The 129992-nt window shown below is 39.5% G+C and overlaps 2 protein-coding genes and 1 pseudogene across 5 annotated transcripts; 1 reads left to right on the top strand and 2 right to left on the bottom strand.

The window, feature by feature from the left end:
- Nucleotides 1–14642: 14642 nt before the first annotated feature.
- MIXL1 (Mix paired-like homeobox) lies at nucleotides 14643–16297 on the top strand (the record flags this gene model as incomplete). The annotated part of the gene is made up of 2 exons (XM_082614781.1): nucleotides 14643–15050; nucleotides 15992–16297. The coding sequence occupies 2 exons, from the start codon at nucleotides 14643–14645 to the stop codon at nucleotides 16295–16297; spliced, it is 714 nt and encodes a 237-aa protein (XP_082470907.1).
- Nucleotides 16298–21411: 5114 nt separating this feature from the next.
- On the bottom strand, nucleotides 21412–114878 carry LIN9 (lin-9 DREAM MuvB core complex component). 3 transcript variants are annotated; one of them, XM_082613776.1, is made up of 15 exons: nucleotides 114669–114878; nucleotides 107726–107758; nucleotides 106204–106298; nucleotides 104577–104681; nucleotides 94095–94228; nucleotides 92287–92412; nucleotides 78785–78942; nucleotides 49059–49192; nucleotides 47342–47461; nucleotides 46383–46484; nucleotides 42556–42636; nucleotides 28414–28539; nucleotides 23632–23811; nucleotides 23377–23474; nucleotides 21412–22896 (listed from the first exon to the last, which is right to left on the bottom strand). In XM_082613776.1, the coding sequence occupies exons 1-15, from the start codon at nucleotides 114745–114747 to the stop codon at nucleotides 22791–22793; spliced, it is 1677 nt and encodes a 558-aa protein (XP_082469902.1). In that variant the 5' UTR covers nucleotides 114748–114878; the 3' UTR covers nucleotides 21412–22790. The 3 variants fall into 3 exon arrangements, with proteins under 3 accessions (XP_082469902.1, XP_082469903.1, XP_082469904.1); XM_082613777.1 differs by having other exon boundaries at nucleotides 21412–22447; XM_082613778.1 differs by lacking the exon at nucleotides 114669–114878 and adding an exon at nucleotides 113827–113963.
- Nucleotides 114879–115281: 403 nt separating this feature from the next.
- On the bottom strand, nucleotides 115282–126316 carry LOC309801066 (isopentenyl-diphosphate Delta-isomerase 1-like; annotated as a pseudogene). Its single transcript has 3 exons — nucleotides 125830–126316; nucleotides 124293–124411; nucleotides 115282–115514 (listed from the first exon to the last, which is right to left on the bottom strand). The product of its transcript is annotated as an isopentenyl-diphosphate Delta-isomerase 1-like (transcript).
- Nucleotides 126317–129992: the final 3676 nt, after the last annotated feature.

Below are 129992 nucleotides of genomic sequence, written 5' to 3'. Positions count from 1 at the left end.
CAGCCGTGGGCAGACCCCCGAGGTCCTCTCCTCTCTGAACGGCCTCTGTGTTAAAGAAAAAAAATTATTCACGACACTTGTTAAAGATGGTAATGCCGACTTTATTCAAGACCATCATCTTGATAGAAATAAGGACCACTAGGATCGAATTTTGCAGGGGAGGGAGAGAGATTGGTCTCAACTCCAAATACGGCATGGGCAGGGGGGAAATTATAGCCAAGGAGCAGGGTAGGAGTCAGTGGATGGAAAATTACTAAGAGGTAATTACTAATATTACATCAGGGGAAAGGGGGATTCTGGCTAAACTAAGCTAACAAGATTCTTGCTGAGACAGGCCAGGGTGACCGGACATCACCTGGGGATGGTGAAGGATGAAGAACCTGGTCAGACATTTGAGGGGGGGATTCCTGCTAAACTGACTTAGCAGGGTTCTTGCTAAAACTGGATTCTACGAGGAGGTGCACAGACGAGCCTAGGAGAAGCTTCGGGAGCCTGACTAAAGTTTGGTCAGACAAAGAGTCCTTGTCACCCTCAAGCACTACAGTTTCCCTCTCCACACACAGGGTCCTGGGCCAGGTCCAGAGCCCCCTCATTGGACTTGGTGAGAACCTGAAACCCCCCAAGTCTCTGCTGGGCAGGGATGATGCCTATGGACTCAGAGTTCCCGGGGCAGAGAGAGGGAGAGAAGCTGGCATCGGGCTGGAACCCCTCTTACTTGTGATGATTTGAGAGTCTGTGGGTCATCTTTGCTTCCCCTCTCCTGGCTGCTGGCTTTCGGACCCTATCTCACTGTTCACCAAGGTTTCCACCAAAGAGGGTCAGGAGAAATGGCAGGAGATTGAAAACTCAAATAGTCTGATGCAATTATCTACTTGTAACTCTGGTTTTAAGATTAAATTAATTAATTATTTAAAAAAAAATTAATTGAAGCACAGTTGCTGTACAATATTATGTGTTACAGGATTACAATATAGTGATTCACAATTTTTTAAAGGTTATGCTCCATTTATAGTTATCATAAAATATGGGCTATATCCCCCATATTGTACAATATATCCCTGTAGCTTATTTTATACCTAATAGCTTGTACCTCTTACTCTCTACCCCTATATTGCCTCTCTCCACTTGCAACTCTGTTTTTAAAAAAAGAATTTTTAATTTAATTTAATTTTATTTTTTAAATTTATTTTTTAATTTTTATTTATTTATTTTATTTAATTTAAAAAATTTTTATTTTATACTGAAGTATAGCTGATTTACAATGTTGTGTTAGTTTCAGGTGTACAGCAAAGTGATTCAGTTATACATATACATATGTTTATTCTTTTTCAGATTGTTTTCCCATATAGGTCATTACAGAGTATTGAGTAGAGTTCCCTGTGCTACACAGTAGGTCCTTGTTGATTATCTATTTTATATATAGTAGTGTGGGTATGTTAATCTCAACCTCCTAATTTATCCCTCCCCCCCAACCTTTGATAACCGTAAGTTTGTTTTCTAAGTTTGTGTTTTAGAAAAGAATTTTGAGGAAGAGAATAAAACCTGACCAAAAAGAGTACTAGAGAAATCTTATATCTGAGAAGTGGTTGGAAGTGGGTTCTGCACACAGGGGGGGCTCCAAAAGACTCAGATGTATGGTTGAACTTCTCAGTCCCTCAGAGACTCCTCACTTGGTGGGAAGGTGGGTTATGATTAGTGAACCATAGAATTCTAGGAATCCTTTATTCTAGTGCTCAGACTTGGCTGCACATTGGAATCAACTGGGAGCTTTAATAACTCTGATGCCAGTGTCCCACCACAGAGGCTCAGATTTATTCCATCTGAGGTGCAGTCTGGAGTCAGGATTTTAAAGATTTCCCCAGGAGACGAGAGTGTGAAGCCAGTTTGGGGGTCACATCTCTCCTCAGTTTCCTCCTTTTACACATCAGGAAACTGAGGCCCAGAGAGGGGAGAGCTTGCTCAAGGCTTTGCCTTTCTGGGCTTTGCCCTTGGGCCCAGTCTCCTCAGCATGTAACCCAAAGCCCCCCTCCTCAGGGAAATGACAGATTTTGCCCGATAAGGGCCCTGCTCCCCGCTGCCCTCACGCCCTAGGTGTGGCTGATTGGCATGCTAATTCTCCCCCCCCCCACCATCACCCTCTAGGTGGCTTCACAAGTCCCTGTCAGCTGACCACTTCCTCCAGCCCCTCCTCCGAGGCTTCAAAAACTGGAGAAACTTAATATGGCCCCAAGGTCCTTTCATCCCATCAGTGCCTTTCATCTGAGCCTTTTAAAAGTGAAAAGTTTCAACTATCAAAGAACCCCCGGGAAGAAGGTAGGAGGCAGGTACCACTTTCCCCATTTCACTGCTGGCAAAACTGAGGCTCTGGGAGAAGCTGTCAGTTGCCCCCCTGAGCCCTCCAGTTCCTCTTGAGATAAATCAGTTGACAGAAACCTGCAGGGGCTGAAAGAAACCCCACTGAGTCTTCCAGAAAGAGACAGCCGACCAGACAGTTGCTTCGGCATGGACGGCCTCCCCTGTCCTCTTGTGTCTCAGCACCTTGGGTGGGTGCTATACTCCTTACCTTTGTGCCCTCAAGAGCTCAAGGCCCCGGACTCATACAACCCCAGACACGTCTGAGCTGGCCCCAGAGCTCGGCAGGCACCGGGGGCCCTGCCCACCGGGAGCTCGCAGGCCAGATGGGAGCCGAGATGAGCACACCTGAAACAACACTGACTTTGCAAAGCAGTAGTGAGACGTGATAGACCCGGCAGTGAGGGGCCACGGAGGGCGGGAGGGCGTATGGGCAGAGCCAAGGTGAGTGCACGGTGTCCCTCCACCTCGCTTAACCCGCAGCACCGCCAGGAACGTAGTACGGATCAGCCAGATGCTCCGCGGGCAGTGTTTTGCAGTGTTCATTGCCTCATCAGCCAAGACTCGCACCTGGCCTGGGCTAGCCAGCTTAAAAAGCCCTTTCGGGGGGCTTCCCTGGTGGCGCAGTGCTTGGGAGTCCGCCTGCCGATGCGGGGCACGCGGGTTCGTGCCCCGGTCCGGGAGGATCCTGCATGCTGCGCAGCGGCTGGGCCCGTGAGCCATGGCCGCTGGGCCTGCGCGTCTGGAGCCTGTGCTCCGCGGCGGGAGAGGCCGCAGCGGTGAGAGGCCCGCGTACCGCAAAAAAAAAAAAAAAAAAAGCCCTTTTGGGAGTAAGCACCTCTGCTCTCCACAGGCACATTTTGCAGAGGAGAAAACCAAAGCCTGGAGACATTAAAGCCCTCGCCCAAGGTCCAACAACTAATCGAGGACTCAAGTGAAGACAAATTCAAGAATCTGCACCCTTCTGGGGCTGGAGACTTGAGCCAGAGTGGGCGGGAACCCCGAACTTGTGCAGTGTGCCAGCCACAGAAAACCCCTGACCCCCGCCTGCTTATCTTAATGAAATGTTCACCGAGCCCCTCTTGTGTGCCGGATACGAGGCTGGTGTTGGGTGAATGGAGAACAAGTCAGATCCAGCTTCCGCCAGTCTCCCAGGGAAGGTGGATGATTACCCAGGCGTCCCAAGCAGCGTGTAGACAGGAGGGCTGGGAGCAAGTGCCCTGGTCTTGGGCTCAGGGCTCCTTTTGGGTGTTCATACCACACTTCTACGTGGGCCAGAACCTCAGGCCATCTAGCGCAGGTCAGGAACTTTAGTGACTGCGTGGGAAGAAGGGGGGGTCACCCGGATGGGGCTGTGCGTGGGGATTGTTGCCTGTGTCTGGCCTCAGGCTGTGAAATACACTCAGGCGCAGCGCAGTAATAGACCTGAACAGACTCTTGCTTCGAGGAAAAGCTGGGGCTAAAACAGGGAGAGGCCTTTTAGAGTCTGAGATGGGTGCTCCCCAAACAGCCCAGCCAGCCCCTCGTCATCCAGGCCCCTGCAGACTCCGCCCCTTCAGCCCTCAGCCCTCAAGGTGCCTCGTGGACCCCCAAGTAAGAGATGCACACTCAGCCACGCTCTCCACTCAACCTCATTCCTCTCTGGACGCGCTGGGAGGCAAAGGCTGCTCAAGTTGCTGGACCTCTCCTAACGCAAAGGCTTGTAAAACATCTCTGCATCAAGACAAAAGCTGTGCCCGAGGCCCCGGCTCAGACCAGATCTCACTCAGGCCCTTCCTGGAGTGAGCTAAATCACCTTCCTCTTCCACAGTCAGCATCAGATGCTTCCAAAGTAGCGCTGGCTCCAGGAAAGCGGGGTCTTCCCAGAGCTGGAGCAATCAAGGGATTTCCCCTGGGGCATCCTCGGACATACCCTGAGTCTTTCCAAATGCAGAACACACAGAAGATTACGAGAGTTTGAGAATGATCGCTGTACAGTGAATACAGATACTGTTAAAGCCTGTAAGGAAAAGTGTGAAAGTCTCTCTCCCCCATCCAACGCCACTTCCCACACAGATGGGCACACACACAGATTTTAGATTGTGATTTCTCTCCGGCGTCTGACAGATTTTATAGTGTGCTAGGCACACGGGGGCATAGTGATATCAAACAAAGAAATTACAGTCTGGCCAGGGAAACAAGATTCGACTGCAGAAAAACTATACATGAAATTATATAAATATATGTACAGACACACACACCCATACACAGGTACCTACACAGAAAAGGTTTTACCCGAAAGGGTTGCTAAATGGCTGACCTCAGATAGATTTATTTCTGGGTCTTTTCTTTTTTCTGTGGTTTACATTTGACTTCTGCAGAAACTAGGACTCACATGAATTGACTGGAGAGCCCCACATACATAACCAAGGAATGGTGGCAGCTGGGGCAGACCCGGGGGGAGGACGACTTGAACCCGGACTGGCAGGGGGTGGGGTGGGACTTGGAACAAGTATCAGAAGGTGGAACCAAGTTACTCCCGAGAAGGACAGGGGTTTGAGAGCTGAGGAGGGATGGCCTGAGGGGGAGCAGATGGCACAGGCCCTGGCTTGGCTCAGCCTGGCTCTGATTCCAGCCATCTCAGGCCTCCCGGGCCCGTCCCCTCCCTGAGTCACCCTTCACCCCAGGGAGACTCGGGCAGGAAAGGCTCCATGAGATCACATCTGCGCAGTCTCCACACGGGGAGCTCCAGGCCGGGCCGGGCCTGGCAAGCCCACCATTAGGCCCACGGTGGGGAGAGCAACGTGGAGAACCGGCAACAGGCCGGGGCGGGTCTTCCTGACTCTGGAAAGTTCCCAGGCTGGGCTCCTGAGCTCAGCCTCTCCGGGACAGGTCCCCTGTCGCCCCTGCCCCTGCCCCTCACCTTGGGCCAGGACCAAGCGCTCAGGAAGGGGGAGCTCCCCCAGCCGTGCACACCCCCAAGGCACTCTCAGCCCCAGTGGCAGAGGTCAGAGAGGGGCCGGCCTGTAGGGGGCTGTTTTCTTAAACCCCACTCAGGGACATTTTTAGGGCTGTGGTTGAAACTGGGGAGTCCCCTCCCAGACTTACAATGGAACGGTCCTGAGCTGACCTCTGACTGGCTCTTTGCCACCAGGGTGGGCACGACTGCCAGCAACTCGTCCTCTGGGGAAGACTTTAACAACAGATGAGTCAAAATTCCTGGCAATGCCTCAGAACTCAACCCAGAGTCCCCAGAAACTTGCCCAGGATGATGGGGGAGAAAAAAGATGAAGAGCTGATTGCAGAAGAAAAAAGGGCGTTGAGAGCAGTGGAATGAGAGGCTTGATTTTTCCTCTTCTGGCGTATTAGCTCTTCCCCTGTAGTCCCTGGCCATGGGGGTCCCTGTCCCCAGGCTGATACCTGGTCCTGGGGATCCAGGCTCCCTGACAGGCCTTGCTTATTCCTGCATTTGTACCTGTGTTCATGCCCTCTTCTCCCAAAGTCCTTCTCACAGCCTCCCTAAAGCCTGTCTGCCCGCCTGCAAGGCTCAGCCCGGCCACCCTTCATCCAGGAAGTGTTCCTGCACCTGCCAAGCCCACCCTTGCCTCTCCACCACGTCCTCTCCCTCTCCCCCCAGTACTCCCCTCATTTGATAAAGCAGCATGACCAAGTCTTCTGTGGTTGTGCCATAAACACACTGACTCGGTGGCTGTGCTTTGTGCAGCCTGGCTTGTGGCAGATTCCCCAGAGGGAAGACCCAGCTACAGATCACACTCAGCTCCGGCCCCGCCCCCTTCCTCTGCTTCCAGCTCCAAACGGGGTGACTGCGGCTGGTCTTCTCTCCCCTGGGTTCATAAAGCGAGTGCCACCTCAGGTCAGCAGACCCTGCCTCTCCAAAGTGGTATTTCTGTCCTCAGCCTCAGTATCTATCTTCTGTTTCTTTCAAAAATACTGCCTATTGCTTTTTAAAACGTTTTATTCCGGAAAAATCTCAAGCATTCACAAAAGTAGAGAGAATAGCATTGTGAAAGATCATGACGTAACTTCAACTGTTATCAATTCATACCCAATCTTGTTTCTTTTATATTTCCCTCTCTTCCCCGACCCCCAAAATAGATTATTTTGAGAGCAAAGCCCAAACATCTTATTATTTCATCTGCCAATATTTCCATGTTATCTCTAAAAGACAATCAGTCTTTTAAAAGTATAACACAAAATCACCGTAACTGAAGAAATATTAACAGCAATTCCCTAATATTGTATCCTATCTAATGTTTAAATGTCCCACCTTGTTTTAGAAATGAACTTTTTTTTTTCGGTACGCGGGCCTCTCACTGCTGTGGCCTCTCCCGTTGCGGAGCACAGGCTCTGGACGCGCAGGCTCAGTGGCCATGGCTCACGGGCCCAGCTACTCCGCGGCATGTGGGATCCTCCCGCACCAGGGCACGAACCCGTGTCCCCTGCATCGGCAGGTGGACTCTCAACCACTGCGCCACCAGGGAAGCCCTAGAAACGAATTTTTACAGATGGTTTGTTGGCGTCATTCCCCAAATGTTGCACTGGGTTGATATGTCTCTTTGGTTTCTTTTGGTCTTCAGGTTTTCTCTCTCTCTGCACTTTATCTGATGAAGCAGCTGTTGGTTTGTCCTTAAGAGGTTTCCACACTCTGGGTTTTGTAGAGTGTATCCCTGTGGGTGATGTGGGACCTGCTCCTGTACTTCTTTTGAACTGGTAGGGAGCTCTAACGGCTGAACGAAATTCTGTTTCTAAATTTTGGCAAGAATGATTCATAGGTGGCGATGTGCATTTCTACAAGGATGCAGAGTTAGCAGCCATGACGATCACCGCTTAGGTCCACTATTTCATTAGAAGTTGCAAACGGGGTTATTCTAACTCTATCATTCCTTCTTCATGTATCAGCAAAACACCTCTATAAGGAGAAATTTTTCTTTGTCAAGAGTGTGTTTCCCTTGAGTTTCAGTCATACAGAAAAGGAAGGATAAATACTTCTTTCTTTTTCTTTGTTTACTAGTCTTCAGAAAAAAGGGTTTTTCCAAAGGTGACCAATTTTTGGTTTTTGTGATCATTATGAAATAAAGTTTTTTTAACATACTTGATATGTTTCAACCTACTGCTTTTAGTATTCTTTTTTGACTTTTTGTTTTGTTTTTGTTTTCAGGATTTTTTGATTGATTTATTTATTTTTGGCTGTGTTGGGTCTTCCTTGCTGTGCTGGCGATTTTTCTAGTTGCAGTGAGCGGGGGCTACTCTTCATTGCGGTGGGCGGGCTTCTCTTGTTGTGGAGCATGGGCTCTAGGTGTGCAGGCTTCAGTAGCTGTGGCACGCGGGCTCAGTAGTTGTGGCTCACTGGCTTAGTTGCTCCGCGGCATGTGGGATCTTCCCAGACCAGGGCTCGAACCCATGTTCCCTGCATTGGCAGGCGGATTCTTAACCACTGTGCCACCAGGGAAGTCCACTTTCAAGATTCTTATTTATGCTCAAACTGTCCCCATGTTTGGTCAGTAGGAGCCTATTCAGATGGTTTCTTGGGAGGGCTCCCTCAGTAGTACTTAATAGTTTGTCATTTTCAGATATGACTAAATATTTTAGACTCAAACATTTGCTGTCTCAGGCCTAGAATGAGCCATTTCCCAATGAAGCATTTTTCTCCTTTTAATAGGAAATGGTATGTAGAGACCAAAGTCTCAGTGCTAATGAGTTTAAATAATCCCAGAATAAGCAATCCAAATTAAAAGCCGGGCCCCCTTTGGCACTATGTACAAGTGATAAACCCAAGGCAAAAGCATATTTGGGGCAATAAAAGGGAGTGGGCTGAGTCTGGGTCAATGGCTGGGGTCTCGGAGTGGTGGGTCAGCTGCGTGGGGCGGGCTTCATTCATGCAGAATGGCCACTAGCCCAAGAAGCCAGGTTGCAAAGCCGAAGGCCCAGCAGTAAGGAGATTCTCTTCATGGTACTGCAGCTCGGTGCCTGGAGCACATGAGCACTGTCTGAAAGAAGAGGAGGTCAAGGTTACTTACTGTTCCGTCCAAGGGAGTCCGAGGGCCGGGGCTGTGAAAAGGTAAATGCCCAATTGCTGGAGAGAGTGGATCTGTTTATTTAAAACAACCCTTCCTGGGCTTCCCTGGTGGCGCAGTGGTTGAGAGTCCGCCTGCCAATGCAGGGGACACGGGTTCGTGCCCCGGTCCGGGAAGATCCCACATGCCGTGGAGCAGCTGGGCCCGTGAGCCATGCCGCTGAGCCTGCGCGTCCGGAGCCTGTGCTCCGCAACGGGAGAGGCCACAACAGTGAGAGGCCCATGAACCGCAAAAAAAACACCAAAAAACCCCCCAAAAAAACCCTTCCTGGTGCACACTAAAATGGATTAGAATCCATTTGAAGGTGCCTTATTATATCCTATATCCACCAAGAATCTGTGCTTGATTGCACTAACTTTAGGCGGTATTTTACTTGCACAGATGTTCTCATCTATTATAGGCTTATAATATATCCAGTAAATGACAATACATTGGAAATACAGACCCAATACATGCTGGGTGGGACACAGAGTCCAGAATTGATCTTAGGTTACTTTGGGTATCTGCTAACATGTAATAAATTATTTGGGGGCAGAAAAGACAGGTATTGGCAGATTCTGTGTTCTCCTGACACCTCTCTCTTTACTTCTCCTGGTTCAGTTTAACTTTGTGCAAGACACATGATACGCGCTAATTCAATACCATGCCACACCCCAGAGAGAGTCAGGGAATTCTGAAGCTAAGTTTCATTACCCGCTTAGAAGAGAACAGAATGATCAAAATGAAATGGAGTTTAGTCAACTAACAATGTTGAAGAAACTCATGGTATCATAAGCAGTGTTCTCATATCATCACTTTGGAGAAACACCATTCATGAATGCTACAGGAGTACCTCACACACTGCTCGGCCAAATCTATAGGAAACTGTCCAGTAGGAAAATGAGGTAATCATTTTGATGATCCAGAGTTCTGTTTAAACAATAAAAATGAGATTCTAGAATTCAAATCTAGTGTATGATTTTGTATCAACTGAATATCTCTTTGTATCTACATATAAAAAATTATCATGGGGGAGTTCCTTGGTGGCCTAGTGGTTAGGATTCTGGGCTCTCACTGCCGTGGCCCAGGTTCAATCCCTGGTTGGGGAACTGAGATCCCGCAAGCTGTGCAGCGTGGCCAAAAAAAAAAAAAAAAAAATTATCATGGATCTAGAGATTATCATACTAAGTGAAGTAAGTCAGACAGAGAAAGACAAATATCATATGATGTTGCTTATATGTAGAATCTAAAAAAATGATATAAATGAACTTATTTACAAAACAGAAATAGACCCACAGACACAGAAAACAAACTTATGGTTACCAAAGGGGAAAGAGGGGGGAGGGATAAATTAGGAGTTTGAGATGAACATATATGCACTAATATATATAACATAGTTAACCAACAAGTTCCTTGTAACTATACTCAATATTTTGTAATAACCTATCAGGGAAAAGAATCTGAAAAAGAATATATATATTAATATATACATATATTTATATATATAAAACTGAATCACTTTGCTGTACACCTGAAACTAACACAATGTAAATCAACTATACTTCAATAAAAAATATCCAATCAACTATATATTCAATTAAAAATAAATAAAATCAAAACAAAGAGGAGTATAGACAGACTGGACAATGAAAATACGAAAAATTTCAAAACTTAAGCTACAAAATCTAGCACTTACCAAATAAAAAATATTCAGATGAAAAAAGAAATGATCAAAGAAGAGCGATTTGCTGGATGATGATATAGAGCTTAGCTGTTAAATATGATAGCTACTAGCCATATGTGGCTACTTAAATTTAAATCAATTAAACTGAAATAAAATTTAAAATTCAGTTCCTTGGGGGCACCAGCCCCACTTAAAGTGCTCAGTAGGCACATTGCAGAAAGAAATGTCAGACAAATGCCAGGTGTGAGGACCAAATACTCTACTAGTTGTTTCAGTTTTTCTTTTCAAGTGTGTAGACATAAACTTGGAAAATTTATGGTTTCCTTTTTCTGAGGTTGAAATGTTCTTTTAACTTTATTGCATAGCTATGTGAATCGGGGTCGTGAAAGACATACAGAAGAGTCTTTCCTGCTCAGAGGCTTTTGGGTAAAAATCACTGAAAGAAGAAAAGGAATCATCCTTTTAAAAAACTCAACACACTGGGTTCAAAATCTGTTTCGTGTTTGTTATTTGAATTTATATGACGCTGACTAAACCACAAAAAAAGCTTCTTAACATTTTATCACTTTCTTGGCACATTAATACCTTTTGGGGGTGTTGTCTCTCAATCTCTTGTAACCACTGGTTCTGAAATAAACTTCAGAAACTGAAGAGGCCTGGGCAGAAGAGGAGATGAAATCAAAGCGAGGCCAGGATCAAAGGGGCAAACAGCTCTCGGATCTCAAGGTGAAAGCAGAGCCATCAACTCCCCTCGGCTGCTTTTTCCTGGCTCTCTCTTTAATAAACACCCAGGGCTCCAGAGCCAGGCCTTAGGGCAGCCCAGAGGGGAAGAGAGTACTTAGCACTTGGAGAGGAAAGGCAGGCCTCTGTGATGTTTGGGGGAGTCAGTGACAGGAACCGTGGTGGGAAATGTGGAGGAAGCAGAACAGGATGGTGACCCCAGATGGCTCCATCCTCCCCAGCCTGGGCTGTTACAGAGCCAGTCTTGGCTCCAGAGAATAATGTTTTCTTTATGTGTCGTTTTTCTACTGCGTTTTTACTTGTATTACCAGCTTTCCCCCCATTATACAGGAAGCATCTCTGAAAACTGTCTTCTATTTCACCTTGCCCTTCCTTTGTGTCTATTTCAATAGGCATTACTGACAGACCAAATATAAATAATGGCCAAAAGCGCTCAGCAAATCAAGTGGTGAGGAACAGAGCCCACGTGTTAGTGAGGGGGAATCTGACCCCTGACCTCAGTGATCCTTGTCTTCGGCTAACCCTGAACTTTGGTTTGCTATTCTGTAGCTGGTAAACTGACCTGCTTTGGCAGAAGAAAGTACTTTACAGAGCTTATGTAAAAGGTACTTAAATTTCACAGATTATCTATTTTGGGAAAGAACTTGCAATAGTTATTTTTTAAGATATTGCCAAGGATCGGGCTCTTTCCATGATGCATTTGGAGAAACGCGTATAGAAGAATGAACAAATATGCATTGTGCATTCGCAGCAGGGTAAATGAGTAAGGAATCTAGAACTTGGATTTAGTGAGAACCACTTTAGGTGTTTGTCAAGCAAAAGAGAAGCAGAAAATAACTTCAGAGTGAACGTACTCCCTAGAGACCCTGTAGAGGCTTACAGATTGCTCACCTTGGTCAATGAAAAGTCCAAGAGAACTGGGAAAACTGTTGCTACTGTGCAGTAACACCTCTTTTCAGATATATTACATTGCATTCTTTGCTTCAGTTTTAAAAAATTAGTTTTTTTTTAAATTCAGATTTTACCAGTTTTTCCGCTAATGTTCTTTTTCCTTTTCCAAGGATCCAACTCAGAATACCACATTGCATTTAGTCATCAAAAAACTAGGTTTGAAAAATGAACTTATAATGATAATACAGGCACACAATTAAAAAATAATAAAAATAATAAAGCACACCGAAGGGTATAAAATAAAGTCTCCAACTATAACACTTCACCCCCAATTCCAACCCTGGGTTTCTACTGTCTCCTCAGCGAGGTTATTTTTTTAGGTATATGCAAGCACACACCGTTAAAACTTCATTTTAGAGCAGAAGGAGGAGAGAAGGGGAAAGGCTGAAATCTTATTTCAACATAGAGGATTATAATTCCACACAGACTCTCAGGAAAAGTCATAAGAAGATAACGCTCGTTTAGTCAGTTTGGAGGATTATCAAGTTGCAAATGGAACACTGCAATTTCTTACCACCAGTTTAAAAGACAGAGAAGAGACTGTCTTACATGTTGAGATTCCTTCATCAAATCGTCACCAGGCACTCCATTCGTGTCTGCAGGTCCATTTTCCTGGCAAAACTGCAAAACAGGCCGGTCTGGGGGCCCCTCACGAGTGAGCAGATATAGCAGCAGAGGAACGAGGCTTGGATAAAGGACTTGGGGGGGCGTGATTTCCACACAGGCCGGAGAATGCTGATGACTCTTGACCCCTGGGCAGACTTTCTGGGTTGCTGGGCCATGTGGCTCTTAAACCTCAGCTGGCAGCCAGCAGCCGGCAAACCTCTGCTTTCCTTGCGTGGTTGGCCTCCTGATCTCAGAGCGACAGCAGTGGAACTCGGGGTCTGCGTGGATCTGGCTCCATCACTTCTACCTACGACCGGGAACCCAATGGGCCCAATGTGCCTGGAAGAGAACAACCTCGACACTGGAGAGGGCCAGGGGGCTTCACCCTCCTCTGAGGCTGGCAGGGGAGCTCAGCAGGGGGCCCTGGGGGTCATGTCTGGAGACCAGCTCGGCACAGTGCCTTTGGAGTCATTTGGGCCTCGTCTAGATTGTGGAGTGTTTCTTGATCTGTAAAACTGGGATAGGAATACCTACTTCATAGGTACATAAGCACAGCCCAGCACAGTGACACTACAAAAATGGTTTTTGAATTAATGAAAGAATGAAGGAACATAGTAAAATAAGAGGGTCTGACCTCCCATCCCATACATCCTCTGCCTAAAAACCCCAATGACCTGGCTAAGGAATAAGGGAGGAAGGGAGGAGAAGGGAGAGGGAGAAAGATGGGGTAAGGGGTGGGCGGATGGAGAAGCAGGCTGTGAGAATGGTCAGACTGCCTACAAGAGCCTCAGGGGCTGCGCAAGGGCTCTGGGACACGGTCCCTGACCCTATCCCCTATCCCCACAGGGAGAGAATCAAGCACAGGGCTCCTCTTTGCAGCTGCCCCAAGAATCCTTTTTGCTTTGACACCTGGAAGGTCCATCCAGGACGAAACTATCCAAGCTCTTCCTCAGGCTGTCTTGTAGCATTCTAGAATGGATAGAGACAGGTGGGGACTGTAGCCTAAGAGACCCTCCCAACTCAGGGCCTTCTCTGAGTCAGTGACAATAAATGGTCCTGGTGAAATCAGGACTCAGGTTCTGGGAGCAAGAAGACCCAGGCCTTTGGGCTCCTCTCCTGAGGACGTGCACTCTGGTGGAGCAGTTCCATACTGGATCATGAGCTTCTATAAAGTGAATTCAGTGGCATCCAATTAAACAGATGTTAATTGGTGTCTTATGCATTGCGCCTTATGCATAGTAGATGTACAAACTAGTACAAACTAGTAGATGTACACTCAGACTTGAATGAGAGAAGTGGTTCCTGTTAAGACTTTACAATCTAGGAGCGGAAGCAGATACGTAAACCGTAACCACGGTACAAATCAGGGTAAAACGGGAACCTTAAATGAGGACCAAAGGGCAGAGGCAAGAGAGAGTGGAAACGTGGTGGTGCCCCTTTCATCTCCTCCCTTCCAGCTCAGACGCGTCTTGAGCATTGTTGGCTATCTCCAGAAAGGCCAGATCAGGAGTCAATAAATGAGTCTAGAAAGGCACATTCTCAACCCTGCTGTGCCTAGGGTACCCTTATTCCTAGGCCTACAGGGACATTCCAGACAAAAGGTCTCCTCCCCTCCAAGATGAGTTTACTGCTTCTCTTTGAGGTCTCTTTATCTGCACCCCCTTGTTCTGATTCAGGATTTGTTAGGGAGGCTTGCGGAGGACAGGGGCTGGGCTGTTTGACCAACCTGGTACAGGGTCTAGCACATAGCAGGGGGGGGTAAATAAATACCTTTGATGACGACAGACGGGGCAGCGGGCAAAGGCTCACTGACCTGGCCATGCGAGAGAGAGGCGACCCCCGGCCCTCGCCGCCCTGAGCGGGTGGCCTGACCCCAGAGGAGGGCGGTTCCGCCCGCACTCCGCCCACCCACTCGAGGGGCCCCTCGCCGCCGCGCTCCCGGGTCAGACCTGCTCTGGGGGATGTGGATTGCGGTGGCGGTGGCGGGGCTGGCGGGGCGGATGAATGGGGGAGGGGTCGGAGGGGGCCCCGGCCCAAGTTCACGCCTTCCTCCCTCCATCCCACGGGCAGCGGAAGCGATTATTCCCCACCGGCGTCTGGCGGGGCGGGAGGCGGGCTCGCACCCCGAAGAGACACGGGCCTCCCCGCGTCCACCCCTTTGATCGCGCCGCCACACCGGGACCCCTCCCTCGGCCCCGGGGCCGGTATAACTAGAGGCCGTGCCCCTCCCGGCGACGCACTGGGGTCCGACAGCGATGGCCGCAGCTGAGCCCAGCCAGCTCCAGTTCGGGGAGATCGCCGCGCCCCCCGCCTACCGGCCCGCCCACCCCGGCGGGGCGTTCCTGCCGCCCCCGAACCCCGCCGCTGCTCTGCTCCCCGCGCGTCCCTCGGGCCCCGGTCCGGAGCGCGGCGCCCCGGTGGCCTTCGCCAGCTGTCTCGGGAGGGGTCCCGGGCCCACGGCGCCGCCCTCCGCCGCCCTGGGCCCGCCTGCGCCCCCTAAAGGCGCGGCCGTCCCGTCGGCGTCGCAGCGCCGAAAGCGCACGTCGTTCAGACCCGAGCAGCTGCAGCTGCTGGAGCTCGTCTTCCGCCGGACCATGTACCCCGACATCCACCTGCGTGAGCGCCTGGCCGCGCTCACTTTGCTCCCGGAGTCCAGGATCCAGGTGAGCGGCCGCGGCGGGCCGGCACGTTCGCCGGTGCCACTTGCTTGACGTTGGGCAAGTTCCTTCCTTTGAGCTTCGGTGTCCTAGGCTGTAAAACCAGTACTTGTTGCCTACGGTGATTGTGAGGCTTAAATGAAAAAATTCAGCCGCACGCTCAATGACTTCTGCCTCTCATTGCTGAGGATAATAAGGGCCCCTCCGAGGAGGCTAGCTGGTCTCTTGAAATGGTCAGAAAGTAAATCCTCAGCAGGAAGATAATAGGAAGTATTTTCACACTTTTTCCTTATCCAGGAAGAAGGGATGAGGCACAGTTGGTGTTTCCTCCCGCTGGCTCACCAAGTTGCCCCCTGGGCCCCTAGGCCACTTTCTTGGCAGGTATCGGGTCTGCAATGTGGGTTGTAAAGGATGTAACGTCTTGGGGTAAAGCCTGAAGCATATGGAGCTTCTCGTCAGAGTTTGAAAAATCTAGCGCAAGGTGCGTTTGTTGCCTAAAATAATGACAGGTTCCTCGGTATTTGTGGGGAAATAGTGAGCTGAAAAATTTATTCCTATAAGTGAATGAAGTCCACTGAGCAAAATGCCTCCTTAAATAATTTGACAAGGGAGTACACGTTCAAAAACGAATTTTCCAAATTCTTTTAAGGGCTATCATCTTTAAGCATAGTAGCACTTTTTCCTAAAATTCTTAAGTGCTGCTATTTCTGTGGCCTCATTTTTCATTGCAGATGTCCCTATATAAAGTATAGCTAGAACTAGGTATTATTCCAATTTTGCATCTGGGAATGGTGAGGCGCTCTGATTTGTGAAGTGTTCTGTGAAAACCATAAGATTTGGGAGCAGGGAGCCAGGGCATGTTAAACTGGAACTTATTATGAACTATGAAGGTGTAATCGTAGCATGAGGACTCCAACCAAAAGCAGTTTCTCTCTCCCCCCTTCCAGGTGTGGTTCCAGAACAGGCGCGCCAAGTCGCGTCGTCAGAGCGGGAAATCCTTTCAGCCTTCAGCCAGGCCAGAGCTTTTCCTCCATCACTCTGCTTGTGAAACTGAAGCAGAATATTTGAAGCCCCAGCTGCCTCTGGAGGTAGATGTGAACTGCCTGCCGGATCCCAACAAGGTTGGAGGAGACATCTCCGACCCTAGCTCCCAAGCTCAGAATTTTGAAACCTATTCTCCTCTCTCTGAAGACATTGGTTCAAAGCTGGACTCATGGGAGGAACACATCTTCTCTGCCTTTGGTAACTCTTGAGGCGTCTGGGGGAATTCAGGATAAGTTCAGAGGAGCCATGACTGACAGCCAGGGAGACACACATCAGAACACCATCCTTTCTGGCTTCCACGTTAAGGACTCATCCATGTTAACCTTGGTAATGGTTTTGGGTCATCTCTCACCTGTGAAGCTTCTTCCCCTTTTGCTCATGAACTTTTGCCCATGGCCTGTTCTTTCTTTATAGTACACCCCCTTGGAGTTCTGGCATTTTTTACCAGTGCATCTCCAAACCTGCACTTTCATTCTGGTCTGCATACCTGCTCTTTCCTACCAGTCCTGTTGTTATTTTTTCAAACTAGTTTTTCAGAACTCACCTTCTTCACAAGAACTCCTTGGTTCGACTCAGTTTCCCCTTGTGCGTAACAGGTGCTGTCTTCATATGGCTCCTCCAAGGCTTATACCCTTAGACTCATGTTAACCCAGCTCTTTCAGTCCTCATCCTATCATCAAGATTTACTACGTTTTAAATTTGGCCTGACATCTTTATGCTCATTCGTAGCTCCAGTGATTCTGCATCCAGATTATTCAAGAGCCCCCTGCCTCAAGTTTCTCAGCTTTTAAAAAACTACTCTAGAAATCTGTAGTAGCCTCCAGTTGCTACCAAAGTATAAAAACGTTTTGGTTACCCTTCCAGATAACTGACATTGATAGCCTACAGGACCATTACGCACATCTTCTTAGGGTCACCCATCCACAATATATATATGCCTCTGTCTCAAAGCCGCTCCTTTCAGTTTTAGAACCAAATGAATAACCTCTTTCAGAACACTCTAGACCTCCCTCTTTCTGAAGGCTGTAGCTTTTTCTAATCCTCATCTTGTACCTGTTACTTCAATCACTGCAGCATTACCCTTAGCACTTGTTATTGTACTTCTGTGCGACTTCAGTTTCTTGTTATTAAATGTTTTCCACAACTGTTCCACTGTAATTCGATTGAAATGACTTCTGTCCTTCAGGGAGCACTCAGTGCAGCGCTTCACTCCATGACCGCTCAGTACATGTTTTGTGGTCATGAGCAACATTTCTAAAAGAAAAGTTTCTGCAAATGTGGTTTATAAAGCCAGTAATCATGGTATCAGTAGGCCACTGTGCTGAGAAATTTAACTCGGTTAAAAGTCTATCCAGCTTGCTCAAAGTTTAGTAACATGAGTGTTCTGGTTTCAGGAGATTTCTCTTTCCCAATTTATATGATAAGAATGTATGTAAATTACTAAGTTAGCCCAAGATAAATTATTGCTTCGAGGTTTTGAGGGTTTTCAGACTCCTAAGGACAAAAGGAAACTGTATGTGAGGTAATCATAGGTGAGGTTTCTCTGTAAACTGTGCTTTGGAGGCAGCTCATGAGAAGCCGTGGCTGGGGCCAGGACTCAGGTTTGTCTTTTTTTTTTTTTTTTAATGGAATTTTTTTTCTTTTGGCTATGCCACGTGACTTGCAGGATCTTAGTTCCCCAACCAGGGATTGAACCCGGGCCCTTGGCAGTGAAAGTGCGGAGTCCTAACCACTGGACCACCAGGGAATTCCCCAGGACTCAGGTCTTGATGATTCCTAGAAGAGTCAGAGCTATGCTGAATGTCTCAGAGATCATACATGCCACTTACCCTGATTTTCATAGAGGTGTTAAATGGCTTGCGCTTTTCAGAGTAGCAAATCCACTATTAAAAACAACCAGGACATAGTTCAGGCTTTAGTAGCAGACTTGCCTTCTGAACCTTAGAAGCTGTCTGAAACCAAAAATGAAATGATAAACATTAGCTCTTACCATTTTCAGTGCTTGTTATGTGCCAAACATCGTGCTCGGGGCCTGCCCCCGGGGTGGCCAGGAAGTCTCTCAATCACAGAGCGCTTCCTTTGCATTTAGACTCGTGACAAGGCCAAATGAGATGATACAAATATTCACAACTGAGAGACATACAATAATTAACTTACAGTCCAGTCCCCTGCCGGGGAGAGACGCCCGCTGGGGGAAGCACAGGGCAGGGACCCCGTCCTCCACAAAGCTTGGGTCTGCAGCCAAGTGGGTACGTGTCGCCTCCTGTCCGCGTCTGTTTCCCCACTTGTACCAGAAAATACTACAGTACTGCACCATCTCTGGACGGTTGAATCTGAAGATGTGGAACCACAGACAAGGAGGAACTACTACATATAGGAGGGATGAGTGTGAAGTTACATGGGGATTTCCCACGGCAGGGAGGGTTGGCCCCTAAACGCCCTCCCCACACCATGTTCAAGGGTCAACTGTGTATCAGTCTTTTCCTTTATTGTTAGCACGTTGTGCGTCCAGTTGAAGACATCTTTCCTGCTCCTGGATTATAAAGGTAATTTTCCTGGGTTGTCGTCCTACAGTGGACTTTCCCGTTTAGGCTTTCAGTCCACCGGGACTTGACTTTTGAATATGGTGTGAGGTGGGGGGCAAGTCTCATTTGTCTGTCTGTCAAACTGTCCCAGCACCGGATTAACTTTTCAGTTACATCAGCAACTGCTTTATTTTAAAAAGTAATAGAAAAAAAAAAGTAATAGAAACACTCCTACTAAAGTTAGTGAAGTACAAACCACTTCTTTCTTATCTATAGGCAATCTGAAGATTTTTGTTGTTCTTTGTTGTTGTTACTAGGGAAATAAACCATTATAAAAAACCATTTACACTACTTTATTTCACTTAAACATTCGTGTGTCAGGATATTTTTATTTTATCATAAATGATTACTTAAATCACTGGCATAAACATTCCTGAATTTTGAATCACTTTAATTATAAATACTAAATATAAATTTTAAAAAGCTAGAAAGACAATTTCAACGCATTTTACATGAAAAACTTAAAACATTCGGTCTTTATTTTCTTTCCGTTCTTACTTTTCCTGGATGTTCTCAAATAAAAATAAGCAAATGACTTAAAAAAAAAAAAAACTTGCAGTCCACTAAGGATCACATTTAAAGGAAACTTGGTAATTAGCTTATTAACTTTATCATTGCATTTATATTGTGCTATGTTCTGTTTCCCCAGTGAAGAGTTTAGAAAATCTACAAATATTTAAATATTGCCACAATTTTTAATGTGGGATCCTCTAAGAACAGTGATCTGTACCCCTCTCAAGCTCTTAGGAGACCCTAACTGCTAAATGTATCTATTACAGGCACTATATATTTATTCCTCACAACTGCCATATAAGGTAGGGACTATTATTGTTTTAAAGATTACGAATTTTAAGTAGTGGCTGACAAACCACAGAGCTAATAAATGACGGCCAGGACTCAAATCTAGGACTAACTCAGTCCACCATTTATTCACCACCATATAATGCCTGCTATATTGGCCCGGCCTTTTTAGTTAGGACTAATGATAACGTGACAGGTTTAAAGGCAACTCCTTAAGCAGAATTTGTACACCCAAGTGAGTACTGTCTCATCTTTCAAAGCAATCATCATGGAGGACCATACTTTTACTCCAGTGACACTAATGTTTAGAGCTCTTTTGAGACTCTTATTTGTTCATTTGTTCCACAAATATTTGGTGTCTATAAAAGGTACTTTATCAGGGCCTGGAAATAAAATGGTAAGCAAAACCAGCAACGGTCCCTCCCCTCATGGACCAAAGAGGCCAGTATGGAGACAAAAGAAGAAATATAAAATTGCAAATGTGACAAAGTGCTGGAAGGAGGGGTACACGAAGACCTGGAGATGATGTGCTGAGGTCAGAGAAAGCTTCCCTGAGAAAGTGATGCTGAAGGTAAGATCTGTAGGATGATCAGGAGTTACCAAGGTATAAGAAGAGGGAACACAGGGCCTCCCTGGTGGCGCAGTGGTTGAGAGTCCGCCTGCCGATGCAGGGGATACGGGTTCGTGCCCCGGTCTGGGAGGATCCCATATGCCGCGGAGCGGCTGGGCCCGTGAGCCATGGCCGCTGGGCCTGCGCATCCGGAGCCTGTGCTCCGCAACGGGAGAGGCCACAACAGTGAGAGGCCCGCATACCGCAAAAAGAAAAAAAAAAAAAAAAAAAAAAAAAGAAGAGGGAACACAGAGGTCATTGAGTGTGCAAAGGCCCTGTGGAGTAAGGAACAGGATGGAGAAATTGTAGGGGAGGCTAGATCATGCCTGGCTGTGTAGGTCTTGTAAGAGAGTTCTGAAATTGTCCCGAGAGCTGTAAGACTTCAGATGGGGATAACATGACCAGTCCTGTGTTCTAAGAGTATCGCTCTGGCTGCATCTGAGGAGAGCTGAGTGGATACTGGGAGATAAGTTAGGAAATGACTGCTGTGTTCCAGGCTAGTGATGATGGCAGCTGGGCTAAGAGTACTGGTGATCGTCTAGATGGAGAGAAGTGCATGAATTCAAGGGAAAAAAAATTTTAATTGGCAAGTTGTTTTGTAGATTCTCAACGGTAGCAAGTGAATCTGATTTTTGGAACTAACAGTAATTCAGAACCAAATCTACGTTCACACCTGATGTGCTTGCTTGCTCGCTCCATGTGGCTTTGATAGTTTTCTTTAGAGCTCCAAAAACGTGTTAAGCAGTGGCAGCTTCATTTAAATGAATGTACAGCTGACCCCAAATGACTACCTTGAATTACACAGATTTCTTCTTCCTTACACAAAAGTAAAATTCAAATATATTCTTAGGCACAGTACTTGCCATCAACACATGATGGCACTGAAAGATACGGACAATGCTTAATTAACTATGTGCAAAACCAGGTATAATTTATTTTATTTTATTATTTTTTTAACATCTTTATTGGAGTATAATTGCTTTACAATGACGAGGTATAATTTAAGTGTGACAAGTTAGCCTTAAGAAATGTAAAAGAAAAAATGTAAAAAATGCTTACCTAAGTCTAGGCAGAATATATTAAAAAATAAACCCTTCTCTAGGTCTATAGTAAGCCAAGTAACTTACTTGCTTAGTGTTTTCCACAGTAATTACTCAGTGATGGGAAAAATAAAACCCTAATGATATTTTAATTCAAAATGACTGGTAATTAATCTGTACCGTTTTTCCTAAAAATATAATTTAGTAGAAATGGTAATTTTAAAAAACTTTTTAAATAGAAGGAATACTTATCAACTTGTATTAATTAAATGAAAAGATAGATCATATTAATTTTCATAGATCAATTTATTTAGAATTACAAATATTAAGAATAAAAGATTTATGCATTTAATTAACATAACAGTTTAGCTAAATATAAACTCTGCACTAAAGTTCTGCAGTGGCACAATACCAACAAAGAATATGGAAGCATTTTTAAACTATACAAAAATTTCAAATGGAAAATAATCTTGTTTCAGTTTTATTATACATTAACATATAAAAAGTCTCATTTTATGAGACATCTAAAAGAATCAAAGCCACTTCTACAGCTATATCTTAAACTCCAAATCTGAAAACCATTTATTTTATTTTGACTTTATAATATTCTATATTAAAACAGAGAAAATTCCAAATACACACTTTTTACAAGATTAACATCTTAGGCAGGGTTTTCCTTAAAAAACCAAAAACCAAAAAAGCCCACAACCAAATACAAACCTTTTTCTCCATTTCCTAGCACTGGCTATTATATTTGTTTTCCTTATAAAATCTTTTTACTTTAAAAATTGTGTAACTGTTGGATTTTAACCAGTAATCTGGTTCATGAGTTGTGCAAATAAACAAAAAATATGAAAATAGTGTGTTATCAGTCTTTTTTCTTTAAAAATAAATCCCATAACAATAGCACATCTCCCCCTGAATTGATGGGAAGAGACGTGCAAAATCCATTTGCTGAATTTAAGCATCTTGCAGTAATGTTTCTTTCCTGCTCCTTCATTTTCTTTCAACAGACAAACAACAAAGGTTTCTTTTATAAATTATGATAAATTAAAATATTTATTATTATAAAATGATCTATAGAACCATGTCACATTGCAAGTATATATCATATATACTTGTAAAGTCCATATTTCCCACCTATATTCCAGTGGCTTCCTAAAAATGAGGACTTCCCATATCTCATGATGTTATCTTTTGAAGACTGAGGCGGTGATCAACTAAATGAACTGGAGTTGTAATTTTCTAGATGGAATTTCCACATTGCCATGCAGAATGCACAAAAAGGCCATGTTTCTTCACGTTCTCCACTGCAGTAGTTGTCTGCATGGGTTGGGTTGAATTCATGCACGTTAAAAAGATGGTCAACATATTCCTCCATGAAATTATATTATGTTCAGACATTTTCAGTTTAAAAGTACTTTGCTAATAAACATATGTAACAGAAGCAGTGCTACCGCAGCTGAATAATGAAAGAAAAATAAATATAATGCTGGTCAGCGACGCTGGTTTAAGAAGCAGTACAGTATATTAAAATGCCTTATTTGGAGATTTAAATTTCTCTTCTTTTCCAGCAGTTAGGTTATTTGGTGTTGGAAGCCTATATAAAGGAAGAGAACTTCTCAAAAACAATGTCCTATGCAATTGGAATAATTAAATCTTCTATTCAGTCTCTGTTGGTGTTATTTGCTGCAAAGGCATGTAAGTTTCCCATCTGGCTCAGGCCACTCTGAATATGTGCAACATGAATTTCTACATTATTCTGAAAGCAACTAAAGAAAGAAGAAACATGGTTAACTACATTATCTCACAAAATGAAGAAAAACAATTTTTAAAAAAGGCAGAGCTGAATTGCAGTTAGGAAATAGCTAAGATAATGACCCCAGGTAAGTAAGAAATCTTCCCTTTACATTAGCCATAATTCTACTTCAGTAGTAATTGAAAGAAGCAAAGAAGCCACGGGAGTACTGGAAAGAGAGGACGAATCTCTCTTTGGGGAAGACTTCTAAGTTGAAATCCATGCTAAACCCAAACCTAAATATTATATGTCTTCTGATTCCTTTGTATAAAAAAACCCATCTGAAAATTCTACTCTGTCAATAGACTGGATATAACCAAAAAACTCGTTTACAATTTATTTAAAGGATAAAAATCATATGAATACTTCATAAATATGTAAAAGTCTTAAAGCCTATACTGGAAATCACTATGAATTTAATATAAAAATAATTAGAATACATCTAACAAATTACCTGATATTAGAAGCATCTATTGTACTCTTGATATCATTTAATGAATCTGTAAGTGATTTAAATTCAAAGGAATTCAGGTCTCCTCCTTCTGCCAGACACTAAAGGAAAAAATATTTCAAAATTTAATTGAATTATAGTTCAGATACAGACAAACACCCTGCTCTAATATAGTTTCATTTTTTAGCAACAAATTAGTATAGTTTGTTTAGGTGTCAAAATTAAGAAAATATTCTTAATATTTTCTCCAAAATTTACCTTAATTTGTAATAAAATAGCTGTAAGCCTGGAGATTAAGTCCGTCAGATTTTCATTTTCAACACAGGGCTGTCCTGTTGAGGAATTTGCATGCCGAACAATTTCCTGTGCTTCTTCCTCACACCTTCGTCTCATATCTGTCGGCTGATCTGCAGGCTGGAGCCCTTGGTCTGGAGCAAGCTGAATACAGATGATTAAAACATAAGATGTACATTCATAGGGCCATGATAATTTCTGTATGTTTGTGCCCTGTTTTCAGGTTAGGAGTTTTATAAATCTAGCATTTATAACAAAAATGAGATGCTCACTCTTACCTTAGAAGTTTTTTCTCCTCTAACTGTATTTTTTTTCTGATTTGTTTTATATTTTTGGTAACTTTTTATTTTGAGATACTTTAAAACTTCTAAAAAAGAATAGAACAAAAAACTCTTGATAACCTTTTACCCAGATTCACTAACTGCTTATGGTTTACTGTTTGACTTAACATTTGATCTTTCTCTGTCTGCATATAATTTTTTTTCTCTTAACTATTTGAGAATAAGTTGCAAACACTGTGCCTCTTTACCCCTAAATACTCCAGTTTGTACTTCCTAAGTCCAAGGATATTCTCTTACATAACCACAGTGCAGTGATCACAATCAGGAATTTAGCACTATTTATAATGCCATTTTCTAACCATCTGTATTCAGATTTCATCAACTGTCCCAACACATAGCTAGTTTTCCCCCTGAAAACATTTGGTTGTCCTGTCTCTCTAGACTTCTTTACTCTGGAACAGTTCCTTGGTCTTTCATGACCTTGATATTTCTGAACAGCACCAGCCAATTATTTTGCATAATATCCCTCAATGCGGGTCTGTCTGTTTCCTTTTGATTAGACTAAGGTTATACACCTTTGGCAGGAACGCCACAAAAGTGATGTTGAGTTCTTGTCAGTGCATGGTGATCAGGAGGCGCATGATGTTTACCTGTCCCACTACTGCTGGTGTTATCTTTGGTCACCTTGGTTAAGGTAGCTATGTGCCTCCTAATCATCCCAGAGAGCTTCCTTGATCATTCTTAGAGCAGCACACTGCTCCACCATGGGATGTGCCATAAGTTTACCCAACTCCCTATGTACGGGCATTTAGGATTTTTCTAATATTTTGCGATTATCAGTAACACTGCAGTAAAGAACCTTGTCTTCTAATACTTAAAAGTTTTTTTTAAATTGAAGTATACATAAACATTATAAAAGGATACAAATCCTAAAGTGTATGGGTTAATGAATTTTCACAGATCAAACATGAGAAATCAGCATCGAGATTAAAATGGAACATTACCAGCCCCTCAGAGACCAACTGTCATCTTCCAGTATAATACTTCAAGGGTAACCACCAACCTGACTTTCTAGTATCGTATGTTGGCCTTTACTGGCTTTTGACCTTTACATAAATGGAATCATGCATTATATATTCTTTTGTGTCTGACTTTATCTGTTCAATATTTACATATGAACAAATATGTTCACATATTTGTGAGTTCATCCATAGTATTGTGAGTAGTTGAGTTCATTCATTCATTTTTTTTTCTAAGATTGTTTTTTTGATGTGGACTATTTTTTTTAAAGAAGTCTTTATTGAATCTGTTACAGTATTGCTTTTGTTTTATGTTTTGTTTTTTTGGCTGCAAGGCACGTGGGATCTTAGCTCCCTGACCAGGGATCGAACCTGCACCCCCTGCACTGGAAGGTAAAGTCTTAACCACTGGACCGCCAGGGAAGTCCCAGAGTTCATTCATTCTTATTGCTGAGAATTCCATTGTATATTATATGTCAGTTTACTGATTCATTCTCGTATTGATGGGTATTTGGGTAATTTCTAATTTCTGGCTATAATGAACAGTGATGCTATGTATGTTCTAGTGTATATCTTTTGGTAAATACATGTTCACATATATTTGGTATATATTTAGAAGTAGACTTGCTTGTTCTTATTTTAAAATCAATATTGTACTTCCATAAGAACTTTGTGAAAATTAAATCATTTTACTCCATTAGGAAATGAGCCTATCACATATGGCCTTGCGTACATAATGAGATACAAAAAGACTGGTGAGCAATCCACTTCTGCGTGTTTTGTTATATGTTATCTTGGACTGCTTGGTTTGCACCTCTTGTGGATGGTTGCTAGTCCATGGGGAGAACTCTATTTGCTAGGACACACATATTGCTATGGAGGTAAATGACAATTACCCGGAAGATAAAAATAAATGATAATGGATGGCTAAAGGAATGAGCAAAATATACTCAGAGTTTAGTTACAGGTAATCACAGTTCATTTCCCTCAGTTCTATTCAAGTGGATTGATAACATCACCAGTGGCAGATCTTTGGGACTAAACTATGAGGCTAGCGTCATAAAAAACTGTTTAAGAATCTCATATCACAAATAGAGATGGCTTTAAATAAACCCATGCACTTATGGTCAATTAATTTACAACAAAGAGGCAAGAATATACAATCGAGAAAAGGCAATCTCTTCAATAAATGGTGCTGGGAAAAATGGACAGCTACATGTAAAATAACGAAATTAGAACATTCTCTAATACCATATACAAAAATAAACTCAAAATGGATTAAAGACCTAAATGTAAGACCAGATACTATAAAACTCCTAGAGGAAAGCATAGACAGAACACTCTTTGACATAAATTGCAGCAATATTTTTTTGGATCCTCCTAGAGTAATGGAAACAAAAGCAAAATAAACAAATGGGACCTAATTAAACTTAAGAGCTTTTGCACAGCAAAAGAAACTAAATAAAACAAAAAGGCAACCTACTGAATGGGACAAAATATTTGCAAATGATGCAACCAACAAGGGATTAATTTCTGAAATATACAAACAGCTTATACAGCTTAATATCAAAAAGCAAACAACCCAATAAAAACATGGGCAGAAGATCTAAAGAGACATTTCCCCAAAGATGACATTCAGATGGCCAACAGGAACATGAAAAGATGCGCCACATCTCTAATTATTAGAGAAATGCAAATCAAAACTACAATGAGGTATCACCTCACACTGGTCAGAATGGCCATCATCAAAAATTCTATAAATAATAAATGCTGGAGGGGGTGTGGAGAAAGGGGTACCCTCAGACACTGTTGGTGGGAATATAAATTGGTACAGCCAGTATGGAGAATGGTATGGAGGTTCCTTAAAAAACTAAAAATAGAGTTACCATTATGATCCAGCAATCCCACTCCTGGGCATATATCCAGAAAAGATGAAAACTATAATTCAAAAAGATACATGCACCCCAATGTTCACAGCAGCACTATTTACAACAGCCAAGACATGGAAACAACCTAAATGTCCATCAGCAGATGAGTGGATAAAGAAGATGTGGTATAATATAAGAAAAAAACAAAACAGAACAAAACAAGAAGATGTGGTACATACATACAATGGAATATAACTCAGCCATAAAAAAGAATGCAATAATGCCATTTGCAGCAACATGGATGGACCTAGAGATAATCATAAGTGAAGTAAGTCAGACAGATAAAGACAAAGATCATATGATATCACTTAAACATGGAATCTAAAAAAATGATACCAAAAAAAGATTAAAAAATGATATAAATAAACTTATTTACAAAACAGAAATAGACTCACAGACACAGAAAAGGGGACATATAAAGGGTTACCAAAGGGCTTCCCAAGGGGTGGGGGAAGGATAAATTAGGAATTTGGGATTAATAGATATACACTACCATATATAAAACAGATAAACAGTAAGGACCTACTGTATAGCACAGGGAACTATATTCAATATCTTGTAATAACCTATAATGGAAAAGAATCTGAAAAAGAATATATATAATTATATATAATTATATATATATATTTATATATATATAAAATTCAGATACATATATATATGTATCTGAATTACTTTGCTGTACACCTGAAACACTGTAAATCAACTATACTTGAAAAAAAAATAAGAGTGGCTTTACTGGAAATATACAGCCTCTAAGAAAGCAAATGCAGGAGCACACTAAACTTATCACAATCATCTAATTCTTACCTTTTAGTAAGAAACTCAAATTTTAGGTGAACCTGTTGAACCACCTTCATATATATAATTATATGTGCATGATAATGATAACAATAATGATAATTCACAAATAACTCTATAATCTATGTGACTGAAGTTCAAGAATCTATAGTTCTAATGTAAAGTTTATTTTTTAAATTTTTATTTATTTTTTAAATTGTTTTGGCCATGCCGCATGGCTTGCGGGATCTTAGTTCCCTGACCAGGAATTGAATCTGGGCCCTCAGCAGTGAAAGCACGGAGTCTGAACCAGGAAATTCCCAAATATAAAGTTTAAAAAGGAACAAACAAAATTATATACACAGCATGATCATAACTTTGTGAGAAAAAGCATGTATGGTTAAAAAAAAAATTAGGAGGAAGTAAACCAAAATATAGTCTTTGGGATAGTGGAATTAAAAGAAATTATTTTTCTGGATGTTTCTAAATTTCAGGAGAGCTATAATATAATCATTTGTAATTCAAACAAACAGAAAACCAACAGAATTGATAGCTCACTGTGTATAAAGCACTCTTCAATACTGATGCTGTAAGGAATAGAAATACATATAAAATATGGTTCTGCTAAAGGATCTTGGCTTAATTTGGATTTTCTGAAATGTGATGGTAACAGTATTAAGCTTCAGATAAGAGTGGAGGTCACAATCCCCTCAAGGGAAATTCATACAAATTACCTACCTCATAGCAGTACTGTTGAACTTTATGCAAAACTTTGTTTAGGTCCTTGTTCAGTTGTTCAAGCTCTAGAACAATCGTTGCATATCTCCGCTGAAATTCAATTCCAATGGGCATGGAATATGATTTCTGAGAAGAAAAAAAGTCAGTTTTGATAAATTTTTTTTAACAATGTGATTTCAATTTCTAACAGGACATTGGACTTACTCAAAATAGACTAAAGGTTATTAAAACAGTCTGTACTCAATGTTATACTTCTTAACTATGATAATGGTATTACTGCTATTTAGGAGATGGTTCTTAGGAGTGTCATGATGTCTGTCATTTACTTTTTTTAAAAAAATATATTTATGTATTTATTTTTGGCTGCGTTGGGTCTTCGTTGCTGTGCGTGGGCTTTCTCTGGTTGCGGCAAGCGGGGGCTACTCTTTGTTGTGGTGCGCGGGCTTCTCATTGCGGCGGCTTCTCTTGTTGCGGAGCATGGGCTCTAGGCACGCAGGCTTCAGTAGTTGTGGCATGTAGGCTCAGTAGTTGTGGCACATGGGCTTAGTTGCTCTGCGGCATGTGGGATCTTCCCAGACCAGGGATCAAACCTGTGTACCCTGCATTGGCAGGCGGATTCTTAACCACTGCGCCACCAGGGAAGTCCCTGTCATTTACTTTTTAAAAAACAGAGATCGTGTGTGTGTGTGTGTGTGTGTGTGTGTATACATATATATATATATACACATATATATATACACACACACACATATATATATATAGAGAGAGAGTGTGTGCACGAGAGAGATTAAATGAAGCAAAATTGTTGAATCTATATATATGTTTGTTATATAAATCTTTCAACTTTTTTATAACTTTATCATTTTTAAAAATAAAAAGTTGGTAAAAAATTATATATATTCATTTGAAGTGTTCTAGTTACTAAAACTCAATTGATTCTCCACCTGGAATCAATTCAGTATAGCACAATGGATAAGAGCATGGGTGCTAGAATCATATTATATGTTCAAATCCCAACTCCATTATGTACTAGCTGTGTGACCTTAAGCAAGTTCCTTAATTTCTCTGTGCCTCTGTTTCCTCATCTGCAAAATGGGGATAAAAGAACATCTACCTAATGAGATTATGGTAAAGATTAAATGAAATAATATATGCCAGTATATTGCCTTCCATATAGAAAATGTTCAGTAAATATTAACTGTTATCATCAGTCATCATTTCATATTTGCTTCCTACCAGTAAGTGTAAGTGGACTTTGATTCCATTTCCTTTCCTCTCTTCATAACACCTCCAATAAACTACACTATCCATTCTGCTCCAGCTACAAATGCTGCAATGAGACGTCTTCAGTCAAGCCAAGTTTAACCCACTTCTTTTTTCAGAGGATTTCTGAGAAAGCAGATCATCATGTACCAGGGAAACAAGTACAGTTAAGAAGGGAAAGGTATACCTAGACTGATATGGATAAACTACTTACACTAGCACTAAATCACAGTATTATAATTGTTTAAGCTAACAGAAACCTTAGAGATCATCTTGTTCAGCCTTGTCATTTTACAGATGAGAAAACTGAAGCCCAGGAAAGTTAAATGCTTCGCTTAACAGCACACACTATTAATAATGTACCAGGCACTGTTCTAAGTGTTTAACAGAATCTCACTGAATCCTCACAACCATCCCATGAGAAGGGTACTATAATTATTCCCATTTTACATATGGAGGAATCTGAGGTCCATGTACCACAGCCAGTAAGTGGTAAGCACACTGGATCTGAAGCTAGACTGCATCAGTCAGAATTCCTCCGCCACTTCTCTAGGAGATGGGTCAAAAAAGATCTTGCTGTGATTTATGTCAGAGAGTGTTCTTCCTATGTTTTCCTCTAAGAGTTTTATAGTGTCTAGTCTTACATTTAGGTCTCTAATCCATTTTTAGTTTATTTTTGAGTATGGTGTTAGGGAGTGTTCTAATTTCATTCTTTTACATGTAGCTGTCCACTTCTCCCAGCACCACTTATTGAAGAGACTGTCTTTTCTCCATTGTATATCCTTGACTCCTTTGTCATAGATTAGTTGACCATAGGTGCGTGGGTTTATCTCTGGGCTTTCTATCTTGTTCCATTGATCTATGTTTCTGTTTTTGTGCCAGTACCATATTGTCTTGATTACTGTAGCTTTGTAGTATAGTCTGAAGTCAGGGAGTCTGATTCCTCCAGCTCCATTTTTTCCCCTGAAGACTGCTTTGGCTATTTGGGGTCTTCTGTGTCTCCATACAAATTTTAAGATATTTTTTTGAAGTTCCATAAAAAATGCCATCGGTAATTTGATAGGGATTGCATCGAATCTGTAGATTGCTTTGGGTAGTAGAGTCATTTTCACAATATTGATTCTTCCAATCCAAGAACATGGTATATCTCTCCATCTGTTGGTATCATTTTTAATTTCTTTCATCAGTGTCTTATAGCTTTCTGAATACAGGTCTTTTGTCTCCCTAGGTAGGTTTTTTCCTAGGTATTTTATTCTTTTGTTGCAATGGTAAATGGGAGTGTTTTCTTGATTTCTCTTACAGATTTTTCATCATTAGTGTAGAGGAATGCAAGAGATTTCTGTGCATTAATTTTGTATCCTGCAGCTTTACCAAATTCATTGATTAGCTCTAGTAGCTTTCTGGTGGCATTTTTAGGATTCTCTATGTATAGTATCATGTCATCTGCAAACAGTGATAGTTTTACTTCTTCTTTTCCAATTTGTATTCCTTTTATTTTTCTTCTCTGATTGCCGTGGCTGGGACTTCCAAAACTATGTCTAATAACAGTGGTGAGAGTGGATATCCTTGCCTTTTTCCTGATCTTAGAGGAAATGCTTTCAGTTTTTCACTACTGAGAATGATGTTTGCTGTGGGTTTGTTGTGTATGGCCTTTATTATGTTGAGGTAGGTTCCCTCTATGCCCACTTTCTGGGGTGTTTTTAGCATAAATGGGTGTTGAATTTTGTCAAAAGCCTTTTCTGCATCTATTGAGATGAACATATGGTTTTTCTTCTTCAATGTGTTAATATGGTGCACACTGATTGATTTGCATATATTGAAGAATCCTTGCATCCCTGGGATATATCCCACTTGATTGTGGTGTATCAACCTTTTAATGTGTTGTTTGATTCTGTTTGCTAGTATTTTGTTGAGGATTTTTGCATCTATATTCATCAGTGATATTGGTCTGTAATTTTCTTTTTTTGTAGTATATTTGTCTGGTTTTGGTGGCCTCACAGAATGAGTGTGGGAGTGTTCCTTCCTCTGCAATTTTTTGGAAGAGTTTGAGAAGGATGGGTGTTAGCTCTTCTCTAAATGTTTGATAGAATTCACCTGTGAAGCCATCTGGTCCTGGACTTTTGTTTTTTGGAAGATTTTTAATTACAGTTTCAATTTCATTACTTGTGATTGGTCTGTTCATATTTTCTATTTCTTCCTGGTTCAGTCTTGGAAGGTTATACCTTTCTAAGAATTTGTCCATTTCTTCCAGGTTGTCCATTTTATTGGCACAGAGTTGCTTGCAGTAGTATCTTAGGATGCTTTGCATTTCTGCGGTGTCTGTTGTAACTTCTCCTTTTTCATTTCTAATTTTATTGATTTGAGTCCTCTCCCTCTTTTTCTTGATGAGTCTGGCTAATGGTTTATCAATTTTGTTTATCTTCTCAAAGAACCAGCTTTTAGTTTTATTGATCTTTGCTATTGTTTTCTTTGTTTCTGTTTCATTTATTTCTGCTGTGATCTTTATGATTTCTTTCCTTCTGCTAACTTTGGGTTTTGTTTGGTCTTCTTTCTCTAGTTCCCTTAGGTGTAAGGTTAGATTATTTATTTGAGATTTTTCTTGTTTCTTGAGGTAGGCTTGTATAGCTATAAACTTCCCTCTTAGAACTGCTTTTGCTGCATCCCATAGGTTTTGGATCGTCGTGTTTTCATTGTCATTTGTGTCTAGGTATTCTTTGATTTCCTCTTTGATTTCTTCAGTGATCTCTTGGTTATTTAGTAACATATTGTTTAGCCTCCATGTGTTTGTGTTTTTTACGTTTTTTTCCCTGTAATTGATTTCTAATCTCATAGCATTGTGGTCAGAAAAGATGCTTGATATGATTTCAATTTTCTTAAGTTTACCGAGGCTTGATTTGTGACCCAAGATGTGATCTATTCTGGAGAATGTTCCGTGCGCACTTGAGAAGAAAGTGTAATCTGCTGTTTTTGGATGGAATGTCCTATAAATATCAATTAAATCTATCTGGTCTATTGTGTCATTTAAAGCTTCTGTTTCCTTATTTATTTTCATTTTGGATGATCTGTCCATTGGTGCAAGTGAGGCGTTAAAGTCCCCCACTATTATTGTGTTACTGTCAATTTCCTCTTTTATAGCTGTTAACAGTTGCCTTATGTATTGAGGTGCTCCTATGTTGGGTGCATATATATTTATAATTGTTATATCTTCTTCTTGGATTGATCCCTTGATCATTATGTACTGTCCTTCCTTGTCTCTTGTAACATTCTTTATTTTAAAGTCTATTTTATCCGATATGAGTATAGCTACTCCAGCTTTCTTTTGATTTCCATTTGCATGGAGTATCTTTTTCCATCCCCTCACTATCAGTCTGTTTGTGTGCCTAGGTCTGAAGTGGGTCTCTTGTAGACAGGATATAGATGGGTCTTGTTTTTGTATCCATTCAGCAAGCCTGTGTCTTTTGGTTGGAGCATGTAATCCATACACGTTTAACGTAATTATACATATGTATGTTCCTATGACAATTTTCTTAATTGTTTTGGGTTTGTTTTTGTAGGTCCTTTTCTTCTCTTGTGTTTCCCACTTAGAGAAGTTCCTTTAGCATTTGTTGTAGACCTGGTTTGGTGGTGCTGAATCCTCTTAGCTTTTGCTTGTCTGTAAAGCTTTTGATTTCTCCATCGAATCTGAATGAGATCCTTGCATGGTAGAGTAATCTTGGTTGTAGGTTCTTCCCTTTCATTACTTTAAGTATATCATGCCACTCCCTTCTGACTTGTAGAGTTTCTGCTGAGAAATCAGCTGTTAACCTTATGGGCGTTACCTTGTATGTTATTTGTCATTTTTCCCTTGCTGCTTTCCATAATTTTTCTTTGTCTTTAATTTTTGCCAATTTGATTACTATGTGTCTTGGTGTGTTTCTCCTCGGGTTTATCCTGTATGGGACTCTCTGCGCTTCCTGGACTTGGGTGGCTATTTCCTTTCCCATGTTAGGGAAGTTTTTGACTATAATCTCTTCAAATATTTTCTCTGGTCCTTTCTCTCTCTCTTCTCCTTCTGGGACCCCTATAATGCAAATGTTGGTGTGTTTAATGTTGTCCCAGAGGTCTCTTAGGCTGTCTTCATTTCTTTTCATTCTTTTTTCTTTATTCTGCTCTGCATCAGTGAATTCCACCATTCTGTCTTCCACGTCACGTATCTGTTCTTCTGCCTCAGTTATTCTGCTATTGGTTCCTTCTAGTGTAGTTTTCATTTCAGTTATTGTATTGTTCATCTCTGTTTGTTTGTTCTTTAATTCTTCCAGGTCTTTGTTAAACATTTCTTGCATCTTCTCTATCTTTGCCTCCATTCTTTTTCTGAGATCCTGGATCATCTTCACTATCATTATTCTGAATTCTTTTTCTGGAAGGTTGCCTATCTGCAGTTCATTTAGTTGTTTTTCTGGGGTTTTATCTTGTTCCTTCATCTGGTACATAGCCCTCTGCCTTTTCATCTTGTCTATCTTTCTGTGAATGTGGTTTTTGTTCCACAGGCTGCAGGACTGTAGTTCTTCTTGCTTCTGCTCTGTGCCCTCTGGTGGATAAGGCTATCTAAGAGGCTTGTGCAAGTTTCCTGATGGGAGGGACTGGCGGTGGGTAGATCTGACTCTATGAATTTATCTTACAAATAGACACAAACAAATGCACAAAACTATACAGACAAGGACATTTACTGTAGCAGTAGTTTAGTATAATCATGGAAATAACTCAAATATCAATTAATAGATTATTTAAATTATGGTATAATACAAAAATTTTAAGAGACTGAGATAAGTTAATATATAATGATATAATTTCATTTTTGTTAGGAAATCATTTTCAAAGCAACTCGGAAACAGACTCTGACCTGTCAAGGTGGCAATGGCCACTGAGCAGGGAGGAAGTTCTGCCTCGCACTCTGCACAGGCTCTAGCTCCTCCAATAGCAGTCACACCTCCTATCAAGGTGACAGTGGCCAGCACACCCTCAGGAAAGATGTGGCTGTCATCCACATAAAATTCAGCCTTCACAGCAAAGACACTGGGCACATGCAGTCTACAAAGGGACACTCCCACATAAAAACACCCCTTCAAGACCACAATAGTTAACTGTTTTACCCAAATTCACAGAGACAGAGAAAGTAAAATGAAAAGGCAAAGGAACTACCCTCAATTGAAAAAGCAAGAGAAAACCCCTGAAAAAAAAAAAAAAAAGAAACGGAGATAATCAGTCTATCAGACAATGAACTAAAAAATTTGGTAATATGGGAATTCCCTGGCGGTCCAGTGGTTAGGACTTGGCGTTCTCACTGCCAGGGGCCCGGGTTCGATCCCTGGCCCAGGAACTAAGATCCTGCAAGTGTGAGATCTTAGTTTGCGTGGTGTGGCCAAAAAAAAAAAAAAAAAAATTTGGTAATAAAAATGCTAACTGAATTAAGAAAGAGAAATGATCTATAAGCACAGATCATTTTAATAAGGAACTAGAAACTATAAATAAGACCCAATCAAAAACAGGTAATTCAATTCCTGAGATAAAAGCACTCTAGAAGCAATGAATAGCAGACCACATCACAGAAGAACACATAAGTGATCTGGAAGACAGAATAATGGAAATCACCCAATCAGAACAGTAGACAGAAAGACAAATGAAAATAAACAAACCAAAAAACCCAAAACAAACAAACAACAAAAAAACCCCAAAAGCAACATGTGAGATCTTTGGGATAATATAAAACGTGCCAACATTCACATTATGGGGTTTTCAGAAGGAGAAGATAGAGAGAAACTGTATTTAAAGAAATTATGGCTGGAAATTTCCCAAATCTAAAAAAGTAAACAGATATCCAGGTACAGGAAGCACATAGGGCCCCAAACAAGGTGAACCCAAACAGACCCACACCAAAACATATCATAATTAAAATGGCGAAAGTTAAAGATAAATAGAAAATTCTAAAGGCAGCAAGAGAAAAACAGAGTCATATATAAAGGAATGTCTAAAAGCCTATCAACTGATTTCTCTGCAGAAATTCTGCAGGCCAGAAGGGAGTGGCATGATATATTCAAAGTCCTAACAGGGAAAAACCTGCAACCTAGGATACTCTACCCAGAAAGATTATCATTTAGAATAGAAGGAGAGATAAAGAACTTCTCAGACAAGTAAAACCTAAAAGAGTTCACCAATACTAAACCTCGCCTAAAAGAAATGTTGGAGGGTCTTCTCTAAATGGAAAAGAAGTAACAATCTATAGGAAAGGGGAAATCCCAAAAGAAAAGGCAAATATATAGTAAGGATTGAAGATCACTTAAATAAGACAGTACCTAGATTAAAAAAAAAAGAAATTATAAAAGCAACTAAAACTACAATAAACAGTAAAGGGATAAGCATGAATGTAAAATATGACATCAAAAAACAACATATGAAGGGGAATTCCCTGGTGGTCCAGTGGTTAGGACTCGGTGCTCTCACTGCCAGGGCCCCAGGTTTGATCCCTGGTCAGGGTACTAAGATCCCACAACCCGTGCAGTGTGTGTGTGGGAAAAAAAAAAATATATATATATATTTATATGATATATATGATATATATATATGAAGGAGGGGAGTGAAAACTGTAGAACTTTTCAGAATGTGTTTGAACTTAAATGATTATCAGTTTAAAGCAAGTAGACATAATTATAGGTCAACATATATGAACCCCATTGTAACTACAAATCAAAAACCTACAGTAGATACACAAAAACCAAAAAGAAAGGAATTCAAGCATACTAAAAAAGAAAATCATCAAACCACTATGGGAGAAACAAAAAGAAGAAATGAATGAAGACGAACTACAAAAACAACTGGAAGGGCTTCCCTGGTGGCGTAGTGGTTGGGAGTCCGCCTGCTGATGCAGGGGACATGGGTTCGTGCCTCGGTCCAGGAAGATCCCACATGCCGTGGAGCGGCTGGGCCCATGAGCCATGGCCGCTGAGCCTGTGCATCTGGAGCCTGTGCTCCACAACGGGAGAGGCCATGACAGTGAGAGGCCCGCGTACCGCAAAAAAAACAAAAAAACAAAAAAACTGGAAAACAAGGATTAAAATGGCAATGAGTACATATCTATCAGTAATTACTTTAAATGCCAATGGACTAAACACTCCAAAAGACAGCGTGGCTGACTGGATAAAAAAAACAAAACCCTTCAATAAACTGCCTAATAAACTCACTTCAGGGTAAAAGACACATACAGACTGAAAGTGAGTGGATAAAAAAACACTTCATGCAAACGAGAATGACAAGAAAGCAGGGGTAGCAATACTCATATCAGACAAAATAGACTTTCAAAGGTTATAAGAAAAGATAGCAAAGGGCATTATATAATGATAGAGGGATCAAAACAAGACAGGATATAACACTTGTTAACATACATGCACCTAATATAGGCGCACCTAAATATATAAAGCAAATTTTAACAGACATAAAGGGAGAAATTGACAAAAATATAATAACAGTAGGGGACTTTAACATCCCATTTACATCGACGGACAGAAAATCCAGACAGAAAATCAACAGGGAAACAGTAGTCTTAACTGACACATTAGACCAGTTGGACTTAATTGATAGCTACAGGAAATAACATCCAAAAATAGCAGAATACATACACATTCTTTTCAAGGGCACATGGAACGTTCTCCAGGATAGATCACATACTACGTCACAAAACAAGTCTCAAGAAATGTAAGAGGATAGAAATTATATCAAGCATTTCTCCCAAGCACAACAGTATGAAACTATAAATGAACTATAGAAAGAAAACCAGGAAAGAACAAGCACACTGAGACTAAACAATATGCTACTAAAAAAAAAAAAAAAGGGGGGGTCAATGATGAAATCAAAAAGGAAATTAGAAAATACCTCAGGACAAATGAAGATGAAAACACAGTTTTCCAAAATCTATGGGATGCAGCAAAAATAGTTCTAAGAGAGAAGTTCATAGTGATATAGGCCTTCCTCAAGAATAAGAAAAATCTCAAATAAACAACCTAACGTACCACCTAAAAGAATTAGAAAAAGAAAAACAAAGTCCAAAGTCAGCAGAAGGAAGGAAATAATAAAGATCAGAGAGAATAAATAAAATAGAGACCAAAAAAATCAACAGAGAAGATCAATGAAACCAAGACCTGGTTATTTAAAAAGACAAATAAAATTGATAAACTTTAGCCAGGCTCTCATCAAGAAGAAAAGAGAGAGGACCCAAATAAACACAATACTACAGAGAAACAAACAAACAAAATGACAGAGAATACTACGAATAGTTATATGCCTACAAACTGGATAACCTAGAAGACATGGACAAATTTCTAGAAAGATACAGCTTGCCAAGACTGAGTCAAGAAGAAACAGATAATTTGAAGACCGATCACTAGGAGTGAAATTGAATCTACAATTAAAATACTCCCAGCAAACAAAAGTCCAGGACCAGACAACCAAACATGTAAAGAAGAACTTATACCTATCCTTCTCAAACTATTCCAAAAATCTGAAGAGGAGGGAACGCTCCCAAATTCATTTTATGAGGCCCCACCATTACCCTGATACCAAAATCACACATAGACTCTACAAAAAAGGAAAATTACAGGCCAATATCTTTGTTTAATAGAGATGCAAAAATCCTCAACAAAATATAAGCAAACCTAATCCAATGATGCATAAAACGGATCATACACTATGATCAAGTTGGATTTATCCCAGGGTCACAAGGATGGTTCAACATACACAAATTAGCCAATGTGACATACCACTTTAACAAACAAAAAAAGATGAAAATCACATGATTATCTCAGACGCAGAAAATGCATTTGACAACCTCAATATCCATTCATGATAAAAATGTTCATCAAAGTGGGTATAGAGGGAACAAATCTCAACATATATGACAAACCCACAGCCAACATAATACTGAACAGTGAAATGCTGAAAGCCTTCCCGCTAAATTCAGGAAATAGTACTGGAAGTCCTAGACACAGCAATCAAAAACAAAAAGAAATAAAAGGTACACAAATTGCAAGTGAAGAGCTAAAACTGTCATTATCTGCAGATGACATGATACTCTATAGAGAACCCTAAAGTCTAGGCCCCAAAACTATTAGAACTAATAGATGAATTTGGAAAGGGTGCAGGATACAAGACTAATATACAGAAATATGCTGCGGTTCTATATACTAATAATGAAATATCAAAAAGAGAAAGTAAAAAACAATCCTGTTTAAAATTGCACCAAAAACAAACTCTAGGAATAAACTTCACCAAGGAGGTGAAAGACCTATACTCTGAAAACTATAAAACATTGAGGAAGATGATTCGAAGAAATGGAAAAATATTCCGTGCTATTGGGTTGGAAGAATTAACATTATTAAAATGGGCATACTAGCCAAATCAATCTACAGATTTAATGCAATCCCTATCAAAATACCCAGGACATTTTTCACAGAACTAGAACAAATTATCCTAAAATTTATATGAAGTCACAAAAGACCCTTAATTGCCAGGGCAATCCTGAGAAAAAGGAACAAAGCTGGATGTATAACCCTCCCAGACGTCACACTATCCTAAACTGTAGTAAGCAGAACAGCATGGTATTGGCACAAAAATAGACACATAGATCAATGAAACAGAACACAGCCCAGAAATAAACCCAAGCACCTGCAATAAATTAATCGACAACAAAAGAGGTAAGCCTATACAATGGAGAAAAGACAGTGTCTTCAACAAGTGGTGCTGGGAAAATGGACAGCCACATGTAAAACAGTAAGACTAGAACATTCTCTTTCACACCATATACACAAAAACAAAACAAAACAAACCCTCAAAACAGTTGAACTGTAAGCCCCGAAACCATAACACTCCTAGAAGAGAACAGAGGCGGAGCACTCTGTGACAGACAGTGCAGCAATATTTTCCTGGATCAGCCTCCTAAGGCAAAGGAAATAAGAGCAAAAATAAACAAATGGGGCCTAATTAAACTTAAAGATTTGCAGAGCAAAAGAAACCACTGACAAAAGAAAAAGACAAACCATGGAATGGAAGAAAATATTGGCAAATGATGCGGCTGACAAGGGGTTCATATCCAAAATGTATGAACAGCTCATACAACTCAGTATCAAAGAAAACAAGCAAACAATTCAATCCAAAAGTGGGCATAGGATCTGAATAGACATTTTCCCAAAGAAGACATGCAGATGGCTAACAGGCACATGAAAAGATGCTCAACATCACTAACTATTAGAGAAATGCAAATCAAAACCACAATGAGGTATCACATCACACTGGTCAGAATGGTTAGCATCAAAAAGTCTACAAAAGGGGCTTCCCTGGTGGCGCAGTGGTTGAGAGTCCGCCTGCCGATGCAGGGGACACGGGTTCGTGCCCCGGTCCGGGAAGATCCCACATGCCGTGGAGCAGCTGGGCCCGTGAGCCATGGCCGCTGAGCCTGCGCGTCCGGAGCCTGTGCTCCGCAGCGGGAGAGGCCACAACAGTGAGAGGTCTGCGTACCGCAAAAAAAAAAAAAAAAGTCTACAAAAGACAAATGTTAGAGAGGATGTGGAGAAAAGCGAACCCTCCTCATACACTGTTGGTGGGCATGTAAATTGGTGTAGTCACTATGGAGAACAGTATGGAGGGTCCTCAAAAAGCTAAAAATAGACTACCTTATGATCCTGCAATTCCACTCCTGGGTATATATGCAGAAAAAATGAAAACACTGATTCAAAGAGATACGTGCACCACAATGTTCATAGCAGCACTATTTACAATAGCCAAGACATGGAAACAACCCAGGTGCCCATCAACAGCTGACTGGTTTACAAAGATGTGTCATACACACACACACACACACAAATTGAGTATTAGTTGGTCATAAAAAACAATGAAAAAAAGCCATTTGCAGAAACATGGATGGACCTAGAGAATGTTATGCTTAGTGAAATAAGTCAGAGGAAGATAAATACTGTATAATATCACTTATATGTGGAATCTAAAATGCAATACAAATGAATGTGTATGCAAAACAGAAATAGACTCACAGATATAGAAAACAAACTAGTGGTTACCAAAGGGGAGAGGAAAGCAGGAAGGGATAAATTAGGGGTATGGGATTAACAGATACAAATTATCATATAAAAAGTAGATAAGCAACAAGAATACACTGTATAGCACTGGGAATTATGCCCAGTATCTTGTAATAACCTATAACAGAATACAATCTGACAAAAATACTAAATCAGTATGCTGTATACCTGAAACTAAGACAAAACTGTAAATCAACTGTACTTCAAAAAACAAAACAACATATGAAAGTATATGCACAGAAGAAGAAATCCATATGCTAAGCATAAAAACATATTTATACCATATACTAAACTAAATAGTTTTACAGTATTTCAATTTTTATAATGGTAATTTTTTCTAATCATAAATAAATTATACAGCCTATCAAGCCAGTTAGATTTCTACAGAGATCCCACATGCCAAGAAGCCAAACCAACAACAAAACAGGCCTTTTTTAAAAAGTAGGTAACACTAACTAGGCTAAGGCAAGTCTAGTACTTTAAGGTGTGAAACCTAGATACAGGGAAAAGTCCTAGCTAGTGATATGAAAGTTAAATAATTTGATTATGCGTCAGGGTGGAAGAGATGATAAAATGATCAGAGGAAATGTAGTGGGGGAGCATTGAAAAGGCATAGAATAAAGGGTAGAAGTAGAACTGATGGAAACCAAGATAAGAATTAGAGTCCAGTAGGAAAGAAGCAAACACATAATATGTTTACATTTAGGATATATAATGGTAATATGTTACAGCTATTTTTTTTCAATCTTTGATAGCCTGTGTATCTGACAATACTAATTTTATATCATGCCTAAATGAGTTAAACTGGGACTAAGGAGCCTGTTCTGGTACCTGTACTACTAAATAGCAGCATAATCTTAGTCCAAAATCCCTTGACATCTTTGGTCTTCAGTTTTCAATTCCATAAAAATGATGGGTTCAAATTAGATAATTCAAAGTCATGTTCAGATAAAAAAATTCCATAATCCTAAAAGGACTATTCCTCATTCAGTTAGGTAACTACTTGTCCAGCTATTTACCCACACCTACCCCTCACACCATTCCATACAAGAGATGACTAATGTTATGACAACTCCCTATTCCTGCATTCATGACAGACATTGGTAATTAGCTACAGCCCTTTGCCCCCAAGCCCACTCACTGAGCTCTCTCTTACTTTCATACATCCTTGCAACCATTTTCAATCAATTGGAGATGGTACTTGAGATAAAACCTATTCACCATCCTATAAATCCATAAGCAAGATATGACTTTCAATACAATTTTAAAACTTCCTTAGTATTTTCTACATTTTAAGAAACTCTGATAATTCTCTCCTATGAATAAAATTGACTCATATTTTTGTACTCATTAGATTAATAAAATAGGATATAAGCTCCATCAAGATAACCTGAAGATACCAGCCTATGTATTTCCTGATTTATTTATTCTGAATCACTTTTAATAACCTCTGCTAATATGACCTCCTTAGTCAGAGGCACCAATGCTAGGAATTCTACACTCACGCAAACTGTCAAAGAACCTAATATATATCCATTAATCCTATTCAATGGCATAAGGAGGTCTGGGGTAATGAACTGTATTGCATTGCTAATTTACTTAGCGTATGTTCAGTATAACAAGAGATAGCGAGAGCAAATCAGGATTTAAAAATAACATTTATCTCAAGGTTTTCTTCCATAAAATATTTAAAAATCTTTAGATATAGAAGCTGCCCACCATTTTAAAATGAGACAAGCAAACAAAGAAAAAAAAATATTCTTACCAGTTTTTCTGCTTCTGTGTTCATTTCCCTTAATTTCTTGATATGTTCCTTTTTAATCATGAGAATTTTTGATAATCTGGTCTATAGACAATGAAGAAGAGATGTTTTGGAATAAACACAGGCACTTAAGTATATCATGTAGATGTCAAATTTCTAAGTTTTCACCAAGATATTTTAGCAGATTTTGGTGTTTCAATATAAATATAGCACAGACACTATTTTATAAGTCAGACTGGCTGAGAAGAAGATATTTTAAAATCCACTGTAACCAGGATATGTCAAAACGATTAAGGAGTCAACCTGAATAAGCTTTCACTGGTCCAATATGGAACAATGTGTGGACCAATCATAATAATAACTACAGTTAACTGAAGCACAAATACATTAAAATCCATGAGTTCAGACTGATACTTAAACAAAATTAACCATTGTTGGAGAATACTAGTGACCATACTCATAAACTGGAAAACAAAGACACTATACAAACTATGCCATTAGGTAACCAAATAATAGATTAGGGGAAGTTTTTCCTTATAGAACTATTTCAGCTACTAAACAAAGAACAAGAATAGCACCATTTTGCAATCCTAATGAATGAATTGACCTAGGCATTGATAATTAGTACCAGCCAACATTATATAAAAAAAGATAAAATAATATGGGTATCCTATTAGAACACAAAACCACACATAAAAGTAGTCACACAAAAACAAGTACACCAATCAAATAAAAAACCCAAATCAAATCAAACCTTTATATTCAATGAGCAATTTACATGAACTATAAAAGACAAAAGAATATGTCGGATGTTATCACAAGGATTCAGTCAGCAAAATCCAGACTGTGGGAGACTCTATGGACAAATAATCCAGTTTTTTCAACAAATAAGTTAATGGGGAAAAAGTACAGTCAACATTTAAGAGACAACTGGAGAACTGGAATGCTGACTGGATATGTGACGATATTAAGACTTTTTTGTTAACTTTTTAGATATAATAATGATAATATAGTTATGTCTCTTAAAAAAAAAGGGCCCTTACCACTTAAAGATATATAACGAAATATTTACAGATAAATGATATGACGTCTGATTTCTCAAAACAGAGAAAGTGGGTGGGAGTATAGCTGAAACTGAACTGGCCAGGAGTTGTTGATAACTGTTATAGCTAGATAATGGGTACCCAGAGGTGCATTATACAACTCTGTCTGCTTTTCCTTTTTTAATTAATTAATTAATTTATTTTATTTATTGTCTGTGCTGGGTCTTTGTTGTTACACGCGGGCTTTCTCTAGCTGTGGCGAGTGGGGGCTGCTCTTCGTTGCAGTGCACAGGCTTCTCATTGCGGTGGCTTCTCTAGTGTGGAGCACAGGCTCTAGGTGCGCAGGCTTCAGTAGTTGTGGCACGTGGGCTCAGTAGTTGTGGCTCGCGGGCTCTAGAGCACAGGCTCAGTAGTTGTGGCGCACGGGCTTAGCTGCTCTGTGGCATGTGGGATCTTCCCGGACCAGGGTTTGAGCCCGTGAACCCTGCATTGGCAGGTAGATTCTTAACCACTGCGCCACCAGGGAAGTCCCCTGTCTGATTTTATATGCATTAAATTTTTGATAATTAAAAAAAATCTAAAAACTTGACCTAAGTTGATACAGGCAGAGGGAGGGCCTGGTGAGATATGTTACATACTTATTCACACAGTCCCTCATTAGTATCTCCAGAGCTCTGGACTGGTACCCTGTCTCTAGTTGTTGGGGTTTTATGGAAATTTGTGTGATTCTTCAGAGTTAGAAGCAGTAAAAGATGGGATGAAGGCAACAGTCTCTCTCCCATTTTCAGTTCTGTGTTTCTTGTTTTTTTTAATTAATTAATTAATTTTTGGCTGCCTTGGGTCTTCGTTGCTGTGTGCAGGCTTTCTCTAGTTGTGGCAAGCGGGGCTACTCATTGTTGTGGTGCACGGGCTTCTCATTGTGGTAGCTTCTCTGTTGTGGAGCACAGGCTCTAGATGCTCAGGCTTCAGTAGTTGTGGCTCACGGGCTCAGTAGTTGTGGCTCACAGGCTCTAGAGCACAGGCTCAGTAGTTGTGGTGCACGGGCTTAGCTGCTCCGCGGCATGTGGGATCTTCCCGGATCACGGCTCAAACCCGTGGTCCCTGCATTGGCAGGCGGACTCTTAACCACTGCGCCACCAGGGAAGTCCCTTCTTGCTTGTTTTTGATAGAAAATCACGCTGTTTCCTTTTCATTCTTTTCAAAACTGAGTCCTCTCTAAGAAGTGGGTCAATCTTTTAGATTCCTCAAAATCCCTAACCCCAGGAAAGAAAAAGTTTCCTAACTAAGCAAATTCATTGTAAACTATGTTATAAAACTTGCAAAAAAATGATGTTTATTTTGTTATAAGAAAGAAAACAGTAACAGAAAAAGACAAAAACATATCTCATAGCTTAACAAGAGCAAATCTGAGTTTCATAAAACTTTACATATTACAAAAGACAAGTACATAAAAGGACTTTTATTTTTATCTGCTAGATAGCTTAAAAATGAGAGCAGTGTTTTAACTAGGCTTTTACATGTAGATTTTGAAGTTAAAATTAAGCACTGCAATCAATCATCTAAGCATCAATAAAAACATCAATACTTTAGAAGTAGCGTACTAGTATTTAGCCTCTGACTCCCTCTGCTGGTGTATCGATGGATCTCTCTCTCTCTCTCTCTCCCCAGCCCCTCTCTCCCTCTCCCTGACCCCCTGTTCTTCCCCCCATCTCCCCCTACACACACTTGCCCAAATATGACATATTAGCTCTGTTTTTACTTCCACTATTTAAAAGAAAGAATTTCTTTAAAACAGAAGTGTCCTATGTGTGAAAATGATAAGCCTTGGCTCTTTTCATATTTTTAACTTTTCATATAAAAATATCTTATCTACCTTTGGAAGTTAAAAGGTGTAATTTTGTATTCCAAGGATAATTAACAACATACAACTAAGGAATAAAAAATGCTATACACATACACACAAATGACAAGACTTTTCCTCAAAATAACATTAATTGTAAAAGATAACACTGTGAATATTTTAATGGATTACGCTATAAACATTTTTATTTATAAAGACTCTATCCCAAGCCAAATAGTTTTTCTTTTCAAATAAAAAGAAAAGAAACAAATTAAACATTATTAGACTATGATTCAAACTAAATAAAATAAAATAAAATAAAACATTAAATTACTGATAAAAAAACAAACTAAATAATTTATTTAATCTAACTTTCAAAACAAACAGCGCATTACATTCTTAAGAGTCAGGCTATTCAAGGAAATTGTTCTATATAATAATTCTATACTTGTTTCGATTTAGCCTTAGATTTCTTTGTGCCTAATCAATAAGTACTTAGCAAATGAATAGCTATTCCTAGTCTCAGAAAAGAAATAAAATAAAGTTCCTCCTAACCAGAGAGCTGGCCAACACATCACAATTGTTGAGGTGACTGATAATGGCAGGATTCACTGAGATTACTAAATAAAAACCCTTATAATTATACAATTTATGAACAGTTAACCATTCAGTTTCACAGAGCATATACTAGAAGGTTAGAGTCCTTAACACAGAAAAATAATAAGAACCAAACCCAAGAAAAGCCCAACAAAAATAGGTCTCTAAGTCTTTTTTTGTTGTTATAACTTATTTTCAAGCTTGTTGGAAAATAACAGAGTTCTTAAAACCAACACAATGATTTTCAAAAGTATAAAAATATTTGGTCCTAGAAAAATTTTCAACTTTAATAACACAAAAGTCATTGAATTTTTTTAACAAATAACCAAAATATTCAGAGCAATTCTTACCACTTGGATAAGGAACTCTACTGGAAAACCACCTAACGTTTCTGTGTCAGAGCCAGAAATTTTACTTCTCCAAGGTGACTGTCCTAATAAGGGGTCATTATCCTGTGGGAATAAAAGGGAATTATTTAACCATTGACTTTTCAAAAGGAAGTATCTATTTTAAAATTTTATTTATTTATTTATTTATTTTTGGCTGTGTTGGGTCTTCGTTGCTGCGTGCAGGCTTTCTCTAGTTGCGGCAAGCGGGGATTGCTCTTCCTTGTGGTGCACAGGCTTCTCATTGTGGTGGCTTCTCTTGCTGCGGAGCACAGGCCCTAGGTGCGCGGGCTTCAGTAGTTGTGGCACGCGTGCTCAGTAGTTGTGGCTCGCCAGCTCTAGAGCACAGGCTCGGTAGTTGTGGTGCACGGGCTTAGCTGCTCCGTGGCATGTGGGATCTTCCCGGACCAGGGAACGAACCTGCATCCCCTGCATTGGCAGGTGGATTCTTAACCATTGTACCACCAGGGAAGTCCCAGAAGTATCTTATTTTTTAAAAAATTTATTTTATTGAAGTATAGTTGATTTACAATGTTGTGCTAATTTCTGCTGTACAGCAAAGTGATTCAGTTATGCATATATATATACTTTTTTTTCATATTCTTTTCCATTACGGTTTATCACAGGATATTGAATATAGTTCTCTGGGCTATACAGTAGGAAGGAAGTATCTTATTCTTAAATAAAGAGCAAATTCTATTACAATTACTACTCTATTAAAAATCCTACAAAAAAGGAAAATATTTCCAGAGTTGAAGCAACTATTTTATTTACTTTATTAACTTTTTATTTAATATCTGACAACTCAAAATAATGTGGGCACCTCCTGAAGTTACTGTAATAGATGTGTATTTCATAAGAACATAGTTTACATTCATAATAATCATTTAAACTACTGGTGGCATCTGAAAAATATTACTTACTGTAATTGGTGACTGGAGAGGAGGAGTATAATGTAACCGTGGTGGAGTCATAAAAAATCGAGAAGGTCGCTGTTTTTGTCCAAAGGCAGCAATAGGCATCGTCTCATGAGGCTCATTACTCTTTGGGAAAAGAAAATAGTCCCCAAAACTTGAAGACTTTACCAATCATTTTAGCTTTATAACAGTTCTATTTTATCATAAAGTATATTAACCTACAAAGATCAAAGGGCTAGAACTTAAGTCAGAGTATGGATACTACTCTGTTACTAAGAGGTTGAATTCATAAAAACAGAAGAAAGTGATCTATTGAAAGAAAGGAAAGTGATCTATGGTCACCCTTGGTTGTCTCTGTGTTAAAGACTATATGAATATTACCCACTGTAATTAAAGGCAATTCTTATCTGGCCAGGGAGAAATGTTTGGGTGATCTCATAAAGGAAATTACATTAATGAAACAGAAAAGTAGTTTTTCTTTTTTGAAATGGGAGGTTTAAAGATTTCCTCCTTTAATGAAAAAAACTAAGATTGGAATACCTTGCTCTATATTTAGTCCAAATTTCCCTTCTCTCCTACTCCTCTCTAAAAGTACATTTGATAAGGAAACCCTTACAGTAAGCAGAGAGTCACAGTTTTTTAAAAAGTATAGATCAGAAAAAAAAGACTCTCCTATTTTTGCACTAAGGAGATAAAGTAATTTTGATTTTTAATTGTAAGTTCACAACCCTTAAAAATCAAGTTTGGGCTTCTCTGGTGGCGCAGTGGTTTGGGAGTCTGCCTGCCGATGCAGGGGACAGGGGTTTGTGCCCTGGTCCGGGAAGATCCCACATGCCACGGAGCGGCTAGGCCCGTGAGCCATGGCCCCTGAGCCTGCGTGTCCTGAGCCTGTGCTCCGCAACGGGAGAGGCCACAACAGTGAGAGGCCCGTGTACCACAAAAAAAAAAGAAAAAAGAAAAAAGAAAAAAAAAATCAAGTTTATAACAAAGAAATGGGAAAAGGGGAGGCTAAATGTGAACAATTTAATTTCTATAATGCTTAGAGGCAAACAGTTTTGTTACAAAAATTTCATTACTCATTAAAAAAACTATTAGAGTTATATTTATCTTTTATATTTTAACTTATTAGAAAGGTATATAATTTCCATGACATTGCTAAATCAAGCATGATCATGAAATAATGGTCCAGTAGTTTAATGGACTATATCAGAAGTTCAAAAGATGTGGATTCCAGTCTCAATAGGGCAAGAATCCAGCTTGAAAGCCTTGAATAAATTACCTAAAGTACTTATGTCTCTATTTCATCATGCAAAAGGTGGGGGTAATTAACAACCACCCTGCATACTCTGAGGATAAAATAGTAACATATAAAAATATATATTTTGAAGTGCAAGATGTTAACATACTTTTAAAGTCATTTTGCAAGAGGACTATACCAACAGCTGAAATGAAAGTGTTGTGTAGCTTGTTCCCTAAGATTAGTTAGTCAAGAGTGATCAGTTGTGTCACACTAAATTAGGTAGATGGATGCTAGCTTCTGGAAAATGTGGAAGACTTAAGTATAGCTCTGCTCCAGGAGTCTAGTAAGCAGGGCTGGAAACCCCTAAAGATCTCTTCTTCTGTGATGTGAAATGTTGATTCTATCATAAATACAACCCCTAAGAAAACTCTACAAAACATATTTAATAGGCATAAAACACGTGTATTATGAAACAATACTTACAAGAACTTCATAGTCAGGGATAGTATGAGTTCCAAGCCCTGCCCTATCAAAAGTTACTCTATAAGTAGCATTAAGGGTATCCACAGCATCTATCTGTCCAGTGAACAGACCATCATGAACACCACGTAATCGTGCTGAAAAAAGAAACAAAAAGGCATTATGATATTTAGGAGATACAAAAAACTGTCACATACAAAACTGCTCCAAGCATGTAATTCAAAGTGGAGAAAGTATAGTACTGTTGTCTATTAAAGTTTCAAAAAAAGCATGTACTTTATTTTAGGCTTAAAGGAACAACAAAAAATTTTTTTGAAACAGAAAACAATACTATAAATGGTGATCCCTAATTTGATATATGAATGAAATCATATATCTACCAAACTAAGGGGCAAATACTTTAACATCATATCATTGCTTTAAACCTCGAATTGCAAAAAAAAAAAAAAAAGTCAACAAATTTGGTCATTATACTCATGAATGAATCACTAGGAGTAGTTCAACTGAAAAAAAGAAAAGAAAAGAAAAGAAAAAAAAGATAAGGGTGCTATGCAGAAAAGATTTACTAGGTTTCAGACTGCTAACCTTAGAAAGGGTTGCCTATAAATAATGTTGACTTCTGGGTACTTGAATTTTGGGAGTGTTCCCATTGTTCCCATACTAAGAAAGGTGGTTTACTGTGCCTAGACTGTGCAAACATTGTGGTTACCTGCTTTCCAATTCTTGTATGTGTTGGGCAGAAGGTGCCTACGTAACCGGCCCCCTGTAAAAACCTTGGGCATTGAGTTTCTAATGAGCTTCCCTGGTAGACAACATTTCACAAGTGCTGCTGCAACTTGCTGCTGAAGGAATTATGCAAGTCTTGTGTGACACTACACGGAGGGGACTCTTGGAAGCTTGCACCTGTTTTCCTCTGGACTTTGGCTCCATGTACCTTTCCCTTTGCTTATTTTGCTTTATATCCTTTTCTGTGATAAGCCATGGCCATGAGTACAACTATTTTCCAAGTACTCTGAGTCTTTCTAGTGAATCACCAAACCAAACCTGGGGGTGGTCTTGGGGATCCCTCACACAGATGAATTCTTGTGTCACTATTTAAATCCAGTCTGAAGTAACATAAGGAAACTCCAAGCAAACATCCAGCATGAGTGAAAAATATAAGAACAGTAGCATTTAAGGCATTAAACTAGGCAAAGTGACACATTTTATACACACAAAAATGTATAAAGATAGTATTTATTTTTTAATTTTTTTTGGCCACGGTGTGTGCCATGTGGGATCTTAGTTCCCCAACCAGGGATCGAACCTGTGCCCCCTGCATTGGAAATGCAGAGTCTTAACCACTGGACCGCCAGGAAAGTCCCAATGATATCACTTAAATAAAATACAAATATTCAATGCAAAACTGTTTAAAAGGATCAAGTGATAAAAACTCAATTGTAGAAGACTAAAATATCATTCTCTTATGGTTACCGGGGGGAAGGGTGGCGGGAACGGATAGTTAGGGAGTTTGGGATTGACATGAACACACGGCTATATTTAAAATGGATAACCAACAAGGACCCACTGTATAGCACAGGGAACTCTGCTCAATGTTATGTGGCAGCCTGGATGGGAGGGGAGTCTGAGGGAGAATGGATACATGTATATGTATGGCTGAGTTGCTTTGCTATGCACCTGAAACTGTCACAACATCGTTAATCAGCTATACTCCAATAAAAAATAAGAAGTTAAAAAAATATCATTCTCAGTCTTTGACAGACCAATTAAAGGAAAAGTAAACAGGTATACAGAAGATATGAGTAATAAAAGTTGAATAAACAAACATAAATACAGAAAAGGACCTCCAGTTATGGCAGCGTGAAGAGGTTGGTGATTCTCCTCTGCAAAAGACTTGTATAAACCTGTACAAGATTGTCAAAGACAACCATTTCAGGGTACTAGAAATGGGCCAAATGCAGAAAACAATTAAGAAACGATTACTGTTGAAAAATTGCTAGAGCTTCAGTTAAGGACAAGTGAACTCAGTGGCCTTCTTGCAAGAGGCTATTGACACTCTACCATCACCAACAGCTTGGTTGGTAAAAAGAGTTTTTCTAGTGTATGTTTGGTCATGGAAACAGTGTTGTTTGTTGCCAGAGGGGCAGACAGGATGTGGACCAGTGGGTAAAAACCTGTGACTGTGCTAGTTAAGAGTGGCAAACTCGATCAGGAAAGAATAAGAAAACCCCACAACTTTGCAAGCCTAAGAGGTAGTCCTGTCTGAGGTGACTGGCAGAATAGCTAGGAATTTAACAGGGAGATCCTGGAAACTAGAGAGCCATAAAAAGACTGAAATAAACTCTCCATAAATTCTTGCCTAAGTGGAAAACTATGTGATTAGGTGGGAAAGACCTAAGAAAGTCTGGTAAAAAGTAAAAGCTAAGGATGACCTGAAAACGGACAGCAACTTTGTATGTGTTTCCCAAGTCCACACAGAGATCAGTCTGAGGCCTTTCTGGATTAAGATGTTTGAGTACAATCTCTGCCTAAGTCATTGGTTGGCCACTAAGTTATGCAGACACAGGAACATTCCCTAGGAAGCAAGCTTAAAAATAAATAAAACAGTAAAAAAAAACTGAGCAGAGACATCAGTGGTTGCATAGGCAAGTTACTAAAGTAAAAACAATTCTCAAAAAAATTACAGAGTTGCTACAATATATTATCTAAAATATCTAGTTTTCAACCAAAAATTACTAGATATGTAATGAAATAAAAAAGCATGATTCTTACTCAGGATAAAAGTACAGTAAGTAGAAATTGACATAGATGATACATTAGCAAAGTCTTCAAAAGTAGATTTTATAAATATGTTCAGAGAATTAAAGACAATGACTCAACAGGGAATTTCACAGAAACTATACGAAAGAACCAAATAGAAACTCTAGAGTTAAAGAGAAGATTTGAAGAAAAGAATCAGGGAATATTTTAGATAATGTATTGTAGCAAGTCTGGATTCTGATCTATTAGAGATCAACAGAAATTATCCAATCCAAAGAACACAGAGAACAAGATTGAAGAAAAATGAAGGGAGCCTCAGAGAGCTGTAGGAAGATGTCAGGTGCACCAACATATTTGTAATGAGAGACCCAAAGGAAGGAGAGAGAGAAGGAGAAAAGGAAATTGTAAGAAATTATGGCCAAAATTCTCCCATATTTGATTTAAAAAATTAAGCTACTAACCCATGAAACTCAATAAACCCCAAATAGGATAAGTATAAAGAGTATCAAACCTAGACACATCATAGTGAAATTTCCAAAATCCAAGGATAAAGAGAGAATATTCAAGAGAAAAGCTTCAAGAGAAAAATGACTCATCACACGTAGGAGAAGAGCAACACAATCAACAGGTACATCTCATCAGAAACAATGAAGGTCAGAAGGCAACAGAGTGACATATTCAGTGTGCTAACAAGAAAAAACCATCAGGCAAGAATTCTATATCCTGTGAAACTATTTTTCACAAATGCAGGAGAAATGGAAACATTCTCAGATAAAAACAGAGAGAATCTGTTGCTACTACACAAGTTAGGAAGAAATACTAAAACACATTCTTTGTGATAAAAGGAAATAATACCCGACAGTAACTAAAATCCACAGCAAGAAAAACACCAGAAATGGTAAATATGTGGGTGCATATAAAAAACGGTGTGTACAAAATACACACACACACACACTTTTTTTCTATTCTCTTCATTTTTAAAAAGTAAGATTATTTAAAGCAATAATTATAATACTATATTCTCAGGTTTATCACAGATATTAATGTAACACGTTTGATGACAGTAAAAAGGAAGTAGGAGAAAATGGAGCTATACTGGAGTAAATCTGCTATATTTTATCAGAATTAATTCAGTATTAATCTTAATTAGATTGTGATACGTTAAAACTGCATATTGTATTTCCCAGAGCAACTAACACACACATACACACAAAACTCTCAAAAAATACCTAAAAATAACAACAGAGAAATTAAAATTGTATACTACATTTGTATACTAATATACAAATACTAACTATATAACTATACTAAGTAAAATTTGTATACTAATTGTATCCTAAACAGTATTTGTTTAACACAGAAGAATGCAGGAAAGGAGGTAAAGGAAAATAAAGGATATGAGACATTGTAAACAAATAGCACAACGACAGGCATAAATGCAAGCATATCAATTATTACATAAAATGTGAATAGACTAACCACTGATCAAAAGCAGAGGGTGAAAGGGGTCAAAAGGTACAAACTTCCAGTTATAAAATAAGTAAGTCTATATAAAATACATAACTAATAAGGACCTACTGTACAGCACAGAGAATTACACTCAATATCTTGTAATAAGCTATAATGGAGAAGAATATATATATATATATATATATACACACACACACACACATACACACACACGTATACACATATAACTGAATCACTCTGCTGTACACCTGAAACTAACACATCGTAAATCAACTATATTTCAATAAAAAAATTTTTTTAATTGTAAATGTACAAAAAACAAACAAAAAAAGTCATGGGGAGGTAATGTACAACATGGTGACTATAGTTAATAATACTGAATCCTATATCTGAAAGTTGCTAAAAAAAGTAGATCTTAAAAGTTGTAACTTTTTTGGTAACTATGTGTGGTGATGGATATTAACTAGACTTACTGTGGTGATCATTTCACAATATATACAAATACTGAATCATTATGTTGTACAGCTGAAACTAATATGTACAACTAATATGTTGTACAGCTGAAACTAATATTAGATGTCAATTATATCTCAATAAAAAAATACAATTAGATAAAAATTTCTTAAATTTTTAAAAAGGCCGAGGTTTGCAGACTGACTTCAATAGAACAAGACTCATCTATAGGCTGTTTACATATTTCTACATGTGTCTGAGACACACTTTAGATTCATAGATTCAAATAGGTTGAAAGTAAAGGATGGAAAAAGATTTACCACAGTAACAACAGAGTACTGGAATGGCTATATTAATGAAAATTTAAAATAAGGGATACTACTGGAAACAAAGAGGGACATTTCATAATGATAACAGGGTCAATGTATCAGGAAAATATGACAAATATAAATATATATGCACCTTAACAGAGCACCAAAATACCTGAAGCAAAATCTGATGAAATGGTAAAGAGTTCAACAATTATAGTTAGAGATTTTAATATTAATCTTTCAGTAATTGATACAACAATAAAACAGAAAATCAATAAGAATATGGAAGACATGTACAACACTATCAACCAATTTGACCTAGCTAACATATACACAATGCTCAACCCAACAGCAAAATACAGTCTTTTGAAACATACATGGGGCATTCTCTAAGACAGATCAAATGCTAGGTCATAAAACAAGTCTCAACAACCTTAAAAGAAGTAAAATCATACAAAGTACTTTCTCAAACCGTAACAAAATGAAATCAGAAATCAGTGAGTCTTCACCAAGCAGGCTTGGTTATGCAAAATAAACTGAGAGAATACTTATAATACGAAAAGTATAAGAACTCAAATATAATTTGGAGGGAGGACCATCTTATGTTCTGGCATATACTGTACACTTACATACATCAAACTTTAGAGGGAGATTTATAAAACTTTAGGGGAAACTCACTTTCTACACTTCTGTGTTTTTTCTTTTTTTTTTTTTTTTGCGAATGCATTGCCTTTATAAATCGAGAAAAGAAGATATTTCCATATTTTTATATGGATGTCATTTATGTCCCTCTACCACAGATCAATATGGGAAGTCAGGCTCCCCTATTATTACAGGAGTATCTATCTGTTCAAGTGATGGCTAAATTCTATCCAGTTTTACTTAACTGGCTCAAAGACTTTTAAAAATACTTAAGCTTTTGTTTCTAAGGCAGCCCTCTCCTTAACAGCCATTTCCAGATTACTGGTGCTGACAATGCAAAGCTAAAAAAACAAAAACAAAAGCAGCAACCTAAGTTAGCATACATGGTCACTAAGGGATGAAAAGCAGATTCTCGGTCAGAATGCCAAGTTCAGGAAAGTAAGAAAAAAATGCTTTTGTGGTTATCAGCATTATCCTAAGGCTCTGAGAATATTTTATAATAAGAAAAAAATTTCAAAATATCCTTTAGGTAGGGTAAATCCTATTAATCCATAAATCCTATTAGCTGATTATCTCAGGACAATGTCCATTTACACCTGTTATCCTACTTCAGTTATTAACAGCACCTCCTATTCTACTTTCAGAAGATGCTTACTTGGGTGATAGCTTATATGGTCACTCTACTTCTTTGACTGTTTATAAGGTCAAATATGCAATGCAAAAAAAAGAGACAATTTTTCAAGCACAACAGAAGGTTTGCTGGGAATCTGGTGAACATACCTAATGGCATCCAAAAATCCAAGTTTAGAAAGTAATTTCATTATAGACAAACATCAAGGGACAACTTTAAATATTATTGGTCAGAGCCTCAGCTTTGGGCCAGGATTAGGAATTTGGGTTAAACCAGCAGCTGTCAAATCTTAACTCTACATTTACTTCTATAAATCACATCTTCCGTATCTTCCAAATCACACCTTCCATATTGTCCTTGATGACTTCCTTTCCCATAACCCTTTGACTTAGATAAACTACTTAGATAAACTACATTACTTTTAGGCCAGTTCTGAATTTTACAATTTCTTAACAAACCAATGATTTAAAAATCTCTTTTTATACCCTGGCTTCTCTGACTACACAGAGTTCTAGAACTATTCACAGCAACGGACACCTGATTAACGACTTCCTGTACAGTGTGGTTAAAGTATCATGTCCAGACGTTTCCCCAAGACTTTTCCACTATTCAAATTTTCCATCATTTTGGTGTTTGTCAAAACTCTTGCGTTCTTAACTCTGTAACTAAGAATCACTTGCCGTCACTTTTTACCTGTCTTCTTTGCGCCTAATGCAAAATCTTTAATATAGTTACTTTAAAAATTCCTTTGTTCTTGTTATTGAGGAAAAGTCTACTACTCCTTCTTTACTAAAAAATTTCTTCCCAGCAAGGAATGTGGAATTTTGTTTGTTTATATACTTTTCTTTTCTAGGTAAAATTTACATACAGTAAAATGAAAATGTAAGTGTATAATCCTATAAGTTTTGACAAATGAAATCATCCATCTTTAAAGTCACGGAATATTCTTATTATCCCAGAAAGTTTCCCCTTCCTAGGCAATCCTTTCTTCAGGAGCAACCTCTTTTCTGATGATATTTTTCTACCATAAATTTATTTTGCCTATTCTATAACTTCATATAAACGGAACCATACAATATGCATTCATTAGTTTTCAGTGTCTTTTGCTCGTCATACTGTCTGAAGTTAATCTATATGTCAGTAGTTAGCTCCTTTTTATTGTCAATTTGTATTCCACTGTAAGAAAATATCATGTTATGTTTATCCATTCGCCTGTTGTTGGGTTGATTCCAGGTTTTGACTATAAAATTAAAACAAAGATGCCATAAACATTCTTGTACATATCCTTCTGTGAATAGCAATTTTCATTTCTCTTACTTAAATACCTTGGAGCAGAACTGCTGGATCACAGGACAGACATAAGTTTAATTTTATTAAAAATTGTCATGCTTTACTCCAAAGTGGTATACTATCCTATCAACAATGTATATGAATTATGGTAGCTCCACATCCTTGTCAACATTTGATGTTATCAGTAGTTTCAATTTTAGCCATTCTGGTGTGTGTAGTGGTATTTCATTATGATTTTAATTTGCACTTCCTTGATGACTACTGATGTTGAGTGCTTTTTCATGTGCTTATTGGCCATTCATACATCTTCCTCTGGGAAGTCTCTACTCAAGTGTTTTGTCTATTTTTTGAATTGGATTACTTATGTTTTTATTACTAAACAATAGAGTTCTTTATGTTTTCTAGATACAGTCCCTTTTCAGATATATGATTTGGAAATATTTTTTTCCCAGTATATGGCTTGCCTATTTATTTTCTTAGTGTTGGCTTTTAGTGGGCAGAAGTTTTAAATTTAAGTTAAACCTAAAAATCACCTTTATTTTTCCTTTTTGATAATTACTTTTTTGTCAGATCCAAGAAATCTCTGCCTACTTACAGATCACAAGATATTTTCCTGTGTTTACTTATAGAAGCTTTATAGTTTTGGCTTTTATGTTTAGCCCTTTGGTCCATCTTAGATCAAGTTTTTGGTATAGCATGAGGAAAGGTCAAGGTTCATTTTATTTCCATATATATACCTAGTTGATCAATCATTATTTATTGAAATGCCCTTCCTTTCCATTGAAATGCTTTGGTACCTTCAGAAAGTCAACTGGACGTATGTGTGGATTTATTTCTGGATTAAACTATCCTTCCCATTTTCACAGACATTAGAATAAGCATGACAATTTCAAAAGAAAAAAAAAAGGAAAAGAAAAGGCCTGCTGTGATTTAGACTGTTTACCTCTAAGATCAGTCTTGGCAGAGCTGACATTTTTAACAATACTGAGTTTTCCAATCCATGACATGTTTTATCTCTCTAATTATTTAGGTTTTTTATGCTATTGTCAATAGTGTCACTTTTTAAAATGTCATTTTCCAGTTGTTGCCCTATTATACAGAAATACAACTAATTTTCATATTGATTTTATATCCAAAGACCTTGCAAAAAATTCATCTTATTAATTCTAGTCCTTGATTTGTGGATTCCTTAGGATTTTCATATGGGTAATCATGTCATCTGTGAAAAGAGACAGTTTTACTTCTTCCAAACTTTATGATTTCTATTTTTTTTCTTGTATTATTTCACTGTATCTAGCAGAATACTGTATACAGCTCGTAAGTGTATCCTTGCATTGTTCCCCGTCTTAGTGGCAAAGCATTCAAAATTTCACCATTAAGTATGTAGTTGCACATAGATTTTTTCATATATTAACTTTGTCAGGTTGAGGAAGTTCCCTTTTATTTCTAGTTTGTTGAGAGTTTTATCATGAGTGGGCATTAATACTGTCAAATGATTTTTTGTTATCTATTGATAGGACCATGTGGTTTTTCCACTTTATGCTACTAAATATGGGGAATTACATTAGTTGATTTTTAAAAACAGACTTTCTTTTTAGGAGCAGTTTTAAACACACAGCAAAATTTAGAGGAAAGTACAGAGTTCCCATACATGCCCTACCTTTACTCTCCCTAAGAGCTTCCCCTACTATCAACCCATATAGCTCCTGCCTGACACACCCAACAGGCTCTCGCACTATCAACATCCCACACCAGAGTGGTACATTTTGTTAGCTGATGAACCTACACTGAAACATTATTATCACCCAAAGTTTATAGTTTACATTAGGGTTCACTCTTGGCATTGCACATTCTATAAGTTTTGACAAACGTATAAGGGCATGTACCTGCCCATCATTACAGTATCATTCAGAGCAGTCTCACTGCCCTAAAAAACCTCTGTGCTCCACTTATTAATCCCTCTTCCCACTAGCCCCTGGTAATAACTCATCTTTCAACTGTCCCCACAGTTTTACCTTTTCTAAAATATCATACAGTTGGAATCATTCAGTACGTAACCTTTTCAGATTGGCTTCATTCGCCTAGTAATATGCACTTCAGGTTCCTCCATCTCTTTTCATGGAATTTTGTTATTATTATTATTATTTTTAGGCCATGCCACACAGTTTGTGGGATCTTAGTTACCCAACCAGGGATTGAACCCAGGCCCCCGGCAGTGGAAGCGCAGAGTATTTACTGGACCACCAGGGAATTCCCTCTCATTTCATTTTAGCTTCAAATAATATTCCATGTCTGGATGTATCAGTTTATTCATCTAATGAAGGACATGGTGGTTCCTTCCAACTTTTGGCAATTATGAATAAAGCTGCTATAAACATCCATGTGCAGGTTTTTGTGGAGAAATAAGTTTTGAACTCATTTGGGTAAACACCAAGGAGTGTGACTGCTGGACTGTGTGGTAAGAATATGTTTAATTTTGTAAAAAATTGCCAAACTGTTTTCAAAGTGGCCGTACCATCTTGCATTCCCACCAGTAATAAATAAGTTCCTGTGCTCCACATTCTCATTTGGTGTTGTCAAGTTCTTGATTTTGGCTATTCTAATAGGTGTATAATGGTATTTCATTGTTTTAATTTGCGTTTCCCTCATTACATATGATGTGGCATATCTTTTCATGTGCCTATTTGCCATTTGTATATCTTTTCTTTTTTTAAAAATTGAGGTGACATTAATTTATAAGATCATATAAGTTTCAGGTGTACAACATTATATTTTGACTTCTATATATATTACAGCATGCTCACCACCAAAAGTTTAGTTTCCATCCGTCACCATACAACAGACGCCCTTTACTCATTTTGCCTTTCTCCCAACTCCTTCCGCTCTGGTAACCATACTACTCTGTTCTCTGTATTTATGTTTGTTTTCATTTTGTTTATTAATATTCTACATACGAGTGAAATCATATGGTATTTGTCTTTCTGACTTATTTCACTTTGCATAATACCCTCAAGATCCATCCATATTCTCACAAATGGCAAGATTTCATTTTTCATGGCTGAGTAGTATTCCACTGTATATTTTATATACACACACACACCACATCTTTATCCATTTATCCAACAATGGGCACTTAGGTTGTTTCCATATCTTGGCTATTATAAATAATGCTGTGATGAACATAGGGGTGTATGTAACTTTTTGATTTAGTGTTTTTGTATTCTTTGAATAAATACTCAAAAGTTAAATAGCTGGATCATATGATAATTCTTTTTTGTGTGTGTTATAGTTCTATTCTTAATTTTTTCAGGAATCTCCATACTTTTTGCCATAGTGGCTGCACCAATTTATATTCCCACCAACAGTATGAGAGTATATCTTCTTTGGTGAGGTACCTGGTCAGATCTTCTCTCCATTTTTTAATCAGGTTGTTAGCTTTCCTATTTATTAAGTTTTAAGAGTCCTTTGCATATTCTGGATAACAGTCCTTTATCAGATACGTCCTTTGCATATATTTTGCCCCAGTCTGTGGCTTCTCTTCTCATTCTCTTGACATTGATTATTTTTTCAATTATTTTGTTGTAGTAAAATACACTAAAAAGTTATCATCTTAACCATTCTTAAGTGTAGAGTTCAGTGGTATTAAATATTAGTAACGTTGTTCAATCATCACTCATATCTATAACCCTTTTCATCTTGTAAAACTGAAACTCTACACCCATTACAGTAACTCCCCATTCACCCCTCCCCCCCAGCCCCTGGCAACCACCATTCTACTTTCTGTCTCTACGATTGTGACTATTGTAAGCAGCTCATATAAGTGGAATCACAGCGTACTTGTTTTTTTCTGACATTTCACTTATCAATGGCCTCAAGATTCATCCATGTTGTTGCAAATGGTAGGATTTTCTCCTTTTTTCTGGCCAAATAATATTCCATTGTATACACAGTTGACCCTTAAACAGCACAAATTTGAACTTCAGGGGTCCACTTACACACAGATTTTTTCAGTTGTAAATACTACTGTACTGCATGATCCATGGTTGGCTGAACCTGCAGATACGTAACTGCAGATATGGAGGACTGAGTGTTTGTGAATTTTAGACTGCACGGGAGATCAGCACCCCTACTCCCTGCATTGTTCAAGGGTCAACTGTATACACCATATTTTCTTTCTCCATTCATCTGTCAGTGGACACTTAGGCTGTTTCCATGCCTTAGTTACTGCAAATAACGCTGCAACGAACATGGGGGTGCATGTATCTTATGGAGATAGTGAGTTTGTTTTCTTGGATAAACACCCAGAAGCGGAATTGCTGGATCACATGGTACTTCTATTTTTAATTTTTTGAGGAACTTCCTTACTGTTTTACATAGTGGCTGCGCTGATTTACATTTCCACTACCAATCCACAAGGGTTCTCTTTTCTCCACATGCTTTCCAACACTTGTTATTTCTTGCCTTTTTGATAATAGCCATTCTAACAGGTGTGAGGTGCCATCTCACTGTGGCATTTCCCTGATGATTAGTGATGTTGAGCATCTTTTCATGTACTTGTTCGCCATCTATGTGTTATGTTTGGAAAAATGTCTATTCAGCTCCTCTGCCCATTTTCTAATCAGGTCGTCTTTTTGTTGTTGAGTTGTATGAGTTCCTTACATATTCTGAATATTAACGTCTTATCAGATATATGATTTGCAAATCTTTTCTCCCATTCTGTAGGCTGCCTTTTTATTTTGTTGATTGTTTCTTTGGCTGTGTAGAAGCTTTTTATAGTTTGATGTAGTCCTACTTGCTGATTGTTGCTTTTATTCCTTTGCTTTTGGTGTCATCTCCAAAAAAAAAAAAAATCATTGCAAAGACCAATGTCAAGGAGCTTTTCCTCTGTGTTTTCTTCTAGTAATTTAATAGTTTCAGGTCTTACATTTAAGACTTTAATCCACTTTGAGTTAATTTTTGTGAGAGGTGTAAGATAGGAGGCCAGTTTTATTCTTCTGCATGTGAATATCTAGTTTTCCCAAGACCATTTGTCGAAGAGACTGTCTTTTCCCCATTGAGTATTCTTGGTTGCCTTGTCAAATATCAGTTGACCATATATTCATGGGTTTTTTTGGGGGGGTTCAGTTCTGTTCCATTGGTTTATGTGTCTATTTTATGCCAGTCCCATACTATTTTGATTACTGTAGTTTTGTAATATAGCTTGAAATCAAAACATTTGAGTGTTCCAACTTTGTTCCTCTTTCTCAAGATTGCCTTGGTTAGTCAGGTCTTTTGTGGTACCACATAAATTTTAGGACTGATTGTTCTATATCTGTAAACAATGCCACTGGAATTTTCATAGGGATTTCACTGAATCTATAGATGGCTTTAGGAAGTATGAACTGTTTAAAACAATATTAAGTTCTCCAGTCCATGAACATGGGATATCTTTCCTTTTATTTTTGCCTTCTTCAATTTCTTTCATCAATGTCTTGTAATTTTCAGTGTACAGATGTTTTACATCCTTGGTTAAAATTATTCCTAAGTATTCCATTGCTTTTGGAGCCATCATGAATGAGACTGTTTCCTCATTTTCTTTTTCAGATATTTTGTCTTTAGTGTTTAGAAACACAACCGATTATTGTATGTTGGTTTCATATCCTGGCTTTACTGAATTCATTTACCAGTTCTTATAGTTTTTTGTAGAGTCTTTAGGGTCTTCTCTATATAAGATCATGTCATCTGCAAACAGAGATAATTTTACTTCTTCCTTTTGGATTTGACACCTTCTTTTCCCTTGCCTGACTGCTCTGGTTTGGACTTCCAGCACTATATTGTCACACTTGTCTTGTTCTTGATCTTTAGAGAAAAAGCTTTCACTCTTTCCCTGTTGAGTATGACGTTAGCTGTGGGCTTGTTCTTTAGCTTCTTAAGGTAAAAATAGAAAGTTAAACCTTTATAAAATGTATATAAGCATTTTCTTCTGATGTAAGTACTTAAAAATGTAAAAGTTTCCTCTATATACTTCTTTAGCTGCACCCCACAAATATTTATATTTGGTATATTTATTCTTTCAATTTAAAATATTTGCGATTTTCCCTTGAGATTGTCTCCTTTTACTTATGAATTATTTAAAGTATTATGTTTCATTCCCAAATACTTGGATGTTTTCAGAGATCTTACTGTTTCAATTTTTGATTAAATTCTGTTGTGCTCAGAGAAATTCTGTACACTGTATATGATTTCAATCTTTCAAAATTTATTGATATGTGTTAATAGGCCAGCATATGATTTATCTTGACAAACAAAGCCTAAGCATGTGCCAAGATTATATATTCTGCAGTTTTGGGGTACACTGTTCTAAAAATGTCAATTAGATATGACTGGTAGTGCTATTCTTTTTTTTTAATTAATTTATTTTATTTTGGGCTGCATTGGGTCTTCATTGCTGCATGTGGGCTTTCTCTAGTTGCAGTGAGCAGGGGCTACTCTTCATTGCGGTGCGTGGGCTTCTCACTGCAGTGGCTTCTCTTGTTGCAGAGCACGGGGTCTAGGCATGCGGGCTTCAGTAGTTGCGGCTCGCAGGTTCTAGAGCACAAGCTCAGTAGTTGTGGCACACGGGCTTAGTTGCTCTGTGGCACGTAGGATCTTCGCAGACCAGGGCTCGAACCCGTGTCCCCTGCATTGGCAGGCAGATTCTTAACCACTGTGCTACCAGGGAAGCCCAGTAGTGCTATTCTAATTCTCTATAGTTGTACTGATTTTTTTTTTCCTGTTCTCAATTACTGGTAGAGAGTTGTTAAAATCTACAACTATAATTGTCGACCTGTATATTTCTTCCTTTAGTTGTCTTACTTTTTGCTTTAAGTATTTTGAACTTCTGTTATTAGGGGCCTACTAATAAATATATATTAGGATTTGTTGTGTTCTTCTAATGAAGTGCTCTTTCAATCATTATTAAGTATCTCCTCTCTCTGGTAATGCTCTTTGTCTTGAATTCTATTTTGTCTGATGTTAACACAGCCACTTCAACTTCCTATTGTTAATATTTGATTGGCATATCTTTTTCATTCTTTTGCTTTAAACCTGTCTGTGATTTTTATATTTCAAGTACCACCCCTGAAGACAGCACATACAGTTGACCCTTTAACAACATGGGGATTAGGAGTGGTGATATCCCCTGAGCAGTTGAAAATCTGTGTATAACTTTTAACTCAAGAGTATAACCCAAAACTTAACTACTAATAGCCTACTGTTGACCACAAGCCTTACAGATAACATAAATGGCAGTTAACACATATTTTGTATGTTATATGTACTATACACTGTATTCTTACAATAAAGTAAGCTAGGGATAAAAAAAAGTTATTAAGAAAATCATAAAGAAGAGAAAATACATTTATAGTACTGTATATTTTTATCAATACCATAAGTTTACATCGTCTGTTCACAAGATGAATCATGTCTCAGTACCTACATCAATATTGTCTTATATGATATTACAAAATGCTTTACATGTTGTGCATATTACTAAAACTAGACATCAAAAAAGAAAAGATAATGTGAAAAACAAATTCATCTTTATTTACAGGTACAATGATTCATGCATTGATAATGAAGAAAAAGCAATACAAATTGCTTTATAGTAGTCTAGAGTAATCAATATGATGGCTTCATGGTAGCCTGGCATATACATTAATGAATGAATCATTATAAAAATTTTATGGCATACAGTTTTACTGTCATATTCATAATACAGTATTAAAACACTTTCATTTTTAAAAATTTGAGGTACAGTTGACTTACAATATTATATTTGTTTCAGGTATACAACACAGTGACTCAAAATTTTATAGCTTATACTTCATTTAAATTTATCACAAAATATTGGCTATATTCACTGTGCTGTACAATACATCCACATAGCTTATTTATTTTATACTTAGTAGTTTGTACCTCTTAATCACTTACCCCTATCTTTCCCCTCCCCTACCCCGCTCCTCACTGGTAACCACTAGTTTGTTCTCTACATCTGTGAGTCTGTTTCTGTTTTATTAGCAACATAGGTTACTTCCATATCTTGGCTATTGTAAATAATGCTGCTGTGAACATTGGGTTGCATGTATCTTTTCAAATTAGAGTTTTCATCTTTTCTGGATATACACCCAGGAATGGAATTGATGGATCATACGGTAGTTCTGCTTTTATTTTATGAGGCACCTCCATACTGCTTTCCACAGTGGATACACCAACTTACATTCCTGCCAGCAGTGTACAAGCACTCCCTTTTCTCCACATCCCTACCAACATTTGCTAATGGTGGTCTTTCTGATGACAGTCATTCTGACAGGTGTGAGGTGATATCTCATTGTGGTTTTGATTTGCATTTCTCTGATGATTAGTGATGTTGGGTATCTTTTCATGTGCCTGTTGGCCATCTGTATGTCTTCTTTGGAAGAATATCTATTCAGGTCTTTTGCCCATTTTTTTAAATCAGGTAGTTTTTTCAATATTGAGTTGTATGAACTATTTATATATTTTGGATATTAACCCCTTATCAGTTGTATCATTTGAAAATATTTTCTCCCATTCAGTAGGTTGTCTTTTCATTTTGCCAATGGTTTCCTTTGTTGTGCAAAAGCTTTTAAGTTTAATTAGGTCCCATTTGTTTATTTTTGCTTGTTTCCTTTGCCTTAGGAGACAGATCCAAAGAAATATGGCTACGATTTATAACAAACTGTGTCCTGCCTCTGTTTTCTTTTTTTTAGAAGTAGTTTAATTTATTTAAAACTTCATTTAAAAAATATTTATTTATTTATTTTTGGATAGTTACAGAAGTCAAGGGATCTCGACTTTTTTTTGGCTGCACAGCATGTGTGATCCTAGTTCTGTGACCCGGGATCAAACCCACACCGTCTGCAACGGAAGCATGGAGTCCTAACCACTAGACCACCAGGGAAGTCCCTGCCTATGTTTTCTTCTAGGAGTTTTTTGGTTTCCAGTCTTACATTTAAGTCTTTAAACCATTTTGAGTTTATTTCTGTATGTGGTGTGAGAAAATGTTCTAATTTCATTCTTTTACATGTAGCTGTCCAGTTTTCCCGGTACCACTTATTGAAGAAACTCACTTATTGAAGAAACTGTCTTTTCTCCACTGTATATTCTTGCCTCCTTTGTTGTAGATGAATCAACCATAAGTATGTCGGTTTATTTCTGGGCTCTCTAGTCTGTTCCATTAATCTATGTGTCTGTTTTTTTGCCAGTACCACACTGCTGTGATTACTGTAGCTTTGTAGTATACTCTGAAATCAGGGAGTGTGATACCTCTGTTCTGTTCTTCTTTCTCAAGATTGTTTTGGCTATTCAGGGTCTTTTGTGTTTCCATACAAATTTTAAAATGATTTGTTCTAGTTCTGTGAAAAATGCCATTGGTATTTTGATAGGGATAGATTGAATCTGTGGATTATCTTGGGTAGTATGGTCATTTTAACAATATTAATTCTTCCAATCCAAGAACATGGTATATCTTTCCATCTGTTTGTCTCATCTTCGATTTCTTTCATCAGCGTCTTATAGTTTTTGTAGTACACGTCTTTTACATCCTAGGTTAGATTTATTCCTAGGTATTTTATTCTTTTTGATATAATTGTAAATGGGATTGTTTCATTAATTTCTCTTTCTGATAGTTCAGTGTCAATGTATAGAAATGCAAGAGATTTCTGTATGTTAATTTTGTATCCTGTAACTTTACTGAATTCATTGATGAGCTCTAGTAGTTTTTTGGTGGTGTCTTCAGGATTTTCTATGTATTGTATCATGTCATCTGTAGACAGTGACACAGCGACAGTTTTACTTCTTCCTTTCCAGTTTGGGTTATATTATTTCTTTTTCTTGTCTGACTGCTGTGGCCAGGACTTCCAATATTATGTTGAATAAAAGTGGCAAGAGTGGGCATCTTTGTCTTGTCCCTGATCTTAGAGAAAATACTTTCTGCTTTCTATTGTTGAATATGATGTTAGTTGTGGGCTTATCATATATGGCATTTATTATGTTGAAGTATGTCCCCTCTATACGCACTTTGTGAAGAGTTATTATCATAAATGAATGCTGAATTTTGTCAAAAGCTTTTTCTGCACCTATGTAGATGACTGTATGATTTTTTATTCTTTAATTTATTAATGTGGTGTATCACACTGATTAATTTGTGGTTATTGAACCATCCTTGCATCAACTGGGATAAATCCCACTTGATTATGATGTATTATCCTTTTAATGTATTGTTAGATTTGATTGTTAATATTTTGTTGAGGATTTTTACATCTATGTTCATTAGTGATATTGGCCTGTAATTTTCTATTTTTGTGGTATCTTTGTCTGGTTTTGGTATCTGGGTGATGGTGGCCTTGTAGAATGAGTCTGGAAGTCTTCTTTTCTCTGCAATTTTTGGGAATAGTTTGAGAAGGATAGGTGTTAACTCTTCTCTAAATGTTTGGCAGAATTCACATATAAAGTCATCTAGTCCTGAACTTTTGTTTGTTGGGAGTTTTGGGGTTTTCTTGTTTTGTTTTGTTTTGCTTTAAATTACTGACTCAATTTTATCACTGGTAACTGGTCTGTTTATATTTCCTATTTCTTCCTGGTTTGGTCTTGGGAGATTGTACAGTTCTAGGAATTTGTCCATTTTTTTCTAGGTTGTCCATTTCTGGGGCATATAGTTGTTTGTAGTATTCTTTTATGATCCTCCAGTGTCAGTTCTGACTTCTTCTTTCTGGCCCCCTTTTTTTCTGGGGGAGTTTGACTAAAGGTTTATCAATTTTGTTTATCTTTTCAAAGAACCAGCTCTTAGTTTCATTAATATTCTCTTTTTTAAGTCTCTATTCCATTTACTTCTGCTCTCGTCTTTATGATTTTGAATAATACATGATGAATAATACTTAGGTCATGATGATGATGACACAAATACATCTCATACAGTTCTTGCCGTGCAGTGATTAGATTTTCACAGGAAGACACTCACACACCTACACAATAGATAAGTTTATTAACTGTATGGAATGATGATTATTTACTATTCACTAAGTGGAAATGAATCATCATAAAGGTCTTCATCCTCACCATCTTCATGTTGAGTAGGCTGAGGAGAAGAAGGAAGAGAAGTTGCTCTTGCTGTCTCAGGGGTGGCAGAGGTGGAAGAGGTGGAGGAGGTGGAAGGGGAGGGAAGACAGTCAGGCACACTTACTGTGAATTTATGGAAATACATCATAATTTCTACTTGACTTTTTGCTTTTTCATTTCTCTAAAAATGTTTCTATATGGTACCAACCCTTCTGCCATTATTTGCTTTAGTTTCAGTGACCCTATCATAGAAGGGTCTATGCTATAAAAAAAAAGCAAAAGCAGTCTTGAAAATTGAAAGTCTTCTCCCCGACTGTCTAATGTCAATTTGTTTTCTGACACTGCATCTTCTATGTCTTCTTCTTTATTGGCTGGCACTGATTCAGAAGCACTCATCTCCATCAAGTTGTATTGTTAATTCCTCTGGTGTGGTGTCTATTAGCTCTTGAAAATATCCATGTCTTGAAGCCCTTCACCCCCAACCTCTTTTTTGTTCCTCCATCTCTACAATCTCTTTCCTTGACTGGCTCAGGCTTTTTCTATAACAGTGACATCTTCAGTGATATAATCCTTCCCGATTTTCATGATGTTTTCTCTATTAGAGTTCTCTTCCATAGCATTGACAATCCTTTCCATAGAGTACCGTGTGTAATGAGCCTTAAAGGTACTTAAGGCTACAGGCTGAATTATAGATGTTGTGTCTGGGGGTAAGTAGACCACTTCAATGCCTTTGGAGTCAAACTCATGGGGTTCTGTGTAGCCAGGGGCATTGTCCAATATCAAAAGAACTTTAGGGCTTCCCTGGTGGCGCAGTGGTTGAGAGTCCGCCTGCTGATGCAGGGGACACGGATTCGTGCCCCGGTCCGGGAAGATCCCACATGCCGCGGAGCGGCTGGGCCCGTGAGCCATGGCCGCTGAGCCTGTGCGTCCGGAGCCTGTGCTCTGCAACAGGGGAGGCCACAACAGTGAGAGGCCCGCGTATCAAAAAAAAAAAAAAAAAAAAAGAACTTTAAAAGGCAGTTCCTTACTGCCAAGGTACTTCCGGACTTCAGGGACAAACCATCAATGGAACCGATCCAGAAAAAGAATTTTTGTTGCCCAGGCCTTCTTGCTATACAACCAAAAGATGGGCAGCTGGTGTTTATTTTTTCCCTTCAAGGGTCCAAGGTTAGCAGCTTTTTTTTTAATTTAGTTAAATTTTTTATTGAAGTATAGTTGATTTACAATGTTGTGCCAATCTCTGCTGTACAGCAAAGTGACTCAGTTATACACACATAGACATTCTTTTTTTTTAAATATATATTCTTTTCCATTATGGTTTATCACAGGATATTGAATACAGTTCCCTGTGCTATACAGTAGGACCTTGTTGTTTATGGCTGGCAGCTTTATACATAAGGGCAGTCCTGATCATAAACCCGACTGCATTTGCAAAACAGTAGTTAGTCTATCTCTTTCTGCTCTATTTTTTTACTTTTTAAATATTTGGCTGTGTTGGGTCTTTGTTGCTGCACGAGGGCTTTCTCTAGTTGCAGCAAGTGGGGGCTATTCATTGCGGTGCGTGGTCTTCTCACTGCAGTGGCTTCTCCTGTTGTGGAGCGTGGGCTCTAGGCGCACGGGCTTCACGAGTTGCAGCATGCGGGCTCCATGGTCGTGGCTCGTGGGCTCTAGAGCTCAGGCTCAGTAGCTGTAGCACACGGGATTAGCTGCTCCGTGGCATGTGGGATCTTCACAGACCAGGGATCAAACCTGTGTGCCCTGCATTGGCAGGCAGGTTCTTAACCACTGCTCCACCAGGGAAGTCCACCCTTTCTGCTTTAAATCCTAGTGCTTGCTTTTCTTCCTTACTAACAAGGCTTTTTTGCTTTATTTTGTTTTGTTTTGTTTTTTGTTTTACCAGAATAGGGTACTTATGTCTGCATTAAAAACCTGTTCAGGTAGATATCCTTTCTCCTCCATGACTTTTTTAATGGCATCTGGGAAGCTGTCTGCTGCCTCTTGGTTGGCAGAAGCTGCTTCTCCTGTCATCCTGACATTTTTTAAGCCAAACCTCTTTTTAAAAATTATCAAACCATCCTTTGCTGGCATTAAATTCTCCAGCTTTAGATATTTCACTCCCTTTTGCTTTGTCGTCATATAAATGACTTTGCTTTTTCTTGAATCATATTGGAGTCCATAGGTATGCCTTTCTTATATCAATCCTGCACCCACATAAAAGCTGTATTTTCATTATGAGATAAAAAGATATTTCAAAAAAATGCCAGGTATTCATGCCTGCTGGCATAGCTGCAGCTACAGCTTCACCAATTTCCTTTTCTTTTTTTTACAATGGTCCTTACACTGTATTCATTTATTTATCTTGAAATAGTGGGCAATCACAGCTGAGGACCTCAATCTACAGTACATATCAAGCAATTCAATTTTTTCTTGTAATGTCATGACTTTTCTCTGCTTCTTAGGAGTAATTCTAGCATCACTATGGCACTTCATATGGGCTCCATGGTTTATGGTCTTCCACTAAACACAATGAAAAATACTTGAGAACTGCAAGAGATCACTTTTTACAATGATATGCAATTTACTGGAGATGAACTGATCACATGGAAATGATTACTGTCACACAGCATTTTTAGCAGATACTCACAACACTTGAGCTCATTGCAACAGCAACGGGAGGTTGCTACAAAATTTTTACAGTAGTACCGTGTATACTACAGTTAATTTTATGAAGCTATGATTTAATATGGCATCTTTATGCTTGCTTACATTTCTCTCAATGGCAAATGTATGGACTGTGTTTGTGGAAGTAAGTTTTGATAAATTTTACTACCATAAAATATAGTAGTAAATGATAAAATAGACTATGTCTACATATATCTTATGCATTCATGACATATCTAACTATTTAAATTTTTTCAATATTTCAAGGCTAAGCAATTCATCTGCAAGTTCTTTCAAGTTGTCACAAATTTCCAAAAAAATTTCCAGTGTGTTTATTGAAAAAGAAATCCACATATAAATGGACTCACACAATTCAAACCCGTCAAACCCATGTTGTTCAATGGTCAACTGTAGTTGAGTGTGACTTCCTTTTTTTAAAAAAAACAATAAATCCAGTCTGATAAGCTCTACAGTGTAGTGTTTAGTTCACTGACATTTAATGTAATTTTAAAAGGACTAGATATAAGTCTACCATCTTGCTATTTATTTTCTACTCTGTTCTTTCTTTCTTGTCATCTTTTCACTTAATTGAGTATTTGTTACTTTGTCAAATTTAATTCCTCTATTGGCTTTTTAGGTATACCTCTTAACACTTTTTTTTTTGTGTGGTACGCGGGCCTCTCACTGCTGTGGCCTCTCCTGTTGCGGAGCACAGGCTCCGGACGCGCAGGTTCAGCGGCCATGGCTCACAGGCCCAGCCGCTCCGCAGCATGTGGGATCTTCCTGGACCGGGGCACGAGTCCATGTCCCCTGCATCGGCAGGCGGACTCTCAACCACTGTGCCACCAGGGAAGCCCATCTCTTAACACTTTTTTAAAAGTAATTCCTTCAACTGGACAGCCAAATGCAAAAGAAGAAACTAGACCACTACCTCACATAGTATACAAAAATCAGCTCAAAATGGACTAAAGACTTGAAAGCAAGACCTCAAACAATAAAACTCCTAGAAATAAACATATGCAGTATGCTCTGTAACACTGATCTTAGCAATATCTTTCTGGATATGTCTCCTCAGGCAAGGGAAACAAAAGCAAAACTGAACAAATGAGATTATATAAAACTAAAAAGTTTCTGCACAGCAAAGGAAACCATCAGCAAAATGAAAAAACAAATGGGAGAAGATATTTGCAAATCATATATCCATTAATTGGCTAATACCCCAAATATATAAAGAACTCATACAACTTAACAACAAAAAGACACACAACCCAATTAAAAAATGCGCAGCAGAGCTGAATAGGTGATTTTCTAAAGACGACGTATAGAAGGCCAACAGGCACATGAAAAGATATTCATCACTTATTGTTAGGAAAATGCAAATCAAAACCACAATGACTCACTATCAAAACAAAACAAAACAAACCCCAAAACAACCCAATCAAAAAATAGGCAGGGGACTTCCCTGCCACAGTGGTTAAGAGTCCGCCTGCCAATGCCAGGGACACGGGTTCGAGCCCTGGTCCAGGAGGATCCCACATGCCATGGAGCAGCTGGGCCCGTGGGCCACAACTACTAAACCTGCATGCCACAACTACTGAAGGCCGCACACCTAGAACCCATGCTCTGCAACAAGAGAAGGCACCACAATGAGAAGCCCGCGCACCGCAACAAAGAGTAACACCCACTCGCCGCAACTAGAGAAAGTCCATGGGCAGCAGTAAAGACCCAACTCAGCCAAAAATAAATAAATAAATTAATTAATTAATAAAAAAAAAAGGCAGGTGATCTAAATAGACATTTCTCCAAGGAAGACATCCAGATGGCCAACAGGCACATGAAAAGATGCTCAACACTGCTAATTATTAGAGAAATGCAAGTCAAAACTATAATGAGGTATCATCTCACACGGGTCAGAATGACCATCATCAAAAGTCTACAATAAAAAATGCTGGAGAGGGTGTGGAGAAAAGGGAACCCTCATACACTACTGGTGGGAATGTAAATTGGTGTAGCCACTATGGAAAACAGTCTGGAGGTTCCTTTAAAAACAAAAAATAGAGTTATCATATGTTCCAGCAACCCCACTCCTGGGTATATATCCAGGAAAGATGAAAACTAATTCGAAAAGATACATGCACCCCAATGTTCATAACAGCGTTATTTACAATAGCCAGGACATGGAAACAACCCAAGTGCCCAGCAACAGATGATTACTTTAAGAAGATGTGAGATTTTATATATATGTATAAAACACACACACACACACACACACACACACACACTCACACACACACACAGGAATATTACTCAACCATAAAAAAGAGTAAAATATTTACAACAACATGGATGGACCTAGAGAATATCATAGTAAGTGAAGTAAGTCAGAGAAAGATAAATATTATATGATATTACTTATATGTAGAATCTAAAAAGTAATACAAATGACTCTATATACCATATAGAAACAGACTCATAGACATAGAAAACAAAGTTATAGTTACCAAAAGGGAAAGGGAGGTGTGGGGCGTATAAATTAGGAGTATGGGATTAACAAAACTACACATAAAATAGATAAGCAACAAGGATTTACTGTACAGCACTGGGAATTATGTTCAATATTTTATAATAACCTATAATGGAAAATAATCTGAAAAAAAATATATGTATAATTAAATTACTTTCCTATACACCTGAAACTAACACAATATTGTAAATCAACTATACTTCAATTAAAAAAAAACCACAGTGAGATATCACCTCACATCCGTTAGACTGGCTATTATCAAACAGGCAAGAAATAACAAGGGTTGGCAAGGACGGGAGAAAAGGAAACCCTCATACACTGTTGGTGGGAATGTAAATTGGTGCAGCTACTATGAGAAACAGTATGGAGATTTCCCCCCCAAATTAATACTAGAACTACCACATGATCTACCTATCCCACTTCTGTGTATTCATCCAAAGAATACAAAAACACTAATTCAAAAAGATATATGCATCCCTATGTTCATAGCAGCATTATTTAGAATAGCCAAGATATGAAAACAACCTAAGTGACTATCAATGAATGAATGGATAAAGATATGCTACACACGGGCTTCCCTGGTGGCGCAGTGGTTGAGAGTCCGCCTGCCAATGCAGGGGACATGGGTTCGTGCCCCGGTCTGGGAAGATCCCACATGCCACGGAGCAGCTAGGCCCGTGAGCCATGGCCACTGAGCCTGCGCGTCCAGAGCCTGTGCTCCGCAACGGGAGAGGCCGCAACAGTGAGAGGCCCGCGTACCGCAAAAAAAAAAAAAAAAAGATATGCTACACACACGCACTGGAATACTACTCCACGGTAAAAAAAGAGTAGTGATTACCGTAAATGTAATGCTACTCAGCCATAATGATTACCAGAGGGGAAGGGGTGGGACAGGGGAGGGTGAAATGGGTAAAGGGGATCAACTGTATGGTGAGAGACAGAAACTAAACTTTTGGTGGTAAGCATGCTGTAATGTAAAGAGAAGATGAAATATAATGTATACATGAAACATGTGTTATAAACCAATGTTACCGCAATAAAAGATTTTTAAAAAGTAATTCCTTTACTAGTTCTCAAAGTACGGCCCCACTCCAGCAGCATCAACACCACTTGGAAACTTCTTGAAATGAAAATTCTCAGGCCCTACCCCTGACCTTCTGAATCAGAAACTCTGGAGTGGGGGCCAGTAATCTGTCTTTTTAAAGCCCTCCAGGTGATCTGACGCACACTAAGGTTTCTGAATCTCAATATTCTAGGGATTATAATATTCACTCTTTACTTATTACACTCTACTTCAGTTAGTACTATATACTCTCACTACAAATTTAAGAAACTTAAACACAACAGTTCCATTTTACACATATATTTACTATTTCTGGTGCTGTTACTCTGTAGTCAAGGTTCCATCTAGTATCATATCCCTTCAATCTGAAAAGTTCATTTGACAGACATCTAGTGTTCTTTTCCCGTAAGAAGTCAGCTGCTGTTTGTATCACTGTTCCTCATATAATGTTGTTTTTCTTTTTTTTTTTTTTTTGCGGTATGCGGGCCTCTCACTGTTGTGGCCACAGGCTCAGCGGCCATGGCTCACGGGCCGAGCAGCTCCGCGGCATGTGGGATCTTTCCGGACCAGGGCATGAACCCGCGTCCCCTGCACCGGCAGGCGGACTCTTAACCACTGCGCCACCAGGGAAGCCCTAATGTTGTTTTTCTAATGAATGCTTTCAAGATTTGCTCTGTATTTTTTCTGTATTGTGTCTAATTATGGGTTTTGTATACACGTGGGTTATATGGCTTGGGGTTTAGAGTACTGTGGGTCTGTATTTTTTTTTTTTTTTTTTTTTTTTTCAGTACGCGGGCCTCTCACTCTTGTGGCCTCTCCCGTTGCGGAGCACAGGCTCCGGACACGCAGGCTCAGCGGCCACGGATCACGGGCCCAGCCGCTCCGCGGCATGTAGGATCTTCCCGGACCAGGGCACGAACCCATGTCCCCTGCATCGGCAGGCGGACTCTCAACCACTGCGCCACCAGGGAAGCCCCCACTTTTTATTTTTTTTAAATCGAGTTTGGGGAAGGTGGCCAAAATGGCGGGGTAGGAAGTCCTTGAGCTCACCTCTTCCCATCGGCACACCAAAATTACAATATTTACAGAGCAACTATTGATGAGAAAGACCAGAAGACAAGCAAAAATGATCTTCTACAACTAAAGATGCCAAGGAACCACGACCGGACAGGTAGGAGGGGCAGAGACACAGTATAGTCAAGAACAATACCTCCACAAAGAGGAGGATAATAACAATTGTAGAGGTTCTCCCCAAGGAGCAAGGGGTCTGAACCCCACGTGGGTATCTCCAAACTGGAAGTCCTGCACTAGGACGACAAACACCAGAACACCTGCCTTTGAAGGCCAGCAGGGCTTACATTCGGGAGAGCCAGAGGGCTATGGGAAATAGACTCCATTCTTAAAGGGTGCACACAAAATCTTACAAGTTCTAGGACGCAGAGCAGAAGCAGTAATTCAAAAGGAGCCTCGGTTAGACCCACCTGCTGATCTTGGAGAGCCTCCCTAAGAGGCAGGAGCCAAGTGGAGCTTACCGGGGGGGAAAGAGACACTTGTGGCAGCCATTTCTGGGAGCTTGTTCAACCACGAGGACACTGGTGCTAGCGAGCGCCATTTTTTAATCCTCCCTCTAGCTTATTAGGGCTGGGACCCGGCCCCGCCCAGCAGCCCGTCTGCACCAGTAATGGGACACCTCAGGCCAAGCAGCTGGCTGGGCGGGGACACAGCCCCACCCACCAGCTGGCCAGCTGGGAGCCCCTGAGCCCACAGCTGCTTCAGGACCTGGACTTATCCACCAGAGGGCCCAGGACCGGCCACTGACACCAACGAGCCTCACTAGTCCCAGGTCCCCAGGGCCCTGCACCAGAGACCCTGGGACCTGGCTTTGCTCACAAGTGAGCCAGCATTAGCCCCAGGATCTGCCTGACCCGCCACTGGGCAGGCACCAGCCACTGGGTCCTGGCCCCGCACAACAGAGACCAACGCACTAACTCAGCGAGTTCCAGGGTCCTGCAGCCAGAGAATTTGGGACTGGCTCCACCCACCAGTGAGCCGGCACTAGCCCCAGGACCCGGGCTCACCTGCCAGTGGGTGGGTACCAGCCTGGGGACCCTCTGGGCCTCAGCCCTACCCACCAGTGGGCGGACACTAGGCCCTGCGGCTAGAGAACCCAGGACCCAGCTCTGCCTACAAGGGGGCCGGCACCAGCGCAGGGATCTGGTCCCCTGCGCCCTGTCCCACCCACCATTGGGTGGACAGCAGCCCCAGGACCACCACAGACCTACAGCCTGCTGTGTCTGGATGCAGCCCACAGACCAGCTGGCCAGCACTAGCTCCAAGACCCACTGAGCCCTAGTCCCGCCCACCAGCAGGCTAATGCCAGCTCTGGGACACCTTGGGCCCCTCAGCTAGCCGCCCCAGGAACTGCCCCTGTCCACCAGTGATGGGACACTAGCCCAGGGAATACTGGGGGCTCTGGCCTGCCAACCAGCAGGCTGACAGCAGGCCACCAGACATATTGGGCCCCTCAGCCAGCAGCCTCAGGATCCAGCTCCACTAACCAGTGGGCTGATAACCATCTTTGGGATATCCCAGGCCCCTACAGACAGCCATGCCAGGAACTAGCCCACCCATCAGCACTAGATCTGGGACCCCAGCCTGCAACCACCCACCCCGAGCCCAGCTCCGCCCACCAGTGGGCCAGTACTAGTCCCAGGAACCCCCCACGCACTCCTGCAGCCAGCCACCTTGTGCCCCAGCCCACAGACGGAAGCCTTCCACGAGGCAGGGCCTAGCAACCAACCTATAGGAGGGCCAGCCACACCTATCAGACTGCCCACAAGTAGTCAGGCCACCACAACAGAAGGACCCAGGCGGCCCACACGGGGGGCACCCCTAGAGCACATACCTCTGGTGACCAGAGGGGAGTGCGCTGCTGGGAAGCACAGGAGGTCTCCCACAAAAGGCCACTTCTCCAAGGTCGGCAAATGTAATGGATGCAAGTCAAATCATTATGACCTACACTTTACAGTGTGTATGTCAACTATATCTCGAAAAAACTGAAAGAAAAAATCAAATCTTTTGTCTTTTTTTTCGCACATGCCATTGTGCCTTTCTTCTCCTTTTAAGAACAATAATTACATGTATGTTATTTGCATAATATTGTCCCACAGGTCTCTGAGGCTCTAGTAATGTTTTTTCCATTTTTTCCTCCATGTTTTCACAATGGATCATTTATACTGATTTATTCTGAAGTTCACTTACCCTTGGTTTTGCTGTTTCCAATATGCTTTTAAGCCCATTCAGAATTTTTCTTTTCAGACACTATACTTTTCAATTTTAAATGTGTTTTATCTAAGTAATTTCCATCTATCTACTGTGATATCCCCATTAATTATGACCATATTTACATTTAAGTTCTTGAACATGTTTTATAACAGATATTTTGAAACTAATTCCAGTATCTGAGTCATCCCAGCATCTGTTTTCTATTGATTGCTTTTGGTCTTTACTACAGAACCTGTTTTTATGTTTCTTCATAGGTTTAATAATTTTTTATTGTATGCTGACACCTCCTCTAAACCAAACAGAAACTTTCAAAAGCTCTAGTAGTTGATTCCTACAAACTTTTCTCATATCTTGACATATCCAGTCCCACCTATTCTGCATTGTGACATGAGTACCTACTTACTGACACTGTAAAATTTTCAGTCTTATCAAATAATACTGCCAATCTTTAAATGCTGGAGCACTTAACTTTTAAGGATTTCCTAATTGGGTCTACGTGTCACTCTAGTCATGCCAGCATTTCTCTGATTAGTAGTTATATTGTAGACTTTGTACTTATTTATATGGGGTTTTTAAAACTAATATATTTTTTCAGGAATGCTCTCTCTCCCTCACTCTACCTCCACCCCCAGTCCCAGACTAATTTTGTAAAGAGAGAGACCATATATATCATCTGTAACTTCTATACATGGTAGTTTATGACTAAATGCATTCTTCTCTTTTCCAGCTGCATTTTATATGCATGATATAGTCTCTTCCTTATTATCTACCTTTCCTTTCATTACCCATTTTTACAATATAATGGAAACATGTACCACTTTTATATCCGGAAAATAATAATATAAATATGTAATTCAAGGTTCCCTTTCCTCCAGAAAATATTCTGATTAATCCAACCATTTTTCAAACTCTTCCAGTACTATTACTGCCCTACCTACCCACTTAACACCTTGTTATTTCTTGTATTACATAAATTGTAATTTTAGATCACCAAATTATTAAGGATTAACTTAAACTTGAGGTTTTGGTGGTAATTTCCCTCAGTGTTGTAACTGAAATGAACACACAGAATCACCACCTACAAATTGACAGAATTTACATCTTTACAAAATTTTGAGCAAACTACCTACTGAATAATTTAGTTTTATTCAGTCATTAGAAATGGAGTACTTCTAAACCCAAAGATCACAAGAACAATGGTGTTTGTGATCTGACCAGGTAAAAATGGTTAGAAAAGAAAATCAATGATGTGGAAGCAAAAATAGAATTCAAAATGTTTAAAATTTAAACATTGTACTTATTTTAAATTTCATCTTTGTGGCAGTTTGCTTTAGTTTATGTGTGGCAGACATTGCTTTGAAAAGGTACACTTTTATCCAATTTCTTTAAAAAACAGACTTCACAGATTAAGAAACAGTAACCTCTACAGAATATTGCTATAGAATTATAGTTTAAGCTTTCTAAATATAAAAGCCAGTTGTCCAATAAACATTATCTTGGTGAAAAACTACAAGTCAAAACAGTAATAAGCTTATCTTCACCTACCTGTAACTTTGGTTCCAATAACCAGGGGCAAAGGAATTTCGTCTGGGAGATCCTTGAACTGTGAAACATCCGCAACTTTCCTTTGTTGTAAGAGCCTTATTTTCTGCCGTTTCTGTTTTAATGCTGATCTCTCTTCCTCAAAAAATGCAGAAGAACATCTAGAATAAATTATAAAAATCATATAAACTGATAACTGTCCTATATAAAAACTTCAAGTCAGACCATTCATCTCACTACTCCCTTTATTCTTCTCATTCTTTTAAGTACTATATTTAAAAATGGGTTCTTAGCAATAATCATTTTCTCTTCAAAGTAAATTACCTTTATATCTTTTTAAGAACAGGACCTTGCAAGACTGAAAGATACATAAGTAAGTCTAGATTATTCCTTCCTACAAAGCAGGAGGATTTGTTCACCATCCTTTGACAAAACTGCACCTGGATCCCAGGTCTCCTCTTAAGAACAACGTTCAGTTTCAATACTCTATTCAAAAGAACATGATATCTTCCCTGTGACCCAGTGAGCCTATCTGTACAGGAATTAAAGATGAGACTTGCCACTGTGTAAACTTTTAATCATATTTCCTGTCTTGAAGTATGAATACTGAATATACTCTTATCTTTAGGGCCCGTCTTATTTCTATTTTCAAATTCTAGGATGAACCAAAGGTATTTAAACAAAGCTTTCAGGCCACGAAATATATATCCATATCACTACAGTCAAGATAATGAACATACAAAGACATTAATCAGCACCCCAAAGTTTCCTTGTGCCACTTTACTATCCTTCCTTTGCTTCCTCTCATTTCTATACTCCTACTTCTCAAGCAATCACTAAGTTGCTTTCTGTATTATGTTTCTATCTTCTAAAGTTTTATATAAATGGAATCATCTAGTATATACTCTTTCTTCAGGCTTCTTTCATTCAGCATAATTATTCTAAGATTTGTCCATATTGGTGTATGTATCAGTGGTTCATTTCTTTTTATTGTGACACATCCTATTCTATGGATATATCACCATTTGTTTATCCATTCACCTGTTAGTGGACTTATGGGTTATTTCCAGGTTTTGGCTATTATGACAAAGTTGATATGATCATCTGTGTGTGGGCTTCTGTACAAACATATGCTTTCATTTCTCTTAATTAAAGTAGTGGAAGGGCTGGGTCATACGGTCAATGTGTGTTTAACGCTTTAAGAAATCAAAGAATCCAAATATCACCAAAAAAGATATACAATTAGCAAATAAGTGTATGAAAAGATGCTCCACACTATATGCCACCAGAGAAATGCAAATTAAACGAGATATCACTACACACTTATTAAATTGCTAAAATCTGGAACACGGACAACTTCAAATGCTGGTGAGGATGTGGAACAACAGGAATTCATTCATTTCTAGTGGAATGCAAAATGGAAGACAGTTTGGTAGTTTCTTACAAAACTAAATATACTCTTACCATAAAATCCAACAATCATGCTCCTTGGTTTTTACTCAAATGAGTTGAAAACTTATGTCCACACAAAAATCTGCATAGATGTTTACAGAATCTTTATTCATAATTGCTAAAACTTGGAATCAACTAAGACGTTCTTCAGTAGGTAAAGGAATAAACAAACTGGTACATCCAGAGAATGGAGTATTATTCAGCACCAAAAAGAATGAGCTATCAAATCATGAAAAGACATGGAGGAACCTGAATGCATACTACCAAGTGAAAGAAGCCAATCTGAAAAGGCTACATTCTGTGTGATCCCAATACATGACATTCTGGAAAACACAAAGCTATGAAGACAATAAAAATATCAGTGGTTGCCAGTAGTTGTGGGGATGGGGAGAGGGGTGAATTGGTAGAACACAGAGGATTTTTAGGGCAGTGAAAATACTCTGTAAAATATAATAATGGTAGATATATGTCACTAAACATTTGTCAAAACCCACAGAAGGTATAATACCAAGAGTGAACTCTAATGGAAACTATGGACTTTGGGTTGTTATGACGTGTTGGTGCAGGCTCATCAGCTGTCACAAATGTACCACTCTGATGGAGGACACTGAGAGTGGAGGAGGCTATGTATGTGGGGGGGCAGTAAACCGGAAATCTCTGTATCTTCCTCTCAATTTTGTTGTAAACCTAAAACGACTCTTAAAAATTTAAGTCTTTTAAAACAGAAAGAAAGGAACTGCCAAACAGTTTTTTCAAAGTGGTTATACAATTTGTATTCCCATCAGCGGTGTATAAGAGTTCAAGTTTCCCCATAGCCTCACCAACACGTGGTAGGCTTAGTCTAGTAAATTTTCAACACTGTGGTTTTAATTTGCGTTTTTCTAATGACTAATTATGTTGAATATCCTCTCATTGGTTTATTTGATATTCTTATATCATTGGTGAATCATCTGTTCAAATCTTTTGCCAATTTGTTAAATGGGCTGTTTGATTCTTTTTTTTTTTTTTTGGTTGTGCCGTGCAGCATGAGGATTCTAGTTCCCCAACCAGGGATCAAACCCATGCCCCCTGCAGTGGAAGCATGGAGCCCTAATCACTGGACCACCAGGGAATTCCCATTTGATTCTTAATACTGAATTTTCAGAGTTCTCCATACATTCTGGATATAATATACACTTTCAGCAATCAAATTTTATTTAAATAGTATTTTTGCATAGTTAATACATTCATAGCCTTCTAATTTAAAAGGTTCAAAAGGCACTGAAAACTCTAATACCTCTGTCCCTCGGTTTCCTGTCTTCCAGAGGATCATGACTGTAAGTTTTCTACATGTCCTTCATTGATACTTTAGGAATACACAAGCAAAAACTGCTTATGTTCCCTGCTTATCTTCCCCAAATAGCTACAATATGCACTGTTGTGTATTTTGCTTTCTTAAAGTATCTTAGCAATCACTTCTACTACATCAGTACATTAGAAACTTCCTCTGTTTTTTGGTGGTTTTTTTTGGCCACACCACACAGCATGTGGGATGCTGGTTCCCCGACTAGGGATTGAACCCGCGACCGCTGCAGTGGAAGCACAGGGTCTTAACCCCTGGACCTCCAGGGAAGTCCAACTTCCTCTGATTTTAAGTTAAAGGATTTCAGAGTTTTCTACTATTTTGAGGTACCATACTTTAATTAATCATTCCTCTATTTATGGACACTTAGGTTTTTGCCAATCTTTTGCTTCTACAAATACTACTGTACATGTCATTTTACCCATGTACAAGTATTTCTGTGATCTAAATTCGCAGAAGTACTAGGTTACAGGGTATGGAAATTTGTAAATTTGACAGATATTACCAAATTGCCCTCCACAGAGGTTATATAAATTTAATCTCTCACCACCAATAGTGACTTTTTCACCACACCATTGCCAACCCAACATATTAAAACTTTATGAACTCCATTGATCTGACAGTTAAAAACAGCATTCTGATTTTATATTTGATTTTATATTTCTCACTATGAGTAAGATTGAACTGTTTTCATCTGTTCAGAAGAGCCATTTCTTTTTCCTTTCTTATGTACTGTCATATAAACAGACACTTTTATTATAGGTTATTTGACTTTTTTTATCGATTCATACATAGTTCTTCATATATTTGGAAATTAGTCCTTTGTCTGTGATAAGAATTATAAATATCTCTGTTATTGTCTTTTGACTTTGTTTATGGATTTTTTGTAGGGGGCAATGCAAAATGTTTTTATTTTTATGAAGTCAAATTTATCGATATTTTCTTTTATGGTTCCTAGCTTTGGAGCCTGTTAGAAAGATCTTCTCCAATTCAAGATTAAGCAAAACTCTCCTACAGGTTCCTCTAGTGGTTTTACTGTTTCATTTTAAAAATGTGAATCTCTGATCCTTTTCAAATGTTTCCTGGTATAAGGTATGAGACATGAAACCAACTTGTATTTTCTTAGATTGCTTCAGAGTGGTCTCAGTATCCATTAAATAAGTAATTTAACCCCTCTCTCCCCTGTGTGCTTGAGATGCAACCACTGTTATTATGTATTAAATTCCTATAGACATCTTTGATTCTATCTGGACTTTCTCTCTCTCTCTCTCTCTTTTTTTTAGTTTTAATTTTATTGGAGTATAGTTGATTTACAATGTTGTGTTAGTTTCATGGGCTTTCTCTCCCTTTAAATTCATCTTCTATGCATGTACCACTATAACACCATTTTGATTATGATCACATTATATCTATTTTAATAGGTGATAATACATACTACATATGTATATATGATACTACATAGTCTCCCTTTATTACTTTGCTTCTTCATAATTTTCCTGGATCTTCCTGCTTGATTTCTCCTCTTATATGTGAATTTTAGAATTAGTTGATCTAGTTTAAAGTAAAAAAAAAGCAGGGGGGCCTACTGATATTTTTATTGGGACTGATTTTAGAATGCTGAGTATCCTAATCCAAGATCATCTATGTCTTCCCATTTCCTCATTTGTATCCTGCACATTTCCTGTTAAGCTCCTTCTTGGTATTTTATTTTACTTTTTTTTTTTTTAGGATATTTTGAAAGGTATATTGTAACAATAATTTGTAGTGTACCTCAACTTCCTCAGAGAAAATAAAAACTATAAACTTTTGTTGAAAATAAAGACTTAATTTCAACTATTAATCTACCTTGATGAAGTAAAGGACTATAAAATTCAACAATGTTATGGTAACATAAGAAAGGATAAATTAATAAGAGAAATATTATGATGACAAACTGCAGAATTATAACTAAACAATAAAATAAGGAGTGACTAATATCTCATTCTGACAATAATTAGAAACACTATGGCTTAGTTTACTCAAACATGTAAAGTCACAGCAAAAAGCCCCCAAATGACCTAATTACCAAAGACCATAAATTACCTGTATGAAACACACTAACATAGCACATTTTGATTTGTTCTTATAAATGAGGGAAATATTTAAAACATCAGCAGCAATGTCAACTTTCAATACAAGGGATAAAATATTTCCAGTTCAATGAAAAGTTCTCCTTGAATTTCATTACTATCTACAGAAATCATGAAAACTAAATTCCATACCTACTTGTCCAAGTCACTTTATAGTTCCAAGTCTTCTCTGAATTTCCCCACCATTTAAACTGAAAAAGTCTTACACATGCTTTTACTAGGCAGACAGACATAATATGAGACTAATGATGTATACTGCAAAATTTCACTCAAAAGTAATATAAAGGTTTTCTGATGTGTTAAGGAAGCAAGATAACGCTAGAAAAGGAAAAGCAGTTTAACACGAAAAGTAATTCTCAGGAAGTAACATATTGGATATATTCACTTGATTTGTTTTTACATAAAGTAAAACATGCATTTGTGGAAAGGCTCTTGAGGTGACAAAAAGAGTTTTACAAAAGGTAATAACAATGTATGCGGGACATCGGGGAAGATGGCGGAAGAGTAAGACACGGAGATCACCTTCCTCCCCACAGATACACCAGAAATACATCTACACGTGGAACAACTCCTACAGAACACCTACTGAACACTGGCAGAAGACCTCAGACCTCCCGAAAAGCAAGAAACTCCCCACGTACCTGGGTAGGGCAAAAGAAAAAAGAAAAACAGAGACAAAAGGATAGGGACAGGACCTGCACCAGTGGGAGGGAGCCATGAAGGAGGAAAGGTTTCCACACACTAGGAAGGCCCTCCACGAGCGGAGACTGCGGGTGGCAGAGTGGGGGAGCTTCGGGGCCGCGGAGGAGAGCACAGCAACAGGGGTGCGGAGGGCAAAGCAGAGAGATTCCTGCATAGAGGATCGGTGCCAACCGGCACTCAACAGCCCGAGAGGCTTGTCTGCTCGCCCCGCTGGGGAGGGCTGGGCTGGGAGCTAAGGCTCAGGCTTTGGTAGGAGCGCAGGTGGAGGACAGGGGTTGGCGGCGTGAACACAGCCTGCAGGGGGTTAGTGTGCCACGGCGAGCCGGGAGGGAGTCCGGGAAAAAGTTTGGACCTGCCGAAGAGGCAAGCGACTTTTTCTTCCCTCTTTGTTTCCTGGTGCGCGAGGAGAGGGGATTAAGAGCGCTGCTTAAAGGAGCTCCACAGACGGGCGTGGGATGCTGGGGCTGCTGCTGCTGCCGCCAAGAGGCCTGTGTGCGAGCGCAGGTCACTGTCCATGCCCCTCTTCCGGGGAGCCTGTGCAGCCCGCCACTGCCGGGGTCCCAGGATCCAGGGACGGCTTCCCTGGGAGAGCGCATGGCACGCCTCGGGCTGGTGCAACGTCACGCTGGCCTCTGCCGCCGCAGGCTCACCCCACACCCCATACCCCTCCCTCCCCGTGGCATGAGTGAGCCAGAGTCCCTTTAACCCCGTCCTGTCTGAGCGAAGAACAGATGCCCTCTGGTGACCTATACGCAGAGGCGGGGCCAAATCCAAAACTGAGACCGGGAGCTGTGAGAACAAAGAAGAGAAAGGGAAATCTCTCCCATTAGCCTTAAAAGTAGCGGGATTAAAGCTCCACAATCAACTTGATGTACCCTGCATCTGTGGAATACATGAATAGACAACGAATCACCCCAAATTGAGGAAGGGGTCTTTGAGAGCAAGATTTATTCCCCATTTCCTTTTTTGGGTGTGTATGTGTATGCTTCTGTGTGAGATTTTGTCTGTACAGCTTTGCTTCCACCATTTGTCCTAAGGTTCTATCCGTCCGTTTTTTTTGTTTGTTTTAATTTTTTTCCTTAATAATTATTTTTATTTTAATAACTTTATTTTATTTTACTTTATCTTCTTTCTTTCTTTCTTTCCTTCCTTCCCTCCTTTAGACAACAAATCATCCCAAATTGAGGAGGTGGACTTTGAGAGCAAGATTTATGATTTTATCCCCTTTTCCTCTTTTTGTGAGTGTGTATGTGTATGCTTCTCTGTGAGATTTTGTCTGTTTAGCTTTGCTTCCACCATTTGTCCCAGGGTTCTATCTGTCCGTTGTTTTTAAAAACTTTTTTCTTAATAATTATTTTTTATTTTAATAACTTTATTATACTTTATCCTATTTTATTTTACTTTATCTTCTTTCTTTTTTTCCTTCCTTCCCTCCTTCCTTCCCTCCTTTCTCCCTCCCTTCTTTCTTTTTTCCTTTCTTTCTTTCTTTCCTTCCTTCCTTCCTTCTTCCTTCTTTCTTCCTTTCTTCTCCTTCTAATTCTTTCTTTCTACTTTTTCTCCTTTTTATTCTGAGCCGTGTGGATGAAAGGCTCATGGTGCTGCAGCCAGGAGTCAATGCTGTGCCTCTGAGGTGGGAGAGCCAACTTCAGAACACTGGTCCACAAGAGACCTCCCAGCTCCATATAATATCAAACGGCAAAAATCTCCCAGAGATCTCCATCTCAACACCAGCACCCAGCTTCACTCAACAACCAGCAAGCTACAGTGCTGGATAACCTATGCCAAACAACTAGCAAGACAGGAACACAACCTCACCCATTAGCAGAGACGCTGCCTAAAATCATAATAAGTCCACAGACACCCCAAAACACACCACCAGACGTGGACCTGCCCAACAGAAAGACAAGATCCAGCCTCATCCACCAGAACACAGGCACTAGTCCCCTCCACAACCCACTGAACCAACCTTAGCCACTGCGGACAGACACCAAAAACAATGGGAACTACGAACCTGCAGCCTGCAGAAAGGAGACCCCAAACACAGTAACATAAGCAAAATGAGAAGACAGAAAAACACACAGCAGGTGAAGCAGCAAGATAAAAACCCACCAGACCTAACAAATGAAGAGGTAATAGGCAGTCTACCTGAAAAAGAATTCAGAATAATGATAGTAAAGATGATTCAAAATCTTGGAAATAGAATAGACAAAATGCAAGAAACATTTAACAAGGAACTAGAAGAACTAAAGATGAAACAAGCAACGATGAACAACCCAAAATTGAAATTTAAAATACTCTAGATGGGATCAACAGCAGAATAACTGAGGCGGAAGAATGGATAAGTGATGTGGAAGATAAAATAGTGGAAAAAACTACTGCATAGCGGAATAAAGAAAAAAGAATGAAAAGAACTGAGGACAGTCTCAGAGACCTCTGGGACAACATTAAACTCACCAACATTCAAATTATAGGGGTTCCAGAAGAAGAAGAGAAAAAGAAAGGGACTGAGAAAATATTTGAAGAGATTATAGTTGAAAACTTCCCTAATATGGGAAAGGAAATAGTTAATCAAGTCCAGGAGGCACAGAGAGTCCCATACAGAATAAATCCAAGGAGAAATACGCCAAGATACATATTAATCAAACTGTCAAAAATTAAATACAAAGAAAACATGTTAAAAGCAGCAAGGGAAAAACAACAAATAACACACAAGGGAATCCCCATCAGGATAACAGCTGATCTTTCAGCAGAAACTCTGCAAGCCAGAAGGGACTGACAGGACATATTTAAAGTGATGAAGGAGAAAAAACTGCAATCAAGATTACTCTACCCAGCAAGGATCTCATTAAGATTTGATGGAGAAATTAAAACCTTTACAGACAAGCAAAAGCTGAGAGAGTTCAGCACCATCAAACCAGCTTTACAACAAATGCTAAAGGAACTTCTCTAGGCAAGAAACACAACAGAAGGAAAAGACCTACAATAACGAACCCAAAACAATTAAGAAAATGGGAATAGGAACATACATATCGATAATTACATTAAATGTAAATGGACTAAATGCTCCCACCAAAAGACATAGATTGGCTGAATGTATACAAAAACAAGACCTACAAGAGACCCACTTCAGACCTAGAGACACATACAGACTGAAAGTAAGGGGATGGAAAAAGATATTCCATGCAAATGGAAATCAAAAGAAAGCTGGAGTAGCAATTCTCATATCAGACAAAATAGACTTTAAAATAAAGACTAGGGCTTCCCTGGTGGCGCGGTGGTTGAGTGTCCGCCTGCTGGTGCAGGGGACATGGGTTCGTGCCCCGGTCCGGGAGAATCCCACATGCCCCAGAGCGGCTGGGCCCGTGAGCCATGGTCGCTGGGCCTGCGCGTCCGGAGCCTGTGCTCCGCAGCGGGAGAGGCCACAACAGTGAGAGGCCCGCGTACCACAAAAAAAATAAAAAAATAAAAAAATAAAGACTATTAGAAGAGACAAAGAAGGACACTATATAATGATCAAGGGATCGATCCAAGAAGAAGATATAACAATTGTAAATATTTACGCACCCAACATAGGAGCACCTCAACACATAAGGCAAATACTAACAGCCATAAAAGGGGAAATCGACAGTAACACATTCATAGTAGGGGACTTTAACACCCTACTTTCACCAATGGACAGATCATCCAAAATGAAAATAAATAAGGAAACACAAGCTTTAAATGATACATTAAACAAGATGGACTTAATTGATATTTATAGGACATTCCATCCAAAAACAACAGAATACACATTTTTCTCAAGTGCTCATGGAACATTCTCCAGGATAGATCATATCTTGGGTCACAAATCAAGCCTTGGTAAATTTAAGAAAATTGAAATTGTATCAAGTATCTTTTCCGACCACAATGCTATGAGACTAGATATCAAATACAGGAAAAGATCTGTAAAAAATACAAACACATGGAGGCTAAACGATACACTACTTAATAATGAAGTGATCACTGAAGAAATCAAAGAGGAAATAAAAAAATACCTAGAAACAAGTGACAATGGAGACACGATGACCCAAAACCTATGGGATGCAGCAAAAGCAGTTCTAAGAGGGAAGTTTATAGCAATACAGTCCCACCTTAAGAAACAGGAAACATCTCGAACAAACAACCTGACCTTGCACCTAAAACAATTAGAGAAAGAAGAACAGAAAAACCCCAAAGTTAGCAGAAGGAAAGAAATCATAAAGATCAGATCAGAAATAAATGAAAAAGAAATGAAGGAAACAATAGCAAAGATCAATAAAACTAAAAGCTGTTTCTTTCAGAAGATAAACAAAATTGATAAACCATTAGCCAGACTCATCAAGAAAAAAAGGGAGAAGACTCAAAATCAATAGAATTAGAAATGAAAAAGGAGAAGTAACAACTGACACTGCAGAAATACAAAAGAGCATGAGAGATTACTACAAGCAACTCTATGCCAATAAAATGGACAACCTGGAAGAAATGGACAAATTCTTAGAAATGCACAACCTGCCAAGACTGAATCAGGAAGAAATAGAAAATATGAACAGACCAATCACAAGCACTGAAATTGAAACTGTGATAAAAAATCTTCCAACAAACAAAAGCCCAGGACCAGATGGCTTCACAGGGGAATTCTATCAAACATTTAGAGAAGAGCTAACACCTATCCTTCTCAAACTCTTCCAAAATATAGCAGAGGGAGGTACACTCCCAAACTCATTCTACAAGGCCATCATCAGCTTGATACCAAAACCAGACAAGGATGTCACAAAGAAAGAAAACTACAGGCCAATTATCACTGATGAACATAGATGCAAAAATCCTCAACAAAATACTAGCAAACAGAATCCAACAGCACATTAAAAGGATCATACACCATGATCAAGTGGGGTTTATTCCAGGAATGCAAGGATTCTTCAATATACGCAAATCAATCAACGTGATACATCATATCAACAAATTGAAGGAGAAAAACCATATGATCATCTCAATAGATGCAGAGAAAGCTTTCAACAAAATTCAACATCCATTTATGATAAAAACCCTGCAGAAAGTAGGCATAGAGGGGACTTTCCTCAACATAATAAAGGCCATATATGACAAACCCACAGCCAACATCGTCCTCAGTGGTGAAAAACTGAAACCATTTCCACTAAGATCACGAACAAGACAAGGTTGCCCACTCTCACCACTCTTATTCCACATAGTTTTGGAAGTTTTAGCCACAGCAATCAGAGAAGAAAAGGAAATAAAAAGAATCCTAATTGGAAAAGAAGAAGTAAAGCTGTCACTGTTTGCAGATGACATGATACTATACATAGGGAATCCTAAAGATGCTACCGAAAAACTACTAGAGCTAATCAATGAATTTGGTAAATTAGCAGGATACAAAATTAATGCACAGAAATCTCTGGCATTCCTATACACTAATGATGAAAATTCTGAAAGTGAAATCAAGAAAACACTCCCATTTACCACTGCAACAAAAAGAATAAAATATCTAGGAATAAATCTACCTAAGGAGACAAAAGACTTGTAGGCAGTAAATTATAAGACACTGATGAAAAAAATTAAAGATGATACAAATAGATGGAGAGATATACCATGTTCTTGGATTGGAAGAATCAACACTGTGAAAATGACTCTACTACCCAAAGCAATCTACAGATTCAATGCAATCCCTATCAAATTACCACTGGCATTTTTCACAGAACTAGAACAAAAAATTTCACAATTTGTATGGAAACACCAAAGACCCTGAATAGCCAAAGCAATCTTGAGAATGCAAAACGGAGCTAGAGGAATCAGGCTCCCTGACTTCAGACTATACTACAAAGCTACAGTAATCAAGACAGTATGGTACTGGCACAAAAACAGAAAGACAGATCAATGGAACAGGATAGAATGCCCAGAGATAAACCCACGCACATATGGTCACCTTATCTTTGATAAAGAAGGCAGGAATGTACAGTGGAGAAAGGACAGCCTCTTCAATAAGTGGTGCTGGGAAAACTGGATAGGGACATGTAAAAGTATGAGATTAGGTCACTCTCTAACACCATACACAAAAATAAGCTCAAAATGGATTAAAGACCTAAATGTAAGGCCAGAAACTATCAAACTCTTAGAGGAAAACATAGGCAGAACACTCTATGACATAAATCACAGCAAGATCCTTTTTGACCCACCTCCTAGAGAAATGGAAATAAAAACAAAAATAAACAAATGGGACCTAATGAAACGGCAAAGCTTTTGCACAACAAAGGAAACCATAAAGAAGACCAAAAGACAACCCTCAGAATGGGAGAAAATATTTGCAAATGAAGCAACTGACAAAGGATTAATCTCCAAAATTTACAAGCAGCTCATGCAGCTCAATAACAAAAATACAAACAACCCAATCCAAAAATGGGCAGAAGACCTAAACAGACATTTCTCCAAAGAAGATATACCATCTGCCAACAAACACATGAAAGAATGCTTAACATCATTAATCATTAGGGAAATGCAAATCAAAACTACAATGAGATATCATCTCACACCGGTCAGAATGGCCATCATCAAAAAAATCTAGAAACAATAAATGCTGGAGAGGGTGTGGAGAAAAGGGAACCCTCTTGCACTGCTGGTGGGAATGTGAATTGGTACAGCCACTATGGAGAACAGTATGGAGGTTCCTTAAAAAACTACAAATAGAACTACCATATGACCCAGCAATCCCACTACTGGGCATATACCCTGAGAAAACCACAATTCAAAGAGTCATGTACCAGATGTTCATTGCAGCTCTATTTACAATAGCCAGGAGATGGAAACAACCTAAGTGTCCATCATCGGATGAATGGATAAAGAAGATGTGGCACATATATACAATGGAATATTACTCAGCCATAAAAAGAAACGAAATTGAGCTATTTGTAATGAGGTGATGGACCTAGAGTCTGTCATACAGAGTGAAGTAAGTCAGAAAGACAAAGACAAATACCGTATGCTAACACATATATATGGAATTTAAGGGAAAAAAATGTCATGAAGAAGCTAGGGGTAAGACAGGAATAAAGACACAGACCTACTAGAGAATGGACTTGAGGATATGGGGAGGGGGAAGGGTAAGCTGTGACAAAGTAAGAGAGTGGCACGGACATATACACACTACTAAACATAAAATAGATAGCTAGTGGGAAGCAGCCGCATAGCACAGGGAGGTCAGCTCAGTGCTTTGTGACCACCTGGAGGGGTGGGATAGGGAGGGTGGGAGGGAGGGAGATGCAAGAGGGAAGAGATATGGGAACATATGTATATGTATAACTGATTCACTTTGTTATAAAGCAGAAACTAACACACCACTGTAAAGCAATTATACTCCAATAAAGATGTTAAAAAAAAGAAAAAAAGATTGTACTATGAAATAGCATGTTTCTAGAAATTATAAAACGTATTTGTTTGTCACACCACAAAATGTTAATAAAGTTCACAATTGTTTAATTCTTTGTTTTCACTAAAAAATTAAAATTTCAAAGGATAAAAAAAACAATGTATGCATAACCTTATAGCTTCATGAAATGATTTTTAGTGCATTCTTAAATATTTTTTTGGAACATAATGGATCATAGATTTTATAACTAAATTATGTTCAAAGCCTGTGACCTGAATAAAAATGAAATTGTGCATTTAATTATAAGATGCATAAGTATAAAAAGCACCTATATTAATGTTTGTCAGTAGGATATGTTTAACATATAACTATTCTGGAAAGTTGTTTTTTGGTACTAGTCCTTTTGAAGATGAAAAAGTCAATATGGTAATGATACTACCAACTAATTTATTAATTTGATTTTAAATAAAAACATTATTTTTACCTCCGTGGTTTCCCCATAAGCCGCCTGATTTTTCCCCATTCTACTCTTGTTAACTTTCTTGTTTTCAAATTAGGAAAAGATTCCTTTAGACACACACAGAAGTCATTGTCGCCTTCAAAAAGTGGTCTGTAAAACAGAAATAGTATTTTAATAGTTAATATACAATGTGTTACTTAAGAGCCATAAAATTCAAAATATGCATTCCAGTTTTCAACAAATTAATCACAAGATGCCAAACGTTCACTTCTACCCAAAACAGGCACAAATTCCAAGTGTTAAAATTAAACTAAATCCTTTGCATTTACGAAACAAATAATGTGTAAAAGTTACTCAAGAAATACTGTCTGTGCTTGAGACTCCAAGAGACACTGATTTTTGTTAAAAATCTCGTATAGGAGTCTACCCTTCCAGAGGTTATCTTGGCATTACCATATCTGGTGAGGATAAACAATGTTAGCTACAAAGTATCTTTGTCCCAAAAGTAATACCATCACCATGGAGTTCTCTTTGAGAGTAAATCAGTTTTAGAAAACTGGGGGACTCCAGAGGGTTAGATTAGTTCTTGGGAACTCGAGAACTCGGATCATACTAGGACACCCTAAGAGCTCTCTTAAGCCTATGAAAAAAATTGTGGACAAAAATAAAACAATTTTATTCATGAGTTTGGGAAACCAGGAACCAGTCTCAGCAATGACACATGAATGTCTTGGGCTTAAATATGAATGTTCATGAGATTCACAAGGTTCAGAGTAGGCAACTGGTGAAAGCAGAGAAAGGAAGTAAAGATAAGCAGTCAGCAAAGCAAGCACCACTGACTGGCATGGATTAGATAAGATTAGATTGTGGTGGATGAGAAATCAGAATTTTTCCTCAATAAATTGTTTTTTTTGTTTTTTTGTTTTTTGTGGTACGCGGGCCTCTCACTGTTGTGGCCTCTCCCATTGCGGGGCACAGGCTCCAGACGCGCAGGCTCAGCAGCCATGGCTCATGGGCCCAGCCGCTCTGTGGCATGTGGGATCTTCCCAGACCGGGGCACGAACCCGTGTCCCCTGCATCAGCAGGCCGACTCTCAACCACTGCGCCACCAGGGAAGCCCCTACTATGTTCTACTTAAACATTTACGTATAACTAAAATGCATGAATATCATCCCCCAAATAGAAAGACTCATAAAAATCTTCCTGAATCACTTTTACCATTAATAACTGTTTCTCTACTATTATACTAGCATTTAAAATCTCGAGATTTATAAAACAAGTCCCATTCACTGCAAATAATGGTGCTTTGTTTTTAGGGTATCTCCACTCCATAGTCTTTGTAAATAATAATATGGAGATTATACTTTCATTTGATTTTTCAGAAAAACATATAATAACTTCTTCCCCAAAAGGGAGAGGAGGGAAGAAAACTATGAAAAACAGAAATGGATCAAACTAGAATGAGGAATAGAAAAAGAAATTCAGGAAAAAAAATAGAATCAAGCTAGACCTCTAGAAAAGCTCAGTTGAGGCTTTGGAAGATTTTTTTTTTTTTTTTTTTTTGCGGTACACGGGCCATTCACTGCTGCAGCCTCTCCCATTGTGGAGCATAGGCTCCGGACGCGCAGGCTCAGTGGCCATGGCTCACGGGCCCAGCTGCTCCACGGCGTGTGGGATCCTCCCGGACTGGGGCACGAACCCGTGTCCCCTGCATCAGCAGGTGGACTCTCAACCACTGTGCCACTAGGGAAGCCCAGGTTGAGGCTTTTAACATTTGAAAATCTTAAACTTCTGGTTCAAATGATACTTGTGATATGAGCCATGATACATACTTATCTATATTTGAGTAGAACCACTCATATATGCACCACTTATGTGCTTTGGGAAGCTTGAGTAAGTTACGTAATCGAAAACCAATCTTCTGTGAGGCCTTCTTATCTGGTGTTGACATTGTTGCTGTAAATTTCTGTACAATAAAAAAAGAGAGAAATTACAGTTCCATTAAGTAAAAACAAACATCTATAACAATGAATACATTTGTAAAAAGGCAGATTATGGTAGGTACTCAAAAAGATTAAACAATATCCAAAATGAAAACTTTTGTTATTATTTAACAAATATACATTCTGATTATTTCTTACAAAGTTAAAGCCTCCAATTTCATAACATATTTTGACGAGGGTGAAATACTTGCCCCCGCCATGTTTGCACTACAGTGTAATTTCAATTTAGGTATGCAGGAAGAAGATACTTGTGAAAAATATTTCTAGAGTTCTAGGGCCAGAAAAGACAAGTAAGGACTCTGACACTATTGTGAGAGACAGAGTGAGAGTGAGAGAAAGAACCTGCAGAAAATATTACTCATTTGTATGAACTTTAAAAATGTTTGGAAAGATGTTTTGTACTCATGGATTGGAAGAATATTGTTAACATGTCCATAATACCCAAAGCAATCTACAGATTCAATGCAATCCCTATTAAAATTTCAATGGCATTTTTCACAGAAATAGAACAAGTAATACTAAAACTGTTATGAAACTGCAAAAAAACCTGAATAGCCAAAGTCATCCTGAGAAAAAAGAACAAAGCTGGAGGCATCATGCTCCCTGATTATAAACTATATTACAAAGCTACAGTAATCAAAACACGATGGGACTAGCATAAAAACAGACACATTAGGGCTTCCCTGGAGGCGCAGTGGTTGAGAGTCCGCCTGCTGATGCAGGGGACACAGGTTCGTGCCCCGGTCTGGGAAGATCCCACATGCCGCGGAGCGGCTGGGCCCGTGAGCCATGGCCGCTAAGCCTGCGCATCTGGAGCCTGTGCTCCACAATGGGAGAGGCCGCAGCAGTGAGAGGCCCACATACCACACACACAAAAACAAAAAACAAAAAAAACAGACACATTAGAGCAATGGAACAGAAGTGAGCCCAGAAATAAATGCACGCATATATGGTTAACTGATATTTGACAAGGTAACCAAGAATACTCAATGAGGAAAAGACAGTCTCTTTGATAAATGGTGTTGGGAAATGGTTTTCACGTGCAAAAGAATGAAACTGGCTTCCTGTTTTACACCACTCATAAAACTTAACTCAAAATGGATTAAAGCCGTAAATTAAGGCCATAAAATTCCTAGAAGAAAACATAGGGAAAAATCTCCTTGACATTGGTCTTGGCAATGATTTTTTGGGGATGATACCAAAAGCAAAGGTAACAGAAGCAACAATCAACAAGTGGGATTACATCAAACTAAAAAGCTTCTGCATTGCAAAAGAAACAATCAACAAAATGAAAAGGCAGCCTACAGAACAAGAGAAAATGTTTGCAAATCATATATCTGATAAGAAATTAATACCCAAACTATGTAAGAAACTCATAGAACTCAAAAACAAAAAGACAACCTGGTTAAAAAATGGGCAGAGATGCTGAATAGACATTTTTCCAAAGAAGACACAAATGGCTAACAGGTACATGAAAAGGTGCTCAACATCACTAATCATCAGATAAATGCCACAGCGAGATATAACCTCACACCTGTTAGAATGGCTATTATCAAAAAGGCAAGAAATAACAAGTGTTGGAGAGCATGTGGAGAAAAGAGAACCCTGTGAACTGTTGCTGGAAATGTAAATCGGTACAGCCAGTACGGAAAACAGTATGGAGGTTCCTCAAAAAATTAAAAACAGAAGTACCACATAATCCAGCAATTCTAACTCTGGGTGTTTATCCAAAGGAAATGAACTATCTCCAAAAGATACATGCAGCCCCATGTTTGTTGCAGTATTATTTACAATAGCCAAGACATGGAAACAACCTAGGCATTCACTGACAAATGAATGAAGAAAATGTGGTGTGTGTGTATGTATGTATGTGTGTGTATATATATATATATATATATATATATATATATATATAATATTATTCAGCCATAAAAAAGAAGGAAATCTTGCCATTTGTGACAACATGGATAGGCCTTGAGGACATTATGCTAAGTGAAATAAGTCAGACAGAGAAAGACAAACACCATATAATTTTACTTATATGTGTGACCTAAAAAAAAAATTACTTCCCTCCCCACAAAAAACCCAACTCAATAGATACAGAGAATAGACTGGTGGTTGCCAAAGACAGGGGTAGGGGGGCAAATGAAATGGATAAAAAAGGTCAAAAGATACAAACCTCCAGTTATAAAATAAATAAGTCATGAGGATGTAATGTACAGAATGGTGAATATACCATACTGTATACCTGAAAGTTGCTAAGAGAATAAATTTTTAAAGTTCTCATTACAAGAAAAATATTTTTGTAACTATGGTAATGGATGTTAATGATAGTAGACTTACTGTGATGATCATTTCACAATATATACAAATACTGAAATCATCATGTATACCTTAATATAGTGTTGTCAATTATATTTCATTTTTTAAAAAGCTTAAAAAACACCATCAGAACATCAAAAGAATACAACACAACCAAGTGGAATTCATTCATGTCAAGAATACAAGGATGGGTCAGTATTAGAAAACTATTAATGTAATCTGTCATTATTAATAAATCAAACAATGAAAGTCATATGATCACCTGCACTGATGCTAAAAACACTTGATAAAATTCAATGTCCATTAAAAAAAGAAACTCTTAATGGAATATAAAAGTAGACAAAATGACTAAAAAAACATGATATACCAGAAGTTAAATGATACAACTAAAGTAGTACTTGAAGGGAAATTTAATTCATTGGGTAAATGCTTATATTAGAAAAAAGGAAAAATTTCAAATAAATAACTTATCCTTCCACCTTAAGAAACTAGAGAAAGAAGAAAACTCAAAGCAAGCAGAGGAAGAAAATAATAAAAATTAGAGCATAAATAATAGAAAGAAAAAATAGAAAACCAACAGAGAAAAATCAATAAAACCAAAAGTTCTTTGGAAAAAATCAACAAAATTGACAAACCTTTAGCAATAATGACCAAGAAAATAAAAATAGATGAACACTTTCTTAACCTTCAAAACACGTTTCTCCCTATTCCAATCAAAAGGTCAGTATTGGACTTCCCTGGTGGCACAGTGGTTAAGAATCCGCCTGCCAATGCAGGGGACAAGGGTTCGAGCCCTGGTCCGGGAAGATCCCACATGCCACGGAGCAACTAAGCCCATGTGCCACAACTACTGAGCCTGCACTCTAGAGCCCGCGAGCCACAACTACTTAGCCCTCATGCCGCAACTTCTGAAGCCCGTGCGCCTAGAGCCCGTGCTCCGCAACAAGAGAAGCCACCGCAATGAGAAGCCTGCACACTGCAAAGAAGAGTAGCCCCGGCTCGCCACAACTAGAGAAAGCCCGCGTGCAGCAACGAAGACCCAATTCAGCCAAAAATAAAATAAATAAATTAATTAATTAAAAGAAAAAGAAAGGTCACTATCATATTCAATGTTAAAATTCTAAAAACATTCTCATTAAAGTGAGGAATATGACAAAGATGTTGATTATACCCCTATTTTTGACACTGTTTTGATGGAATTAGCCAATTAAACAAAAGGAAGAAAACTGTAAAGGAGAAGACAAAATTACCATTATTTTCAGGTGATATGACTCCCCCAGAAAACTCAAGAAAATCAACTATAACCATTAAAAGGAATAAATTAATAAAGTGGGAGAAAACAAAGTTGTTATACAAAAATCTCTATTTAAAAAAAATCATTATCGGCTGAACTGCCCCAGAGCCCGATGGGAGGGCAGACTCACTGAGGCTGCCGGCTCTGGAGGGGCTCCACCAGCCGAAGCCGCGACAGTCCTTGGGACCCTGGGCCAGCTGTTTCAACAAGTAACTTAAAGACAAAATGGAAAAACTAAGAGGTTTATGCCTGAGATCATGTTGATGTGAAACCAGGGATGGCGACCTTGTGTCAGATCATTCATCCTGGGGTAAGCCAGCTGCCATGTTATGAGGACATTCAAGCAGCCCTCAGGAGAGATCCATGTGGCAAGGAACTGAGGCCTCCAACCTACAGCCACGAAATCAAATTATCAATGCCTGAAGGAGACTGACCAGAGGCCCAAGGACACAGGAAATATCAAGGTCATTACACAAACATCAGCCCCACAGAACCCCTAAAGCCCAGATCCTGAAGAAGCAAAAGAGGAGATAAACTGCCTCAAAAGGGATATTGGTCATGTATACTCCCTGCAAGAGTACATCAAAGGGCTTGTTTCCACTGATGACAAGAGATGACACAACGGTACTTTAAGTTTGCAATATAATGGAAAATAAACCAAAAAAAAAAAAAAAACCCATTATCAGGACTTCCCTGGTGGTGCAGTGGTTAAGAATCCACCTGCCAATGTAGGCGACACAGGTTCAAACCCTGCTCCAGGAAGAGCCCACATGCCGCAGAGCAACTATGCCAGTGCACCACAACTACTAAGCCTGCCCTCTAGAGCCTGTGAGCCACAACTACTGAGCCCGAGTGCCACAACTACTGAAACCCATGCACCTAGAGCCCATGCTCCACAACAAGAGAAGCCACTACAACGAGAAGCCCACACACCACAGTGAAGAGTAGCCCCTGCTCGCTGCCACTAGAGAAAGCCCATGCGCAGCAACAAAGACCCAACGTAGCCAAAAATAAATAAATAAATAGATAAATAAATAAATAATTATCTTTTCTATATATCAATGAGAACAAATCAAACAGAAGAAATATCCTGTTTATGACAGCAAAAACAGCAAGAACAAAAAGTATTAAACACCTAAGAATATACTTAAGAAATGTGCAAGATTGACATGGAAAAAAATTTTAAAGTCTACTAAGGGGTACTAAGTCTTGAATAAGTAGAACTACAACCAGTTCTTGGATGGGTAGTATCAATGTTACACGTCATAACCCTAAAATTAATTTATAATATTAGTTCAACATCAATGAAAATCCCAACAGAATTTTTTTCCTAGTCAAGTTGATTCTGAAGTTCATATGGAAAAATAAATGTGCAAGTATACTTAGGAAAATCTTAAAAAAGGATAAGTAATAATGTTATATCAGAGATTAAAACACAATATAAAGTCACATTAAAACAAATTGAGGGACTTCCCTGGTGGCGCAGTGGTTAAGAGTCCTCCTGCCAATGCAGGGGACATGGGTTCAATCCCTGGTCCGGGAAGATCCCACATGCCGCGGATCAGCTAAGCCCATGCACCACAACTACTGAGCCTGCGCTCTAGAGCCCACGAGCCAAAACTACTGGGTCCATGTGCCACAACTACTGAAGCCCGTGTGCCCTAGAGCCTGTGCTCCACAACAAGAGAAGCTACCACAATGAGAAGCCCACATGCCACAATGAAGAGTAGCCCCCGCTCACCACAACTAGGGAAAGCCCACACGCAGCAACGAAGGTCCCATGTGGCCAAAAAATAAATTAAAAAAAAAAAGTTGACACAAGCACATACAGAGACATGCTAGATATAAAGAGATAGAAAGTCTAGAAATAGCCGTTTCCCTGGTGGCACAGTGGTTAAGAATCCACCTGCCAATGCAGGGAACATGGGTTCGATCCCTGGTCCAGGAAGATCCCACATGCCACAGAGCAACTAAGCCCATGCCACAACTACTGAGCCCACGCACCACAACTACTGAAGCCCTCGTGCTCTAGGGCCCATGTACCACAACCACCGAAGCCCGTGCTCTGCAACAAGCCACCGCAAGGAGAAGCTCACACACCAAAACGAAGAGTAGCCCCCACTTGCTGCAACTAGAAAAAGTCTGCGTGCAGCAACGAAGACCCAATGCAACAATAAACAAACAAACAAACAAACAAACAAAAACTTAAAGAAAAAAAAGAAAGTAACTTGGTCTTCCCCATTTGAATTCTTTAAAAAAAAAAAGTCTAGATATAATCCCAAATATATACAGGAATATAGCTTGTCATGCAGCAGCATTATAAACCAATGTATAAAAGATGGATTGTTCAGTAAATGTTACCCAGGACAAATAAGTAGTCCTCTAGGAAAAAAATTCGGTTGCAGTCTTACCTCATTCTTTATTCCAAAATAAATTCCAGATGGACTGAAGATTTAAACATTTTTTTAAAAAAAATGAAATAAGAAATATAGAAAGAATTCTAAAACTATAAATGTTAGACGAGGGAAGGTCTTTCTAATCATAAAATCAAAAAGTCATTAAAAGGAAACACAGCTATATTTGACCCTTAGAATTTTTTTCAGTCCTCTATGGTGAAAAACATAGAAACAAATCACAAGACAAACTACAAACTGTGAAAAAAATTATATCCAGTATGAACAGCCAAAGGGCTAATATTCTTAATATATATAAATTCTTACAAACTAATAAGAAAATGACCAACAATCTAATAAAAAACCGGAGAAAGACAAACAGTTTAGAGCTAAGGAAAGAAAGTTTTTAAACATATATGAAAAGTATCTCACCGTCACTCATGGATGACATGCCAACTAAAACAAGTGAGATTAGCAAAAATCTAGATATTTAGTTATATACTGAGTTAACAAGCATTAGGTAAAATAGGCACTGTGATATATTACTGGTTGAAAGTATAAGCCAGTACAATTTCTTTGGAGAATAATTTGGCACTACTTTAAAAACTTTAAATGTGCATATCCTGTGATCCAGCAATTCCACATTTTAGCGAGCTGCCCTAGAAAAACACTTGCAAATTTATGCAAATACGTTTGGGATGTTCACTACAGCATTGTTTGTAATAATGAAAACTTAGAAACCACTTGAATGCCCATAAAATAGGAGAATTTATAAATAAATTATGGTATAAGATTGACTACTACAAAACAGTAAAAAGAAATGAAATATTGAAGCGTGTCTAACTAAATCAGTCAGCATGGCCAGATCTCAAAAACAGACTTTTGATTTCACTGCAGGGGGCCCGGGTTTGATCCCTGGTCAGGAAACTAAGACCCCTGCAAGCTGCGAGGCAAAAAAACCCAAAAGAACAAACAAACCAAACCAAAACAAAACAAAAAAAAACCACTTTTGAGTGAAAAAATAAATTACAGAATGATGCCTGATAAAATATCATGAAAATACTATAAATGTAATTTTATACCATTTTATACCAAAACAATACCATATATTTTCTATGAATACATATATAAAGGTTTAGAAGTATTAAAAAAATCTAAAAGGATAATCAAACTACAGTGGTTGGTTACCAGTGGAAGAGGGAAGCAGATCTGGAGGGTAGGTGAAGGTCAAAATTAACTTTTTATTTTTTAATATAAAACTTTACTTAGGAAAAATTGTAGATTTATAGAAAAGTTGCAAAGATAATACAGAGGTTCCATATGCCCTTCATCCAGCTTTCCCTAATGTTAACATCTTATATAACCATGGTTTGTCAAAACTAAGAAATTAACATTCGTATAATACTATTAACTAAACCACAGACTTTATTCGGATTTCTCCAGTTTTTCCATTAATGTCCTTTTTCTGTCCCAGAATCCAATTCAGGATACCACATTGTACTTAGAAAATTAACTTTTTAATGTAAAAAAAATTACATGTCATGAGTCATTTAGCATAAATAATAACCAAATTATTATAAAGTATTATTATCAGAAAGAGTGCTATTTTTATTTCTACTGAGTTATTGACCCAAATTCTAAAATAGGGTATTGGTGGCTCATTGCATATAAAACTGTATTAAAGATTCCTCTGGTGAGTATGAGGAAATATATTCAATCTGTTAGTGGAAATATAAATTATTACAACTTTTATAAATAGATTATTAGGTAGTATCTTTCAAAGTTTAAGTGTAAATACCCTTGTAGCAATTACAATTCTAAGGGTTTATTCAACAAATGGAAAATGGACAGTGACTGCTACTTTGAGATGATGAAAATGTCCTAAAATTGGTTGTGGTGATAGTTGCACACCTCTGTGCAAATATTAAAACGACTGAATTGTACGCTTTAAATAGGTAAATTGTATGCTATGTTAATTGTATCTCAATAAAGCTACAACAGAAAAAGTAGACCTGTGAAGACAGGTTGCCTGCCATTTAGTATCAGCTTTCACGTATTAGCTTTGTGATCTTGAACAAGAAACTTCTCTGTGGACTTCCCTGGTGGCGCAGTGGTTAAGAATCCACCTGCCAATGCAGGTGACATGGGTTCGAGCCCTGGCCCGGGAATATCCCACATGCCGCAGAGCAACTAAGCCTGTGTGCCACAACTACTGAGCCTGCGCTCTAGAGCCCGAGAGCCACAACTGCTGAGCCCACGTGCTACAACTACTGAAGCCTGCGGGCCTACAGCCCATGCTGTGCCACAACAGAAGCCACCACAGTGAGAAGCCTGCGCACCGCAACATAGAGTAGCCCCCGCTCGCTGCAACTAGAGAAAGAAAGCCCACGCGTAGCAGAGAAGACCCAGTGCAGCCAAAAATAAATACGTTAAAAAAAAAAAAAAAAAAAAACCTTCTCTGTGTCTGTTTTCTCACCTGAAAAATGGGAAATAAGAAAATAGTAACCTAACTCATGGGGGTTTGAAGATTAAACCAAAGTAATACATATGAAGTGCTTAGAACAGGATCTGGCACATACTAAGTACTGAATAAACATTGGTTTTTAGTAATTTTCCAGCTCTGAATAGTACTCTTTAAACAAACACACAGATAGAATACACCAGATTTGAGGCTGTGACTAGGAGAGTAAGGGAACAACGCATATCACGTAAATGAAGATTGAAAGAACTAGGCATGTTAAGACTAGAAAAGAGAAAACTCAGAGGGTATAAAATTTTTTCACATAGTTAAAGAAGTCTCATATCATGTCTGTCCTATGTTATATTTGTTCTGTATTGCTCACAAGTAGAAAGGCCTTTGTGAAATAGTCCCAGAAGGAATGATATGTGCCTGGGGAGGAGAGCTTTGGACAGACTTAGGACAGGATGGTTTCACAGTCACAAAGACCAGAGTTTTCTGTATGTTTGAAAATTTTCCTAGTAAATAGTTGGAGGGGAAAAAAAGAACTTAAAAAAAAAATCCACGGGCTTCCCTGGTGGCACAGTGGTTGAGAGTCCGCCTGCCGATGCAGGGGACACGGGTTCGTGCCCCGGTCCGGGAGGATCCCACATGCCGCGGAGAGGCTGGGCCCGTGAGCCATGGCCGCTGAGCCTGCGCGTCCAGAGCCTGTGCTCCACAACGGGAGAGGCCACAACAGTGAGAGGCCCGCGTACCGCAAAAAAAAAAAAAAATCCACACCTCTGGAAATTTAAAAAATCTAAACAGCATTAAAGCATCCAAGTTATCCTAATAACACAGCTCTTCTAAAATCAATACAAGAAATAGTTGTTGACTATTCTTGTATTCATTCAACCTTGTATCCGACATCTACTGAGCCAGTCAATGCACACTGTGTATTAGTTTCAACTGGGTCAAATTTTTAAATTGAATTTTAGATGCTTATGCACACTTGTCCTTGATGTTAAAAAGTTCATATATTTTTCTTCATTTTATAGAGAACGAACATATTTTACTATCTGAAATGATCATAAAGGTATGTAAAAGTTCTTTGGGTTTTTTTTTTTTTTTGGTAAGGGCATATTACTGGTAATACCTTTAATTAATTTGATGCCAAATCCTTGGTTGAGAAAATTACCTCTACTGTGATACATCCTACTGAAAAATGTTTTAACACTTTTGAAAAAAAAATGAATGGGAAGTAGGGAATAACTGTATCAAAAATTATACATTTCATAGGAGAAAATTATTGTATTCTTAAAGTTAATGTTTCCTTATCTAATTTTCATTCATTGCTTTGATTCTTACATGTCCACTATAATTTTTCTTTAAAAGATGTCAAAAATGAAAAAGGAGATATGATTTCATGCTCTATATTTTCCTCTTTTGGATAAAGGAAGTCTTCAACATACTTCACTCAAAGACAAAGTAAAATGAGTTTTCCCCTCTGATTTCCATGCAAACGCCAAGCTGATTCCAATTTGCCAAATCCATTTGCTGAATGTCCACTATCTCCACGCTTAAAAAAAGAGTGTGCATAGGAATTCCCTGGCAATCCAGTGGTTAGGACTCCATGCTTCCACTGCAGGGGCACAAAATCCTGGTTCAATCCCTGGTCGGGGAACTAAAATCCCACATGCCTTGTGATGTGGCCAAAAAAAAAAAAAAAGAAGAAGAAGAGTGTGCATCTGTAAGACTGAGGACTGGCTTTCTACACTGGCTTAAAGTCCAATAAATATAAACTTTATTATACTGAGCGATTGCTCACTTTCTTTCAATGAAGCAAAATTTTAGCACACACATACCTGTGGAACCATTGCCACCCTCTGATTTCTTTTAGGTGACCTTGTATTTATTTGTCTGTCATCTTCATCAGAAAAGAGCCGACTTCGTTTTGAATTTCTGAAAGGCTATGATAGAAATTTTTTTATTTAATGAAAAGGCCAAACACCTGCCATTTTTGTTCCAAAACACAATTCTATACTTGGAAAATACAGCTAATTCCGAATTATCAGCAGTATTGAAGGATGAAGAATGGGTAATAAAAAGCACACAAATAATTTCAGATTTTAGAAAGTAGAAAGATACATATGTACGTAATTTGTTTAGAAATGAAACACCTAGCTGTTAATTAAAACTAGAACCCAAGTCTTCTTCGTATAGTACACTGGCAGTCTTGCATGTTGAAGATAGGAAAATTAAGCTCTGGAAATTCTAGTTCTCATTATGTTGGCACTTGGATTAATACCAACCAGTTGGGTGTTTCACCTGATAGGTCTATTGGATAGGGCTGGGTTGAGACAAAGTTACTAGATCACTTTTAGAGAGTAAATCTAAATGTATATAATATTGTACTAGATCCGCTGTCAAAAACTGTTGACAAATTTCCATTTCCAAATAAAAATACAAGATACCTATAACAGATACTTAATAAGTGCATGCAGAACTAAAAAATTTTAAGCATCCAAAGTACATCACACACTTAAGGATTTATAATATGAAAAATTTTACAGTCCATCCTAGGTTCAGAGGCGTAATAGGGAAGAACAACAGAAATAATATCCCAATAGCACCCACATCATTTTTCAAATCCTTCTCCCACCCTTCAAGACAGTTCCATGCCTACTTAGAAGTGAAGCCGGTGCAGCGGGCTAGCAACATACGGGAAGCATCCAACTGGGTCAAGGCTAGAGGTATGGACCGGTGAAATTAAACCCACTGAGAGTCTCAACACTGCAGAGCCCTGACAGGAAGTCCCTTCTACCCTGCTCCCCTCCTCTGACCATGGGCAGAGAGGAGGAAGAGAATGATGGTGACAGAAATGATAACAGCGTGGAGAGTCCTGTACACTCACTGTGGCCAGCTGCCCGGGCTACTGACAGCTACTGTCTAACCTAGCTCCAGGCTTGTTTCATGATTGACCCCTAAAATTTCCTGGCTACCTGGCTGGGCAGGGGAGGAAGAGAGGCCCCGAAAATTGTTAGTCACGCCAATTATATGCTCATCTCTACTTCCCAGCCCTAAATGCATTCATCCTTGACTTACACAAGATTTCAGTATCTTACCACTTATTTATATATCTTTTTGTAGGGACCAGAGCCAGGTACAATCTTTTTATTTTAAAAAAATCTATTAAATTATTAAAAATCTATTAAAAGTAAGATTTCGGGTTGTTGGGAGTTTTTTGGGTTTGCCTATTTAAAGAAACTACCATCACTTAACAAATGCTTAATGATGAACAGATTATCACAGGCTATAGATTATTTATCTAGATATGATCAAATACTGTTCAATGACACTTAATGACACAAATGCTTGGAGTTGGGGAAAACCCTTGGAAAATTTTTATAGTGCTATAAGAATGTGCACGTGACAGTAATACAGACAATTTAGCTATCATATTCTAAAGAGTAAGAAAAACTAATTCCTTACCATTTCCACAGCAGAGCCTGTATTCCTGCCTTTCCAAACAGGTGTTTTTTGTAAAGAGCTGTACTTTTCATTCCATGTGTTAGATAAGCTTCCCTCTGTAATAAATAATTATTAATGATATTTAAGTTTAGTTCAAAGGATTTCATACTATAAACATGGCCTTTTTAACAACAGCAATATATCTGAAATATTTACAAATACAGAAAAAATATACTGACCATAATAATTTTAGTTTATTACAAATAAAAAAATCTTTTCTGTATTTTTTTGTCAAACTCGCTAAATAATTTGACAAGGCAATGCTACTTGAAAGTATTATATTTTCATATTAAAACATGTGTGGCTTATTTCATTTTGTTTTTCAATAACTCCTCTATTCTTATTTGCCAAGAACTACCTCAGTACAATCTGACTGAAAGCAGGCAAGGAAAAATGGGAAAAGTTCCTTTAACCTTGAATTTAGAGCATATTTCTGCTTCAATGTGTAAAACACTTGATATCCAAAAATGAAATATGTGGGGTTTTTTCCTTAATTCAAAGAAACGTCTTCAGAGTTGTATGCAACCAGAAAAAATCCGATCAAGTTACCAATTAAGTGTGTTATGAAAATAAAGAAGGCGAGTTTAATGTTTACAAAAAGGATATGTTTATTTAGAGAGAGATATACAAAACTGGGATAAATATACACAAGATAGTTAGTTTTATTTCCTTCTAATTACCTGAAAGCATTTTCTAATTTTTGTATAAAAAATGTATATCACTTCTATATACTTTCTTAAAAAGAGAAATGGCTTTAATATTGGGAGAAAAAAATTAGTGGAATACTTTTTCAGACATATATTTTAATAAGTACAAAAGAAAAGAGATGGGATGTGGTTGATCCTGCTGGGCAAATAAATTAGGGTAATCCTGGAAGATAAGTGTTCTCAAGCCAGAAGGACTTAATTTGGTAGATCACCAATTCAGAGTATAATAAAGTAGCTTTAAAAACTGAAAGCACTAATGAACCTTTGAGAAGATCTACATTGGTTCCAAATTTACTTATCCAGTAGAATCTTGCTCAAGAGGTAAAATCTCAAAATAAATTATATTAAGAGGATAGGTCTAACGTACTTACACAAAGAAACAGCAAGACCAAGGAACATATCTAACTTTTTCTCAGAAAAAAAATTATCATTCTTTTATTTCAAGAGACTTGCATTACTACTTAGAAGACAAGATTCTTAAAAAACAAACAATTATGTAAAAATACAGCTTAGCCCAGTTGTTTAATAAATGATTTAACTCTAGTAAGAAATGTCTGGAACGTTTAGTTAGAAAGTTCTTTAATCAATAATTCTAGGAGGAGAAAACCAAGGGCCGATTCCCCATATGAACTTATTATCACCAGTGAAAACCAGTATTTAAAAGCTATAATGAATCATAACTTAGAAAGAAAAGAGAAATACTATATCCAAATAAATTTAGTGAAATAAATTCCTAGTTTGTGTCATACCTAAAAGAATCATGCTATGATTCTTACCTTTTAAACTGACAAGGGCTTTCGCTGAAGAGCCTGCAATGAAAACAAATCAGTATTACTTCATAATCAAAGTGAGAGAAAAAGAACTTGGTTTAGGGTTAAAAGTGATCCATTTAGTTTTAGCAATGTTGAAGTGACAGTGGAATGTGCAATTAGAAATAACTAGTAGGGCTTCCCTGGTGGCACAGTGGTTGAGAATCCACCTGTCAATGCAGGGGACATGGGTTCGAGCCCTGGTCCGGGAAGATCCCATATGCCACGGAGCAACTAAGCCCGTGCATCACAACTACTGAGCCTGTGCTCTAGAGCACGCAAGCCACAACTACTGAGCCCACGTGCTGCAACTACTGAAGCCCACGTGCCTAGAGCCCGTGCTCCGCAACAAGAGAAGCCACCACAATGAGAAGCCTGCACACTGCAACGAAGAGTAGCCCCCACTTGCCGCAATTAGAGAAAGCCCGTGCACAGCAACAAAGACCCAACACAGCCAAAAATAAATAAATTAAAATAAATAATTTATTTTTTTTAAAAAAAGAAATAACTAGTAGACAATTCAAGCTATTGACCAAAACTCAGACAATGTAAGGAAGAACTGGAGATATTTGGGAGTCTTGTTTGAAGCTGTGAGAACTGGAGACCTTCCCAAGAGAGAAAAATGTAGAGAGAGAGGTAAGAGGAAGAGTAGGGACAGAAGTGATTTTGGATCCTCATCCAGAAGTGTGCTGGAGAAGGAAAAGAGAAAGGGAATTGACATTTATTGAGGCAAAGATCAGAAGTGGTAATAGAGTGGAGAAAACAGAAGATGGAAATGATCCAGGGACTGTCATAGCAGACAATAAGTCCCTTGGAAGTCTAGAATGCAGGTATGTGCATCACTTAAAGATCCAAGCTGGATTGGGAGCTGGAGGGGTTCACTGACTAAAACATTAGTGCATATTAGAATAACCAGGAAGCTCCTCATACATGCAGAAACTGTGTGATTAATAAAGGCCCTCAGGGGATTCTGTTGCAGGTACCCCTCAGGTCCATTTCGAGAAACACTGGGCTGCAGGTTCTGGTGTAAATAAAGGATAGGATCTATAGGTGAGGGGAAGTAGGAGAACTGATAGGGAAAGAAGTTTTTATGAGAGAGGGGGAGCACTAAATTGAAAATCTCAGAATTGGATAGGTATACTGCAAAGAAGCTCAAGTCATCTGAAAAATAATAAAGTATGATCTCTCTCACTTACATGTGATGTCTTCAAAAAAGCAATAAAAGGGAATTCCCTGGCAGTCCAGTGGTTAGAACTCCACACTTTCACTGCCGAGGGCCTGGGTTCAATCCCTGGTCAGGAACTAAGATCCCACAAGCTGCGTGGCATGGCCAAAAAATAATAGTAATAATACATTTTTTTTTAATTAAAAAAACAAAAAAACCCCACCAAACTCATAGATACAGAAAACAAATTGGTGGTTTTCAGAGGCAGGGGGTGGGGGATAGGCAAAATAGGTGAAGGGGGTCAAAAGGTACAAACTTCCAGTTATAAGATAAATAAGTTCTGGGGATGTAATGCAAAGCATGATCGCTATAGTTAACAATACTGTATTATATATTTGAAAGCTGCTGAAAGAATAGATCTTAAAAGTTTTCATCACAAGAAAAAAAATTGTAACTGTGTGGCGATTAGTAGTTAGTAACTAAACTTATTGTGGCAATTGTTTTGCAACATATACAAATATCAAATCATTATGCTGTACTCCTAAAACTAATACAATGTTATATGTTCATTATATCTCAATAAAAGAAAATAAATTAACAGGGGAAAAAAACCTTTCTATGCTCCAAAACAGAAATTATTCACATAATTATTAATGAGCAAAATCTCCCTCTTTAAATTTAAAAAACTGTTTAGAACACCTTTTTTTCTTTTACTATAGTCAAATTATTATTTCTTATCATTCCTCATTTTTAAATTTGTTTTATTTTACAACCAGCTATTTCTCATCTCAGTTACTCTGACATCCGTTTATGTTTAAAAAAATATAATCTAAGACCAGGCAGTAGTGATGTTATTTGAAAGGTTAGCCTTTTACTTACATTGAGATAAGACAGATTTGTAAGTGGCTTGTTAAAAATGTCTGTCAACATCTGTAAGGAGCCAGTCCAGTATGACATTACACAAAACACAAAGATAAATAAATAAAAGATGATCTCAGGGAATAAAGTAAGATAGAAGAACATGAACTAAGTACAAAAATCAGAGAAGACAGATTAATTCTCCTTGGTTTTTAACAAAAGCAGCAATGATTTACAACTCACATAAATGGACAACAGGCGTTAAATGAGAAGTAACAGATAAAGTATCAAGGTTCTGGCTATGAAGCATTTTTATGTATCTCAGAACTCTAAACCTCAACTGATTTCTCTGCAAGGCAGTATGAGAGGCTTGTCGGACAACCCACCAACATCAAAGCCACTCTTGCTTTCCCCCTACACTCCTGCCTGGATGTGGAGAATGGTTAACAGGACACGTTAACAGCTTCTATATGGCAAAGTGAAGTTTAATGACCAAAGGCAGTAAAGTTGTAGGGGGAAAAGTGGGGGAGAGAGCCCATAAAGCCTTGCTAAGAAGCCTCAAAAAATACAACACAACTGGGAAAGCAGCAGTAGTAGACAGGGCACGTGTCAGTGTAGCTACCAAGAAAAACATGGTCCATTTGAGAAAAAGTGGTAACCATTCATTCATTCAGTGAATATGTGTAGAGTGCTGCTTGCATCCTGGCCCCTGCTCTAGTCACTGGGGATACAGAGAGCACGCAAAACAGACAAAGTCCATGCTCCTGATGCTCTCCTGGAATTTACATTCTAGCGAGGGGGAAACACACACACACACACACACACACACACACACATATCACGGGATGATAAGCACTACTGGAAAAAAAAATAAAGCAGGATAATAAGGATAGGGAATGTGGGGTGGGAGTTGGTGGAGGGAAGACTATTTCTCTATAAGGTGCTCATGATTAGCTTCTCTGAAACGTGATATTTGAGCAGAGATCTGAAGGAAGAGGTGTAAGTTGTAAGGATATTCATTCCTGCTCCAAGAAGGCAGGGACTGTATCTTGCAGACTCTGACCTACCACCTTTAACCTTCTTCCCTTCTTGAGAGACAGTATAGCATAGTAGTTAAGAACACAGATGGAGACTAGCTGTGTTTGAATCTTGGCTCTGCCACTGTCTTACTGTGTTATCTTAAGCAAGTTACTTAACCTCTCTGTGCTACTTATTCTTCTTTTGTAAAATGGGGATTAAATGAGTTAGTATATGTAAAAGTGCTTAGAGAAAAATGCACAGAGTACAGGACTAATTTTCAGACCATGCTTATTGTTTGTATTACTTTGATCAATCAAAAAAAAGATTAGGTTAAGAACATGTATTTTACAGGCAGGTGAATTCAATTAAGTTAGACTCCTGCTTTAACTGGGTATGTTCATTCATTCAACATATATCCCCTGAATACCTGCCACAGCACTATTCTAGGGACTGGGGTTAACTGAAGGAAAAGCTAGACAAAGCCTCTGTTCTCAGGGAAGTTTACACTGTAGTGGGAGGAGACATACAATAAACAAGTATATAAAATGACAGCTACACTGGTGGCAGCTGCTGTAAAGGAAATAACCAAGGGATCGCAGCGTGGGGAGTGACTAACTTTACACAGGGTGGGTAGGGAAGGCTTCTCTGAGGAGGTAACATGTGAAAAGGACTAGCCATGAGAGGACAGGGGGGCTGGTAGAAACAGCAGGTAAAAAAGCCCTGAGGTAGAACATTTAGAATATTCTAGGAAGGGTCGGGGCATTATGTTTGGGAAGTCACTGGCAAGAGAAGGGTGGTTATGAAAAAAGAACAGAGAAGTAAGCCAGCTGTCATGCATGGAACTGGAACACAAGCATGAAGAAAAACAGAAATGGCACCTTCTCTGGTGGGGCTCCTAACCAAAGCTCACCAAACAATCACAGTAACAAACGTAAAGCTGCAACTGTGAGAGCTGCCACTAAGAAATTACACAGTGGTATGAAAAGATTTAATAAGAAGATGTATTATTTGTCAGGGAGGACAGAAGCTTAAAATGGGATCTAAAGGATAAGTAGCACTTAACTGGAAGTGAGAGGAAGGAAGAGCATTCCAGGTAGAGAGAACAGCATGTGCAAAAAAGAAAGCCTAGTGAGTACAGGGAATGAAAAAGGTCCAATTTAGTTCAAAGGGATAGAATGAGAGGAAGAGTGGTACAAAATGTAGCTGGAGAGGTGGGGAATGGCCAGACCACAAAGGGTCTTGTAGTTAGCTAAGTGTTTTCAGCAATAGGATGACATAACATACATTCTGAAAGGATCACTCTGGCTGTGTGTAGGTTGGGGGGGAGGGTTTGGGTGGTGGATTGATGGGAGGCTGAAGCGATGAATGCAGAAGAGATGGTGACAGCTTGGACCAGGATGAAGGTGAGAAGTAGGTAAAACCGAGAGACATTTAGAAGGTAAAAGTTACAAGATTCAGTAAAGGCTTAATTATGGGAAGTGTGGAAGACGACCTCTATCTAGGTTTTAGCTGACTGCACAGCGGAGCCATTCATTATGGCCGGAACCACTGGAAGTATCTCTGTACTGCAGTAGGATTATGAGGTAGATCTTGAACCCATAAAGTCTGAGGGGCCTCTGAGGCATCTGAGAGAAGATGTGAAATGGGCAAGAGATATTAAGCACAGAAGCCCAGAGGAAAGATCTGGGCTGAAGATAGCCTCAGCTACGTCATTAGTAAGAGTACTTACCTCAACTGGAATGAGGATTAAATGAGCAAATGTATACAATATGCTTTGCACAGCACCTGGTTCATAGTTAGTACTAAATAGATAGTAGCTTTTATTATTGATAATGTTATACTGACTATTGGATAACTTACAAACTAGCCCCCTTGACTAAAACTGGCAAAGAAAAATATCGCTACTTCTAGTATCAAACTGAAATCACTTCTGCTGCCGTTTCATTAACCATGCCTCTTACCCTACATTCAATTCCATATAAATTAAGCATTCATATATATCTGATTTATGGCACTGTGTGACAAACCAGGTAAAGCAATCCCTGCTTTCAACCAGCTGTGGTGGTCAAGCTAAACAAGACATATATCGCACAAGCTAAGGTGCACGCCCACACACACCCTAGTGTACCAGAGATGTCACAAAGCAATATAAATGATTATCTTATATAGCTTGAGAGTGTAGTTGTAATTTGAACCCTAGTATGAGTCCCAAGTGTCTGCAAAGAACCAGAGTAAATCCCCAATAAATGTTTAATGATAATGAGCAAATATTCTAAATGACAGTTATCTAGTGGGTGGGACTTCCAAGAGGTGATAAAACATCTTTACGACAAAGAGAGCAAGGACTTCCAGATGACGAGCACATTGTGTTTAGCAGGCCCCCCTTTATTTAGAAGCATCCTAAATCACAATCGACTGTATTCTCCAAATAAGAAACAATAAAATTCATTGGCGGTCTACGGCTGTGCCTTATCCAATACAGTAGCCGCTAGACACACATGACTATTTAAACTTAAATTAACAAAAATCAAACGAAATTTAAAAGTCACTCTAGCCACATCTTAAAAGTTCCAGAGCCACATATGGCTAAGTGGCTACCCTACTGGACATCGCAAAACAGAACATCTCCATCACTGAGAAGGTTCTACTGGAATTCCGCGCTGGTCTAGAGCAAATTTAAAACACAAACTCTCTTAATACAACTTTTCACCAGTTTGGCAACTTGAACTTTCAACTTTATAGCACATTAAGAATATACGACCCCACAAGGAAAACAGAATTGGCTGTGTTCAGTTCTCACTTTAAAAGTGTCTTGCACAGATAAATTTAACAGTTGTTTCTATTACACTAAAAACTCTCACAAATGATACATATACATAAACGGAATAGCGAGTTGCATCAGGACCCATCTGTAATTAACTGAAAGATGTGCCTTTATCTTGTATACTTTATATCAATACAATATTGTAAATTACAAAATTAAGTTCTATTGTGCTTAAACTACAGAATTAGTGCTTTTACTTACTAAACACAAGTGAGCATCCACGTCTGAGATGGCAGGATGAGCAAACGTAGTTAAAGGAGGCAATGCACAGGGTGGGTGTCAGAAAGAGTACTGAATATGCCTGTGGTGATGGTCACATCCATGCGTAAAGGTACCCCCGTGATTCCTAAGACACATACGCAGAGAAGAAAGTCTGCGGGATGGGGGCTGCCTGAACACTTGTGTACCCAGTCTGGATTATCTCTGGAAAGGTCCACAGCCACCTGTGGTCCCAGGGGAAGGGGTCAGCCCTTTGACACGGAAATGCTTCCAGGGGTGGACACACCGGAGGAGGGAGGGGAGGGCAGTGATGATCACAAGTGCCTGCAGCGGCAGGAACTGTGACAGGACAGGATCAGAGGCCGGGACAAGAAGGAGAGCTGTGACCACCCCCTCCCCAGCCCGAGCCCTTCCCGGCCCCCGAAAGCGAGTTACATAACCCCGCCAGGCGTCTCTCCGCGCCGGGCGAGCGGTGCAGGCGGGGAGGACAGCCCCCGCGGCCGGCGGTCGCTCTTCCCCCACCGCGGCCGGGGGCCCAAGCCGGGCCAGGAGAGCAGCCACCGCCTTCGCCCCGCCCGGGCTGGGCCCCCGGGCTTTCGGTTTCCGGCCCTGACTCTCACACAACCCCACAAACCAATACACAGACACCATAACAAAGGCGGCGACGCGGCGGCAATACCGGGGTGAAAGGACTAGGGGACCACAGCGGGGCTGGCAGTCAGCCCACTTGCCCGGCAGAGGGCACGGCCGCCTGTCCCGGCCGGATGCAACCCGGGGGCAGGCGGACGGCGGGAAGAGTGGGGGTGCTTTGAGGTGCTACTCACTCTCGTCAGGCAACTGGTCGAGCTCCGCCATCTTGAACGAGCCGCGCCGCTTTTTCAAAGGCTGCCCGCCGCGGTGCATTGTGGGGCGGAGACAGTCTTTGCGAGGGAGGTTCGAATGCGGAGCTCGCTGCCCGCGGTGCGGCGCACCGCGGCGCTACTCCCGCCGCTGCCGGCTGAGGCGGGCCCGGCTCCGCCCGCGCCTGCCCGAGGAGGGGGTGCCGCCGAGTGGGGCTGCGCCTCGCCCCTCCGCTCCCGCCCCCGGCCGGGCCGGAGGGAGGGGGAGGGAGGCCGCGCCGCCAGGCCCGTCTTGCGCCGCCCCTACCTGGGCCCGGCGCCGGAGCGCGGGGAGAGCGGGGGGAGCGGCGCGAGCTGCCGAGTCCCGCCCGGCCCGGCTCCCGGTCCGCGCCGCCCGCCCCCTCCGGGGCTCGCTCCCGGCGCGCGTTTCGAGTCTCGCGCTGCAGCTGCGGGAACTGCAGGCTGTTTATTCCGAGTGGGGAAAAGGAGGGAAGGTGGGAAGGAGGCCCCGGCCGGCTGAGGAGAGGGCAGGGGGGCAGGGAGGCGGCACCCGTAGGCCCGGCGCGGGGAGAAGCCCCAGGTTCTCGGCCGCATTCCCCTAGGGGGTTCTACCCGAAGTAAAATTTTCGCGGCTCTCCAAGCCCACGTTTCTCCGGCGTCTCCATCCCCTCCTTTCTCCGGAGAGCTGGGGGAGGGCCGGGGAGGAGGGCTCAGGCCGCGGCAACCCCACAGCTTGCCCGCCCAGGACTCGCGGTGCCCGCAGCCCCTGGGAGCCTGGGCCACCCCTCCCGAATGCCGGAACCGGAGTTGCGTGGAGCTCGGAGGAGAGACCTTGAGAGGTCATGAAGTTAGTCATTTAGGTCGGCAGCTGAAGAACTGTTTTGCTCAGCTCTTTCACCCATTCGCACTAGACCATGTAGTGAGCTGGGAGAGAATTACAGAAACAAAAACCGACAGTGACACTTAAAGATGATGAAGTACCCTGATCGAAATGTTACGAGAACACAATGAGAATTCATCCAGTTTTGAAAGAAGCCCAGGAAAGATTTCACAGTTCCTGTCTATAACAGCGTCCAGTAATAAACCACTCTTGCTTTTCAGCAATTCATCTAACAAATGTTACTGAGCTCCAGTCCTTTTTTTCCAGGGATGTAAGGGGGGGGCGGGGCGGGCGGGGGATAGTTAAGCATTGAGGGTACAACACGGGTGAATTCCAGGAACTAAAAAGTTAAAAGGTGGTAGACAGATGAGGACAGCAGAACACACAGGCCGGCCCAGGCTAAGGAGCTGAACTTGCTAAGAGCACTGGAGCAATGGATGGTGGGGTTTTAAAGTATAGGGCTGGCATGTTTCCATGTGTGTTGTAGAACACAAATGTGGGAAACGAATTGGAGTGTGACAAAATGAGAGTTCTGGAAACCAGTCAGGAGGAAGCTTGTTGGGGCAGGCAGGCAAAGGAGAGGAGATATCTGTACCAGCCGCCCTAGAGTTTCAGAGGATGGACTCTGGAGCCCCAAGGCTTGGCTGGGATTCTGGCTGCTAGTTGTATAATCTCAGGCAAGTTTGTTTATTAATTCTCTGTGCCTCAGTTTCTCATGTGTAAAATGCAGATAATAACAGGGTTGTTTTGAGCATAAATGCCTTGGTAAACATAAAGACCTTGTAATAGTTCCTAGAACACATTTTGGCTCAAATATTAGCTATTGCCACCACCACTTTGGAATGGGAAGTATCACTGGATGCTAACTTCGTGCCTTGGGTAACTGGGTACCGCCACTTACTGAGGTTGGAGGTGAAGCAGGGTGTGAAGGGGAGGGGGATGAAAAATTAAATTTTACAAAGTAATCCTTCATAGGTAACTTAACCCCTCCTGTGCCTTCTGATCACATTCTGATCTATCTCATGAACCCTCCTGTGCCTTCTAATCACATTTTGATCTATCTTATGTGAAGATGAAAAACAACTGATGGCAAACCAGGTTTTACCTTAAGGCAGTTTTCACACACACACAACAGCAGGTCTGCTGTTTAAACAAATATTTTTAGGCTATTTCTCTGATAATCTGCATTTTAAAGAAGGACCCTAAATGAGTCTTCTCACACTCTGAAGCCTGAAGCTGTATCCCAGCCTCAGATCTACCACTTATTAGCTGTGTGACTGCAAACAAGGCACTTTATTATTTTCAGTAAGGGTCTTTATTGGATATTTATGAGGGAGATTTTTATAATCTTTGGCTTACTTGATCCTCCCAGCAATCTGGTAACTTGTTCAAGGACAACACTGACCGGGTGATAGAATCAGGAATCCGGCCCACTCTCAGAGCCTCAGTTTCTCCCTCTGTGATGTTAGGGTAACACATCCATCACAAGGTTGTTAAATTTCCTCGAATTGTGTATTCCAATTTAAAATGACATGATTGTATGTGTCATTGTTTGCTTAAAGAAAAAAAAAACTAAAATTTTGACAAGGTCACTAAAGTCATGAAAATAAATCATAAGAGAAATAAAGATGGCCACATTTTAGGGATTTGTTTGGTCATTTCCAGTCCCATGGCCCATTTATCAAATATTGAGTTATTTCTGTGTTAACTTGTGTGCTTCAAAGGACACTATTAAGAAAGCAAAAAGACAGCCTTCAGAATGGGAGAAAATATTTCCACATCGTATACCTAATAAGGGACTTGTAGCCACAATATATAAAGAAATCTTACAACTTGATAATAAAAAGACAGCCCAATTCAAAAATGGGCAAAGGATCCAAAGAAGATATAAAAGCCAATAAGCACATGAAAATATGCTCAACATCTTTAGTCATTAGGGAAATACAAATCAAAACCACAATGAGATACCATTTCACACCCACTGGGGTGGCTATAATCAACAAGACAGATAAGAGCAAGTGTTGACAAGGTAGTGGAGAAATTGGAATCTTTGTGTATAGCTGGTAGGAATGTAAAATGGTACAGCCACTATGGAAATAGTATGGCAGTTCTTCAAAGAAATTAAACAGCATAACCATATGATCTAGCAATTCCACTTCTGAGTGAGTATATAGCCAAAAGAATTGAAAGCAGGGTCTTGAAGAAATACTTGTACAACCATATTCATAGACGCATTATTCACAATAGTCAAGAGGTGGAAGCAACCGACGTGTCCATCAATGGTGAATGGATAAACAAAATGTGGTATATACATACAATGGGATATTATTCCTCAGCCTTAAAAAGGAAGAAAATTCTAACATATGCACAATATGGATTAACTTTGAAGACATCATGCTAAGTAAAATAAGACAGTCACAAAAAGACAAATATTGTATGATTCTACTTACATAAGGTACCTAGAATAGTCACATTCATAGAGACAGAAAGGAGAACGGTGGTTGCCAGGGAATGGAAGAGGGGGAAACGGGGAGTTACTGTTTAGTGGGTATAAAGTTTCTTTTGGAAAGATAAAGTTCTGAGATTGATGTGGTAACGTTTGCATAGCAGTGTGAATGTACATAATGCTACTGAACTGTACACTTAAAAATAGTTTAAATAGCTAATTTTACATTATGTATACTTTACCACCATAAAAAAAATACAGTCCTGGCAGTCCAGTGGTTAGGACTCTGCGCTTTCACTGCCGAGGGCCGGGGTTTGATCCCTGGTGGGGGAACTAAGGTCATGCAAGCCTCGCCTTCAGTGCAGCCAAAAAAAAAGTACATGTTGCACAAACAGACCACACAATGTGATCTCATTTACAAATATATATGCATAGACTAAAATCCAGAATGAAAGATATACAGTGGTGGCTGTCTCTAGGTGGTAGGATTATGGGTGACTTTTTTTCTTTATAGTTATTATTTTTCTGCAGTAAGATTTTTGTTACTTTCATAATAAAAGTGGTTGTTGAAAAAATTGGTATATAATATAATAATAATAATGGAATATTATTCAGCCGTAAAAAGAAATGAAGTACTAATACATTGCTACGACTAGATGAACCTTGAAAACTTTATGCTAAGTGAAAGAAGCCAGACACAAAAGACAACATATTGTATGATTCCATTTATATAAAATGTCCAGAACAGGCAAATCCATAGAGACAGAAAGTACAGTAGGTTAATGGCTGCCTAGGGCTGGAGTTGGGAGGTGGGGGGAGAATTGGGAGTAACTGTTAAAGGATACAGTGTTTCTTTCTGGAGTGAGGAGAGTGTTCTAAAATTGATTGATTGCAGTGATGGCTGCACACCTCTGTGCATGTACTACAACCCACTGAATTTTAAGACGGATGAATTTTATGCTATGTGAATTATATCTCAATAAAACTGTTACGTGAAAAATCTTACTTTTAGACTTTTTGGGTTTTGTCTCAATCTAAAATCTTTGGTAGTCACTTTTTGTAGAATCCTTTTCTTAGTCACTTAATGAAGATGCAAAATCAACCACACTCTGCTGGGCAATTTTATTTATTTGTTTGTTTGTTTGTTTGTTTGTTTATTAAAATGAATTTATCTTTTTTTTCTTTTTTAAATGAATTTATCTTTTTAAAAACATCTTTATTGGAGTATAATTGCTCTACAATGGTGTGTTAGTTTCTGCTTTATAACAAAGTGAATCCGCTATACATATACATATATCCCCATATCTCTTCCCTCTTGCATCTCCCTCCCACCCTCCCTATCCCACCCCTCTAGGTGGTCACAAAGCACTGAGCTGATCTCCCTGTGCTATGCAGCTGCTTCCCACTAGCTATCTATTTTACATTTGGTAGTATATATATGTCCATGGTGCTCTCTCACTTTGTCCCAGCTTACCCTTCCCCCTGCCCGTGTCCTCAAGTCCATTCTCTAGTATGTCTGCGTCTTTATTCCCGTCTTGTGCTGGGCAATTTTAAATGATAGCTGCAAACAAAAGACCGATATCAAACTGCTTTCCTTTCCACTTTGTCTTTTCTGCCAAATATTCTACTTACTATTCTGCAAACTATGCTGGAAAGAAACTGCTTTTCCTGTTGGACCCAAGTGGCTACAGGAAGGTGCAGATTGAATTCGTGACAGATCCTGTTTTTTAGAATGAACCTTAGGAGGGTCATCAAACACCAGTTTCTCCTCAGACCCAGATGAAAGTATCATTTGGTTAAAAAACAACAACAGCAGCAACAGAGGAGGGGATTATTAAGCCTGTTTCCGGGGCTGTAGTGCGAATTACATGAGATCGCTTATGTAAAACACCTGGCCCACATCCCAGCACATAAACACCAGCTCCCTGCCACTCTTTCCTACATCCTGCTTCCCTAAATTGTACCAAGAAGGAACTAAGTGTTGTTAGTTGTATTTCTGAGAAACTACTTCTAAAGACATTATGCTCAGCAAAGTTTAGTGGTGTATCCCAGGTTATTTAGGGAGACCTCGGTTTTTCAGTCTGCAAAATGGAGCCAAGCCTAAGGAAAGCCATCAATTCCTTGAAGGAATAAGAGCAACCTCTTTCAACCGGTATCTTTAGTAACAAACTATGAAAAAGTTGTAATAGATCATCCCATGGGAGGGAAAGTAGAAAGACATATTCCCCACACAAAGGAACACACTGGATCATTGTCCAGAATTTTCTAAATGAATTGGGGGACATCAGCTAAGGAGCACATGAGACCAGACTACCCAAGAAGGAGTGCCTTGTCATCAGAGCTCCCCAGCCAGAAAGATGCAGTGGATTTATGGATTCCAACTTGGAAAGACTGCCCCTTCAGGACATGTATGTGTCCATGGGATGTAAGAAAACATTGAATTGGATAATCGCGGATTTTGCTTTCTCTTCTTAACCCCCAGATTCTAAGCAATTCAACAGGGTGAAATTATCCATCAGTTGATCAGCAAATATTTATTAAGCACCTACTGTGTGGCATACATTAGGCAACATTCAATGTGACATAGTGCCTACCCTTACAGATTGTACAGTCTAATGGAAGACAGATTCTTTAGATTACAGTAGCATGATGAGTGCCACCTTGACGTTGGGAACAGGATGCTATAAGAGCATAGAGTAGGAAGGGGCGGGGAGCAGGAAAATTCTCTCAGGGAAATGGTCTCTGAACTGAGACCTGAAGAATGAGTAGAAATTAGGGAAAGGAAGTGGAAGAAGAAAGTAGTATTATTATTTGCAGAGGGTCATGTACAAAGGCCCAGAGGTGAGAACGTAAATGACTTTTATTCCAGGAACTTTAAGTAGTTCAGGATGGCTGGAGAGTAAGATATGGCAAGAGGAAAAACCTGAGAAATAAACGGGGGTCACACAAGAGTCAGGGGGAGCTTTGAGAAACTTTTCCTGAAGTGGGTTTTGCTAGCTATGGAGGTAGATGCCTCACAGATGTCCAGGCTGTTGGTTGACGGCCCCAGCCTCTGCACCCTAAAATGTGCTCAGCATTTGTGCTGATGCCATGCTCTCCTCAGGCTGCTGCTCCTAGCCAATAACTGAGCATGGCAGAGCTGCTAGAGCCAGGCCATTTGTCCTCAACATGGGCCTTCCATAATGTACAATCTTGGCTTTGGGGCTCCTGCATGGCATGGTCTGGATTGGCTGCATGCTTACGTACAGAGCTGCCTGCAGCATGTGACCCTCGGCAACACTGTTGAACACAATAAAGGATGTTCTGTGACCATTGGTCTGTGTTTGGGGTGCAGGATATACCAGCTTGTCAGCATTAATTAATAGTTGCTTCTTTGGTGGAGCCTCAGGGATTTCAATGATTAGGGCTGGTACTGGAGCTAGAATAGGCCTACACTATCCGCTCACTCCAACAGATTCCCACAATGAGTCAATTTTGGACTCCTTGGTACACAAGCCAATGGTGGTTTGAGACCTGGAGACAAAGCACATCCTGTGCGATCCAGCAGTGGGAGGACAAAGAAGCCTGTGCCTGAGATCTCCAGCCCCCTTCCTTGCATAACTTCTCCCGCTGTTACTGTACTGTATCCTTTGCCTGTAAAAAAAACAAACAAACAAAGAGAAACACTGTTCTGTGCTAAGAGTGGAGCCTAATGTAAACTGTGGACTTCAGGTGATAACAGATGTGTCCATGTGTGTTCGTCAGCTGTAACAAATGTATCACTCTGGTGGGGGACGCTGAAAAGGGGAAGCCGTGCTGTGGGACGCGGGTATATAAGAAACCTCCTTCCCTTCCATTCAATTTTACTACTAAAATTGTTCTAAAAAGAAAGTCTAAAAACACACAAACAAAAAACGCAGGTAGGGCTTCCCTGGTGGCGCATTGGTTGAGAGTCCGCCTGCCGATGCAGGAGACGCGGGTTCGTGCCCCGGTCCGAGAGATCCCACATGCCACGGAGCGGCTGGGCCCGTGAGCCATGGCCGCTGAGCCTGCGCGTCGGGAGCCTATGCTCCGCAACGGGAGAGGCTACAGCAGTGAGAGGCCCACGTACCGCAAAGAAAAAACAAACAAAAAACGTGGGTATATAAGAAACCTCCTTCCCTTCCACTCAATTTTGCTACTAAAATTGTTCTAAAAATAAAAGGTCTAAAAACACACAAACAAAAAACTATGAGTATAAACCGTTGGAGTCCTGTGAGTCCTTTCAGCAATCAAACATGTAAGGTGTTTAAAGCATAATTAGCACAACCTCCCCACTGGCCTGGCCAAGATATCCTCAGAGCTGCCCTGCAGTTGGAAGCTCCTCCTATGAGATGCTCCTTCCCTTGCCTTGCCTTCCCTTCCCTTCCCTTCCTTTCCCTTCTCTTTTATAAGTGTCAGACCTGCAATCTGGTCTGAGGCTCTCCCCACATCCTCATGATCCCTCTCTGCTATATCTTTCAAAAGTGTTTCCCCAAATAAATCTTCTGCATATCTGATTCTATCCTGACATCTGCTTCTCAGAGAACCTGAACTGGAACAGTAGGTATTAGGAAATGATCTGGAAAAGCAGGTGGCACAATGGATTTTGAACTGGATAACTCATCACCTGGCTGGCAGGGACTATCCCAACCCAAGTGGAATGTGGAGCATAATGCCTGACACATGGTGACTGAAGATTCCACCTGTGGTGTCCTGGGAAATATCCCAGGGCAGGGGAACACACCTTTGCTGGTGCCATGATTCAGGCATTGAAAGAAAAGGGGAAAACAGTGCTTATGAGGACAGTGGAGTTGGCTGGTTTTTACTAAATTGCACTGATGTCCTGTATAGGAATAATGGAAAAAAAAAAAAGAGTTATCAAACACCTAAACACTAAGTGGAGAGCCAGAGGGCCTCTTTGGTAGCTTATAAGGAGACCTTTATCACCTCCTTGAAGCGTGAACACAGCTAAGGGGTAAGAGCAGGACTTAATAGCTTGAGCCCCAGAGACATTTAATCTCTCCGCCAAGGCAGGTTTGTTATGCTAAGGTTAGAGTCCTAGTTGAGAAAACCTGAGGTCCTTTGACAGTGACACATGGAAAGGAGACTTTTAGGGGGATGCCCCTGAGGATCTGGCTCTGCAGACCCTCCGGAACCCTCAGAGTTGCAGAGGTGCCCAGCCCTCCTTTAAGAGCTAGCACTCCTCCCATGCAGGAAGACCCTGAAGAATCTTCTCTCTGACAAAACAATAAGTTTCTGACTCAGGAGTGATGGGAATGATGCATGGCCTATTGAAAATAACAGAGGCCAGATGGCAGTGCTTAATCATGGGAAAGCAGGGGGCTGCCTTTACCATAAAAATTGGCAAGGTTGAAGGGACAGCCAAGGGGAGTTGACCCACAGGGACATGTGGAAATGGAAATAGTTAATAGGACATGGTGTCTCTAGGGGCAAAATAGATGGGTAGCCAACAAATCAGGTACTTAATATCTACAATCAAGACAAGACTGGAGGAGTAGGACTGGGAGGGCAGTCACCCTAATGAAAAGCCTTGATGCCTTGCTCATTTCCCAGACCTGAGCCAAATTTCAGATCTGGAACTCATTGATTGAAGAGCTGGCCAGGTCCCTAGGAGGGAGCGCCCTGGAGCAGTTGTGGCAAGTGTACACTATAATGATTCCTAGTTGTTCCTCAAAGGAACCTATATATTCAGGTGACTGTACACTGAGGAAAGGGGGATACCCAGATGTTTCAAGGACTATCGAACACATACCTGAGTTTGATAGTCATAGGCCTGAAGTCATCATCAACCTCCTTTAAAGTTGGGGTATATGGGGTAGAGGCAGGAAGTCATAACCGGAGTCCTGGCTTCCAATAAGTCCAGTGGGTCTGTGGACTCACTTGGTGATCATTTCCTCAGTCCCTGAGAGTAGAAGTTGGCAGTTAGAGGATCCCCCTAATTGGGTCCTTGGCCTGTGGGATAAGAAGAGCTACTGTAGTGGGGAAGGTTAAAAGGGTAAGTGGAGCCTCTGAAACTACCCTCTGTTTCTCCCCACAGGATATGAAATCAAAACCCAAATCAAATCCTGGGGGAGAGGATGGTGAAGATTGTGCCACCATCAAAGATCTGAAAGATCTAAAGGATGTCAAGTCTCAGATTTGATTCTTTTTAATCTAAGTTTAATAGAGACCAGTTTTTCAGTACTTGTAAAATCATTCAGCCACACTTTCATGTCCATGTCAGTTCAACAAACTGATTCAAAAAAATTACCTCAACATGTACGGAGAAAAGTCTGTGCGATCATTTTAAACCACGAAGTTATCTTGATTACACCATCGGCTCCTTTTCTCAAGAGTCCTCTAGTTCTTCCTTGGACACATAACAATAGCTCTTTTTTTTAATTATTATTTATTTTTTTTTAATTTTTTGCCTTATAACAAATTTAATCAGTTATACATATACATATGTTTCCATATCCCCTCCCTTTTGCGTCTCCCTCCCACCCTCCCTATCCCACCCCTCCAGGCGGTCACAAAGTACCAAGCTGATCTCCCTGTGCTATGCGGCTGCTTCCCACTAGCTATCTACCTTACGTTTGGTAGTGTATATATGTCCATGCCGCTCTTTCACTTTGTCACAGCTTACCCTTCCCCCTCCCCATATCCTCAAGTCCATTCTCTAGTAGGTCTGTGTCTTTATTCCTGTCTTACCCCTATGTTCTTCATGACATTTTTTTTTCTTAAATTCCATATATATGTGTTAGCATACAGTATTTGTCTTTCTCTTTCTGACTTACTTCACTCTGTATGACAGACTCTAGGTCTATCCACCTCATTACAAATAGCTCAATTTCATTTCTTTTTATGGCTGAGTAATATTCCATTGTATATATGTGCCACATCTTCTTTATCCATTCATCCGATGATGGACACTTAGGTTGTTTCCATCTCCGGGCTATTGTAAATAGGGCTGCTATGAACATTTTGGTACATGACTCTTTTTGAATTATGGTTTTCTCGGGGTATATGCCCAGTAGTGGGATTGCTGGGTCATATGGTAGTTCTATTTGTAGTTTTTTAAGGAACCTCCATACCGTTCTCCATAGCGGCTGTACCAATTCACATTCCCACCAGCAGTGCAAGAGTGTTCCCTTTTTTCCACACCCTCTCCAGCATTTATTGTGTCTAGATTTTTTGATGATGGCCATTCTGACTGGTGTGAGATGATATCTCATTGTAGTTTTGATTTGCATTTCTCTAATGAGTAAAGATGTTGAGCATCCTTTCATGTGTTTGTTGGCAGTCTGTATATCTTCTGTGGAGAAATGTCTATTTAGGTCTTCTGCCCATTTTTGGATTGGGTTGTTTGTTTTTTTGTTATTGAGCTGCATGAGCTGCTTATAAATTTTGGAGATTAATCCTTTGTCAGTTGCTTCATTTGCAAATATTTTCTCCCATTCTGAGGGTTGTCTTTTGGTCTTGTTTATGGTTTCCTTTGCTGTGCAAAAGCTTTGAAGTTTCATTAGGTCCCATGTGTTTATTTTTGTCTTTATTTCCATTTCTCTAGGAGGTGGGTCAAAAAGGATCTTGCTGTGATTTATGTCATAGAGTGTTCTGCCTATGTTTTCCTCTAAGAGTTTGATAGTGTCTGGCCTTACATTTAGGTCTTTAATCCATTTTGAGCTTATTTTTGTGTATGGTGTTAGGGAGTGATCTAATCTCATACTTTTACATGTCCCTATCCAGTTTTCCCAGCACCACTTATTGAAGAGACTGTCCTTTCTCCACTGTACATTCCTAACAATAGCTCTTAATCCCACAGGGATAGGAATCCAAAGCTACATTCTTCCTCACAAACAAAATGTACCCAATTTCACCCCAAAGATCATCAGATTGAGACTTGTAGTGAATTTGCGTTAAAAAATTAACATCTTCTGGGGAAACCTGTGCCATGGGAATTGTTAATTCAGCTTTTAAAGACCTCTGTGCTGCCTTTCTTAGTCCAATTGCATCATTTTCTTCAAGTTCTCCTTTATGACTTAATGGATAACTACAAGTGTTGGTAAAACAACCTGGAAAGGAAATTTTAGCATCTGACCTCTGCTGTAGCAGTAACTTATTTTCTGTGTTGAATACGATGACACTTAAGGCTCAGTGCAATAGTCTTTTCTCAATGTTTTCATTCAAGTCACAATTCATTTGGGTTCTAGGTCCAATTTTGTTGTAATTTTCATGGATAAGAAGATACATCGCTGCCAGAAATGAAAACTATTGCTCATCAAAATTGTCAATATTTATTTCAGGCATTGTTAGCACATGTCTGTTCTGTCCTGAATATCCTCGCTCCTCCAGGACCTGCAGGTCACCGTTGATTGGCTCAAAGGTAACTCCTACCCAAGATTTTCTTTCTCACACTTTGGCACAGGTGATTGATTCAAAGATGGGAAACTGAATCAGTGATTCTCTCCTGTAGGGATTGCTGAATGGGATCCATAAGAGTGGACTTAGTCACTTTCCAAATGGTTACACAGTAGAGCACAAATTTGTCCTTTTCTCTGTCTATGTTTTCTTCTTGTGGCTAGAAAAAGCCCGTCCACAGAGAAAAGAAAGTGGTGGACTCACAGGACGCTCAGAGAGAAGAGAGGGACTGAACACCAGCAGTGTTCCCAGGCCTCTTTCCATTTCTTTGCTTCTGAGGCCTGGCTGCACTCCTGCCCTGGGGTTTTTCACAACCCAATGCCTCACTATCTTGTATTTCTATGCTGTAGTTAAACTAAACTGCATATGAGCGAAGGATGAGAGGCAAAGAAGGAAAATGAGAACAGTTTAATTTATTTGATGGGTGAATGTTGGCCTTTATTTTTATGTCTGTGAATAATTTGCATCACAACCAATTTTTAGATTTAAAAAAAAATTGAAGCATAACATACATTTACTAAAATGTACATCTTAAATATATAACATCTTGACAATTTTTTTCTTTTTAAATCAACTTTATTGAAGTAAAGTTTATATATAATAAAATGGACCCATTTTAAGTGTATAGTTTGAATTTTGACACCTGTGTATACATCATCAAAGTTAAGATACACGGGTTTCCCTGGTGGCGCAGTGGTTGAGAGTCCGCCTGCCGATGCAGGGGACGCAGGTTTGTGCCCCGGTCAGGGAAGATCCCACATGCCGCGGAGCGGCTGGGCCCGTGAGCCATGGCCACTGAGCCTGTGCGTCCAGAGCCTGTGCTCTGCAATGGGAGAGGCCACAACAGTGAGAGGCCCGCGTACCGCAAAAAAAAAAAAAAAAAAAAAAGTTAAGATACACAACATTTTCTTTTTTTTTTTTCAGCTGTGCTGCTCACATGCAGGATCTTAGTTCCCCAACCAGGGATTGAACCCATGACCCCTGCAGTAGAAGTGCGGAGCCCTAACCACCGGACCACCAGGGAATTCCCAAGATACACAACATTTTCATCATTAAAAATTTCCCTCTGGGCTTCCCTGGTGGTGCGGTGGTTGAGAGTCCGCCTGCCGATGCAGGGGACACAGATTTGTGCCCCGGTCTAGGAGGATCCCACATGTCACGGAGTGGCTGGGCCCATGAGCCATGGCCAGTGAGTCAGCTTGTCTGGAGCCTGTGCTCCGCAACGGGAGAGGCCACAATAGTGAGAGGCCCGCGTACCGCAAAAAAAAAAAAAAAAAAGTTCCCTCATACTCCTTTGCAGTCAGTCCCACCCCCTTCCAATGCTAGGCAACCACTGATCTGCTTTCTGTCACTATATAGCTGTTTTACCTGTTCTAGAATTTTATATAAAAAGATATGTAGATATATAATAGATATATAAATATAAATATATGAATTCTTTTGGGAGCCCAGATTATTTAGCTCAGCAATAATGTTTCTGAAATTCATCCATGTTGTTGCATGTATTGGTAATTTGCTCCTTTTTATTGCTGAGTAGTATTCCATTGTATGGATATACCACTGTTTGCTTATCTATTTGCATATAGATGCACATTTGGATTGTTTCCAGTTTTGGAGTATTATGAATAAAGCTGCCATAAATATGTGTGTTCAAGTCTTTTTTGTGGTCATGTGTTTTCATTTCTCTTGGGTATATACCTAGGAGTAAAGTGTCTGATAGGTGTGCACTTAACTTTATAAGAACCTGCCAAATAATTTTCCAAAGTGATTATGCCATTTGGTGTTCCTACCAACAATGTATGAGGGTTCCAATTGCTCTGTATCCTTGTCAGCACTTGGTATTGTTGTTTTTTTCTAGCTAATTTTGGTTTTTTTCTTTTTTTTACAGAGGTATATTTGATTTACAGTATTGTGTTAGTTTTAGGAGTACAGCACAGTGACTCAGTATTTTTGCAGATTATACTCCATTATAGTTTACCGTATTTTATTTTTTAAATTTATTTATTTTTATTTATTCTATTTTTGGCTGCGTGCGGGCTTTCTCTAGTTGTGGCGAGCAAGGGATACTCTTCATTGCAGTGCACGGGTTTCTCATTGCAGTGGCTTCTCCTGTTGTGGAGCATGGACTCTAGGCATGTGGGCTTCAGTAGTTGGGGCTCGTAGGCTAAGTAGTTGTGGCTCATGGACTCTAGAGCGCAGCCTCAGTAGTTGCAGCGCATGGGCTTAGCTGCTCTGTGACCGGAGCAACTTCCCAGACCAGGGCGTGAACCCGTGTCCCCTGCATTGGTAGGTGGATTCTTAACCATTGCACCACCAGGGAAGCTCTATGGTATTTTCTTAATTTCATTTTAGAGTCAGTGCTTTATCAAAAATAAAAGGATTAGATGAGGTTGACTACGGAATGAGGATTCCATATGTGTTTCTGTACATAAAATATCAACATTATATTTATTGCATGGTACATATTCATACTTATGTACAAACATTCACGCCAAATACAGTGCAGGCAAAAGAGATAGAGTGGTTAGTTCTACCTGGTGACCTAAACTATGGAAATGCTTCACACTAGTGAGGTTGCCTGAACTGAGTTGAGATAGAAAAGGCCACATGAGCATCTAATTGGATGAGATTTACCCTGGAAGGTGAGGGTATTGTCATTTTTTTGATTTGTTGTTGTTGCCATTCTGCTTCTTTTGGGGTCAAAGAACATACTTTATATTGTTTCACGTGAGACTTGTTTTATGCCCAGGATATGGACTACCTTGGTGAATGTTACATTTGCACTTGAGCAGAATGTATATTTTGCAATTGTTAGGTGGAGTGTTCTATAAATAACAGTGAGGTCAAGTTGACTGATAATGTTCAAATCTGCGCCTGTTGATTTTCTCTCTACTTAATCTACCAGTTGCTGAGAGAGAATTGTTGAAATATGCAACTGTAACTGTGGATTTGTTTATTTCTCATTTCAGTTGTGTAATATTTGGTTTCCTGCATTTTGAACCTCATTTACTAAGTATACACATACTTAGGATTCTTATCTTCTTGATGAATTGTCCTTTTTGTCATTATGAAAATTAAAAAAAAATCTCTAGTAGTACTCCTTTTTCTGGAGTTTACTCTATCTGATATTAATTTAGATTGCTTATGATTAGTGTTTGTATTTTTTCATTCATTTATTCTTAATCTGTGTCAAAGTACATTTCTTTAGACAGTGTACAGTTTGGTCTTGCTCTTTTGTTTTATTATTTTTTAATTAATTAATTTATTTATTTATTTTAAAATTCATTTTTGGCTGCTTTGGGTCTTTGCTGCTGCATGCGGGCTTTCTCTAGTTGCATCAAGCCGGGGCTACTCCTTGTTGCAGTGGGCGGGCTTCTCACTGTGGTGGCTTCTCTTGTTGTGGAGCACAGGCTCTACACATGGGCTTCAGTAGTTGTGGCTCGCGGGCTCTAGAGTGCAGGCTCAGTAGTTGTGGTGCATGGGCTTAGTTGCTCTGTGGCATGTGGGATATTCCCAGACCAGGGATCGAACCCATGTCTCCTGCATTGGCAGGTGGATTCTTAGC

Source organism: Mesoplodon mirus (assembly GCF_964341445.2).
Source record: "Mesoplodon mirus genome assembly, chromosome: 3".
Taxonomy (NCBI): Eukaryota; Metazoa; Chordata; class Mammalia; order Artiodactyla; family Ziphiidae; genus Mesoplodon; species Mesoplodon mirus.
Note: the sequence above shows the minus strand (reverse complement) of the source record. Positions and strands in the feature narration are given on the sequence as shown.

What these genes read in the sequence shown, in the direction of transcription:
- LIN9 (XM_082613776.1), bottom strand. Translation starts at nt 114,747, where the DNA reads ATGCACCGCGGCGGGCAGCCTTTGAAAAAGCGGCGCGGCTCGTTCAAG. An exon ending in TTCTACTCAAATATAGATAA is followed by an intron (nt 92,413 to 94,094) that starts GTATGTATCATG and finishes TCTGTTTTACAG; the next exon opens with ACCACTTTTTGAAGGCGACA. An exon ending in ACACAGAAGCAGAAAAACTG is followed by an intron (nt 28,540 to 42,555) that starts GTAAGAATATTT and finishes TTTTCTTCTCAG; the next exon opens with AAATCATATTCCATGCCCAT.